The 104901-nt window shown below is 44.1% G+C and overlaps 1 protein-coding gene across 1 annotated transcript; it reads right to left on the bottom strand.

The window, feature by feature from the left end:
• Positions 1-18190: 18190 nt before the first annotated feature.
• Positions 18191-103212, bottom strand: ccdc170 (coiled-coil domain containing 170). The gene is made up of 14 exons (XM_067989368.1): positions 103003-103212; positions 95842-95918; positions 92125-92152; positions 82901-83029; positions 80334-80590; positions 79146-79290; positions 73318-73503; positions 68849-69166; positions 43104-43304; positions 41949-42122; positions 37885-38127; positions 34895-35131; positions 24820-25136; positions 18191-20002 (listed from the first exon to the last, which is right to left on the bottom strand). The coding sequence occupies exons 1-13, from the start codon at positions 103132-103134 to the stop codon at positions 24855-24857; spliced, it is 2409 nt and encodes an 802-aa protein (XP_067845469.1). The 5' UTR covers positions 103135-103212; the 3' UTR covers positions 18191-20002; positions 24820-24854.
• Between the last annotated feature and the right edge of the window lie 1689 nt (positions 103213-104901).

Below are 104901 nucleotides of genomic sequence, written 5' to 3'. Positions count from 1 at the left end.
AACCCCTTCATAATTTTCAAGACCTCTTTCAGGTCACCCCTCAGCCTTCTCTTATCTTGAGAAAAGAGCCCCAGCCTGTTCAGTCTTTCCTGAAAGTTATAACAAGATTGCTAAGGGTTAAATATACTTGCCATAAAAATATTTACTCATACTAGTCATAAATGTATTTCAATTCAAAATAGTCACTGTAAAGCAATGTTAAAAACCATCTATAATGTACAGATAATTATTTTCATCCTCTAACACTTTAGATTAGGAATTCTTCAACATTTGATGCAAACAGAAAATAGAAATGATTGTTTTGAGGGCTTCGAGATAAAATCTCAAAAATTCTTCTCTTGGAAGCATCTCAGTTTACAAAAGTGTTGCCGCAGATACCTTCTCAAACCATTGTCTGCAACAGCATCATCATCCCTAGCCCCTGACCTTAGAGTCGGTTGCTAGCATCTGTTCAGTCGCTACAGATGCCGGAAACAAATAGACATAAAATACTTGAAGGAATATTGTGAGATTATTCAGGAGAATCATTCCTACATAGCTGTATATTAATCATCCCCTACAGAAACCGAGTGAGGTTACAAGGACACTTGTACGTCTTTTGTCAGAACTTAGCATGAAAATCAAAGGAGCCCTACGTGCTCTAGTTTCCTTATCTTGCCTTTATCATTAAGCTCTGAACATTTGAAATCTGTTTAGTCATAGAAGGTGCTCTCTCTTGAGTAAGAGAAAGTCAGTATCTTCTGTATGTTTTTTTAAATGTCCTCTCTTTATAAAAGAAAAGACATTTAGTGCCTTTCTTGACCTCAAGACATCCCAAAGCGCTTTACAGCCAATGAAATACGTTTGAACTATAGTCACTGTTGTAATGTAGGGAAACATGGCAGTCAATTTGCACATAGCAAGGTCCTACAAACAGCAATGAGAAAAAGGTTCAGTTACTCTGTTTTTGATGATATTAGTTGAGGGCTATTGACCAGGACACTGAACCAATTCCTCTGTTCTTTGAATAATGCCACGGGATCTTTTACATCGACCTAAGATGGGCTTTAGTTTTATATTTCATCCGAAAGATGGCTCCTCTGACAGTGCTGCACTGGAGTGTCAGCTTAGATTATAAGTTCAAGTCTCTGGAGTGGGACTTGAAACCTTCTGGTACTAGAGGTGAGAGTGCTACCCACTGAGCCAAGGCTGACAATAGCTAACATCTCTATTTGTGTATAATTACTTTGTACTTCGGTGATCACGTGAAGTATATCCTATAAGTTTGCCATCTTGGAGGCTCATTAGTGAACCAGTTGAGCTTTCACAACAATCGTGCAGCTTTCATTGGTCATTTGGTTTTGGTCCCAACCCACAAACTACCAGGTTTATTGAATCCAGCTTTAAACTTGCACAAGGTGAGATTTGGCCCAGATGAATAACCACTAGTACTCTGTACCCATTTCATTAGGTCATCTAGCAGTTCTGTCATTTGTGCAAGTCAACATGGCTATGCTTGTCCCAGGCTCTGCTTTTTTCTTTGTGGGTTTCATGTGTTGAAAAACTTTGACTTTACCAGGATCTGGTTCAAGGTCAGTAGCAGTAATTGTGGTCCTGTAATTCCAGTGCGAGCCCAGCAGAACAGCTTGGAAATAGGCCAGGGCTCAGGTCTCCACCTGCACCAGGAGTGCCAGGTTGGCCTTGTAAAGAGTGCAGCCTCCACCCGCCCCCTACAAGGCCAGTGACACAAAGGGGTCGAGTCAATGCTCACTCCGTGGGTAGACTAGGGGTTACAGAAGGCCAGTGAAGCTACTATTCACTAAAATGGCATATTCAGTGCTTATTGTACTGGTCCTTGCAGAAGAAGACTACTTATAACAGAAGGTACCAAGCCCTAACAGCCATTGGGATACAGCAAGTGAAACCACTCATCCCCTTCGAGGAGGCTATAATGGAGGTCGTAGGGTAAGAGACCATTCACGGTGTGTGAGTGATATGTAAAATGGAGGAGGAGCATGCTCCTGGTTTGTACAATGGTAAACTTATACCTTCCCTGTGTAAGTGTGTTTCAGTGGATGTAAGGCAGTGACTGTGATGCACCGTGCAATTTGCTGTGTACTGTATGTACAGCAACAATGCACAACATACTTCATTGTGTGCCTTTTCCTTCTTTTCATATAAATACCAAAACTCTAGGAGCAGCGATTGGTCCCTCTTAGCCATGAGACTCACAAATTTGGGTGAGTCACTTTTGAGATCACTGCCTCTTGCATGGAATTCATTATAGGTTCTTTGTTATAGACTATGATGTGTATGTAGACTACGAGGGAGCCTCCTTAGCCACGTTTTGAGAAGGTCACCCATATCTCTGAGGAGACAACCATTGAACCTGTTATCACCCTGGAATAGGTAGGGAAACCACAATTCCCTCAAAATATGGGCACTTCATCTAAACCATGTATTGACAAAGGGTTCTTTGGTCAACTACTATTTTAGTCATAGAATGGTATTTTTTTTGTCAATGAACATGATGGGATGTTGCATAGTTACCTGAATGGAGGTCGTAGGGTAAGAGACCATTCACGGTACAGTCAATGTTGCCATCTCACTCACAAAAGCTGACTGGCACCCCTGCTCCTTACCTATCTCAGTGCTGGATTTAATGTACTCAAAACTGGGCATCTGAGGACCTTAGTGATGAAGCAGTGAATTACAAACTGACTGATCCTTGTCAAGTTGCCTGGAAGTTGAGTGTCACTGCCAATTTCACTTCTAATCATGCATTACGCCCTCTCAGGTAGATGTAAAATGTCCCATGGCACTACTTCGAAGAAGAGCAAAGGAGTTCTCCCCAGTGCCCTGGCCAATATTTATCCTCAAACCAACACTTAAAAACAGATTATCTGGTCATTATCAAATTGCTGTTTGATGGAACTTGCTGTGTGCAAATTGGCTGCCATGTTTCCCTACGTTACAATAGTGACTACATTTCAAAAGTGCCTCATTGGTTGTAAAGCGTTTTGGGATGTCCTGAGGTCGTGAAAGGCATTTTTTAATTGCGAGTCTTTCTTTATAAACGATCCACAAATGCACTATTGTCCTGTCTGTTCATTAACTGGATAATTCCTCAGAGGAATTATAGGAACACATCCAAAATATGAATGAACACCATGAATGCCCATTAATGCAAGCTTAAGGCCCAAAACTGCAAGACTCCACTCCCAATGCAGATTCTCACTTGACAGGATGGCAGATTGGAGAATCGGGAGCAGAGATCAGCATGCCCACATCACGATACTCCTGATTTTCTAGGCATTGATTGTAATTGCCAAGAAATCAGGAGCGTTCGAATTCAGACGCAAACACAGGCCCAGATTTTAACCCTGCTTGCCCGGCGGGTTCGGTGTGGGCGGAAACAGGGTTATAATGATGGCCGAACAGAACCCACTGCGTTCCCACCACTCACCATTTTAACTCCTGGCTTTTGAGAGTGTGGAGGAAGTATCATAAATATTGAAATGTCAGGGTTCGTTGACGTAACTCGGACTCCATTGTAATTTTAACTATGAGGCATGCGAATTGTGGACAGTCTCCAAACATCGGGTCAGAAGGAGCCCAGGTAAGTAGTAAAATTTTTAGTAAATATTTGAAAGGTTCCTTTGGCCTTCTCTGCCCCAGGATTTCCCCCACCCCCCGTCTCCTGGACACAATCGGGCCAGACCCCCCTCCTGCCTGACATACCTTGCCAGGGAATGTTTCCTTCACGATTTCCTGCTACCTCTCCTGGCTTCGGGTGCAAGTCAGTGTCAGGAAATTTAAATGAGGCCCAGGAGTCTAAATCTCCCGGGCCTCTCACCCCAGGTTTGGGGAGGGGTCGGACAGATCTCCTCCCACTTCGGCCCCTGCACACCCCAATTCCCACCCTGAATTAAAATTGGGGCTACAATGTTAGCTCTAATGCATGTGGGATTTCAATCTGGATACATTTTCATTTTATAGCTTAGTCTGAATATATTTACTTATCTGTGCAACTCCTCGATTTAAAGTCGAAGTGAAATGTCCTGCACTGAACATTTGCTGAACCACTTCGCTTCTGAACAATTTGTACCTCTTTAAATTGGTTATCTTTGGCCAGTCTTTGATTGACAGCATGTTTTTCACACATATAACATAAATCTGCTGCTCCCAAGAGGTATAACTGGGTATGTGAAGGTGGATGCAAACATATAACTAGAATGTGGAATTGAACAATCGCCGAGATCCAGTTCCGACATATTATGGTAGCTGACGTGAGTGGGGGCTTGATGATGGAATGGACTAGCACGGAATCCTGGGAATTTGGACGTAAATCTAGCTTGGGCCGATGAGATGACCATCTTCCTTCCTGCGTCCAATCCAGTCTCTAGTGGATACAGATCCAAATTCTAAGCCCTTAAAATAAACAGATTAAGGTCTGTTTTAAAATAACACTGACCTAGAGCTTGGTGCAGGAGTCTTAAAGGCTCACAACAGAAGAGTGCCCATCAAGACAATTCCCCTTAAAAGGGGCAGTCTCACACATTCCTTAAGGGTGTCTAGTATAAGGAATAACATGGTGCAGTATGGAGTGAAAACCTTGTCTGTATGTTAATCTAGAACAGAATAGTTTCAATAGTAACTTTCAAAAGGGAATTGGATATATATTTGAAAAGGAAAAAATTGCAGGGCTATGGGGAAAGAGCATGGGAGTGGGACTAATTGGATAGCTCTTTCAAAGAACTGGCACAAACACAATGGGCTGAATGATTCTATGAACACTGTACTTTGACTAAAAACAACTATCAGTTGTGAGTCCATCATCAGTTTCAAACCTTGCCCTCCAATTAGGTGCTGTTTTTGCCTGTAACATTCAGTGCACAACAACAACAACTAGCATTTAAACAGTGCCTTTAACATAGACGCTTCACAGGAGCGGAATCAGACAAAAATTAACACTGAGCCAAAGAAGGAGACATTAGGAGGTGTGACTAGAAGCTTGGTCAAAGAGGTACGTTTTAAGTAGGGTCTTAAAGATGAAGAGGTTTAGGGAGGGAATTCCAGAGCTTAGGACCTACACAGCTGAAGGCACAGTTGCCAATGGTGAGGCAAAGGGAGGGGGATGCATAAGAGGCCAGAGTTGGAGGAACGCAGAGTTCTTGGAGGGTTTTAGGGTTGAATGTTACAGAGCTAGAGAGGAGTGCAGTCATGAAGGGATTTGAACACATTATTAAAACGGAGACATTGATGGAAGGGAGCCAATGTCGGCCAGCAAGGACAGGAGTGATAGATGAGCGGGACTTGGTGCAGGTTAGGATATGGACAGCAATTTTGGATGAGCTCAAGTTTATGCAGGGTGAGGATGGAAGGCCACCCAGGAGAGCATTGGAATAGTCAAGTCTGGAGGTGACAAAAGCATGGACATGGACTTCACTTTCAGCAATGAATGAGCTGAGGCATGGACAGAGATTGGCGATGTTACGGGAGTTGAAGTAGGCGGTCGTTGTGATGGAGATCTGGAATGTCCTGACTGAAAGGGTGATGGAAGCAGATTCAATAGTAATTTTCAAAAGGGAATTGGATATATACTTGAAAAAGAAAAATATGCAGGGCTATGAAGAGAGCGCGGGGGGATTAATTTGATTGCTATTTCAAAGAGCCAGATCAGGCACGATGGGCCGCATGGCCTCCTTCTGTGCTGTATCATTCTATGTGAGGATATGGGGTCAGAAGCTCAGCTCAGGGTCAAATAGGATGCCTGAACCATATTATCAGAGGGTGATTTCAGCAATATTTATTTTATCCTACATTATCTTATCATGGCATGTGTAATAAAAATCCGTTTCTTTTCAGTGTCACATCCATAAGTAATGAATGACTTAATCTTTCCTATCCATCCATATATATTCTTGCTACCCATATTAAGGCAAACAGCATTTTCAGCAACACTTTTTTTTAATTCATTCATGGGATGTGGGTGTCACTGGCAAGGCCAGCATTTATTGCCCATCCCTAATTGCCCTTTAGAAGGTGGTGATGAGCCGCCTTCTTGAACCGCTGTAGTCCGTCTGGTGAAGGTTCTCCCACAGTGCTGTTAGGAAGGGAGTTCCAGGATTTTGACCCAGCAACGATGAGGGAACGGAGATATATTTCCAAGTCGGGATGGTGTGTGACTTGAAGGGGAACGTGCAGCTGGTGTTGTACCCATGTGTCTGCTGCCCTTGTGCTTATAGGTGGTAGAGGGCACGGGTTTGGGAGGTGTTGTCGAAGAAGCCTTGGTGAGTTACTGCAGTGCATCCTGTTGATTGTACAAACTGCAGCCATGGTGCGCCGGTGGTGAAGGGAGTGAATGTTTAGGGTGGTGGATGGGGTGCCAATCAAGCAGGCTGCTTTGTCCTGGGTGGTGTTGAGCTTCTTGAGTGTTGTTGGAGCTGCACTCATCCAGGCAAGTGGAAAGTATTCCATCACACTCCTGACTTTTGCCTTGTAGATGGTGGAAAGGCTTTGGGGAATCAGGAGGTGAGTAACTCGCCGCAGAATACCCAGCCTCTGACCTGCTCTTGTAGCCACAGTATTTATGTGGCTGGTCCAGTTAAGTTTCTGGTCAATGGTGACCCCCAGGATGTTGATGGTGGGGGTGTCGGAGATGGCAATGCCGTTGAATGTCAAGCGGAGGTGATTAGACTCTCCCTTGTTGGAGATGGTCATTGCCTGGCACTTGTCTGGCGCGAATATTACTTGCCACTTATCAGCCCAAGCCTGGATGTTGTCCAGGTCTTGCTGCTTGCAGGTATGGACTGCTTCATTATCTGAGGGGTTGGGAATGGAATTGAACACTGTGCAATCATCAGCGAACATCCCCATTTCTGACCTTATGATGGAGAGGTCATTGATGAAGCAGCTGAAGATGGTTGGGCCTAGGACACTGCCCTGAGGAACTCCTACAGCAATGTCCCGGGGCTGAGGTGATTGGCCTCCAAAAACCACTACCATCTTCCTTTGGGCTAGGTATGACTCCAGCCACTGGAGAGTTTTCCCCCCGATTCCCATTGACTTCAATTTTACTAGGCTGCTTGGTGCCACACTCGGTCAAATGCTGCCTTGATGTCATGGGCAGTCATTCTCACCTCACCTCTGGAATTCAGCTCTTTTGTCCATGTTTCAACCAAGACTGTAATGAGGTCTGGGGCCGAGTAGTCCTGACAGAACCCAAACTGAGCATGGGTGAGCAGGTTATTGGTAAGTGCCGCTTGATAACACTGTCGACGACACCTTCCATCACTTTGCCGATGATTGAGAGTGGACTGATGGGGCGCTAATTGGCCGGATTGGATTTGTCCTGCTTTTTGTGGACAGGACATAGCTGGACAATTTTCCACATTGTCAGGTAGATGCCAGTGTTGTAGCTGTACTGGAAAAGCTTGGCTAGAGGTGAGGCTAGTTCTGGAGCACAAGTCTTCAGCACCACAGTCGGGATGTTGTCGGGGCCCTTGCCTTCAAGACATGAATGTCCTTCCATGTCTTTGGTGTGACTGGCCCACAGTTGATGGTCCAGCTGCCCGACTCTGTACTTTAGTGGGTAGCATGGGTATAGTAGCATAGTGCTTATGGTACTGGATTAGCTTCCCAGTGGTTGAGAGTTCAAATTCCATCATAGCAAGTTATGAATTTGAATTCAATAAATCTGTTAATTTGTGGGCTGGTACCAGAAAATTGACAATGAAAGCTGACATTTTGTCATAAAAACCCAACTGATTCACTAATGTTCTTCAGGGAAGGGAACCGTACCCGATCTGACCTACAAGTGACTCCAGTCCCTAGTTTATCCCTCAAGATGATTTATGCCAGTTTTCCTAATTATTTGAGTCTTACCAACACAAGAATATTCAAGGGTAGGAATATGGAATTCCCTCACCCCCTCACTTAGCTCAGTGCTAGAGGCCCAGCATAAAGCCTATTCCCCTCTACTCCCTGTTGAATTGGGAAACAATCCTTTTCCTTGTTGAATGATTCAATCAAGTTTGCATTCTCTACATTAAGAAGCAGTCTATTCTATAAGTTAACAAGTATAAACAAAGTTAAGTTACTTCATAATCTGGCCCCTTGGTTCTCACATCCTGGTTGGCTTCTCTGCATCACTTTCTCTATATTGAGAGTCAGCTTGGCTCACTCTCACCCCTGAGTCATAAGGTTGTGGTACTTGAGCAACCTAGGACTTGAGCACAAAGTCGAGGTGACACTTTTAAAAAAATTCATTCTCAGAAAATGGGCATCGCTGGCAAGGGCAGCATTTATTGCCCATCCCCAGTTGCCCTTGTACAACTGAGCGGCTTACTAGGCCACTTCAGAGGGCAGTTAAGAGTCAACCACGTTGGTATGGGACTGGAGCCACATATAGTCCAGACTGGGTAAGGACGGCAGGTTTCCTTCCCTGAAGGATATTAGGGAACCAGTTGGGTTTTTACGTCAATCTGACATCTTCATGATCATTTGATACCAGCTTTTTATTTCCAGATTTTTTGAATTGAATTGTTAAAACTTCAGTGCACTATTTAGGGAATTTAGCATTATCAGAGGTGCTGTCGTTTGAATAAGACATTAAACTGAGACCCCCCGCTCTGCCTATTTAGTTGGACATAAAAGATACCATAGCACTATTTCAAGAAAAGCTGGGGTGGTGTCCTGGCCAATATTCGTCGCTCAATCAACACCACCAGAAACTGATTCACTGTTTATTTATCTGATTTGCTGTTTGTGGGATCTTGCTGTGTGCAAATTGGCTGCTTTGTTTGACTACAAAAGAGACTAAATTTCAAAAGTAATGTGTTGGCTGTCAAGCACTTTGGGATGTCCTGAGGAAGTGAAAAGCTTTATAAAGTTCTCTCTTTACATCTGTGCTATCACTTGCTTTGGCGCTTTTTATTTTTAAAACTTGGATTATGTTCCTTTCCAGCCTGATTTTATTTCTCTCTGCTGAGAACAGAGCATTAGTTTCTACAGGAGCTCAGTGATCTACAACCTGGAAGTATCTTTGCTGCTTTATCTTGGACCCTTTCCAATGTCGAAATGTCTTTTGGTGAGTTCACTGACCAGATCTGGACACAATACTCCATGGGTGGTCTCTCTAATGTTTTGTAGACAATCATCACCACTTGGCCATTGGAATGGTACTTTGAATCTTTGGTCATCGTTTGTCCAAACTCTTTATCCTGTTGCTATTTAATTAAAACTGGTAATCCTCTGTTTACTTTTTGGACCAGTTTGCATTATCATACATTACTCAATGTAATCTCCCATTGATTGGCCAAGCTGTTAAGTCTTAGTAGGTCTTTTTGAGTTTGAGGCAACACCTCAATTTTAAAAGTGTTTAGTGATGATGCTTCGGATTATGGACCAGCTTGTCTTTTCCTGCCCGTCAATTTCATATGTTGGGTAAGATGCTGTCTCAAACATTACGGCTTTGAATTTCCTGATAGTTTTGCGAGAATCCACCGGAACAGAGCAGGGACCTGGGTGCACCGGGTCCCCACCGATTCCAGGATTTCCTGGCCAGCCTTGTAAGAGGCTGATCCTCAGCCCGCCTCTTACAAGGCCAATGACACCTTGGGATGACCCCGGGGGGAGGGGAGGAAAGGAATGGACTCTTCTTCTGCTGGGAGTTCCCGCTTCCATGACCCAGTCAGGACCAGGGGCCGGAACACTGAGTGAGGTGAGGGGTGCCAGTTCCCAGATGCGAACAAGTGGGCCCCACCCTGTGGGGAACAGCTTGGAGCCTCGAAGAGGCAATTAATTTTTTTTAAATTGAGATCAGCCTCTTTACACAAGGACCAAGGGGAAAAATAGAGTAGATAAAGAGAAACTATTTCCTCTGGTGTGGGAGTCCAGAATAAGGAGGCATAAGTTTAAATTAGAGCTCGGCTGTTCAGGGATGATGTCAGAAAGCACTATCTGGAACTCTCTCCCCCAAAAAGCTGTTGAGGCTGGGTTCAATTTAAAATGTTAAAACTGAGATAGATTTTTGTTGGGCAAGGATATTAAAGGATATGGAACCAAGGCGAGTAAATGGAGTTAAGATACAGATCAGCCATGATTTAAATGAATGGTGGAACAGGCTCGAGGGACTGAATGGCGTACTCCTATTCCTATGTTCCTAAGAGATGCTACAGGATGCACTGTTTAACCCTCTTGCAGGTACCAATTTTCTTCTGTAGCCTCCCTGCTTCCCAAAGCACACACTGCAGCCAGTGCCTCCCGCCAGCTACCAGTGCCGTCATTGTAATAACATCGACCACTTCTTATAGTGGGCAAATCGCGTTAACACTCTGTAAGTGTAGGGACTAGACCCGGTCAGGGGAAACTGCCCGCGCATCCAATCTTGCATAGATTCCAGACTCTCGGACTTGCACCTAAATTTAAAGCAACCACAGTCTTGGGATTTTTGGAATCTGTGAATTTGGGTGGTGTAGTGCAAGAAATGGACACCAGGTTTGAACATGAATCTGACATCTTTTAACGAGTTTAAGGGGTGTGTAAAGGATAACTCCAGCATCATTCAGGTGCAGGGGAAATGCTGAAATCTGAAATGCTCCAAATAAGAGAAGTTTAATAAGTGAACTGATGAGAACTTACAATTTGCTGCACAAAAGGTATCTTCTGATTCCCAGGATGTATTCTGTGAATTAAATCTGTTTATACTACATTAGCTGAGCAATTAAAATATTAAGAACCAGACACAAATATATTAAGTTTAAACAAACTACTGTATATAGATCTGTAGACTTAGGACAAATTGGATGAAGATCTGAGACAGAATGTATGGGAGCTGCTCTCAAGGGTTCGAAGTCTGGTACTGGATTGGAAAAAGAAAAAAGAACTTGCATTTATATAGCACCTTTCACGACCTCAGGACATCCCAAAGCGCTTTACAGCCAATTAAGTACTTTTGAAGTGTAGTCGCTGTTGTAATGTAGGAAATGTGCCAGCCAATTTGTGCGCAGCAAGATCCTACAAACAGCAATGAGACAATGGCCTGATCATCTGTTTTTGTGATGTTGGTTGAGGGATAAATATTGGCCAGGACACTGGGAGAACTCCCCTGCTCTTCTTCCAATATTCACATGGGGTCTTTTACATCCACCTGAGAGGGCAGACAGGGCTTCAATATAACGTCTCATCCAAAAGACTGCACCTCCGACAGTGCAGCACTCTCCCAGTACTGCACTAGGAGTGTCAGCCTAGATTATGTGCTCAAATTTCTGGAGTAGGGCTTAAACCCATGACCTTTCTGACTCAGAGGCAAGAGCGCTACCACTGAGCCATGGCTGACACCCAATTGGTAGGCCACATATGGAGGGGAGGACCATGCCTAACTTGCAGAATGAAAAGCAGAGCCGATGGATACCGCCTGGCAGGGAAAGGAACATCTGGTAGGACTCTTTATGCCATTTGTTGCTTGGCACAAGGAAATTGAAATCCAATTCAGATCCAAGTCGACAGGTGAGGTGCCTGAAGATTGGAGGGTAGCAAATGTTGTGCGTTTGTTTAAGAAGGGCGGCAGGGAAAAGCCTGGGAACTACAGACTGGTGAGCCTGACATCTGTAGTGGGTAAGTTGTTAGAGGGTATTCTGAGGGACAGGATCTACAGACATTTGGAGAGGCAGGGACTGATTAGGAATAGTCAGCATGGTTTTGTGAGAGGAAAATCATGTCTCACGAATTTGATTGAGTTTTTTGAAGGGGTAACCAAGAAGATAGATGAGGGCTGTGCAGTAGACGTGGTCTACATGGACTTCAGCAAAGCCTTTGACAAGGTACCGCATGGTAGGTTGTTACATAAGGTTAAATCTCATGGGATCCAAGGTGAGGTAGCCAATTGGATACAAAAATTGGCTTGACGACAGAAGACAGAGGGTGGTTGTAGAGGGTTGTTTTTCAAACTGGAGGCCTGTGTCCACCGGTGTGCCTCAGGGATCGGTGCTGGGTCCGCTGTTATTTGTTATTTATATTAATGATTTGGATGAGAATTTAGGAGGCATGGTTAGTAAGTTTGCAGACGACACCAAGATTGGTGGCATTGTGGACAGTGAAGAAGGTTATCTAGGATTGCAACGGGACCTTGATAAATTGGGCCAGTGGGCCGATGAATGGCAGATGAAGTTTAATTTAGATAAATGTGAGGTGATGCATTTTGGTAGATCGAATCGGGCCAGGACCTACTCCGTTAATGGTAGGGCGTTGGGGAGAGTTATAGAACAAAGAGATCTGGGAGTACAGGTTCACAGCTCCTTGAAAGTGGAGTCACAGGTGGATAGGGTGGTGAAGAAGGCATTCGGCATGCTTGGTTTCATTGGTCAGAACATTGAATACAGGAGTTGGGATGTCTTGTTGAGGTTGTACAGGACATTGGTAAGGCCACACTTGGAATACTGTGTACAGTTCTGGTCACCCTATTATAGAAAGGATATTATTAAACTAGAAAGAGTGCTGAAAAGATTTACTAGGATGCTACCGGGACTTGATGGTTTGACTTATAGGGAGAGGTTAGATAGACTGGGACTTTTTTCCCTGGAGAGTAGGAGGTTAAGGGATGATCTTATAGAAGTCTATAAAATAATGAGGGGCATAGATAAGGTAGATAGTCAAAATCTTTTCCCAAAGGTAGGGGAGTCTATAACGAGGGGGCATAGATTTAAGGTGAGAGGGGAGAGATACAAAAGGGTCCAGAGGGGCAATTTTTTCACTCATAGGGTGGTGAGTGTCTGGAACGAGCTGCCAGAGGCAGTAGTAGAGGCGGGTACAATTTTGTCTTTTAAAAAGCATTTGGACAGTTACATGGGTAAGATGGGTATAGAGGGATATGGGCCAAGTGCAGGCAATTGGGACTAGCTTAGTGGTATAAACTGGGCGACATGGACATGTTGGGCCGAAGGGCCTGTTTCCATGTTGTAACTTCTATGATTCTATATGTCTAAATCCAATTTCAAATCTAAGTCTAAGGCTGCAAATTTCCTCCCACACCCCCACCAGAACTTCTCCGGAAGTGCGATGGGAACCCCATTTAGGCATGGGAATGGGAGTTTCTGCCGCAGTCTTGTTGAAGTTATGGTGGTGGAGCAGGATTATCTTGAGTATGTACTCGAATTGGAAGGAAGTGACTAATGATGTCCCACAAGGAGCTGTGCTAGGGCCTCAACTATTCACTATATTTATTAATGACTTAGATAACACAATAGAGAGCCATATATCCAAGTTTGCCGAAGGCACAAAGATTGGTGGCATAGTAAGTAGTGTAGATGGTAGCATAAAATTACAAAGAGACATTAATAGATTAAGTGAGTGGGCAAAACTGTGGCAGATGGATTTCAACACAGGTAAATGTGAGGACATCCATTTTGGACCAAAAAAGGATAGATCCAAGTATTTTTTAAATGGTGAAAAGCTGAGAACAGTGGAGAACACAAGAGATTTAGAGGGTCCATGTACCCAGATCACTAGAAAGGTAAAAATCACAAAAAAAAAAAATCAAAAAGGCTACAACAACTTGCATTTATATAGTGCCTTTAACGTAGTAAAATATCCCAAGGCTTCACAGGAATGTTATCAAACAAAATTTCACATCGAGCCACATAAGGAGGTATTAGGTCAGATGACCAAATGCTTGGTCAAAGAGGTACGTTTTAAGGAGCATCTTAAAGGAAAAGAGGGAGGTATAGAGGCAGAGTGGTTTAGGGAGGGAATTCCAGAACTTAGGGCCTAGGCAGCTGAAGACACGGCCGCCAATGGAGCAATTACAATCGGGGATGTGCAAGAGGCAAGAATTGGAGGAGCGCAAAGATCTCAGAGGGTTGTAGGACAGACTGAGGTTACAGAGATAGGGAGGGGCAAGGCCACAGAGGAATTTGAAAACAAGAATGAGAATTTTAAAATCAAGGCCTTCCCGGACCGGGAGCCAAATGTAGGTCAGCAAGCACAGGGGTGATGGGTGAACGGGACTTGGTGCGAGTTAGGGTATGGACAGCAGAGTTTTGGCTAATGGAATGTTAGCCTTTATATCTAGAGGGCTACAATATAAAGGGGAGGAAGTTTTGCTACAGCTATATAAAGCTTTGGTTAGACCACATCTGGAGTACTGTGTACATTTCTGGGCATCACACATTAGAAAGGATATATTGGCTTTGGAAGGAGTGCAGTGCAGATTCATCAGAATGTTACCAGGACTCCAAGGGTTAGATTATGAGGAGCGATTACATAAACTAGGCTTGTATTCCCTGGAAGATAGAACGTTAAGGCGTGATTTGATTTTTAGGTTTTTAGGATTTTGAAAAGAATACGGTAGATAGGGAGAAACTTTTTCCGCTGGTGGGGGAGTCTAGGACAAGGGGACATAACCTTAAAATCAAAGCCAGACCATTTAAGAGAGAAGGTAGGAAACACTTAGTCACACAAAGGGTGGTAAAAGTGTGGAACTCTCTCCCACAAAAAGCAGTAGATGCTGGCTCAATTAAGAATTTCAAATCTAAGATCGATAGATTTTTGCTAGCCAAGGGTATTAAGGGATATGGAACCAAGGTAGGTGGTTGGAATTAGGATACAGATCAGCCATGATCTCATTGAATGGCGGAACAGGCTCGAGGGGCTGAATGGCCTACTCCTGTTCCTATGTTCCTAAGTTATGGTAAACCTTTATAAATCATTGGCTAGACCTCAGCTAGAGTATTGGGTCCAATTCTAGGCACCACATTTTAGAAAACATGTCAAGGCCTTGGAGATGGTGCAGAGATTTACCAGCATGATACCAGGAATGAGGGAATTCAGTTATGTGGCAAGAGAAGCTGCGATTGTTCTGCTTAGAACAAAGAAGGTTATGGGGAGACTTAATAGGTGTTCAAAATTATGAGGAGTTTTGATAGAGTAGATAGGAAGAAACCGTTTCCACTGGCAGGAAGGTCGGTAACCAGAGGACACAGATTTAAGGTAACTGGCAAAATTCCCGGCCGAAGTCTAGACCAGTGTTGTCCAATTGAAATCACTGACACTATTTTAGCCACATGCACTAATTTTAGTATAAAATGCCTTACATACATTCACACAATACAAGTAAAAGTAGTTCACATGTGCATATTTACTTAACAAACATCTACCACCATTCAGTACCCAAGGAAGCACTCATAACGATCAAAAATCACTCGCACACTCTGCTTTTTGTCTTATCATTTTACCAACAAACGCACAAAAGGATGAAGTTCACATGCACGCACCATACGAATATGCACGCTGTGTCTATTACTCATTTTTAATTTATTAATCAGAAATGGTTAGCCACATTTGGATTCCCAGTTAGCCACATGTGGCTAGCGGTTAATGTATTGGACAACACTGGAACACTGGTCTAGACTAAGTCTAAGTCCAGTCTAAGTACTATTCTAAATCTAAGGAGTAAAGGTTATGAAACTCAATGGATGGAAAATCATGCAGCCCGTGGATCAAGTACAATGCCCCCTCCATGGTTAAATTCCTGGTATGCACTCCATCACTCCAAGCTCTGCACATGAAACACTAAATCTAAGATTGCAAACTCATTGATGAAATTATCTCTACGATATACAAAATCTATTTAATGTACATCGGGTGCAGGAAATAACTAGTCCAAAAAAGGAATGAGTTAAGCACAAATGTAAAAAACAATTGTTTCAGACTTTTAATCAGAAACCCTATTTTCAAATGATTAGTGATCTCACAACAGGTGCACGCCCGGAAAATAGCCTTTGAGTTTATTTCCCTTTGAGGTACAGCATGACTGGAATGTGTGCGAACTACAGAGAAACAAAAACGTTTGAACGTTTGATTTTTACACCACGGAGAAATCAGTCTTCAGAGACCGCATGTAAAAGCACCTCTTGTCCACGTGACCATCAAAAAGCAGACCCAACAATAACGTAACACAGTCCAAGAAGAACAAACCTGCTTGTAATAGCCATGTGTGGCCAAGATCACAAAAGTCTCTGTCCACATATCATTCTTCACAGTAACGTTCACCTGTTAGCAGTGATCCCAGCCCATCAGGTTAGCACTTCAAAGGAACCCGAGTGCCACTTGGCTCAGTACACCAGACGCTTTTGCATTCCAGCTGAACAAACAAAATGTACTGGACCCTAACTTTATATGGTGTTCAGTATAGAACAAAGTGTACTGTACCACAATGTGCCATTTCCTACACATAATGTAACAGGCCAAGACTGAGAAGATGGAGATCATAGTGCAAATTCTGTGTTCCCATCCTATAGTACACTCCAATCCACACGCATCAAACTTGATCAATATTGAGGTCCCCTCTAATTTATCTTATAAAACTTATATATTAAGTAGGCATGAGTAGTAGAAATAAACCATTATTTTGTGCAAAACAGCCCACCTGTCAAAGTCTTGGTCTTGTTTATCACATAAATTAAGGCACTCAGCTTGGCACGTATTACCGAGATTCGTCAGAAGGGAAACTATTTTGTGCTCTCAATGGTTGGAAGCAATTACCCAACATACAATGGGCAACAAGCTAAACTAGGGCATGAAAGGAGACTCTAGCCGCTTGTATAAGTGAAGTTTGAGTGGAGCTCTTACGCAGAATCTTCAGCCGGTAACAGTTTGCTTTTGATTCCGGTTCTTAAGGACCTTGCTGCAAAATGAGATTGCAAGGGTCGGGGAGGGTAATGCGCTCTTCAGGGAGGTACTGCTGTCCTTCTCCCTCCCTCTCTGCCTTTCTTTAAACTGGGTTTCGCTTAAAATGCAAATTATTTTGGCAATTTTATTTCTAGACGGCTGAAGGCAAGGCTGCCAATGATGGGACGAGGGAGGAGGGTTGCACATGAGACCAGAAGCAGACATTACTTGAATGTCAATTGTTTTTTTAAGTGACTAAAATCTTGGTGCATTCAGATTTATGTATTGTTGATCTATAGGTCTTTCTTTGTTTGAAGATTTTCATATTTAGAGAGCCGGTCTGTTATTTTGCAGGCTCTCTAACCAGAGTAATTATATATCGACCATATAATTATTTATAGCCAACAAGAATAAACATACAAAGCACGCGAGCGTCTTAAATCGCAGCTGGTAAGTTGTCAAAAAGCACAACATAAACTTACTTTGTTTTGAAATTCTTGGATGCAGCCCATCGTTGTATTTGAATATTCCGACAGTTTTGATATCCATACTCCAAAAAAGGCCCAATCCCTTTTACGCAGCAAATTCCAATATAGAAACACATTGTATCCCACTAAACAACTGGAACGCTAAGAGAAGAGAATTCTTTGAAGAATTCCACTGCTTTCCCTTTCGGTTTCATGCACCGATGGTGTTAGCCTGTATGATTTTTTTAAATTCTTGAAATCTAATGAGCTGTTGCCGCATATATACCTAATAAAGACAATAGTTTCTGCATCTTGCAAAAAGGTTTCTAGTGTTGTTTTAAAAGGTAAACCTAGTGGCTGAGTGTCAGCCGTGGCTCAGTGGTAACACTTTCACCCCTAAGTCAGAAGGTTGTGGGTTCAAGTCCCATTCCTTGAGCACAATCTAGGTTGACACTCCAGTGCAGTACTGATATAGTGCATTTATAAAGGCAGTGTAAAAATAAGGACAGAATGTATGCCTAAAATGAAGACTGAATTATATCTATGTGCCCTATTCTAATTCTCTCCACCTGCTAACCTCACTTTTCCCGATGATTACACTTAATATTGACTCCCCATGTGCAATGCCAAAGGAGATCAACTAGTTTTATTTAAAAAAGGTAAAATCTCACTCACCTATATAAATGGAACATGATTGGTACTGAGAATTAGATTTTAAATACTGCCTTTTCCACTCTCTGATTATATGGGGAAAGAAATGAAGATGCAGCACCTGCAAGAAAAATTATTATTGAATATGAAAAGATTACAGGTACTGGGAGAGTGCACATAATGCAGGAATGACACTGATATCATAAAATTTACATACCTTGATGCTCTCTCAGAGTATAAACCACTTTTTCCCAAATAGTCATTGTGGTTAAAAATAGTTGCGACCATAATCCACATTTTTTCAAAGTAAAGGTTTTAAATTGGAATATTCTTAATATAATCATATTCATGTTGTGCTAACTCCTCCCTGAAACTTTAAAATAATCTTTTAAAGAAAACTGATGAAAATAAACCGTATGTTTAAGTTATGAGGAAGAAAAATATTAATTTTTATTCAATTTGAATTAGTATTTTAACATATATTGCAGTAAATATAATTTAATAAACTGAAACCAAAACTGTGATATTCTTCTTACGACCTGCATTAGGGAACTGTAGTGCTAGTAACATGCTTTGTTAGTTTATCACCTATTTATCACTATCTATCTATTAGTGTATTAAATATGGTCTTCACATTGCAGATGCCACACTGCAAACGTCACTTTGTTACAGATGCAAAATGATTTTAAGAAAGAGAAAATAAATTTGCAAAGTTCCTTGACCAAACAATTAAACTCTGAGTGACCTGAGCTTGTGTTTACTTAACAATTAGACTTTGTTCGTCTTAAAGAGACACAACTCCATTGTTGCAGATTGTACATTACATGGCATGAAACTCCTGCGATTAGAATGGTGTGTCAGCATGCATTTATATCCCACTTGCTGCTTCACATTTTGGCATCACACTTCTGTATATCCAAATATCTTCCACCTAATGGGCTTAAATTGCATACTGATAAAACAGCAACAATCAAAATAACATAAGCATGAGCAATGAGGAAAATCTACCAATTTTTAAAAATGCAGTGAGTGCACCAATTTTTTCAGTAATTGAACTACTGAGGCCAATTTTCCTCTCCCTCTTCCACCTATATTTCCAGGCTCAGGCTGTTGGCAAGGTCTCAATGCACTTCAGGTTCAGAAATGCCACTGATAATAGCCAGCATCTTCGGAAGCCCAAAGGCCTCCAGCCCCACTGATCCACTGCGCAGATCCTGGAAAGGAAAGACAACATGTGTGGAGGTGTAAGGGGATTGCTGCCAGCCTCTTCTCCGATCCTTCAATCTGAGGGGACTGAACGCAACCTCCATGGCCCACCTTCAGAGGGCGCTGTAGCATTTAAACCTCCACCAGATGTACCCATGTCAATTACATATGGCCGCCTTTGTGAGGGCAGTCCCACTCCACCCAGAAAATAGTGGGAAACGTACAAGAAAAGTAATAAGACCATCTAGTCTATTAAATATGCCCCATCCAGACATGGTGCAGCCCACGTTCACCATCAACCAACTCTCCTATCCCTCAATCATGCATTCTCCTAGGAGAGGCAAAGATAAACTTTTCCTCTATTGTAGGAACCTGCTCTACGGTTTGCAACTGAAGCAGACCATCCCGTTCCATCACAAGCACTTCTTTCTCTGTGTTCAATTTAATCAATGGAAACAGTCTCAGGAAGGGCAAGAGCAGCCAGCACTGGACAGCTTACTCGGCCTGGACATCTCAAGAGATATTATAGCAATTGCATTGCCTCGGAAAGATGGCCTAGAGCTCCTGTGGAGAGTCTGTGAAGTTCTGTTAAGGAATGGACTGACGTGCAAGCAATCCCATGCATGCCTCCTTGGTGGAGCTGGGCTGGGGCCTGCCTCAACTACATTTGCAGTCAGGGGTATAGAACATCTCTGGTACTGAAAAGATGAATGCTGATGAGAATCTTTCCAGCAGGCCATGAAAGCCCCAGGAAGAAGAATTTCTTCATGTCCAAGTGGGCCTTGAAGGTCTAATAGCGCTTTAAAAAAAAATGGAGTCCTTCAGAGCCAACTTATTACACACGTTTCAAGGTCCTTCAAACTTCTACAGAGATGCTCCTGCACAAAATGGAAGGTATTTCAGCCAATTCTTTTTGGAGGAGGAGAGGTGCATAGTATTGTCTGAACTTTTATATAAGGATGAAAATCTACAAATTAGAGGGGAACAGTCTTGTCTCTGACACAAAGCAAAATGCTGCGGATGCTGGAAATCTGAAATAAAAACAGAAAATGGGCATAATACAATATAATTACACCAATTACGCCTTGTGTGATTTATTTCATTATATTCATTTTTGAACTTTCATTTGTTGCACTGTTTATGTTCAAAAATATTATAAATGTGCTTCAAACTAAATCAAAATGTTATTCACAAAATTTATTTCACCATAGGACAAAGTTCAAATGCCTTGTTCACAAAGTTATATAAATGGCACGTTTGCATATAAATTTAAAAAGGCTAAAATATTCTGAATGTCCAGTTACTGAAGGCCAGACAGTGGCTGTGTACATTCTGCAGGGGTTTAATTCAGAAGACATGCACCTCCAGTGGAGGGGTCGCACTTGGAGTTGGGAGAATCAGGGCTATGCGGTCCCATCTCCGACCTACATTCTTTGTGAGTGTGGCCCCCAACCCCCGCTGGGAATGTGGACCCGTCCCTCAGATCTGTTTTATGAGTGAAAATCATTCTTTTAATTACACCAATTAAATAGTGTGTAGATATCAGGATTACAAAGAGAAACTTTGAAACTCGAATTATATATAATGAACCAAATGAAAATCATTAAATAAACAGAAAAATCAAAAATCTGTGGAATGCCTAAAATGCAGAATTTCTCCTCCAAAGAAACCATGTTTAATTACCAATATTCACTGCTATTGGCGACTACAATAATGGGTAACAGAGTGTTATTGCAAGTCAGTAAATTAATAAAGAAACCCAGAGAGCAATACTCCAGAGGGTAGAATTTCCACTGTTTCCTTGGGGTATTCGCCAATCTTCCACCGAAGTCACGACAGTGAGGGAAAATTACTGGCACAAGAGTTTGTGCTGGCCTTTCCACTACAGGAATTTATCCTTACCTTTCCACCACAAGGGTAAGAAAGTAACACTGATTTTCTGTCCAAAGCTAGAGGATAAACTCTATATATATGCAGCAACATTGCCATCAGTGCTACACAGGAGTATTCAGTCTTACTTTCTTATTACCTCTAAGCCCTCCATTCTCTCCAACTACTGCCCTATCTCCAACATTCCCAAAACTCGTTGCCTTGCAATGAGACTCCCACATCTCTCACCCTTCCTTCTTTGAGACACTCCAATCCTTCTTCTCCACCCCCCTGAGACGGCACTCACAAAAGTCGTCCTGTGCGACTGTGATCGTGGCTCTTCAGCTCCCCTCATCCTCTTGCTTGACCTCTCCACCACCTTCAACACCATCCTCCTCCAATATCTCTCCTCTGCAGGCCATCTCTCCATCTAGCACTGCTCTCTCCTGGTACTACTTAGATTATTCACAATGAAGACACTACATCATCTCAAGTGGCTTCTCCTCCTCTGTACCCCAGAGATCCATCCTTGATCCCCTTCTCTTCATCCTTTACATGCTACCTTTGACAATGTCAACCAAAAGCACAGAGTCATCTCCATCTATCCACCAGTGTCAGCCAACTCTACCACGCGATCTCCTCTATTGATCCAAAACCCTGTTGTGTTACACTATTCAACTACTTATCTGACATGAAGACTGGCTGAACCAAAATTTCTTCCAGCTGATTAGGGACAAGGCACAAATCAGGAGTGTGATGGAATACTCTCCACTTGCCTGGATGGGTGCAGCTGCAACAACACTCAAGAAGCTCAACACCAAACAGGACAAAGCTGTTAGCTTGATCGGCACCTCATACATCACCTTAAACATCCACTCCCTCCAACAATGGCGCACCACGGCTTGCAGTGTATGCTGTCTACAGGATGCACTGCAGCAACTTGCCAAGGCTTCTTCGGCAGCACGTCCCAAACCCACAACCTCCACCACCTAGAAGGACAAGGGCAGCAGGCTCATGGGAACAACATCAACACCAAGTTCCCATCCAGATTACACACCATCCTGAATTGGACATATATCGTCGTTCCATCATCGTCGCTGGGTCAAAGTCCTAGAACTCCCTACCTAACAGCATTGTAGGAATACCTTCACCACACGGACTATAGTGGTTCAAGGCGGCGGCTCGCCACCACCTTCTCAAGGGCAACTAGGGATGGGCTAGCGATGCCCACATCCCAAGAATGAGAAAAAACATTTTTTTTAAATTGGCGGCTGAACCAAAGTCCCCCTTCTTGGGTCCCCACCAGTACCTATATGCCTCTGGCCTTGACTCCATCAATCTCCCTGGCTGCCATCTCAGGAGCTGCCAAAAGAAGTTCAACCACTTGATCAGGGCTGGCAAGGTAACACACCCACCATGCTCTCCCTTTCATCTTTGCCCACCAAGGGTGCTATCACACTCTTCACCCTCTTAAAGCAACACTTACACACCTAACCCTTCACACTGCACTGTTAAGAGCGCCTCTATCTTCCCTTCCTGCACTATGGCTACCCAGCTCCTCTAACAGCTAGCAAATGCCTGGCGGAACCCCAAAACACCTTCCTTCACTGTAACACCCTCACACACCCACCTATTACTTCGCCTCTCACATGCCAGTTGCCACACACTCCTTAACTGCCAACCTTGCCCTTACTGACATCTCTTTGCAGGAGAAGTTGGTGCAAAATGCCCACCAAAGACAGACCACCAGACCCTTCACCCCCTACGAGGGTAAGGCCAGGCAGCTTATGGTCACGCACAGGGCTATTGCTGTGGCTGTTGCCCAAGTTGAAGGCATCTTGCCGGCACCAGGTTAATAACTGAGCCCCTATAATGTATCCCAGGCAGTAGCATTGCACCAGTGGCACAGGCTTCCACCACCGTGCAGATCCATGGAAGGACTCTGCTGGAAGATGATGATACTGATGAGGAGGAGGAGGACCTGGAACCTTTCTTTCCCATTGTCACTTATAGAGATGATGATGATGATGAGGAGGAGGAAGACCAGCTCCAGCTGCTTGTCCACCTGACTCAACTCACCCTGTCTACCTCTGCCCTAAACCCCTCCAAGCTATCCCCTGCGGCACTTGCTTCCTCTCTCCGCTGGAAATGGCACGGAGGTTCACCCCTATCGAGATTATCACATCAAGATTCAACTTCTCCAAGTGCCCTCAGCACCTTTGTAAGTTGCAACTCATTCAGAATACCAAGGGCCTGTGTCTTTACCCACACAAAGTCGCACAATCCCAAGACCCCCACCTCTCCGAGCTCCAATGACTCTGTAATTCGATATGTAGGTCAGGAGGAACTGCCACACTCCTAACGGGAACAGGTTGCTTTTAATTTTACTGTAGAAAAATGTCTCACGGGAACTTCACAGCAGCGTAATCAGACAAAAATGGACGCCGAGACGAAGAACGAGATATTAGGAAGGGTGAACGAAAGCTTGGTCAAAAAGGTGGGTTTTAAGGATAGACTTAAAGGAGGAAAAGGTGGTGGAGAGACAGAGGGGTTTAGGGAGGGAATTTCAGGGTATGGTGCCAGATGGCAGAAGGTCGATGGTAGGGCGAATGGAAGGGGGATGCACAAGAGGCCAAAGGCAGAGGAATAGAGAGATTTTGTAGGATTGTAGGGCTGGTGGAGGTTATACAGATAGGGAGAGGCGAGGCCATAGAGGGATTTAAACACGAGGATAAGAATTTCAAATTTGAGGCATCGGAATACCAGCTCATTGTTGATGTTTGACCAGGCAACCTGATTCTTTAATGGAAGCTGGTACTGGGGGCTGGGATCCTTCTCACTCAGCTCCAGATAACCCTGTATGCCCTAACTGGACAAGCAGCTGGTGAGCTGTGCAGTTTTACCTAGTTAAACTCCTGCAGCAGCCCAGGACACATTTGTGGGATCCACAAGCCCGGTCTCTTGGCTGAGCTCTCTGGACTTTGGTAAGTGAAGGGTGCCCATAGGGGAGAGCATTTGAACTCCATATTGGGCAAACAGAACCTCTAACCATACAGATTTCTCAGCTGTTTGGAGACTCTCAAACATGTTGATGCGTATCTGCACTTGTCAGATGCCCTCCACAGCTTTGCCTCTACGCTACCTTAAAAATCTCCTCCAACCACAAGTACCTTGCACGCGCACTCCAACTCCTTCGACACCCAGTTACCCTTGTTCCATTGCTGGTGGCCACGCTTTCAGCTACTGCCGCTGCCCTATGGAACTCCCTGGATTCCTCTGCCCAGCTACCTCACCACTTGCTTTGAGAGCCCTTCTCTTTGGCTGTGCCTCAACTCCCGCCTCCCACCTTCTCCTTTTTCCTTCTTGCTCAGCCTCCACAATTTTGTCTCTGACATCTTCCTGTGGGTAAGCAGCACTTTAAAAATGTAATTTAGAAAGAAAAGAAAGAAAGAAAGAACTTTAACAACCTCAGCATGTCCCAGAGCTTCACAGCCAAGCTTTTGAAGTGTAGTCACTGTTGTAATGTAGGAAACGTGGCAACCAATTTGCACACAGCAAGGTCCTAAAAACAGCAATGTGATAATGGCCAGATAATCTGTTTTAGTGTTGTTGGTTGAGGGATAAACATTGGCCAGGACACCAGGGAGAACTCCCCTGCTCTTCTTCAAAATGGTGCCATGGGATCTTTGTCATCCAACTGATGTCTCCTCTGAAAGACGGCATCTCCAAGTACTGCACTCCCCCAGTACTGCACTAGGAGTGTCAGCCTAGATTATGTGTTCAAGTCTCTTGAGTGGGGCTTAAACCTATGACCTTCTGACTCAGAGGCAAGCGTGCTACCCACTGAGCCACAGTTGACCATTTAGGTTTACGGTTGGCAGGTCAGCACGGGAAAAGGGGGCTGCAGAAAGGTGGTGATATTTTGCAATAATCAATATGAACACTACTTGGAGTTTGCACACTAACATCATTCCATTACCGGTATAACTCAGATCTATAAAGCTTCTAGGCTTCTCACGATGAGCCACTCTTCAGTCTTCGTGCTGGCAACGCAGTCATTGGCTTGGGGCTTGGATGGTTCAGACTGGTGGCCAACCTTTGCCTAGCCTCATATCCTGCCGCATAGCCCTGGTGTAGCTTACCCACCGAATTCTCGAAGCACAGAGTAGTCACTGCGGAAGAGTGGTGAGTCTGGGCCAGCCTCTCAAGTCGTTTGATTATTTCATAGTCAGGAAGTGCGAGAGCGTTAACATTCAGGCCCAGTATCCGTGAGACAACATCTCTGAAATTCACCAGCTGAAACAAGTGTGCAACATTACATTAATCACCTGGTTAATTCGTACTCACGCTTAAAGGTCTAACTTTAGACCAAGGCACTGCAAAACTTATCAAGGTACAGTTAACGTGTGTCCTACTGAGAGCTCCCTTTCACAGCCTATTCAAAGTAGAATCATAACCCGTTTCGATTGAAAAAGACAGGTTAAAAAGTGAGTGGAAATAGCAAAAGAACAACAACTTGCATTTATATAGTGCATTTAACATAGTAAAACATCCCAAGGCACTTCACAGGAGCAATTATCAGACAAAATTTGATACCAAGCCACATATGGAAAATATTACAACAGGTGACCAAAAGCATGGTCAAAGGGGTAGGTTTTAAGCAGCGTCTTAAAGGAGGAGAGGTAGCAAGGCAGAGAGGTTTAGGGAGGGAATTCCAAGCTTAGGCCCTAGACAGCTGAAGGCACAGCCTCCAATTGGTGGGGTTAGGCCAGAGTTGGAGGAAAGCTGAGTTCCCTGAGGATTGCAGGGCTGGAGATTACAGAGATAGGGAGGGGCGAGGCCATGGAGGGATTTGAACACAAGGATGAGAATTTTAAATTTGCGGCGTTGTCAGAGCGGGAACCAATGTAGGTCAGCAAGCACAGGAGTGAAAGGGACTTGGTGGGAGTTAGGATACGGGTGGCAGAGTTTGGATGAGCTGAAGTTTACGGAGGGTAGAAGATGGGAGGCCGGCCAGAAGAGCAAAAGTTCTCCTGCAAGAAGGTCCTGATGAAGAAATTTGTGAATATTCATTCAAAGAGTAGTCAGAATGAAGTAAGGAGGCAGTATGCAGAGATGTACAAATGCCATTATAAGATATAAGGCATGGTTGGATTCAGGAAGAAAGGCTTTTCTGATTGTATCAGGGAAGGGTAAGGGGGAAGACTGTAACATCATTTACAAGGGATTTGGGTAAGAATTGAAAAAGGAAAAAAATTAACGGGCAATAGGAAAGGACGGGGTGACAGGATTAGACTGGACAGCTCCAGTTGAAGAGCTGGCACTGGCATGGGAACGAAGGGCCGAATGTAAGTTTGATGATTTGGCAGGGGGATGGACACCAGAATGAAACACTAGAAAGGAGAAACAAGGTGCAGAAAGGAATGAGAGAGACAAACAGCACTAGAGTAAAGAATAGTTCAGAAAGAGGAGGGATTAAATCGGGGGCAAATGTGAAGCAGCCTAAGATGAGTTTGGAATGCATGTGTGTAAATGCACATAGCATGGTAAATAAGGTTGGTGAGCTGCAGGCACAAGTTGCCACATGGGACTATGATACAGTAGCAATAACAGAGACTCAAAGAAGTAGAGGACTGGGTACTTAATATTCCTGGCTACAAGGTATTCAGGAAAGGTAGGGAAAGAAAGAATGGAGGGGGAGGAGCAGTATTGTTCAAAGAAACTTATAGCACTGGAAAGGGATGATGTAGTTGAGGGGTCAAAGGCAGAATCAATTTTGTTAGAATTAAGGAACAATAAAGGAGCTACTAGGCTACTGGGTATATACCATAGGCCACCAAATAGTGGGAAGTTGATAGAGGAGCAAATTTTCAGGCAAGTTACAAAAAGATGCAAGAACTATATAGTAGTGATAATGGGGGTCTTCAATTATCCTAATATAGACTGGGATAGTAACAGTGTAAAGGCCAAAGGTGGGGAGAATTCATGAAATATATACAAGAGAACTTTCTTGATCAATGTGTTTCCAGCCCAACGAGGAAGGAAGCAGTGCTGGATCTAGTTCTGGCGAATTTGTGGGGGAGCATTTGGGGAACAGTGATCATGATATCATTAGGTTTAGAATAGTTATGGAAAAGGGCAAGGAACAATCAAATGTAAAAATACTTAACTGGAGGAGGGTTAATTTCAGTGAGTTAAAAAGGGATCTTGCCCAGGTGGATTGGTATCAAAAATTGGTAGGCAAAACAGTAATTGAACAATGGGTGGCCTTCAAGGGAGAGATGGTTCAGGTAGAGAGTAGACACATTCCCAACAAGGGGGAAAGGAAGGACATCCAAAGCTAGAGCTCCCTGGATGACTAAAGATATAGAGATTAAAATAAAACAGAAAAAGGAGGCTTATGACAAATGTAAGATTCATAATACAGTAGAGAATCAAGCTAAATACGGAAAGTACAGAGGAGATCCAAAAAAGGGAATAAGATGGGCAAAGAGAGAGTACGAGAACAGATTAGCGGCTAACATAAAACAGAACCCAAAAGTCTTTTATAAACATATAAATAGTAAAAGGGTAGTCAAAGCAAGGGTGGGGCCAATTAGGGACTAAAAAGGAGATCTTCTTGTAGAGGCAGAGGGTATGGCTGAGGTACTAAATGAATACTTCGCATTGGTCTTCACTAGAGAAGAGGATGCTGCCAATGTAACAGTAAAAGAGGAGGTTGTAGTGATATTGGATAAGATAAAAATAGATGAAGAGGAGGTACTTAAAAGGTTGGCAGTACTCAAAGCAGAAAAGTCATCCGGTCCAGATGGGATGCATCCTAGGTTACTGAGGGAAGTAAGGGTAAAAATTGCGGAGGCTCTGGCCACAATCTTCCAATCCTCCTTAGATATGGGGGCTGTGTCAGAGGACTGGAGGATTGCAAATGTTACACCCCTGTTCAAAAAAGGGGAGAGGGTTAAACCCAGCAATTACAGGCCAGTCAGCCTAACGTCGGTGGTGGAGAATCTTTTGGAGACAACAATCCAGAACAAAATTAACTGGCACTTGAAAAAGTATGGGCTAATAAATGGAAATCAGCACTGATTTGTTAAAGAAAAATTGTGTTTGACTAACTTGATTGAGTTCTTTGATGAAGTAACGGAGAGGGGTGATGAGGGTAGTGTGGTTGATGTGTATATGGACTTTCAAAAGGCATTTGATAAAGTACAACATAATAGACTTGTAAACAAAATTAAAGCCCATGGTATTAAAGGGAGCGTGGCAGCGTGGATACAAAATTGGCTAAGGGACAGAAAGCAGAGAGTAGTGGTGAACGGTTGTTTTTCAGACCGAAGGGAAATATACAGTGGTGTCCCTTAGGGGTCTTTTTGATATATATTAATGACCTGGATTTGGGTATAATTTCAAAGTTTACAGATGACACAAAACTCAAAAATGTAGTAAACAATGTGGGGGATAGTAACAGACTTCAGGAGGACATAGACAGATTGGTGAAATGGGCAGACACATGGCAGATGAAATTTAATGCAGAGAAGTGATACATTTTGGTAGGAAGAATGAGGAGAGGCAATATAAACTAAATGGTACAATTTTAAAGGGGGTACAGGAACAGAGAGACCTGGGGGTGTAAATACATAAATCTTTGAAGGTTGCGAAGGCTGTTAAAAAAGCATATGGGATCCTGGGCTTTATTAATAGAGACATAGAGTACAAAAGCAAGGAAGTTATGCTAAAGCCTTATAAAACACCGGTTTGGCCTCAGCTGGAGTATTGTGTTCAATTCTGGGAACCACACTTTAGGAAGGATGTCAAGGCCTTAGGTGCAGAAGAGATTTACTAGACTGGTGCCAGGGATCAGGGACTTCAGTTATGTAGAGAGACTTGAGAAGCTGGGGTTGTTCTCCTTAGAGCAGAGAAGATTAAGAGGAATTTGATAGAGGTGTTGAAAATCATGAACGGTTTTGATAGAGTAAATAAGGAGAAACTGTTTCCAGTGGCAAATGGATCAGTAACCAGAGGACACAGATTTAAGGTGATTGGCAAAAGAACCAGGAGTGACATGAGGAAACATTTTTTCCGCAGAGTTGTTATGATCTGGAGTGCACTGCCTGAAAGGGTAGTGGTAGCAGATTCATTAGTAACTTTCAAAAGGGAATTGGATAAATACTTGAAGGGAAAAGAATTACAGGGCTATGGGGGAAGATTAGGGGAATGGGACTAATTGGATAGCTTTTTCAAAGAGCTGGCACAGGTATGATGGGTTGAATGGCCTCCTTCTGTGCTGTAACATATTTGATACTATGATAACTCTAAATATATCAGGAATCTACAAAGAAGCAGCAAGAAATATTCAAGAAACAGTTGGACACAGGACAGCTGAGGTTCATCCCACTTATGTCAAAACAGTGGAAATGGCAACAGAGGCCAATGTGGTTTAGGTAGGAATGCAAAACCTTGCAAAAGGGACAAACATTCAAAGTATCTGGCAAGGAAGGGAACATGGAAATTATAAAAACAAGTTGAAAGAAGATGAAGAAACAGAAGCAGAAAGAACAGACCTCAAACTGCAGAAAACATCTCAACTCAAGAGTTTCAAACAGATTTCCAGTAAACAAAGGGCAAATATTTTAGCATATTCACATGGCATTCTTCTTTTCTAATTTCTGGCCTATAGGCCCTGAATTTCCACAGAGAATGTCCCGATCTTCCACTGTCACTTCAGCACACTTAAAATGACTGCAAGTTGGTTAAGGGGAGATTTAATAGAGGTGTTCAAAATAATGACAGGTTTTGATAGGGTAAATAAGGAGAAACTGTTTCCTCTGGCAGGAGGGTCAGTAACCAGAGGGCAAAGATTTAAGGTAACTGGCAAAAGAACCAGGGGGAAGATGGGGAGAATTTCTTTTACGCAGTGAATGCATTGCCTGAAAGGGTGGTGGAAGCAGATTCAATAGTAATTTTCAAAATGGAATTGGTTATATACTTGAAAAGTAAAAACTTGCAGGGCTATGGGGAAAAAGCAGGGGAATGGGACTAATCGGATAGCTCCTTCAAAGAGCCAGCACAAGCACGATGGGCCGAATGCCTTCTTCTGTGCTGTACAATTCTATGATGCTATGAAGTAAACTGAAAATGGAGAATATGAAAATAACAACGCTGCTTTGCAGTAGAGATAAAAAGGGGGAAGAGAACACAAATGAGAGGCTTTATCAGGAACACATTAGAATTGTTAACAAACTACTTCTCATCTGATCTCATATAGATGAGAGTCAAGGTGCCCGAGGGTGGAGTTTGTGAGGTGAGGCTCCTGGCAGGTTGCCTCGATTGATGGGAGCACGGATTGGAGAATCAGGCACGGAGGTCAGCCTGCTCGATTCGGGATGTTCCCGATGTCCTGGTCATTAAAATGAAACACCTAAAAATGGGGAACAGTATGAATGAGGGGCGCTCGGCCTCCTGGGCCCGATTCTCTGATCTGCGCTGCTGTTGAGCGATACACCGCATCCCCGGTACAGCCTGGCAAATTTATCCTCAGACTTCCATGCATGGCAGAAAAGGGGGAGGGGAGAAAGTGGAGGTGAGGCTAGGCAGTGGGCAGATAAGAATGGAAGGTCTTGAAGTAGACAGAGCTTCAATTCCAAAGAAAGAAAGACTTGCGTTTATATAGCGCCTTTCACGACCTCATCATCTCAAAGCGCTTTCCAGCCAATGAAGTACTTTTGAAGTATGGTAATTGTTGTAATGTAGGGAAACGCAGCAGCCAATTTGCGCACACCAAGCTCCCACACACAGCAATGAGATAAATGACAAGATAATCTGTTTTAGTGATATTGGTTCAGGGATAAATATTGGCCAAAACACCAGGGAGAACTCCCCTGCTCTTCTTAGAATAGTGTCGGGGGATCTATTACGTCCACCTGAGAGGGCAGACAGGGCCTCGATTTACCATCTCATCCAAAAGATAATGCAGCACTCCCTCAGTACTGCACTAGGTGTATCAGCCTGGATTATGTGCTCAAGTCTCTGTAGTGGGGCTTGAACCCACGACCCTCTGACTCAGAGGCGAGAGTGCGACCATTGGGCCATGGCTAACACTTAAGGTTGAGCAGTACACGAGGTGGTAAATGGGCTAAAGTCGCTCATCAAAGGAAGGGAATCTAGAGTGAGGCCAGGCCGGTCCGTGCAACTCATACCAATTGATTGTCTAGGATGATGGCTTACCTGCTTGCCTCCTAGATTGCAGCATAGCTTGGTGGAAATTAGAAAGGGAGGAAGTAATAAGCAGCAAATCCTTAAAGATATTTTAAGGGGGGAGAGGGGGTGACCATCACAGCAGAAATCCAACCTGCTCTTACCCAGTTAATCTCCGACTCTTCAAGCAGGCAACATCCAAAATTGACAGGGGAGCCATGCAACGTAGCATACCTTGACTTCCAAAAGGCTTTTGATAAAGTATCTCGTGAGATACTTCTTTACAAATGAGTATCAAGGATCAGACATGGATTGAGGTATTTAAAGTTATGAAGCTGTTCAATAGGGTAGATGTAGAGAAGATGTTTCCACTTGTGGGAAAGACCAAAATTGGGGGCCATAATTATAAGATAGTCACTAATAAATCCAATTGGGAATTCAGGAGAAACTTCTTTACCCCGAGAGTGGTTAGAATGTAGAACTCGCTACCAAATGGAGTAGTTGAGGTGAATAGCATAGACGCATTTATGGGGAATCTAGATAAGTACATGAGGGAGAAAGGAATAGAAGGGTGAGATGACGTAGGGTGGGAGGGGACTCGTGTGGAGCAAAAATACCAGCGTAGACCAGTTGGGCCGAATGGCCTGTTTCTGTGCTGTAAAATTCTATGTAATTCTGTGAATTTCTATATAGAAAGTAGAGAAGCCAAACTGCAGTACAAAAATATTGACCAGACTTATTTAAAAATAGTTCTTTCTCTCTGATGCCTGCTAACTTGCTTGCAGCAGGAGTCAGCGTTGTGTGGGCGATGTCAGATAGGGTGTGAAAGACATGGTGTATTTTGCCACTCACTGAACACGATTGATTCCTCATCTTGTTGCAGTGTTAGTGATTCAAGAACAGAAAGAGCCTAGAAGGAGCACTTGAGACTGCTCAAGCTTTCTGCCTCTGTGCAACTTAGATTATTCTTTTTTTACATTTTTCCCATGTATACCTGAACCTTTCCAGTTACCACAGAAAAGAATAAGATACACGCGGGACTCAGGATAGTTTATGCCTCCAACTGTACAGTCTTCAGGAGAGCTAAGCTCCCCCCTCCAGACACACACACAAGTACACATGCACCGCACGCACACACACACACACACACATATACAAATTCATACATACAGAGCTTATATAGAGAATAACCTATATCCAGGAGTGATCACACTGTATTAAGGGATCAGAGGATGCCATAGGTTAAGTAAGGATTATTTTATAAAATTGCACCCTGGTGTGGAGCCTCGCCCTCTGGGAGTACAACTCAGGAGTTCCAGCAGGTGATTCCCACGTGCACCTGATACGCACTCCTAGCAGAGAAGGCTCTTTCCAGTAGCAGGACTTTGTGAAATTGACCCTAATGTTCCTTTCGAATCTTGACGGTCACTTCCTGCCCCACTCAACCAATAACCGGTTAATTGTAACTTGTAGTAAACGGACTCTGAAGTGATTTTAGGGACAGACATTTGAAAGTGGCGCAAATGCCTAACAGGATAACCTGCTAGGGATGCACTGAAGTTGGTTATTCCATCAGCGGTAATTGAAGTACTAACATTTAGCTCAAGGAATTCTTAAAATCAGGGGGGCAAAATTGGACCTCTTTGCGCTCATATTCCAGGTACAAAGAGGTCCAATTTAGGGATCCAACCTCCCGTGCCCAAATAGAGTTGGAACCACGTCCGATGTCATATTGGTTAGGATGCTTTAGAGGTGTCCCTAGTGACTGCCTAAAACAGGCATTAGGCCCCGTGAATATGCTAATCAGGGGTCGAACACCTGTTTTAGGACCTGAACCAGAAAATGGTTTGCCCTGAACGCAGCAGGGGTCTACCCCCTCCCGAATGCCTCCACCCCTCTCCCAAATGGCTACACCTCCTCCCAATTAGCCCCATCCCCTCCCAATTAGCTTCACCCCCTCCCGATTGCCTCCGCCTGCCTCAGTTGCCTCCACTGCCTCCCAATGTCTAGACCACAAGTCTCCCCGGTTCTGCCTTGGCACAGAAACTCTGCCACACTTCTCACTGATTCTCTAAAATGACTATAGAACGTTGATCATTCTATGGTCATTACCCCTCTCATTCTCCTTAACAATGGGCAGAGGAAGTTGTACCTCTGTGAGGCAGAAGGTATAAATCCTTCATCAAAGCATGTCTGCAGTTTAGCCTGCTCCACAGTAACACTGGCCTAACATATTGGAGTAAAACACTCCCTCTTCTGGGCAAGTGAGACAGGAAAACTACTACAGGTACCAACTCCAGCTCAGAAGAGGTCGTCGATACAAGCCACACATATTGTTTTAGAATCGGGGTGTAACCACCTCTCAGTGTTCGAATGTTGTTCACAAACTATTAACGGGGCATTCTGTTTTGTGTCTGCGATCCCGGATTACGTACAGGGATATCGGACGCATGGGGTGGGCAGAACGCCAATTACACAGCTACCCGATTCATCGTCCGTTAATAATACGCTCTTTGGGCAAATCCTGCTCTGTGCCTTTCTACTAGATGGAGATAGGAACATAAGAACAGGTGTAGGCCATTCAGCCCCTCAGGCCTGCTCCGCCATTCAATTAGATCATGGCTGATCTGTTCCTCAACTCCATTTACCCTGCTTTGCTCCATATCCCTTGATACCCTTAACCAACAAAAATCTATCTATCTTAGTCTTGAAAATTTCAATTGACCCCCAACATCCACAGCCTTTTGGGGAGAGTTCCAGATTTTCACCACCCTCTGTGTGAAGAAGTGCTTCCTGATTTCGCTACTGAATGGCCCAGCCCCCTTGTTCTGGACTCTCCCACCAGAGGAAATAGTTTCTCCGTATCTACCCTATCAAATTCTTTCAGCATTTTAAACACCTCGATCAGCACCCTCAACTTTCTAAACTCAAGGGAATGCAAGCCAAGTTTATGCAAGCTGGCCTCATAATTTAACCCTTTAAGGATGGGGGAAGGTAGATTCTACTGTTAACACTCCCGGAGTGGAGCCTTGCTCAACGGGAGGGTGGATCAAGGCGAGGGTGCCAAAGTCAGTGCACCTGATTCATGGCCTTCCTGATCTTCTGAGGAATTTTAACAACCGAGAGCATTGGGATGGCGGAGCCACGTTGACCTTCGCGTTCAATTGTTGACCTGCTCTCCACTGGCAGCACCACCTGGTAACATTTACCCCAAGGTGCCCTTTGAGCCACTTGAATGTGTTTCTGCATGTCACACACGGCTTTCAAATATCTGTTTTTTCCACATATACTTAACTGTGACTCCCTGGAACTGGCAGCTGTGCTTTGAGTCTAGTCTGTGTTAAAGAAAGAAAGAACTTGCATTTAAGGACGTCCCAAAGCACTTTACAGCCAATGAAGTACTTTTGAAGTATAGTCACTGTTGTAATGTAGGAAATGTGGCAGTCAATTTGCGCACAGCAAGGTCCCACTAACAGCAATGAGATAATGACCGGATAATCTGTTGGTTGAGGAATAAATATTGGTCAGGACTCCAGGAGAATTCCCCTGAATATGCTTTGAATAGTGCCATGGGATCATGCCTCGGTTTAACGTCTCATCCGAAAGACAGCACCACCGACAGTGCAGAACTCCCTCAATACTGCACTGGAGAGTCAGCCTAGATTATGTGCTCAAGTCTCTGGAATGGGACTTGAACCCACAAACTTCTGACGCAGAGGCAAGAGGGCTACCCACTGAGCTATGGCTGACACCTCTTGCACTTCGTACAGAATGACTCCGTGCTGCCGGAAATGGGAAACATTCCACTCTCCGATCATGTCACTCTTCACCTTGTTGAGCAGAAGGATGAATATTCCTACCTGTCTCTCTCTTTTGGCCACTTCCTCCAGGGTTTGTTTGAGTGTCTTAAGCTCACTGCTCACAGCCTCCAGTATGTTCTGGGCTCGATCTTTCTCCTCCTTTGCCTCAAATTCAGTGAAGTCCAGCTCTGACTTTGTGGAGTTTAGCTTTTCTTTAGCTTCCTCCTTCAACTTCCACAGCTTCTTCACAGATTTATTCAGCTCCTCTATAGTTTTGTTTTGCTCCAGTGTTTTAATCTACAGACGTGTTGGAGGGGAAGACAGTTGTATCGAATGGAACTGAGCACACTTTACAGAGAATCAATTAACAATAAGATTTTCTATTAAATGAAGAGAAGTGTGTAAACGCTTATCTGACACCTCACTGTAGAGGGCAATTTACATCTCAGCATCAACTGGCCAATTAAGGGTACTGGTGTAGTGGTTATGATACTATGCTAGTAATCCAGAGAACGTGAGTTCAAATCCCACCATGGCAGTTTAAGAATTTGAATTCAGTTTTAAAAAGCAGGCATCAATAAAAGTGACCATGAAGCTGTCAGACTGTCATAAAAACCCAACTGGTTCACTAATGTCCTTTAGGGAAGGAAACCTGCCATCTTACCTGGTCTGGCCATATGTGACACCAGTCTCACACCAACGTGGTTGACTCCTAACTGCCCTTTGAAGTGGCCTAGCCAGCCACTCAGTTGTATTACCATCTACTCAGGGCAACTAGGGATGGGCAATGAATGCTGGCCTTGCCAGCAGTGTCCACATCCCTAGAATGAAAAATTTAAAAAAATAGTAGTTCTTTAAACATCAAAATCAGGAATATTTTCTGAGTTTCTAGTTAACTATGGCCACTTGATTTATACAACATGTGTCAGCCAGAGGATCAATTCACGAGGCCGATGCTCCCAGTGTGGAGCTGAACTCAAAGGGAGCATGGGTTGGAGTGAGGAGTGCACAGTACAGCAATGATTCTTCAATCCGCAATCTTGCTGGAAGGATAGGTCAATGCAGTTACCATTCGCAGTTATAATTTATGACATCATCTGGCTCTCTCTTCAATGTGAAGAGGAACATGGCGGTTGGTACGGAACTAGGAAACAGCCACCATTTACAGCAGAGAGTCAAGTGGCACATTTTCAAAAGCAGGCAGTCAAATTCACATTATTGAATTGCTGGAGCCCCTATTCCACTTACCCTGTCCAGCTGCAGTAACCCTCAAGGCTAATTGGTTGTGAGATCGTGGTGCCGAAATTTACCGGAAGGCGGGGAGGAAGCAGGGGCATGTGTTTGCAGCCGGGAAACCTAGAAATGCCGGGAATGTGGAGGTCCTGCCGATTTAACGGGAGGACCTCACTATCATTTTTTTTACTCCGTTTCCCGTCCAGCAGTCGGCCAGATTGAAAGGAAGGCTGGCTACCAAGAAGGAAAGCCAGCGGTAGAAGGCCACAGCCGGGGGCCATAGAGGATGGTCCCCAGCAATCGGAAAAGATCGGGGCATGGTTGGGGGGGGCTTGGAGCACAGCAGTGAGGAGGGAGGGAAAGATCAGGGCATGGTGCGGCGGGGGGAGGCAGATCGCGCGGGGGGGGGGGGGGGGAGGCAGACCGTGCGGGGGGGGGGGGGGGGGGGGGAGGCAGACCGTGCGGGGGGGGGGGGGGGGGGGGAGGCAGATCGCGCGGGGGGGGGGGGGGGAGGCAGATCGCGCGGGGGGGGGGGGGGGGGGAGGCAGATCGCGCGCGGGGGGGGGGGGAGGCAGATCGCGCGGGGGGGGGGGGGGGGGGGGGGGGGGGGAGGCAGATCGCGCGGGGGTGGAGGAGGCATATTGCCCCGGGGGTGGGGGAGGCATATTGCCCCGGGGGTGGGGGAGGCATATTGCCCCGGGGGTGGGGGAGGCATATTGCCCCGGGGGTGGGGGAGGCATATTGCCCCGGGGGTGGGGGAGGCATATTGCCCCGGGGGTGGGGGAGGCATATTGCCCCAGGGCGGGTGGATCATAGGGAGGGAAGCAGAACACCGGGGGGGGGGGGGGGGGGTGCGGGTGGGCGGGCTGATCGCGGCAGTCGACTTACTTCAGGGGCCAGGGGAAGCATTCCTCCTCCTTCTGGCCCACAAGCAGTGCTCTAAAAAAACACTTACTTGCTGGATCCGTCAGCTCCCCCCTCATAAGAACGTATGAAATAGGAGCAGGAATAAGCCATACAGCCCCTTGGATCTGCTCCACCACTCAATAAGATCGTGGCTGATCTTCGACCTCAACTCCACTTTCCCGCCCAATCCGCATATCCCGTGATTCCCTTGGATTCCAAAAATCTATTGATTTCAACCTTGATTATACTCAACGACTGAGCATCCACAGCCCTCTGGAGTAGAGAATTGCAAAGATTCACCTCTGAGTGAAGAAATTCCTCCTCATTTCAGTCCTAAATGACCGACCGCTTATCCTGAAACTATGACCCCCAGTTCGAAACTCTCCAGCCAGGGAAAACATCCTATCACCATCTACCCTTTCAAGCCCTCTCAGAATCTTATACTTTTCAATGAGGTCACCTCTCATTCTTCTAAAGTCCAGAGAATATAGGTCCATTTTACTCAATCTCTCCTCATAGAACAATCCTCTCATATCAGGAATTTAGCTGCCTCCCTTTAGCTACCGGGTTTCCTGAGCCCTGGGAAACCCAACCTGCAGCCGTTAAATTCGAATGGCTCCCAAAATCAGAGGACAGAAGCCTTATTAAAATATTATAATGACCGATCTGCCTCTCCAAAGTGAGTTACTCAGACGCCCCCAAACCCGCCATGGTTAAAATGGAAACAGGTGCATTAGTGGCGTGTTTGAGGTTGGGTTTCACATTTCTACCAATTTAACCGCCCCCCCCCCCCCCCACCCCACGACCCTCTCCTGGTTAAAAGCCCCTCCATAACTCCACCGGCAGAATACCGGAACGGAAGCCAATCGTACATGGATCGACGGTAAGAGGGCTGGGAATTTTGGAATTACCTTGAGCTCATTAGTGTCGGACAGCTTTGCTTTCAGATCCGTGCTGGAGGTGTGTGCTGAACGGAGTTCCTTCTCAAGACGTTCTACCTTTTTCTGCAGCTTCCGCACGGTTAAGTTGGCCTCGTCTCTCTCTACTGCCAGCGCAGTTTGGGTCTGTTTCTCCACATCCAGTTGGGTAATTTTTCTCCTCAGCAGGTCCATGTGCAACTCTTTGCTATCTAACTTCTCTTTCTGGGCTTTAAGCTGGAAGAGTAAAACGAATTAGTACCTTCCCTTCTCATATTCTCTCAAACTGAAAGTGGTTCAATCTTTAAGGTGTCAGCCTTGGCCCAATAGGTAGCATTCTCACCTCTGATTTAGAAGGTTGTGGGTTCAAGTCCCACTTCAGAGACTTGAGCACATAATCTAGGCTGACACTTTAGTGCAGTACTGAGGGAGTGTTGCAATATCGAAAGTGCCATCTTTCAGATGAGATATGAAACCAAGGCCCCGACTGCCCTCTCAGGTGGACATTAAAGATCCAATGGCACTAAGAAGACCAGGGGAGTTCTCCTCGGCGTCTTGGCCAATATTTATCCCTCAATCAACATCACTAAAACAGATTATCTGGTCATTATGTCACTGCTGTTTCTGCATTATCTGGTGATTATCTCATTGCTGGGAGCTTCCTGCGCACAAATTGGCTGCCACGTTTCCTACAATGCAATGTAACTACACTTCAAAAGTACTTCATTGGCTGTAAACCGTTTTGGGAAGTCCTGAGATTATGAAAGGCGCTATATAAAAGCAAGTCTTTCTTTCTTTGGGACTGAGTAGAGGGATATTTACTGCCTATCTGGCTGTGCTGCTCCTAACCTGGGAGTGTTTGATGCTGAAATGGGATGAGTTCCATTCGCCGGCTCAAACATCCCTTACCTTGAAGAGCACAAACATTTTTGGAAAGGGAGGCGAAAAGTGCCTGAATTAAGTAGCTCTGAAAAAGCCTGGAGTGAAAATTAATTCGCAAGCCTTACTGCAAGCCAGTGTAAATAAATTCTCATCCTGGGAAGCTCTTGATTACAAATTCCCCATGTGCAGTTGTTGGGCGAATTTATTGCAGGTTTAGGTGTTAAATCCACATCGGCTGGACGTAACAGTAACTTGCAACTTCCAGTCCCTGTTAATGCCGAGTAAAACACATAAGAGGTGGCTTGGTGGGGGAGGGACCCAATTAGTATTTTCAATTCAAAATGTACGCAACAACGAGCATGAAAACACGCACAGCAGGAACTGTAGGTCGAGTTGCTGGAAGTATAACTAGCCTTGGTTGTAGGAAGTATTGGGACTGATTTTAGGTGCCCTCCCACCCCCCGCCTGCCATGAACAGGGTGGTGTCGGCCTGAAAATGTACTCTCCCCTATCATGGACTCTACTCACCCGTTCAATCTCCATCCACATTCCATTTACATTCTATCCTATCATGGGCTCTACCTGTGAGAAAGAAAGACTCTAGGGGAAGGACGTACCATCCGTGGCTAACTAAGGAAATTAAAGATAGTATCAAATTGAAAGAAACAGCATACAATTCCGCGAAGGTTAGTGGCAGGTCAGAAGATTGGTCAGAATATTAAAAAACAGCAAAGAATGACTAAAAGAATAATGAGGGAGAAATTGGAGTACGAGAGAAAGCTAGCTATAAATATAAAAACAGATAGTAATAGTTTCTACAGGTATTTAAAAAGGAAAAGAGTAAGTAAAGTGAGCGTTGGTCCTCTAGAGAGTGAGTCTGGGGAATTAATAATGGAGAATAAAGAAATGACGGATGAATTGAACAGATATTTTGTGTCCGTCTTCATTGTAGAGGATACAAATAACATGCCAGAAATAATTGTGAATCTAGAGGTGAAAGGAAGGGAGGAACTTAAAACATTTACAATCACCAGGGAAAGTGTTCTGAAAAAATTATTAGAACTAAAAGCTGACAAGTCCCCAGGTCCTGACGGACTTCATCCCAGGGTCTTAAAAGAAGTGGCTGCAGAGATAGTAGGTGCATTGGTATTAATTTTTCAAAATTCCCTAGATTCTGGAAGGGTCCCATCAGATTGGAAAATAGCGAATGTAACTCCTCTATTCAAGAAAGGAGGGAGACAGAAAGCAGGAAACTACACGCCAGTTAGCTTAACATCTGTCATAGGGAAAATGCTAGAATCTATTATTAAGGAGGTTATAGCAGGGCACTTAGAAAATCTCAATGCAATCAGGCAGAGTCAACACGGCTTTGTGAAAGGGAAATCGTGTTTGACTAATTTATTAGAGTTCTTTGAAGAAGTAACAAGCAACGTGGATAAAGGGAAATCCTGTGGATGTGGTGTACTTGGATTTCCAGGAGGCTTTTGACAAGGTGCCACATCAAAGGCTACCACACAAAATAAGAGCTCATGGTGTAGGGAGATAAAGGATTGGTTAGCTAACAGGAAACAGAGAGTAGGCATAAATGGATCATTTTCCGGTTGGCAAGATGTAACGAGTGGAGTGCCACAGGGATCAGTGCTGGGGCCTCAACTATTTACAATCTATATCAATGACTTGGATGAAGGGACCAAATGTATGGTTGCTAAATTTGCGGATGACACAAAGGTAGGTAGGAAAGTAAACTGTGAAGAGGACATAAGGAGTCTGTGCAAAGGGATATGGATAGGTTAAGTGAGTGGGCAAAAATTTGGCAGATGGAGTATAATGTGGGAAAATGTGAACTTGTCCACTTTGGCAGGAGGAATAGAAAAGCAGTATGTTATTTAAATGGAGAGAGATTACAGAACTCTGAGGTACAGAGTGATCTGGGTGTCCTAGTACATGAATCACAAAAAGTTAGTATGCAGGTACAGCAAGTGATTAAGAAGGCAAATGGAATGTTGTAATTTATTGCAAGTAAAGTAGAGATGTTTTGCTACAGTTGTACAGAGCATCTAGAATACTGTGTGCAGTTTTGGTCTCCTTATTCATGAAAGGACATAATTACTTTGGAGGCAGTTCAGAGAAGGTTCTCTTGACTGATTCCTGGGATGAGGGAGTTATCTTATGAGGAAAGGTTGGACAAGTTGGCCTGTATACACTGGAGTTTAGAAGAATGAGAGGTGATCTTATTGAAACAGATAAGATCCTGAGGGGACTAGAGGGGTGGATGCTGAAGGGATGTTTCCCCTTGTGGGAGAGACTAGAACTAGGGGCCACAGTTTAAAAATAAGAGATCTCCCATTTAAGACGGAGAAAAGGAGAAATTTTTTCTCTCAGAGGGTTGTGAGTCTGTGGAACTCCCTTCCCCAGAGAATGGTGGAGGTAGGGTCATTAAATATTCTTAAGGCTGAGTTAGATAGATTCCTGATTAACAAGGGAGTCAAAGGTTATAGTAGGTAGACGGGAAAGTAGAGTTGAGGTCACAATCAGATCAGTCATGATCTTATCAAATGGTAGAGCAGGCTCGAGGGGCCGAATGGCCTACTCCTGCTCTTAATTCATATGTACGTACGTATATACCCACCCATTGAATATTTAAACTGGAGATTTAAAGTTATCATTACTGATGTGCACTGTAAAGATATAGGAGTAGATTTTTGTCTTCACTGCGTGGGCAGTAATCTGCTGGGATGGATCGCCCAAACCCTCTGATTTTCAGTCCATAGAAATCATTAATAAAGGGGTTCCATAAAGGGGCGTGCAATCTGCCCGGCAGATTACTGCCCAGGCGGTGAAGATGAAAATATATGCCATAGACAGATAGACAGATAGGAACAAGACAGATAGGTAGGAAAGAGCAAGAATGCCCATGAAAAAGTAGATTGTACTTGGACTGTGGAAGGAGATTAAATGAGTGGATAGAGTCCATGATAGAGTAGAATGTACTTGCACTGTGGAAGGAGATTGAACGGGTTTGTGTAGAGTGTGGAAGGATCGTGACTGATGAGTTGATTGGCCTTTTCTTGTTCTTAACATAACTAATAACATACCACCTCTCAGATTTCACCAATATACTAAAAAAACAAGATTAATTTGGCAAAGCCAGAATTGGATATCTCAGATTATTCTACCTTTCTCTTCAGGCTGCATGTAAGAGTCTTGTTTTCAATAATGGCCTCGCTCTCCATTTTAACCAGTTGATCAGCTCGGGCAAGAATTGCATCCAGCTGCATATCAAAGCCAATCTCTGCTGTCATCCTCTCCAGCTTCAATTTCTCTGCTATGTGCTCCAAGAATTTGAGATACTACACAGAAAATGAACATTTTAAGAATTATTTTGTATACATTTTTACAACATGGTTGCAAACTCATTTTAACTTTCCAATAAAGGTGTAGAAATATTAGGGTAAATTGTCTCAGATTTAATTCTCACATTGACACCAATTCACATCACATATATAAAACCTGGGCACCTGACTGGCACCAGTGCCATCTTTGCCACCGTCACTCCTAAGCCCAAACACTGAATCATGACACATCCTCAAATCCAGCTTCAGGTCCCAACATATTTGCCGCTTCGCCAAAAGTCAGGAGTAGATGACAGTGGAGTCCAGATGAGGACGTGAACTGTTTCATTCTCTTGAAGATGGTGCCCTCCTACGAGGACCAGCCACCTTATGAGAAATTCTTCCTTTGACTAGCAATCTAGGGGCTGAATTCTTCTTACAAATATACTTGTGAATAATTTACCCAACGCGCATGGATTTTCCTTAATGAAGTACACAACTAGCTCAACAGAGAGGGAGCCAAGGACAGTCTAAGGGCTGCAGTAGTTCAATATTAGCATTGTATTTAAGCCTCAGTTTTAATCTTGGCACTGGGATTCAAATTTGGCTATCCTCAGTGGGTAAGTTTTAAGAGGCCTTAGCTGAAGCAATGGAGGAACTGTTTCATAGTGCTAGTGGGCTCATGAGGAGGAGGAAGCACTGAGCGTGCTCACCTATCCCATCTTGCAAAGCGCAAGCACTGTCTGCTGATAAGCAGTGGCAATAATGGCCACTGTGAAGAACTCTGCAGCCTAAATTGTCCTGCCCCCTGGGGTTAAGGAAGAACCATCCTAATACTAAGGATGAAAGTGGTTGCAGGAAAACCATAAGAAATATATAGCCCCATTCCTTTCCCTCATAGCAGATGGGACAAGTGCCAAGACTGTTCATTAGATCTTATTGAAGTATTTTAGGTGTTGAAACAATAAAAAACAAACTTGATCCAGCTGTGCCCCATACTTTCTGTTTGTCCTGGCTCAGAGCATCACGAAGCACGTCTCCAGTTAGCAGATGTCCCTCCAAGTACCGAACTTGCTCCTGGAGCTCTGATAGCCTCTGCTCCACCTTTGTACAGCGGTGCAGTGCAGCTTGGTGCAGGTCTGCCTGCCTCTCCAGTTGTTCCGTTAGTTTGCTCACGTTCTCTTCCAGCTGTGATACGGTCTGGCAAAGACGTTAAAAGCACACAATTAAAGCTCTCCCTTGCTTTTCAGTACTGATGCTAGCAATTGGAAGTGACCATCATTGTCTTGATATACACGGTCAGAATGTGTCAGCGTCATATTTTTACTGTATTCCAACATATTACACTGGCAGTAAGCTTTCACGTGACATGTGAACTAACAAATACAATGGGGCTCTCAGGCATGACACAGTCAACTTTTCTCACATAAAATCTCAAGGCAAAAATCTCAAGACTGCACCACAATACAATTGTACTGAAAACCAAATGTACAGAAAGAAAGCAAGATGGAGCTGCTGGTCTACTTCGATCCTGCAGCTTTTCCATTGAAATAGCTGTATATCAAATCTATGTATTTTTTTTGGGCCTCCCACTCTATCTTCTTTCTGCTACGTAGCAAAAGGAAGCAAACAGCTCAGCGTCGGACAAGTGCCAGGCAATGACCATCTCCAACAAGAGCGAGAGTCCAACCACCTCCCCTTGACAGTCAATGGCATTACCATTGCCGAATCCCCCACCATCAACATCCTAGGGATCACCATTGACCAGAAACTTAACTAGACCAGCCACATAAATACCGTGGCTACAAGAGCAGGTCAGAGGCTGGGTATTCTGCAGCAAGTCACTCACCTCCTGACTCCCCAAAGCCTTTCCAAGGCTTTACAAGGCACAAGGCAGGAGTGTAATGGAATACTCTCCACTTGCCTGGATGAGTGCAGCTCCAACAACACTCAAGAAGCTCGACAGCATCCAGGACAAAGCAGCCTGCTTGAGTGGCACCCCATCCACCACCCTAAACATTTACTCCCTTCACCACCAGCGCACCGTGGCTGCAGTGTGTACCATCTACAGAATACACTGCAACAACTTGCCAAATTTAGACAGCACCTCCCAAACCCGCGACCTCTACCACCTAGAAGGACAAGGGCAGCAGGCACATGGGAACAGCACCACCTGCACATTCCCCTCCAAGTCACACACCATCCCGACTTGGAAATATATCGCTGTTCTGTCATCATCGCTGGGTCAAAATAGTGGAACTCCCTACCTAACAGCACTGTGGGAGAACCTTCACCACACGGACTGCAGCCCTTCAAGAAAGCGGTTCATCACCACCTTCTCAAGGGCAATAGGGATGGGCAATAAATGCTGGCCTTGCAAGTGACACCCACATCCCATGAACGAATAAAAAAAACAGTTCAGCTTAGGAACAAGGGAACAGTAGCCCCTCTAGCCTGCTCCGTCATTCAATTAGATCATGGCTGATCTGTATCTCAACTCCATTTTCCCGCCTTGGTTCCATATCCCTTGATTCCCTTATTTAACAAAAATCTACCGATCTAAGTCTTGAATAATTTCAATCGACCCCCAGCATCCACAGCCTTTTAAAGAGAGAGTTCCAGATTTCCACTACCCTTTGGATGAAAAGTGCTATCTCATATCACTCCTAAATTGCCTTGTTCTAATTTTAAGATTATGCTCCCATGTTCTGGATTCCCTCACTAGAGGGAATATTGGGGTCGATTTTAGGATGGCCGAGCGGGTGCGTTGGGGGCAGGGGGCCTCCTAAAATCGGGGAATCCCAGAGCAGGTCCGGAGGAGCCTGGCTCCAACCCGCCCACTTCCGGGTTCCCCAGTGACGCGTTCGGGTGCGCACGCAGCACCCGCATGCGGGACTCCCACCGGCAATTAAAGCCGGCAGGATGACAATTTAAATACTTACTTACCTAGTTGAGGACTTGACAGACCTCATTGACAGGAGGTTTTGGCAGGTGTGCAATTTTGAAGGATCCTCAGCGTGTTTCCCATGCTATGGGAAACACTACCTGTTGGAGCAGACGTGTTTCAGTCAGCAGCCAGTGGGAGAAGCAAAGGATTTTTTGACAGTTGGGGGGAAAACCTCATTTATTGCAGCAGGGCACTCTCTCACTTCAGACAAAGTTTTGGCTGCAACACCTTTGTCCTTCCACTCAAAATTATTAATTTATATCCTAAACTCTGCTGTGCAAACACATTTATCTACTTTACGGATCCCCTCAAACTCACACCGTCAGGATGGGTGAGCGCCATGGCTGCATTCATCACTTCATCAGAGGACGAGCAACATCACCCAGCCTTGCCAGGCACGCCGTCCACCTCCGCCACGTGGAGCTCCACAACACAGTGCTGCGCCACAGGCACCTGCACAAAATAGTCGTGCAACTACACATACACCCACTGTGGGGTGACCCAATGGGTGACATCAAGTGTGGGTGTTCATGGAGAGCCTCATGAAAGGGACTTATTGCACAAACCAGTGAAGAATAGCCAAGATGTGGCAGTAGTGGTGACAATATAATATTTAATGTAAGTTGAACCAAAATCAAATATAAATAAAAAACATGACAAACTGTCAAACACCCTTGTGCATCCCCTTTGTGCTCACGAAACCTTTGCTTTACGCTTCCTACTTCTCATACATGATGCATCCCCTGTGGCTGCAGCAAAGCGAGTGGCAGGTTAGGTGAGGGTGACCGTGAAAGAGATGCATCAGAGGGTGAGTATGAGTCAGAGCCATGAGATTGTATTAGGATTGGGTTGAGTGGTAGTGGTGGGATGAGTACTGGGGAGGTGAGTAAGTGCAGGTAAGTTGAGGATGAGGTTTGAGTGGCTGTGAGGAGTGATGTGATAAAGTAGTGTTGGCAGTGCAGAAGGAGTTGTGGGGTGGGGGCGGTGATGTGGAAGACGGAGTGTAGGAGAATGAGTAAGTGTGCTCACTTTGGCTTCCTGCACTGTATCCAGGTGCAGGATATGTTGCTGGTGCTGCTGACCTCCTCTGCCATCTCGAGCCAGGCCTTCTTGGTGGCAGAGGCAGGCCACTTCCTCCCGTTCGCCGGGTAGAAGATCTCCCTCCTCCTCCTCACCCCATCCTGGAGTGAGGCATCATTAAACCTGGGAGCAGCCTTTCCCCTGGGCTGCTCCATGCTGTAATTTTGGCTGTTTACTGCAGGAGCAGCATTGGAGGACTGCCCCTTTAAATAGGGCTCCTCCAGCTGACAGCCTGTGATGCGGGTGCGCGGTCTGCCCACTGCGCAGGTTTCCAACGGGAAACCCAGAAGCCAAGGTAAGTGGCTTCAATTTATTCGCGATCGCGTGGGGAACCCACCGATTTTACTGGGCGGGTTACCCACGCGCCCAGTCGACCCCCCGTTGCCAACCTGCCTCCCTGGCAATATCGGGGCCATTGTCTCTTTACCCTATCTACCCTAGTGTCTCTCTATCTACCCTAAATTTAATAATTTGAAACACTCCTCAACCTTCTAAACTCAGGGGATCACAAGCCAAGTTTATGCAACCTGGCGTCATAATTTAACCCTTTAAGCCCCAGTATCATTCTGGTGAATCTGTACTGTACCTCTCCAATGCCAATATATCTTTCCTGAGGTGCAGTGCCCAGAACTGAACTCAGTACTCCAGATGGGGTCTGATGGGATCAGCGAGCAGCAGTAAAGAGAAAAGGCAGGTTAAAGTTTCAGGTGTGTATCTGCCATCAGAACTGAAGGCTGAGAGATAAACAGGCATTTTTTAAGGCTTGAAAAATAGAGAAAAAGGTCAAAACAGAAAACACTTAATACACTAACTCCCTCTGTGATTGGTGTATCTGTGGATTCTCTCCACTGTTTCATTGTTTTTCCAGCCTTATTAAAATGCCTGTTTATCTTTCAATCTTCAGTTCCGATGAAGGGTACACATCCGAAACATTAACGTGTCCTTTTCTCTTTACCCAGTGACCTGCCGTGCATTTCCAACATTTACTGTTTTAGTTTCGGGTTTGCAGATTCTGCAGTTTCTCCCTTTTTGTTTTGCTGTGGAATGTTTTAATGGTTTTTATGAGCACTTAAGCGCTGTCTGGCTAAAGTGGGGCCTCGACTAGATAACAACCTACATCTGGGGCACTCCTACTTCCAAAGTACTGAATAAATAAATTCAGCCCTCTCCAAACATTGCATCACAGAGTCACAAAATAATGCTAAGTGTCTTTTCATTTCAGCAATCCCCTCGAGGCTTCAATACCATCATTGTTACCAGACAATCAATAAAGATTTTTCAGATGATAATCTGAATAGTAATGTTCAGCACATGCAAAGAGAGCAAGAGGTACAGAAACCTCCCATTTGTTTGTTTGGTCATTTTTGTGGTTGCTGGTGCCATTGGGTGGATTTTAAGAGCCCCACCTGCTCAAAGGATTTATGGATGGACAGTCAGGAGGAACATGCACCTGGACTCCTGACATCCGATCCCAGTGAGCAAGGTTATGTGCCAGGAGTGTAAGTTTGTACGATTTATAGAGAGACCCATACTGTTCAAATGAGTGGGCGACATGGAACTGGTGGCCTCAGTTAAACTTAGTCTCTCAAAGGCTGATCATATGCCTGGCTTTCCCCTAGGCTCCCATTATGCATTTTTAACCCACAGTGTATCCTTAAACAAACTATAAAAAGACCAATCCTTTCACACAGATGAACAGAGCTCCACAGATTGGCACCAGGGATTAGTAACTCAACACCTACCCAGGAAAAAAGAAAATAAGCTGGTATTTACAAAGGCCTGGCATCAAGGCATTAGTCTCGCAATTTGGTGAGGCCCATTCAATTTACAAAGCTCTCTGCCCAGGTTGTATATGCAGACAGGAGCTCACCAAAAGGAAGGGGCCAGAACATTTTTTTGAAGTACGCAGCCTTTGAAGAGCCGCAGCAAAAAGGATGTGACTACTTAAAGGTTTCTGCCCCTCTGTATAAGGTTTAATGGGGCACTGTCCCTGGGTATGATGGGGTACTGTCCCTGGGTAAAACGTGCAATGGGGCACTATCTTTGGGCATAGTGTATGATGGGGCACTGTCCCTGGGTATAAGGTATGATGGGGCACTGTCCCTCGGTCTAAGGTATGATGGGGCACTATCCCTGGGTATGATTAGGCACTGTCACTCAGTCTAATGTATGATGGGGCACTGTCCCTGGATATAAGGTATGAATCATAGAATCATAGAAAGTTACGGCACAGAAGGAGGCCATTCGGCCCATCGTGTCTGTGCCAGCTGAAAAGGAGCTATCCAGCTTAATCCCACTTTCCAGAACTTGGTCCATAGCCCTGTAGGTTACGGGACTTCAAGTGCACATCCAAGTACTTTTTAAATGAGTTGCCTCTTTTAAATCTGCCTCTACCACCCTTTCAGGCAGTGAATTCCAGACCCCCCACCACCCTCTGGGTAAAAAAAATTCTCCTCAGCTCCCCTCTAATCCTTCTACCAATTACTTTAAATCTATGCCCCCTGGTCACTGACCCCTCTGTTAAGGGAAATAGGTCCTCCCTATCCACTCTATCTAGTCTCATCATAATTTTATATACCTCATTTTAATCTCCCCTCAGCCTCCTTTGTTCCAAAGAAAACAACCTCAGCTTATCCAATCTTTTCTCATAGCTAAAATTCTCCAGCCCTGGCAACATCCTCATAAATCTCCTCTGTACCCTCTCTAGTGCAATCACATCTTTCCTGTAATGTGGCGACCAGAACTGTACGCAGTACTCAAGCTGTGGCCTAACCAATGTTTTATACAGCTCTAGCATAACCTCCCTGCTCTTAAAACCTATGCCTCGGCTAATAAAGGGAAGTATCTCATATGCCTTTTTAACCACCTTATCTACCTGTCCTGCTACCTTCAGGGACCTGTGGACATGCACTCCAAGGTCCCTTTGTTCCTCTACACCTTTCAATATCCTCCCATTTATTGTGTGTTCCCTTGCCTTGTTTGCCCTCCCCAAATGCATCACCTCACCCTTCTCTGGATTGAATTCCATTTGCCACTTTTCTGCCCACCTGGATATAGATATCTTCCTGCAGTCTACAGCTTTCCTCCTCACTATCAACCACGGCCAATTTTTGTATCATCTGCAAACTTCTTGATCACATTCAAGTCCAAATCATTCATATATACCACAAAAAGCAAGGGACCTAGTACTGAGCCTTGCAGGACCCCATTGGAAACAGCCTTCCACTCGCAAAAACACCCGTCAACCATTACACTTTGCTACCTGCCACTGTGCCAATTTTGGATCCAACTAGCCACTTTCCTTTGGATTCCATGGGCTTTTACTTTTTTGACCAGTCTGCCATGTGGGACCTTGTCAAAAGCCTTGCTAAAATCCATGTACGCTACATCAAACGCACTACTCTCATCGATCCTCCTTGTCTCCTCAAAAAATTCAATCAAGTTAGTCAGACACGACTTTCCCTTAACAATTCCATGCTGACTGTCCTTGATTAACCCATGCCTTTCTAAATGACGATTTATGCTGTCCCTCAGAATCGATTCCAATAATTTGCCCACCACTGAGGTTAGACTGACTGGCCTATAATTACTCGGTCTATCTCTTTCTCCCTTTTTAAACAACGGTACAATGTTAGCAGTCCTTTAATCCTCTGGCACCACTCCTGTAGCCAGGGAGGATTAGAAAATGATGGTCAGAGCCTCCGCTATTTCCTCCCTCGCTTCTCTTAACAGCCTGGGATACATTTCATCCAGGCCTGGTGATTTATTTACTTTCAAAGAAGCTAATCCCCATAATACTTCCTCTCTCACTATGTTTATACCATCCAATATTTCACACTCCTCCTCCTTAACTACAATCTCTGCATCGCCCCCTTCTTTTGTGAAGACAGACGCAAAGAATTCATTAAGAACCATACCCACATCTTGCACCTCCACACATACGTTACCTTTTTGGTCTCGAATAGGCCCTACTCTTTCCTTAGTTATCCTCTTGCTCTTTATGTATTTATAAAACATTTTTAGGTTTTCCTTAATTTTACTTGCCAGTACTTTTTCATGCCCTCTCTTTGATTTCCTAATTTCCTTTTTAATTTCACCCCTGCACTTTCTATACTCCTCTAGGCTTTCTGCAGTTTGAGCTCTTGGTGTCTGACATAAGCTTCCCTTTTTTGCCTTACGCTCCTAGTCATCCAGGGGGCTCTAGATTTGGCAGTCCCACCCTTTTTCTTTGTGAGAACATGTTTACTCTGAACCCCATGAATGCCTCCCACTGCTCTGAAACTGATTTACCTTCAAGTAGATGTTTCCGGTCCACTTTTGCTAAATCACCTCTCAGCTTAGTAAAATTGGCCTTTCCCCAATTTAAAACTTTTACTCCTGTTCTATCTTTGTCCTTTTCCATAACTATGCTAAATCTAATGGAATAATGATCACTACCAGCAAAATGCTCTCCCTCTGGTACTCCTTCCACCTGCCCAACTTCACTCCCTAAAATTAAATCCAGAACTTCCCCCCCCTCTTGTTAGGCTTGCTATGTACAACCTAAAAAAGTTCTCCTGAATGCAATTTAAGAATTCTGTGCCCTCTACACCTTTTGCACTGATTGTATTCCAGTTAATATTAGGGTAGTTGAAATCCCCTACTATTACTGCTCTATTGTTTTTGCACTTCTCAGAAACTTGCCTACATGATCGGGCACTGTCCCTGGGAATAAGATATGATGGGGCACTGTCCCTGGGAATGATGGGGCACTGTCCCTCGGTAAGGTATGATGGGGCACTGACCCTCGGTATAAGGTATGATGGGGCACTGTCCCTGGGAATGATGGGGCACTGTCTCTCGGTATAAGATATGATGAGGCACTGTCCCTGGGTTTGATGGGGCACTGTCTCTTGGTTTGATGGGGCATTGTCCCTGGGAATGATGGGACACTGTCCCTGGTTTAAGATATGATGAGGCACCTTCCATTTTTCCACATTAAATGCCATGTTTCACACATCAGCCCACTTTCCCAACCTTCCCCTTTGTATTTAGTTTGCGTCTTCCCTGCTGGTTGAACCTTCCCCCAGTTTTGTGTTATCAAACTTATACATCTACAAACAGCACTGAATCTCCAAGGCACCCGACTAGTGACCCCTTGCCATGTTGCCATAGTTCCAATAGCAAGAACCCTCTGCTTTCTGCGGTTTAGCCAATTTTCAATTCCTTTCAGAAACTCGCCTCCTTTTTCACTACTTCCTATCTTGTGGACTAATTGCATGTGTTCCACTATCATGGAAAGTTCCATGGGATCTTTCACATCCACCTAAGATGGGGTGGGATAGGCAGATGGGGCCTTGGTCTAACATCTCATCCGAAATATGGCACCTCCAACAATGCAGCACTTCCTCAGTGCTGCACTCGTGCCAGCCAAGTTTATGTGCTCAATTCCTGGAGTGGGGTTCAAACCCACAACCTTCTGACTCAGAGCAAGGCGCTAACAACTGAAGCCAAGGTGACATTTATTATAATCCTTTTTTGCTTTATCAAATCCTTTATTTTTAACATTGCCTTAATTTTTTCTTTTCCTATTTCTATTCCTCCTTTTCTCCCAATTGCAGTGATTCCCAAATCTTTCTATTTTAGTCTCCCTGCTGATCCTTCGATTATCCAACTGCACTCTCCTTGCTGTGTGCACTTTACTTCCATTCTGTCCCTTTCTCCTTCATTTTCAGTTGCTTATGCCCCCTCTTTACTCCTGTTGTGAGCTGTCCACCTCCAGTGTCTGTGCATATTCCAACAGTTTCTAAGTACTTAAGTAACATCATGTTGCAACAAAAATGTCTGGAGCTAATAACCAAAGTATACGAGTTGTTGGCCTCTGACCGATCTGTAGCATCACCAAGTGGCAAAAAAAATGTTAGCAGCAAAGACATTGCTTACTTTGAGTGGTAACACACAGCTAGATATCATCTGCTTAACATTAAAACTAAAAATGAAAAGCCAACTTGGCTTGTATTTCCTTGAGTTTAGATGATTGAGGGGTGATCTAATTGAGGTGTCTATAATGATAAAGGGATTTGTTAGGGTAGATGGAGAGAAACTAATTCCTCTAAGGGGGCATAACCTTAAAATTAGAGCTATTTAGTAGTGAAATCAGGAAGCACTTATTCACACAAAGGATAGTGGAAATCTGGAACTCTCTCCCTCAAAAGACTGTGGATGTTGGGTCAATTTAAATTTCCAAGACTGAGATCGATAGATTTTTGTTAGGTAAGAGTATCAAGGGATATGGATCAAAGGCGGGTAAATGGGATTGAGGTACAGATCAGCTATGATCTAATTGAATGACAGAACAGGTTTAAGGGGCTGAATGGCCTGCTCCTGTTCCTATGTCGCTAAGTCTGCGCTACCACTATTTTGGTGTCACCATTTTCGATCAGAAAATTGAACATATGTATCGACACAATGTTACATCAACCTAGAAATTCCCCTTGCTGCTCTGCTCCCGTCCCAAATTCCAGGGATAGGATTATTTAAATACTAGAGGCTGCACCAGGTATGCCCCACCCTACGGTGTTAGGATAATCTAGGAGCGGCAACCTGCCACTGAAGAGGGGGAGCTGGAGGCTACTCGGACCAGAGATGGTGACTGTCAGTATTGTTAATTCAATGATGTCCAGTGATGTTAGGCGCTTGTTCCAATAAAGAAAGAAAGACCAGAAATAAAGACTTGCACCTATAGAGAGCCTTTCACAATCTTAGGATGCCCCAAAGTGCTTTACAGCCAATGAAGTACTTCTGAAGTATAGTAACTATTGTAATGTAGGAACGCAGCAGCCAATTTGCGCACAGCTAGGTCTCACAAACAGCAATGGGATAACGACCAGATAATCTGTTTTAGTGATGTTGGTTGAGGGATAAACACTGGCCAGGACACCGGAAGAACTCCTCTGCTCTTCTTCAAAATAGTGCCATGGGATCTTTTACATCCACCGGAGAGGGCAGATGGCACCTCCAACAATGCAGCACTCCCTCAGTACTGCACTGAAGTGTCAGCCCAGATTTTGTGCTCAAGACCCTGGAGTGGGGCTTGAACCCACAACATTCTGACTCAGAGGCGAGTGTGCTAACATGAATTGTTCCTTCTGGGATCTATTGCGATTTGCTTTTTAAAAAGATTTTGGGGCCCACCTCTGGCCCAGAATGTGCCTCCTCTCATCAGACATGGGATCAGCTGGACCCATGTTCAGAGATGTATCTGGCAGAACTGCTGATGGGACATAAAGGGGGAAAGACTGAAGAAGTACTCAACCCCACTGCGCCAACCCCCCCCACCCCCAATCTGGATTTCCTCCAATGGGGCAATGGGCAGTAACCCAGCAGAGCCAGGTTCCGCCTTGTATTCCTACCCCCTCGCCCCAGTTTTGTGTGAAAGCACAAAGGGATACTTGCTGGTCTTGTGTAATATGGGTGAACAGCAGCTTCCCAGGCTCACTGGGAGCGTTTGCTCATGCATGATGTACAAAGCTTTCCCCTTGGGTAGGATCAAGATTTTCCAACAGAACTAAATTCTCCTGATAATAACGCTATTGTTTGTAGTTTTAATGCAATCACTTCATCTTAACCCAAGTAGGAATCAATTCCTCCAGTCAAACCTGTCCCAGACATTGTAAGAAAGCGAGGTTTGGTGTTTCTTTTGTCGTTCTATATTTATTAACAAAGATCGAGTTGGTCACAATAACCTTTGCAACCGTCGGAGCTGGCAGTTTAATATGAAGAAAATGGTCTATATTTAAAGACATATGAAAATACTTTAGAGATACACAAACACTGGGGAGGGGGGAATTGTGTCTTGGGTGATAGCGAATCAGCAGGCTATTTTACATCCCGCCCGATTTTCTTTTCTACTGAAGTCAACAGTTGGAGTACTGTGCCCAGTTCTGGTCCCCATATTACAAAAAAGGATATAGAGGCACTGGAGAAGAAAAGATTTCAAAAAGATTTACAAGGATGATACCAGAACTGAGAGGTTGTACCTGTCAGGAAAGTCTGAACAGGCTGGGGCACTTTTCTCTAGAAAAGAGAAGGCTGTGCAGTGACCTGATAGAGTTCTTTAAAATTATAAAGGGGTTCGACAGGGTAGATGTAGAGAAGATGTTTCCACTTGTGGGGGAATCCAAAACTAGGGGACATAAATATAAGATAGACACTAATAAATCCAATAAAGAATGCAGGAGAAATTTCTTTATCCAAAGAGTGGTTAGAATGTGGAATTTGCTACCACATGGAGTAGCTGAGGTGAATAGCATGGATGTCTTTAAGGGAAAACTAGATAAACGCATGAGGGAGAAAGGAATAGAAAGATATGGTGATAGGGTGAGATGATGAAGGATGGGACGAGGCTCATATGGAGCATAAACACCAGCATGGACCAGTTGGGCCAAATGGCCTGTTTCTGTTCTGTACATTCTATGTAATTCTATGTAACGGAAAAGAAAATGGGGCATGTGTAAAGCGGGCTGCCGATTTGCGATTGCTCGTTCTGCTCCCACCCAAGACACATTTCACCCGCACTCACTCCTCAGTACTGAGCATGCGACTGAAAACTCCCCCTTCACAGAACATTCAGATATAAAGGTATCATTGAGTTAACTATTTATGAGTACAAAGTTAGCAACATGAAAGAAGCCCAGGTTGAAAGGAGTTAATTAAATGGCAAACAGCACTTTTCATATATTCATTGGGACTGGTGTGCAGTTGAAAGATTAACAGCAGCGTGCATTTATTAGGGGTCTTTAACAGCGAAAAACATCCCACGGTGTTTCACACAGATTGGGGAGGAAGAGAAAACAATAAGCAGAAATAGATAAAAGAATGGACGGCAGGCCTTGGAGAGAGGATGGGATTAGGAGTGTTGAACCAAACCCAGGTTGAATGAGGTGGGTTTTGAGAAGAGGTGTTTTTTAAAGATAGAGACTTGGAGAGGCAGTGAGGTTTAGGGAGAAAGTTCCAAAAAGTAGGGCAGAGGCAGTTGAGGGCTCTGCCAGCAATGGTGGGGAGGGGAAAGCAGGGGATGCAAAAAGGGTCAGAGCTAGAGTACTGAAGGGTGCGGAAGGGGATGTACAAGAGGTTCCAGAAAAAATTGCGATGTGGGAGCCAGTAGAAAAACACATAAAAAAATTATCTTGATGCTACGTTAACCTTTTTCATAATATATGGAGCCAATTATATAACAGAACAATTGCTGTCCATTTTGGAAACTTCAAACCAGACATGCCAAGTCCACTTTCCAAGTACGTTAAAATTAATGAGTACAATTCTAAACAGAACCTGTATATCTCTATGCCAGAATATCTGTAAAGCAGTTTACTGTTTGAAAGATGCTTGGTTTTGGTCAATAAATGTAATCCCAGATTATTTTTAATAATTTAATTATACATTAGTCAATGTCCCGTGTTGTTGCAAACAGGGTGTGAAAACCAGGGGGGGATGTCATTTTAACTTTGGACGATAGTGTAAACCAAGCGATATCGGATCAGCCGCCCGTTATACATCTCTCCTGATTTTCATTTCTATTGAAGTCAAAATTAACCTCCAGGTGTCGTCCTCAGGTGAAGTGGGGTTAGAGGGCAGGGATAATTAGACCAGGTCAAGCAGATGTAATTCAGTCTGTCCTTATTTTTATATAATAATTTGATTTTAATATTATTCAGTTAAATAGCAAAGCTTACTACTTAAGTTTGGGAAGCAGAGAAGTAGAGTTGGCTGGAGCAGAGGAGCTTCTCTGCTGAGGAGCTAGAAGATGTAAAACTAAGGCAGTACAGCAGCACTACTGGCAGAGGATGCAATTACACTGTGACAAGTTTACATCGGCAGTTTTCATTATAAATGCAGACATAGGAACTTATGATGGAAAAAGTTGACTTAAAAATGTGACAAAAACTGACAACAGGAATTAAGGTTTTGTAGACAGGAAGTGCATGCAGATGCAAGATTCAGCATAAAACTGTGGAGGAAACCAAGCTCTAAAAAAATAATGTGAAATAATTGTGAAGTTTGGAAGGGTAAATTAAAGGAAACTTTAAATAGTTTATTGTTTGATATTGTCCTGTTTCTAAACAAACATATTTTGGAGTGCTCACCCTTCTATTGAGTATGATTTTAAAATATAATCTGGTGCTATAATTAAAATATAATCTGATGCTAACTCGCCCACTCTAGAAAATATGCCATGTTTTGATGGGTACAGTTTCCTTCTACAGTTGAGTTCAATTGGTAGCACTCTCGCCTCTATGCCAACACCACCAAAAACAGAATAACTGGCTATTCATCTCACTAGTTGTTTGTGGGACCTTGCCGTGCACAAATTGGCTGCCATATTTGCCCTCACAACAGTGGCTGCACTTTAAAAGCAATTCATTGGTTGTGAAGGACTTTGGGATGTTCTGGTGAAGTGCAATATAAATGCAGGTTCTTTCTTTCATCCGTTTGCACGGCTCCTTACAAAAAAAATGACCGCAGGTACAGACTAAGCAAGTTTACAACTCTAGACAACAGTGGATGCCATTGTGACATATTCCCAGGAACCCCTGCAAATAATGACACATTCCCAGGAGCCACACCTTGCACCTACTGATTCACTCCTGCGGGTCCCCCTGCAAATACCGATGCACACCTAGGTGCCCTCTGTAAATATTGACACATTCTCGGTACAGTAATGAGGAAGTGCTGCACTATTGGAGGTCCCATCTTTTGGATGGGATATTAAACCGATGCCCCGTCTGCACTCTCAGGTGGATGTAAAGCATCCCATATGAACAGCAGAGTCCTAGTCAATATTTATCCCTCAACAACAACAATAAAAAGCAGATTATCTGGTCATTATCTCATTGCTACTTGTGGGACCTTGCTGTGCATAAATTGGCTGCCGTGTTTCCCGACATTACAACAGCAACTATACTTCAAAAGTGCTTTGGGGCATCCTGAGGTTGTGAAAAGTGCTATATAAATGCAAGTCCTTTCTTTCTTTCAGTCCCAGGGACCTCCTGCAAACACTGACTCACTTCTGGGGACCCCCTGCAAACACCAACTCACACCCTGGGACCCCCCCCCCCTAACATTGAACTACTCCCCGGGGACCTCCTGCAAACACCAATTCACTCCCTAGGACCAGCTCCAAACATTGACTCACTCCTGGGGACCCCTGCAAACAGTGAGTGACTCCTGGGGATCCCCTGCAAACATTAACTCATTCCTGGGGGCCTCTTGCAAACATTGACTCACTGCTGGGGGCCCCTGCAAATACTAACTCATTCCCTCTGATCCCTGTAAACATTGACTCACTCCTGGGGATCCCTTGCAAATATTGACACATTCCTGGGAACCCTCTGCAAAGACTGACTCACTTCGTGGGGATTCCTTTCAAACACTGACTCACTTCCTGGAAACCCCTGAAAACATTGACTCACTTCCTGAAGACCCCTGCAAACACTGACTCACTTCCTGGAGACCCCTGAAAATACTGACTCACTTCCTGGGGACTCCTTGCAAACATTGACTCACTTCCTGAAGACCCCTGCAAATATTGACTCACTTCCTGGAGACCCCTGCAAACACTGACTCACTTCCTGGGGACTCCTTGCAAACATTGACGCACTCATGGGGACCCCTGAAAACATTGAGTCATTCCCTCAGGCACCTGCAAACATTGACTCACTCCCGGGGTCCACCTGCAAACACTGGCTCCTGGGGTCCTCTTGTCCTAACTTCTTAAGAAAAGTACAATTTATCCAAATAAGAACAGTCTACCATGGCAGAAAATGTTTTTATTTACTTACAGCTGAAAAATACCCAAAAATACAGAAACCTGCCGATTGAGGACAGAAATCTGCGGGGACCCCCATTTGAAAACTTATACCTAGAAGTCAAGTAAAAAAAATTCTAGTGGTGAAAGGTTCATTTGGGTTATTACCAGGAAATGATAAATCCAGGATTATTTATGACTTCAACTCACTCAACATTCAAAAAGGACAAACATTACTTGGAGTTGAATTATCAGAGATGTACTTACAGGAGGGAGTGTTTGTTACATGTACTGTAGAACAGGTGAAACCCTGACTGATTAACAATGAAAGAACACTGCTACCCAGTGGCAGAATCCCTCTGTTACCTTAACATGGAATCAGCACTCCATGCACACATCTTTTCCCCCATTGAGTGAATTGAGGAAAATTCCAAGAAGAATGACATAGAATGTACAATACTGAAACAGGCCATTCGGCCCAACTGGTTTATGCCGGTGTTTATGCTCCACACGAACCTCCCCCTACCCCTCTTCATCTAACCCTACCAGCGTATCTTTCTATTCCTTTCTCCCTCATGTACTTATCTAGCTTCCCCTTAAATGCATCTATGCTATTCGCCTTAACTATTCCTTGTTGTTCCACATTCTATCCACTCTCTGGGTAAAGAGTTTCTTATGAATTTCCTATCGGATTGATTAGTGACAATCTTATATTTATGGCCCCTAGTGTTGTCTCCCAAAAATCCCAAGATGGAAACATCTACTCTATGTCTACCCAATCAAACCCTTCATAAGACAGAAACAGGAAAGAAAGACTTGCATTTATATAGCATCTTTCATGGCCTCAGGATGTCCAAAGCGCTTTACAGTCATTTAAGTACTTTCTGAAGTGCAGTCACTGTTGTAACGTAGGAAACGCAGCAGCTAATTTGTGCACAGCAAGCTCCCACAAACAACAATGATATAATGGTCAGATAATCTGTTTTAGTGCTGTTGATTGAGGGACAGTTCAAATAATGCTGTGGAATCTTTTACATCCACCTGAGAGGGCAGATGAGGCTTCGCTTTAACGTCTCATCCGAAAGACAGCACCTTCCCACGGTGCAGCATTCCCTCAGTACTGCACTGTCAGCCTGGACTATGGGCTCAAGTCTCTGGAGTGGGGCGTGAATCTATAACCTTCTGACTCAGAGACGAGAGTGCTACCAACTGAGCCACTGCTGACACTGGCTATTTTAGGAGAAGTAACTGACTGAACACCGATGTGAGACAGCCACTCAGCTGGTACCTTTTCCGCTACTGTCAGGTGTCAGTCGTGGCTCAGTGGTTACACTCTCGCCTCTGAGTGAGGAGATCATAGGTTCAAGTCCCACTTCAAAGCCTTGAGCACATAATCTAAGCTGCTACTACAGTGCAGTAATGAGGGAGTGCTGGACTATCGGAGGCGCCATCCTTCGGAAGAGATATTAAACCAAGGCGCAGTCTGCTCTCTTAGGTGGTTATAAAAGATCCCATAGCACTATTGGAAGAAGAACAAGGGAGTTCTCCCTGATTTCCTGGCCAATATTCATCCCTCAACCAACATCATGAATTGATAACAAGGTTGTTTGTGGGACCTTGTTGAGCGCAAATTGGTTGCCACGTTTCCTACATTACAACAGTGACAACACTGCAAACATATTTCTGTAATGCGCTATGGGACGTCCTGAGATTGTAAAAGGTGCTATATAAATGCAAGTCTTTCTTTACTGGTGCCCATGGAGTTTGGCGCTAAAGCATAAAAACGGTGAGTGTGGCCAATTTCAGCGCTGTTCCCAGTTTTCCACTCGATGTTGTTATTTACATTAATGTTAATAAAGCATGGACTATCTAATTAAGGAAGTGGTTAACGGCTAACAGGAGTCTTTTTCCCCCGGGTGCACTATTTACACACTGAGTTGGAGTTATGGGCCCCCGATATTACTTTGTCTGATACTCCATCTTCCCGGGATGTTAGGCAGAGGAGAAAGGTACGGAGGCCCTTTACAGTGAGTCTCCATTCCATTTGCACTCGACGTGCATTTCCTGGGGAGCCTGTTTATTATTTTAAACACCTCGATCAGATCACCCCTCAATCTCCTAAACTCAAGGGATCACAAGCTAAGTTTATGCAACCCGTCCTCATAATTTAACCCTTTAAGCCCCGGAATCACTCTGGTGGTTCGGCTACCGTAACTTTGGTGGAAATCCCGTTAATGCGGTGCATCCGGGGTTTCCCGCTGAGGTCATGGCGCCGATCAGAAGAAAGCCCGAGCAAAATTCCTGGAGTTAGTGCCAGGGTTAGTTGGTAGCATTGCTGAGCACATAACTTAGGCTGGCAGTATGGAGGGAGTATTGTATTGTTGGAGAAGCCACCTCTTGCCTGAGACTGAAATACCCAAGAATGTTCTGTCGCTCTCTATGATGGCTGTATAACAAGCATCAGAGGCAGCAGCTGTCTCAGGCACTGCGGAGGGCAATTTCACTCTTGAAGCAAAGACACAGTCCTCTTCGGCTGGCTTTGAAGAACTGTTGCCATGGAGACACAAATGGCCTGCTACAGAGATGGGCCTGGCATTGGCATTATCCTCTCTATTCATTCTTGCTTCTTATTAAGCGCACGCTCAGATTTAGCTGTCTCACATTGCAGAATGTCACTGAGTCTCTGGAGCCTCTGCCTCTCTGACCTTCCTTGGAAGCAACTGGAGACACAGGGCATTACTACCAGGGTCACAGATAGACCTCCTGTAGATGATGCAGAATTTCAAGCAAGGTCCCATGTCGAGCAACAAAGAACTTTCTTAATTGGTAATGACACCAGGAAAAAAATAAGGTTTTGTAAAACCCAAATCTTCCGATGTGGTGATTGTAGATCCTTTCACAAACTGATCAGGCCACATTGCAACTGATGCCAAAAGCACTGAAGATAGGCAACTGAGGGCTACCTGGAGAGGAAAGGTCTCCATTATGCTCAAAAGTCTCTTAAAGTGTAAGGTCGTTCTTTGATTTTCCAAGCTGCATAGCTTGACGTCAAGCTCATATAGGGCATAAAATGAACAAAGCATATTGGAGCCTGACAACTTTTAGTTGCAAGGCTGTAACTGGCCGGATTGAACTGCGGGAGTAGAACCAGGGGACATAGATTCAAACTAGTAAAAGGTAATTTTACCTTTAAAGGACTGATATCAGGAAATTCTGCTTCACACAATGGGAGTAATTTTGACCGTGCGATAGTGTAATACAGGCGATAGCGAATTGGCAGCCCGTTCTACATTGTAAAGATATAGAAAAGTTTTTATATTACTTTTATACAGAACAGCTAATATAGCAGAACTGGTTAAACTGTGTGCTCGCAAATCCCATCTTTTCCCTTCAATGACACTGGTAAATAGCATTGTACTGTAAGGATAGGCACATATAGATTATTAAATAAGTACGGTAGTAGGATAATATGGAGCTAAAAGGGCTGCTAGGTTAAAACACATATAGGCTTTTAAAATACAGGCTTTTGATCACAGCAGGGGGGAGTGTAACAAAAGGAAATTACTGCAGTATAAGTAAGGCATATAGGTTCCTTTTATAGAGCATAACATCAAAGGTTTGTATAACAAAGACTCAGATAGGATAGGAGATGACGGTACAGTGTGACAAGACATGAGGCCCCTCATCCCTGTCCAGCAATCTGTTCAATATTCTATGAGTCATCTAACACCCAATAGTGTTGAATCCAGCAGGAACTAGGCAATAAAAGAAAATGGTATAAAAAGATACAACGTTTCACTCAGTAGAAATTTTGCCTAACTTCAAGACCAGATAACGTGAATAGGCTTGGATAAGTCGCGCTCGCGATTTCCCACTAGAAGTTCCCTACACAGATACTTTTAGATGTAAGGTTGAATGTGTACTACTCTGTATGAAGTTTTAAGATGAATGTTTTGAAACAATAATAAATGAAGTTAATTGTCAAACATATTATTGTCTCTATCTTTATGACACCAGGTTATAGTCCAACAGTTTAACCTGGTGTTGTAAGATTCCTTACATTTGTCCACCCCAGTCCATCACCGGCATCTCCACATCATGTCTATCTTTATGAGAAAGGAATTATCCAACATACATCACATGACATCAATGGAAATGAAAATCGGGAGGGATGTAAAACGGGCTGCCGATTTGCTATCGCCCGTTTTACACTATCGCACAAAGTCAAAATTACCCCCAGGGGGTGAACCAATACGATAGAATAAAGTTCCAGATAGAGTAGTGGAGACAAAATTCCTGGAATCACTTAAGAAACAATTGGATACTGCAATGGGTGGAACACTTTGATCTCTCTGGATGGATGAATTAAGATGGGTCGAATGGCCTTCCTCACCCATTAATATCTTGTAATGACCATCCCAATATAATAATAGTTTGTGTTTGGTTTTTAGACCATGTCGTGATGCAGTTCTCCGGTGTCATATGATTTCTTACCAGTCTTTTCACGTCTTTCGTGCCTTTAAATCTGCCAGTGCAAGTAAGAGATACTTTGATACAGGTCAACTACAACAGCTTGCTTTTCAATAGCGCTCCTCACATCCAGGGAACACTGGACAATGAGGAAAGGTAGACACCGAGCACTGGGAAAGAGAAGGGAATATAGAGGCTAGGGTGGAGACTCAGAGATTGTCACTAAGGGATGCACAAGATAAAATTACAGGTAATTATAGCGTAACGGCAGAAATATTGAATAACTACTTTGCCTCCATATCAACAGGGAGACTAAGGTGGGCATGACATTAGAAGGAGAGATCAAAAAAGATATAAAGGCATTTAAGATAGAAAGGGGGGAGATAATTGATAAACTAATCAAACTTAGAGAGGATAAAACCCCTGGTCCAGATGGATTGCATCTGCGCATATTAAAAGAAGCTAGGGAAGAGATTACATATATATAAAAATTCATTAGAAAAGGGAATAGTACCAGAGCATTGGCGGACAGCCAATGTTATTCCTATATTTAAAAAGGGAGATTGAACAAGTCAAGGGGACTATAGATCAGTTAGCTTAATGTCAGTGGTAGGAAAGATAATGGAATCTTTACTCAAAGATGTAATAGGAAAACATCTAGAAAACAAAACTATAATAAAGAGTAGTCAGCAGGGATTTCAGAAGGGAAAGTCATGCTTGACCAACCTTATTGAATTATTTGAAGAAGTAACAGGGAGCTGAAGCACAGAGCGGGCATCGCAAAGAGAGTGGATTGTGAACCAAGTGGGGACTTGAGAATTTGGTGAGAGTGGGAATTAGGTGTAGAGGGGGAAGGAGGTACTAATTTTTTTTTTTTTTTTTTTAAATCAAAACAGACTAAAAAGTAATTATCTATCAATAAATACAGACTAAGATATGGCAGAGCAGGTTGTGTGTCTGAACTGCAGTATGTGGGAGTTTGTGCACATCGAGAATATCCCGAGAGAACATATCTGCAGTAGATTTCTCTGCTTTGAATCTCTCCAGCTCAGAGTCATTGAGCTGGAGTGTGAGTTGGAGGCACTCCGACACATAAAGTAGGGGGAGGAGCTTGCTCCAGACCTCAGTCACACCTCGTAGAGACGTACAGGATCAGAATGGGATTGGTGTGACCAACAGTGTACAGAATAAGAGGAACCCATGTGAGATGAAGAATGAGGATCCACAGAAACTGATCCTATCCAACAGGTACAATGTACTTGCTACCTGTGAGGATAAGGATAAAGACTGTTGGAAGGACAGCCAGAATGCTGACCATGGCACCCTGGAGCAGGAGGCTGTCCAAAGGGAGGAGGATGAGGCGAAGCATGATGTGGTAGTTGTAGGGGATTCAATAATTAGAGGGACAGATAGCATCCTTTGTAAGCAGGATTGAGAGTCCTACATGGTACGCTGCCTACCTGGTGCTAGGGTGAGGAACATCTCGAACCGGCTTGAAAGGATATTGGAGAGGGAGGGGAAAGATCCTGACGTTATGGTCCATATTGGGACCAACAACAGGGGAAAAAGTAGGCAAGAGGTTCTGTTCAGAGAGTACCAGGAGCTAGAAGCTAAATTAAAAAACAGGACCTCAAGGGTTATAATCTCTGGATTATTACCCAAGCCATGTGCAAATTGGCATAGGGATAAGCAGATTAGGGAGGTGAACACGTGACTAAAGGAGTGATGTGGGAAAGAGGGGTTCCATTTCATGGGACACTGGCACCAGTACTGGGACAGGAAGGAACTGTACCATTGGAATGGGCTCCACCTGAACCAGGCTGGGACCAGGGTCCTAGCGGAAAGGATAAGTAGGTCGGTCACAAGAACTTTAAACTAGTAAATGGGGTTGGGGGTGGGGGTGGGGGGGGGGAGAGGACTCAGGTGGAAAAGGTAGTATAAATAATAATTCTAAAGCAAACGAAAAGGAAGAAGGTAGAGTGATGGTCAGAAATTATGCTTTAGACACTACAGATAATGGAAAACTAAAAGATGTAAAGTAATTAAATTGGGAGAGAGAAATGAGAAATGTGTGAGAAAAATAACATTGGAGCAGAAGGACAGGTTAGGGTGTGTAGCCCAAATAAGCATTCTTTATACAAACGCATAGAGTATAAAGAACAAATTGAGTGAATTGCAGGTGCAAATTCAACTTAGAGGATACGATGGTAGCCTTTACTGAGACATGATGCAAGGTGGTCAGGACTGGGAACTGAATATACCAGGTTACAAAGTCTACAGGAAAGATAGGGAAATTGGTAGAGGGGGAGGAGTAGCCTTAGTAATTAAGGATGAAACTAGTTCAATTATGAGAGGATATAACGAGAGGTAAGCAGGTAGTGGAGACTTTATGGGTAGAATTACGAAATAGAAAAGGATTTGAGACTGTAGTGGGCATTTTGTATAGGCCCCCTGGAAGTAGCTGTGAGGTGGCAGAATGTATAAATGCAGAGATTAGACAAGCATGTAGCAAAGGCAGAGTGGTTTTAATGGGGGATTTTAACTTTCATATAGATTGGGATAAGCAGACAAACTCATGTCAGAAAAGTTGCCAATTTCTTGAGTGTATTCAGGACAGTTTTCTGCAACAATATGTCCTAGAACCAACAAAGGGGCAGGCTATATTAGATTTAATAATGAGTAATGAGCCAGATTTAGTTAACAGCCTAACGGTGCGTGAACATTTATCTAATAGCAATCATAATATGATCGAGTTCAATGTTGTGTTTGGAAGGGAGAAACCTGTATCAGCTACTAAGATTCTAAATTTAGGTAAAGCCAACTTCAACGGGGTGCGACAGAGACTATCCACAGTAAACTGGGCAAATCTGTTAATGGGTTAAACAACAGAAGATCAGTGGGAAGTGTTCAAAAAAGAATTTAACGTGACACAGAACCGGTTTATACCTCTAAGAGGCAAGAGCTCCACTTGCCAAAAAAAACAGCCATAAAACGACAAAAGAGGTAACGGACAACATAAAATTGAAAGAAAAAGCATACAAAAATGCAAAAAATTGCACAGATCCTGGTGACAGGGAGAGATATAAAGAACAGCAAAGGGTGACACAACAGATAGTAAGAGCTACAAAAAGGGAGTATGAAAAGAAACTTGCAAGGGATATCAAAATCAACACAAAAAATGTTTACAATTATATTAGTGGTCAAGAGCAATGTGGACCCCTTAAAAACTGATAATGGTGATATTGTAATTGAAAATAAGGAAATGGCAGACATATTAAATAATTACTTTGCGTCAGTATTTACAGTAGTGGAAGAGGATTGCATGCCGGACACCCCAAGGAAACTAATTTTGAATCAGGAATGGGGACTCACCATAATTAGCATAAGCAAATTAACAGTCATGAAGAAAATAATGGCACTAAAGAGGGACAAATCCCCAGGACCAGATGATTTCCATCCCAGTGATTTAAAGGAAGTAGGTGAGAACATTGCAGAAGCCCTAACTATAATCTTCCAAAGTTCTCTCGATTCAGGAACCGTTCCTTTAGATTGGAAAATTGCACGTCTCACTCCGCCATTTAATAAAGGTGAGAGAGAAACCAGGAAATTTTAGACCGGTTAGCCTAACATCTGCTGTAGGGAAATTACTAGAATCTATAATTAAGGACAGAATGACTGAACACCTTGAAAATGTTCAGCTGATCAGAGAGAGCCATCATGGATTTATAAAGGGTAGGTCATGCCTGACGAACCTGATTGAATTTTTTTGAAGAGGTGACTAAAGTAGTGGACAGGGGAATGCCTATGGATGCTGTTCATATGGATTTCCAGAAGGCATTCGATAAAGTCCCTCATAAGAGATTGTTAGCTAAAGTTGAACCTCATGGAATTGAGGGCAAATTACTGACCTGGTTAGGAAATTGACTGAGCGGCAGGAGACAGAGAGTAGAGATAATAGGCAGGTACTCAAATTGGCAGGATGTGACTAGTGGTGTCCCACAGAAATCTGTGTTGGGGCCTCAACTATTCACTGTATTTATTAATGACTTAGACGATGGGATAGAAAGCTATATATCCAAGTCTGCCAATGACACAAAGATAGGCAGCATTGTAAGCAGTGTAGTAGGAAACATAAAATTACAGGGAGATATTAATAGATTAAGTGAATAGGCAAAACTGTGGCAAATGGATTTCAATGTAGGCAAGTGTGAGGTCATCCAATTTGAACCTAAAAAGGATAGATCAGAGTACTTTCTAAATGGTAAAAACTCAAAACAGTGGAGATCCAAAGAGACTTAGGGGTCCATGTACATAGATCATTAAAATGTAATGGATAGGTACAGAAAATAATCAAAAAAGTTAATGGAATGTTGGCCTTTATATCAAAAGGACTAGAATACAAGGGGGTGGAAGTTATGCTACAGCTATACGAAGCCCTGGTTAGACCACACCCAGAGTACTGTGTTCAGTTATGGGCACCTCAGGAAGGATATATTGGCCTTGGAGGGAGTGCAGCATAGATTTACTAGAATGATAGAGGAGAGATTACACAAAGTAGGGTTCTATTCCCTAGAATTTAGTAGATTTAAGGGGTGATTTGATTGAAGTTTTCAAGATATTAAGGGGAACTGATTGGGTAGATAGAGAGAAACTATTTCCGCTGGTTGGGGAGTCTAGGACTAGGGGACTTAGCCAAAAAATTAGAGCCAGGACTTTCAGGAGTGAAGTTAAGAAACACTTCTACATGCAAAGGGTGGTAGAAGTTTGGAACTCTCTTCCGCAAACTGCAGTTGATCCTAGCTCAATTGTTGATTTTGCAGAAAGGGTGTACAATTGGCAAATGGATTTCAATATATAGGTAAGTGTCAGGTGGTGCATTTTGGTAGGAAGACTAAGGAGACCACATACTCCTTGGTAATAAGAGTTTAAATGAGGTAAAGGAGCAAAGGGACCTCGGGTACAGATATATAAATCACTAAAAGTAGCGATGCAGGTTAATAAGGCCACAAAAAAGGCAAACCAAGCCCTGGTGTTCATTTCTAGAGGGGTAGAATTGAAAAGCAGAGAAGTTGTTAAACTTGTATGGAACCTTGGTTAGACCACAGTTGGAGTACTGTGCACAGTTCTGGTCTCCATATTATAAAAAGGATATAGAGGTATTGGAGAAGGTGCAAATAAGATTCACAAGGATGATACCAGAACTGAGAGGAAATACTTATCAGGAGAGGCTGAACAAGCTGGGGTTCTTTTCTCAAGAAGAGAGGGCTGAGGGGTGACCTGATAGAGGTCTTTAAGATAATGAAAGGGTTTGATAGACATAGAGAAAATGTTTCCACTTGTGGGGGAGTCCAAAATTAGAGGTCATAGATATAAGATAGTCACTAATAAATCCAGTAGGGAATTCAGGAGAAATTTCTTTACCCAAAGAGTGGTAAGAATGTAGAACGTGCTACCACAAAGAGTAGTTGAGGCAAATAGCATAGATTCATTTAAGGGGAAGCTAGGTAAGCACACAAGAGAGAAAGAAATAGACCCGTGTGGAGAATAAACGCTGGCATAGACTAGTTGGGCCGAATGGCCTGTTTCTGTGCTGTAGACTTGATGTTTTTCAATAATACTTCAGAATAAAACATCATCAAAGAACAACAACTTACATTTGTACAGCGCCTTTAATGTAGTAAAACGAAGTGTAATCAGACAAAAAATTGACACCAAGCCAAAGAAGCAGACACTAAGACAAGTAGATTTTAAAAATAATTGACTTGCATTTATATAGCGCCTTTCACGACCTCAGGACGTACCAATGCGCTTTATAGCCAGTAAAGTACTTTTGAAGTGTTGTCACTGTTGTAATTTGGGTAACACGGCAGCCAATTAGAGAGAAATAGAGAGGTTTAGGGAGGGAATTCCAGAGCTTAGGGCCTAGACAGGTGAAGGTATGGCTGCCAATGGTGGGATGAAGGAAGTTGGGGATGCACAAGAGGCCAGAATTGGAGGAATGCAGAGATCTCAGAAGGTTGTAGGGCTAGAGGAGGTTACAGAGATAGGGAGGGGTGAGCCCATGGAGGGATTTGAAAACAAGGATGAGGATTGGTGGATCGGGAGCTAATGTACGTCAGTGAGCACAGAGGTGATGGGTGAACGGGACTTGGAGCAAATTAGGATACGGGCAGCAGAGTATTGGATGAGCTCAAGTTCATGTAGAGTGGAAGACGGGAGGCCAGCCAGGAGAACATTGGAATAGTCGAGTCTGGAGTATGGCCGAGGGTTTCAGCAGCAGATGGGTCGAGGCAGGGGCGGAGATGGGCGATGTTATGGAGGTGGATCACCACCCCCCCGGCCACACAATCTCCCGGGCACAAGGCAAACCAATTTCTACCACTTCATCTTTAAAATGTAGCTTTCTTTCACAACTTTTTTGGCCCATACCTTTATTCTCTATAATGTGTAGAAATCACTTACCCTCTTCTTATTTTCCTCACTATTACAAATTTCACAGATTCTTTCTCTGATAGCTTCTTCGGTGGGTTCAACTATCATATTGGTTTTGCCAAGCAGAGATGCCAGCTGGTGTTTGAATGCCTCCAATTGACTATGAACCGCTTTGGCTTCACACACACTGGTCAGCAAACTCCCATCCAGCTCTTTGGAACGCTGTTCCCAGTTTCCTATCTCCAACTTTGAAGTTTCCCAAGCTCTTTGGGTTGAGTCCAGCCTGTCCTGTAGGATTCTGTTTTCTCTTTCAAGGTGGTGCTTAGCATGCAGTGTGTTGTCTAATTCCTGAGAGGTTATAAATAAAAAGAAACAAATATATAAACAGCAACAAGAAGCAATGATTTACTATTACTCAGAATCTAAACAGGAAACAGTAACAATTATTGGACAACCTAAGATAATGTTTAAGCCAGTGGATGGGGTGCACTACTGTAGTTAACATGGCTGGATGATCTGAAATCACAATTCCTCAGATAATTAAGCAGTCCATGCCTGCATGCAGCAAGACCTGGACAACATCCAGGCTTGGGCTGATAAGTGACAAGTAACATTCGTGCCACACAAGTGACAGGTAATGACAATCTCCAACAAGAGGGAACATATCCATCTCTCCTTGACATTCAACGGCATTACTACTGCCGAATCCCCCACCATCAACATCCTGGTCACCATTGTCCAGAAACTCAACTGAACCAGCTACATAAATGCTGTGGCTACTAGAGCAGTCAGAGACTAGTTATTCTGCAGTAAGTGGCTCACCTCCTAACTCCCCAATGCCTCTCTACCATCTACAAGGCATACGTCAGGAGTGTGATGGAACACTCACCACGGTTTCTTTGGCAGCTCCTCCCAAACCTGCAACCTCCATCACCCAGAGCGACAAGGGCAGCATGTAAGAAAGGCATAGTGGTCTTAATGGGGGACTTTAACCTTCACATAGATTGGGGAAAGCAGACTAGCAACTGTCAGAAAGGTAGTGAATTTCTTGAGTGTGTCTGGGATAGTTTTCTGCAGCAGTATGTCCTAGAGGCAACAAGGGGGCAAGCCATACTAGATTTAGTAATGAGTAATGAACCAGATTTAGTTAACGACTTAACTGTGCGTGAACATCTATCCAATAGCGATCATAACATGATCGAGTTCAATGTAGTGTTTGATAGGGAAAAAAGTGAGTCAGCTGCTAAGATTCTAGACTTGGGTAAGGCCGACTTCAATGGGATGAGACAGAGACTGTCCACAGTAAACTGGGCAAATCTGTTAATGGGTAAAATGACTGATGATCAGTGGGAAATGTTTAAAGAAACATTTAACGAGATACAGAACCGGTTTATACCCCTGAGGAGCAAGAACTCTACTTGCCAAAAAAAACAGCCATGGACAACTAAAGAGATAAAGGACAGTATAAGACGTAAGGAAAGGGCATACAAAAAGGCAAAAGATGGCACAGATCCTGGCGAATGGGAAAGATACAAAGATCAACAAAGGGTCACAAAACAGATAGTAAGAGCTACAAAAAGAGAGTACGAAAAGAAACTTGCAAGGAATATCAAAACCAATACAAAGAACTTTTATAGTTATATTAGGAAAAAGAGGGTGGTCAGGAGCAGTGTTGGCCCCTTAAAAACTGAAAGTGGGGATATTGTCATTGACAATGGGGAAATGGCGGACATGTTGAATAATTACTTTGCATCAGTATTTACAGTAGAAAAAGAGGATAGCATGCCGGAAATCCCAAGGAAACTAATATTGAATCGGGGACAGGGACTCGATAAAATTAACATAAGTAAAGCAACAGTAAATAAGAAAATAATAGCACTAAAGAGTGACAAATCCCTAGGACCAGATGGTTTCCATCCCAGGGTTTTAAAGGAAGTAGGTGAGCACATTGCAGATGCCCTAACTATAATCTTTCAAAGTTCTCTAGATTCAGGAACTGTCCCTCTAGATTGGAAAATTGCACATATCACTCCGCTTTTTAAGAACGGAGAGAGGGAGAAACCGGGGAATTATAGACCAGTTAGCCTAACATCTGTTGTGGGGAAATTGCTGGAGTCTATAATTAAGGATAGGATGACTGAACACCTCGAGAATTTTCAGTTAATCAGGGAGAGCCAGCATGGATTTGTGAAAGGTAGGTCGTGCCTGACAAACCTGATTGAATTTTTTGAAGAGGTGACTAAAGTAGTGGACAGGGGAATGTCAATGGATGTTATTTATATGGACTTCCAGAAAGCATTTGATAAGGTCCCACATAAGAGACTGTTAGCTAAGTTAGAAGCCCATGGAATCGAGGGAAAAGTACAGACATGGTTAGGAAGTTGGCTGAGCGAAAGGCGACAGAGAGTAGGGATAATGGGTAAGTATTCACATTGGCAGGATGTAACTAGTGGAGCCTCAATTATTCACAATATTTATTAACGACTTAGATGAGGGCATAGAAAGTCTCATATCTAAGTTTGCCGATGACACAAAGATTGGTGGCAATGTAAGCAGTGTAGATGAAAACATAAAATTACAAAGGGATATTGATAGATTAGGTGAATGGGCAAAACTGTGGCAAATGGAATTCAATGTAGGCAAATGTGAGGTCATCCACTTTGGATCAAAAAAGGATAGAACAGGGTACTTTCTAAATGGTAAAAAGTTAAAAACAGTGGATGTCCAAAGGGATTTAGGGGTTCAGGTACATAGATCATTGAAGTGTCATGAACAGGTGCAGAAAATAATCAAGAAGGCTAATGGAATGCCGGCCTTTATATCTAGAGGACTGGAGTACAAGGGGGCAGAAGTTATGCTGCAGCTATACAAAACCCTGGTTAGACCACACCTGGAGTACTGTGAGCAGTTCTGGGCACCACACCTTCGGAAGGACATATTGGCCTTGGAGGGAGTGCAGCGTAGGTTTACTAGAATGATACCCGGACTTCAAGGATTAAGTTACGAAGAGAGATTACACAAATTGGGGTTGTATTCTCTGGAGTTTAGAAGGTTAAGGGGTGATCTGATTGAAGTTTATAAGATATTAAGGGGAACGGATAGGGTGGATAGAGAGAAACTATTTCCGCTGGTTGGGGATTCTAGGAGCAGGGGGCACAGTCTAAAAATTAGAGCCAGACCTTTCAGGAGCGAGATTAGAAAACATTTCTACACACAAAGGGTGGTAGAAGTTTGGAACTCTCTTCCGCAAACGGCAATTGATACTAGCTCAATTGCTAAATTTAAATGTGAGATAGATAGCTTTTTGGCAACCAAAGGTATTAAGGGATACGGGCCAAAGGCAGGTATATGGAGCTAGATCACAGATCAGCCATGATCTTATCAAATGGCGGAGCAGGCACGAGGGGCTGAATGGCCTACTCCTGTTCCTATGTTCCTATGTTCCTAGGTGCATGGGAATACCATCACCTCTAAGTTCCCCTTCTTCATTGTCAGTGGATCAAAATCCTGGAACTCCCTACCTAACAGCACTGATGGAGCACCTTCCCCACATGGACTGCAGCGGTTCAAGAAGACCACCTTCTCAAGGGCAATTAGGCATGGGCAATAAATGCCAGCTTTGTCAACGACGGCCACATTTTAAAAAAAATGATCAGGGCGTGAAGGATAAATTCAATGATCCTACACTCCCAACCATGCTTGAACACAGAGCTGGTCAGAACTACAATATTGTAGTGCTATCTAGAGATATAAGTTCTGTGAGGCTGAATTTACCATTATCCAATTTAGTCCCATTCTAATGGCTCAGTGCGCAACCATGCTGTATGGTATAGCTCTGAGCTAAACAGGCCAGGGAGGTCCCGAGTTCAATCCTTGACCTATGCTCAGATAGACAATCTCAACAGGGAAAGCACATCTGTTTATTTATTAGTGTGGTACTTCGGTTAAGAAAATGGGATGAATTCTTTGTGGAACCCCTCAGTCTGATACACCGCAATCAAACCCCAATGCTAAAATGCATTGGGAAAAAACTACTCTTGCCCTCAGTGGTCTCAAAGTCAATTATGGTACTCAAGGCTGATGAAGCATTGGGAGTGAATGAAATACGACTTAAGGTATTGAATACAACTCTTCTGGGTGGAATCAAACGACTCCATCAAATCAGTGAGGTAATAAGGAAAGAGGATTGGCACATAGTGTGGTGGGGTTTTTTTAAAATCAGAAAGGGCACTCCAGCACCATGGGGTTACTCTTCATGAGGTTCTGGTCAAAGTCTACGCCAAGATGGTAGAAAACATGAGTCAAAAAGCCACGGCCTGAACTCTGCATCTCCCCTTGATACACGACTAAGATCAGAAACTCACTCCACTATATGCCACAATCAGCCCCTCCACTTCTTATGTTTCATTTATCCATGTTCATTTTCATATTATGGTTTTACAAGTTTCTTATTATTCAGTTTGATTAACTGGGCAAAGCCACTATTAGCTTCTGCATACCTTACGGAGGGTCTCCAATTCCTGCACATAGGAGGCAATAGCTTTCTGCTCCCTTCCCAACTCAGACACGAGTCTCATGATAGTTTCCCGGCTAGCCTTTGACTCCACGTCATGGACATCGATAGTCTCCTCAAGACTTGTAATCTGGCAATCTTTCCTGGTACTCTCTTTGTACAACTCTCCGGCCTAAGAAGGCAAATGCATCAGAAAGTAGAATCTGGCTTTGTAACATACCCGAAATTTCACCAAAGTCAGCAATAGTTTTAAGGAATCAAAGAAACATGGTATTGTTTCGGAAAGTATATTGTATGCACATTATAGTTTCTGCTGGTCAGGATTTCGTGCTCATGAACTGATTTCAAATTGCAGCGCTATGGATTCTTAGGTCAGGTAAGATGTGGGTCTCCAGCTGTGTTTATTATTAGCACTGACCTTTATTTGTTCTCAAAATCCCATTGCCCAGAGCGTCATGCTCCAGAAAATCGTTAATCATTTCCAATTCTGCTCAGTTCACATCAACTGGATTCATTATATTTATAATCGTAACAAAAGATGCCAAAAAGATATTTAATCATGGAAAGTTACACTGTATATTTGGCTATAGCCTGGTTATACTTTATTGAGGGGCCTAATTCTGTAGGTCTGCGTACAAATTTTAACTATTTATGATATAATATGGGCATGAAGCACAGCCTTGGCTCAGTGGTAACACTCTCCCCTCTGAGTCAGAAGGTTGTGGGTTCAAGTCCCACTCCAGAGACTTGAGCACATAATCTAGGCTGACACTCCAGTGCAATACTGAGGGAGTGCTACGCTGTCAGAGGTGCCATCTTTCGGATGAGATGTTAAACCGTTAAACGTCTGCCCTCTCAGGTTAATGTAAAAGATCCCATATCAGGGGAGTTCTCCCTGGTGTCCTGACTAATGTTTATCCCTCAACCAACATCACTAAACCAGATTATCTGGTCATTTATTTCATTGCTGTTTGTGGGATCTTGCTGTTGTCAAATTGGCTGCTGCGTTTCCTACATTACAACAGTGACTAAACTTCAAAAGTACTTCATTGGCTGCAAAGCGCTTTGGAACATCCTGAGGTCATGAAAGGCACTGTATAAATGCAAGTCTTTCTTTATTGGAACAAGGGCCTAACATCACTGGACATTACAATAGTGATTTCATTTCAAAAGTACTTCATTGGCTGTGAAGCACTTTGGGACAGCCTGAGGGGGAGCAGTGTCCAGCTGGTCAGATTGTCAGCTTGTGTCCTTCATCAACTGCATTGGTCTGGGATTCAGACCTCAAGAGTTTCTGCATTTCAAAGACAGAAGAAAGAACTCGTATTTATATAGCACTCGTCAAATCCCCAGACTGTTCTAACGCTCGTGGTAGCCAATTTGTACACAGTAAATGAATGAATGACCAGATAATCTGCTTTTGGTGGTATTAGTTGAAAGAGGAAAGTTGGCCAGGACACCGGGAGAACTGCCTGTTTTAATTTGACTAGCGCCATGGAATCTTTTACATTCACCTGGGCAGGCAGGCAGAGCCTGGGTTTAACATCTCATCCAACACACAGTTACTATCTGAGCATAAGGTTATCTGCAGTCACTTGGGTTTGTTGAAAGACCTTGCAAGGTCTAGCAGTGGAGGAGTCCACGACCCACACCTGTGCAGTCCTGCCTGACAGCTTCTTACTGTGGAGCACATGACAATTCTATGGTTTCTGCGGTGAAGCTCCCCACCGTCCAACCCTCCCCACTCTCTGACTGATGAGAGAGTCTCTGTTTCTTTCACTCTTTCAGACTGATCCTCCAAAGGGAGAGAAACAAGGAATATACTCTGACCCATCCTCAACTCTGGGTGTCAAGGATTGGTTGACTGAGCTACCAATCATAATTACCACCGTCGATGAAAAGCTGCCCATCGGTGTGGAGGCTTGTGTCACCTCTATGTTTGTTCAGCTAAGCCCCCTGCAAGGTATACTGAATCAAAACCATTCTATCATAAAGGCGAGAGTTACTTAATCCAGCCCTTTAACAACTTGTGAAAGTAAACCAACTAATGTCTATGATGCTTGTTCCATCTAGGATCCCACCCAGGAACCATCCTAATCAACATCCTAAATGGCTTATGCATATCTGGATGTTAAACCTTTGTAAGCTGAATCTGAAATTACATCAATAACATAAATTAAAACAAAATTCCTTACCTATAAAAACCCCAAAATGTTACAGGCAATCATGGTGGTTGAGGTAGTGCAGAGGACAATGCTGGACCACAACACAGTGCACTTGTGCACACGACTCTTACTAGTGCACTGGGCAGATCAGCCACTTAGGAAGACTTGGGGTGTATCTCTTACTGCTTGCAAAGGTGTTTGAGTGGGGTTCTCTTCCAGATCACTGAGAGTCCTGCACTGTCCTTGGCCGTTACTGAATTACTTGCGAATGGGCCTCCTCCTCCAACTATTCTACAGTGAGGCCTCTCTGGATGGCAAGTCGTGTGCACTTGAGTTATTCCCCATTCATTATTATTGTCGTATCATTTTGTTCAACCCATATAAACCTAATATGATAGATATCATAAAGCCACTGGAATGTTGGCCTTTATCTCAAGGGAGCTGAACTACAAAGGGGAAGAAGTAATGCTTCATTTGCACAGAGCCTTGGTCAGACCCCATATGTAGTACTGCGTTCAGTTTACATAAACTAGGCTTGTATTCCATTGAGTTTAGAAGGTTGAGGGGTGATCTAATTGAGGTGTTTAAAATTATAAAATTATTTGATAGAGTAGATACATAGAGGCTATTTCTTCTTGTGGGGGAATCCAGAACAAGGGGACACAATCTTTAAATTTGAGCTATGCCATTCAGGAGTGAAATCGTTCACACAAAGGGTAGCAGAAATCCGGAACTCTCTCCCTAAAAGGCTATGGATGTTGGATCAATTGAAATTTTCAATTCTGATGTGTGTTGGATAAGGGTATCAAGTGATATGGAATAAAGGCAGGTAAATGGAGTTGAGGTGCAGATCAGCCATGATCTAACTGAATGGCGGAACAGGCTTGAGGGGCTGAATGGCCTATTCCGGTTCCTATGTTTCATGCGGGGCCTCACTAGATACAGAATCAGGGCTAAAATGTCCTTGTCTAGTGAGACTCCATGCTGCCAAAAGAGCTGATAATGCTTAAAATTTGATGGGTCAGTGAGCTTATCCAGTTATGTAATTAAGCAGGCTCAATCTCTGATACAAAAGAGAGTAACCAGAATGACTGAGGGCATGGAGTGATTGGATTATGAGCAATTATGTAAATTGGGCATGTTCTCACTGGAAAAGAGAAGGTTGACAGCTGATTTGCAGTTTTTAGAATTCTAAAGGGACTAGATAATGTAGACCACAACAAGCTGTTTCACCTTGTTCCGAATAGTAGAACTGGAGGACACGGCCTGCACTTGAAGGGGGTCAATTCAAAACTAATCTGGGGAAACAGTATTTCAGTGAGCGAGTGGTCAATCTATGAAACAGACTCCCATGGGAGATGGTGAAATCAGTCAGTATTGATTCATTCAAAAGGCAAATTAGATAGATTTCTTTCAGAAAATAAAATTTTGGAATACAGTATATGAGAATTTGAGTTATGACATGTGGTAAGTGTAGCATCTTTGGGAGGAACAGGTGACTTTGGACCTATGGTTCCTAAAGCTCTCCACCACTGGGGGTTTTCCTCGTCTCATGTCTGGGTCTGTTGTAGACTAATTGATAGAGATTGATTGCCATTATTATTCAACAACTCCATTATCATTGTATCATGCGACTACCAGGATGATAGAAGGCGGACTAGATGGATCTTGGTCTTTTTTCGTCTAATAATTCTTATATTCCTATGATCTGGGCTGAGTTAGCTCATTATAGCCAGGGTTGTACAGACTCAATGCAAGGCTTACAAATGCACAACAGCTGGTCTGGCAAGATATCAAAGGATGACTGGAGCACACTGACCCCAGAAAAGAATTAGCAACTTTAGGATAGGGGACAAAAGCTGGCAAGTAAAATAATTTTTTTTTGAAACAAAGGTAGAATTACTTATCCCAGATGGTGGTACATTCCCTGATATTCCTTCAGCTGTCTTATTTCCCATCTGATGTCTTGTCCCTAACCTCTAAATTGCAGCCCCGAGATGGTTCGTCAGGGTCAAGGCCACTTCAGAGGATTTTATTTTGGTGACGAACAGTCCACTCCTGATAGTTCAGTCGGTTTCTTTTTTGCATTAAAAATTATCCAATAATTTGAATAAAGCAATGTAAATCATACTGCAAGAATTTAGTGCTAAAAATATGAATTATCAGATAATTTTACAGCAAACTCACTACCTGTTTTCTTGAATCTTTTCATTTAGTCTTTTTTTTGTACGCTCCTCCAATTCCGGCCTCTTGCGTGTGCCCGATTTTAATCACTCCACCATTGGTGGCCGTGCCTTCAGCTGACTAGGCCCTGAGCTCTGGAATTCCCTCCCTAAGCCTCTCCTCCTCTCTACTTCTCTCTCCTCCTTTAAGACGCTCCTTAAAGCCTACCTCTTTGACCAAACTTTTGGTCACCTGTCCAAATATCTCCTTATGTGGCTCGGTGTCAAATTTTGTCTGATCATGCTCTTGTGAAGCACCTTGGGACATTTTACTACGTTAAAGGCGCTATATAAATGCAAGTTGTTGTTTCTATACCTTGATTTGTGTCTACATATTATGTATCCAACTAAACTTTGTAACTTTTTTTTATATCCTCATAGGTAATATGAATTACAAAAATTTGCACTACCTGAACTACCATGGGAGCCCATCCTTTAACCTACTGCTACCCTATCCCGCTTCATCAGAAGCCAACACCCTAGATAAAGTTGAAATGAACTGCAACCAGTTTATTTCCTTGTGAATAATCTGTGTGTGAGATTAATGTTTCTTAACCCGATGCCTCCCATTGGTGACAACACACAGTAAGTTAAATGAACTTGGAACTCAACTCAAGGTCGGACTTAGTCAAAATCTGCAAGAGCTTCATTTGCAGTAGAGGATTGTAAATGCAGCTTGAATTTCAGCAGACTTTGTCACTTGGGGCTACCTGAAAGGATTTAATGACAGGTAATCGCACTTTAACGAGATGCAAACAGCTGCTTGAACTGCCCGAAATAGCCGGCAGGGCTTTGTAATTGACGCCTATGGAAATGACAAATGATCAGCGCCATTGCCCCGGTGTAGGTGGCTGTCCGCGATAAGCGGGGACTGTGTAAGTGGTGGGGACTGTACTCTAATTCCAGAACCAGGAGGTCTGTCACACAGGGATAGCTTGTGGCTCATAAGCACAGTTTCCCCACTCAGAGCGTGTGATCGCAGTCATCCCTTACAAATTTGATAAGCCAGGGAGCTGTTAGTCCTTTCCCTGCCCTCAATGAAATAGACCCTCAAATGGATTAAAAAGAAATCTTATCGCTGATAAACGACAGACTTGAACTCATACTTCTTATTCTAAATGAACATGGAAATCTCTGAACCCTGAGTGAGTGAGAATACTCCAACTGTTTGATCTCATGCTTCAGTTGTTCATTATCTCCTGCTGGAAGTCCTTGTGATGTGAGGAATAGGATATTATCAATCTTCTAAATTAAACTTCAGCAGCTTGCCAAAGAATAAGAAGTTAAGACTCTTGTTTTTTTCTGTTCATTATTCTGTTCCTATTCATTTAGCTCCCTGGAGAGGATGTGAATTCTGGCTCGTGAGATAGTCTGGTTAACCATTATCTGGAATACTGACCCCTTACAATAAAGTATGATCTTGATACCTGTGATACAAGGAAATCCAGATGATGTTCTGCTTCTCTACAATCCACATTAATAGCACGGGTAAGCTTCACCAGAAATTCGTCATGCTCTTTCATTCTTCTGGTGTGTTCCTGCTTGACCTCATCCCACTCTGTTAAATACTTCCTGACAATTCAAATATTAAGAAATGATGGAACATTAAGTGTGTTAATGTTTTTAAATCAAGTCTTTGGCTATTTAAGTATAATCATGTCTACATATATAATTCTAATGCCAACAGATAATTTGACTGAATGTGACAAAATGATTATATATCATCTACATCTAGATTTTATATATATATTTAGATACATATATAGAGAAAAAAGATGTATCTGTAATACTAGTGGATCACAGGGCAAGTCGGAGAATATGGTCGCACTCTTACTGTCTCTGTTGCTCTTTCTCTCTCCTCTTCTGGCTCAGTCTCTATCTTTCTCTTCTGCTTCTTTCCCCTTAACTCTTCTCTTAGCCTTTTTCTCCACCTGTTCCCCTTTCAACTACTCAAACCCTGTATGCTTCCAATCCCTTGCTGCATTGTCTCTCATCTCATCCATATCCCTATCCATGCCCTCCACCCCTTATTCCCACTCGGTCCCCCAAGGACAGATGGCAAGAGGCCGCCTTCCCCCTATTTCCCCTCCTTCCTATCAGTTTCCCTGAAAATTCAACTTATCTGCTGTCTTAAAAAATAAATCAAATTAGGATGAAGAAAGAAGTTAGGTATGTCTGTCTCTCTTTCTCTGACTCACAGATGTGAGTTATTAGAATGTTTACATTGTCTACATGTTAGCAAAGCACAGCTGACAAAACTAGAGGTTTCCTGTTTATTTCAAAATTTATATTGTGCTTTATTTAAAAACTGAACTAAAATTAGGATGAGGTAATTTAATTTTAATAACCATAAGCTCAATTCTATGATCCACGCTCCCATCAGGCAAGACTCCACGCTGGGAACAAAGGCTCAGAAAATGTTCCTGATTGTGACAGGCAGTAGAAAAATTGATGCAATTTCACTGGATATAGTAATGATGGCTGATGTAGAGTCTGTTTGAAATCTAGTATGTGACTGGATACATAGTGATGCATTTATTATTTGCAGTTCTAAAAAAACACAGAAGACATAAGGTCAGTGAATGTTTTTTTTTAAAGCTCAGGAAGAGGCCTACCTGAGTTTGATCTCTAGCTCCGTATTCCTCTGTTGGAGTTCCCTGTTCTCATTTTGTAAGACCTGCACAGTTACTTCTGCTTGAGTCTTTGATGTGAGAAGTTCTCCAGAGTCCTCCTCAGATTCCAGAATCCTTTCTCTCAGGCAACTGATAAGAGATGCCTGCTTTGTGTTGTCTACCTTGTAGCTTTCAACTTCTGCCTTTAGCTCCTGGATATAGCCCTCTCGGGATGCAAGCCTCATACAAACATCTGTAAGCTATGAAGAGAATATGTCAGCACTGTTACATAGACGCACAGGATGCAAAATAGTTAATGATCTTTTCTAATGATAATGGTATCCAATGTAAAGTAATAATTGACATTTTATTTCAGCCAAGAACAAGTTTAAATCAGTTAGCTCTCTGCAATCCATTACATTTAGAAAATCATGTAAAATTAATTCTGACAGTCCCATCTTCCAGATTACTGCCTACCAGTGCAGTATAATAGCTCTGCACAGCATATTAAAAGAAAAGAAAGAACTTGCATTTATATAGCACCTTTCACAACCTTAGGACGTCCCAAAGTACTTTACAGCCAATGGAAGTACTTTTGAAGTGTAGTCACTGTTGTAATGTAGGAAATGCGGCAGCTAATTTGCACACAGCAAGATCCCACAAACAGCACTGTGAGAATGACCAGATCATCTATTTTAATGATGTTGGTTGAGGGATAAATATTGGCCAGGACACCAGGGAGAACTCCCCTAGGCTTCGTCAAAATAATGCCATGGGATCTTTTACGTCCACCTGAGAGGGCAGACAGGGGCTCGGATTAATGTTTCATCCGGAGGACATCTCAAGAAGGAATGTCAAAGCTATTGATGGTAAGGTACTGGGGTTTTTGCCCCAACTGTTGACCCATATCAATGCCAGGGGATTCTGGTGGATGTGTACTTTAGCTTGGGACACATTTTTCGAGACCCTTCCAAGTAAAGGGGCAGAGTTGCGCTGGTCTTACCTAACTCTCTCCAGTGACAGAAAAGTCCCAGAACAGATTGAGTTTGTCAGACGCATGTTCTCCATCCTGATTCTGGGCTCCTAAGCATGTAATGAAAGGGCTTCCTTCGGCCCATGTGAGAGGTCCAGGACCAAGTTGTGAGGTGGATTTTTGGCAAAAAGGGTATACAGTTTTGGGCAGGGTGGGCTTTGGCCTACACTGATCTGTCACTCAGCATCAGTGAGACCTTGTTTGGAGTACTGAACTCAGTATTGGACACGCTACCTTAGTAAGGAGATATTGGCCCCGGAGAAACTCCTGCAGCGATTTACCACAATGATACTTGGGTTAAAAGGAGTGAATTATAATGAAAGACCAGGGAAGCTTGGCTCATTGGTAGCACTCACTCCTTATAGCCATGATGGTGTGCATTAAGTCCCACTCCAGAGACTTAAGCACATAATTTAGGCTGACACTTCAGTGCAGTACTGAGGGAGTGCTGCATCGTCGGAGGTGCCATCTTTTAGATGAGGTGCTAAACCGAGGTCCCGTCTGCCCTCTCAGGTGGATATAAATGATTATTTGAAAAGAGAAGGGGAGTTGCCCTGGCCAACATTTATCCCTCAACTACCACCGTTCATCCCATTGTTCTTTGTGGGGCCTTGCTGTGTGCAAATTGGCTGCCGGGTTTTCCACATTACAACAGTGACTACACTTCGAAAACATTTAATTGGCTGTGAAGCGCTTTGGGACGTCTTGATGACATGAAAGGCACTATATAAATGCAAGTTCTTTCTTTCTTACAGTACTCTAGTCAGGCTGCACCTTGAACACTGCAATCAAGTCTGATCAGCAAGGCATGAGGGAAATAGCCAAGCCACATGGGTGATGAGGCTGATCCTTGGTGTCAGAGGGACTGAGGTTATAAGGAAAGGTTTGACAAATATGCACTCTTCAGCCTTGAAAAGAGATGCAGGAAAACAGACCTTAGGGAGATATCTAAGATATTAAATGGAGGTGAAATGGTTAATCCCGAGCACTGTTTCAAGTTAAACCATGACTGGAGGACAAGTGCAACACAGGTATAAACTGGGAAAAGATAGTTGAGCTGATATCAGGAAGCACTTCTTCACACAGAGAGAGTGTGATCAATTCCTGCAATGGGCTCCAGGTAGGAGAGTGGAGGCAAAAACTCGGGTGTCATTCAAAAGGCAGTGAGACGCTGTGAAGGGGGAATTGTAGGTTTCTATTGAAGGATGGGTCCAATGGCCTCCCTAACTTATCTTCGAAGTACTAAAAAATATCCGAATAAAATTAAATTCTGACGAAACTGTCGTCGGGCAATTAATCTTTATTTATTCTCCATTTCCTCTCCCATTTACATTCCATAAGTACTGACAGCAGGAAAAATAAGAGCCTGGCAGTGTTTGTGTGCAGCTTATGAAACAAAGCTTTAAAAAAGAACTAAACAAATTAAGATCTGTGATTTAATCATAAAACGTTATAACCGTCTGAACATTCAAAAAAAAAACGCTCACTTTCTGCGATCTGAAAGCAGGCCTCTCCCGGCCTCAGTATTTCAGATTACCTCAGCCTGACTGCTCCTATATTTGACCTGCAGTGCAGCCAGTTCACTGCGAGCTGTTTCAGATGCCACCCGATGGTGATTCAGTGGTTCACGTGAGACCGGAATTTCCACCAATGGTTCAAAGGTTCCCTAAAGAATGAATAAAAACACTATGTGTGCTTTCCTTACTACAGTACACACTGATAGACAAATGCCTGGTGCTACTAAACAATTGAGCGCCTACTTATTTTGAGGTCCGGTGGTTTTAATTCTAAAATTCTGTTCCCCGTTTCCTATCCCATTGTGCTCTCCTTCCCAGCTTCCTGCTAGGCTCTGTTCCTCGACCCAGAACAGGACCATGGCTCACCAGCTTCCTGCTGAGCCGTGCTCCTCTGCCCAGAATGGGACCATGCCTCACCAGCCCCCTGTTCGGCTCTGTTCCTAGGTCCAGAATGGGACCATGCCTCACCAGCCCGTGCTCCTCGGCCCAAAATGGGACCATGCCTCATCAGCCTCCTGATCGACTCTGTACCTCGGCCCAGAATGGGACCATGTCTCGCCAGCCCCTGCTGGACCGTGCTCCTCTGCCCAGATTGGGACCATGCCTCATCAGCCCCCTGTTTGGCTCTGTTCCTAAGTCCAGAATGGGACCGTGAGCAACAGCACAGGACAGAAGCCTAGAGATCACAAGAGCCCCGGAATGTTCTCACCTACGTCCTTGAACCTACCACATGGTCGCTTGGTCTACTGCTCAGTGCAAAACAACAGCCCTATATTTGAAGCAGGCTCACTGGAAGTGTAGCTCACCACTGGGAGAGCACGATTAGCCCAACACTTTAAGTGGTGAACGAGTGGTGTTTCCTGCTTAGTCAGTAAACACGGGATATTGTTCACAAAATAATTCCAGATAGTCAGAGCAGGAGAAGGATTGCCACTAGAACAACTTCTAACAACACATGTGTTCATCTCTAACATCTTCCAGTTCTGATGAAAGGTCATCAACCTGAAATGTTAACTCTGTTTCTCTCCCAACAGATGCTGCCTGACCTGCTGAATGTTTCTAGTATGTTCTGTTTTTATTTCAGATTTCCAGCGTCTGCAGCATTTTGTTCCAACAGCAGTGGTCAAAGTTACTGAACCATACTAACAACTTCAGTCTCTCACTGAGCAAGAATCTCTGGAACTGGAAAGAATGCTAAACAAACAAATGTGTCTCAACAATATGTCCAGGTTGTGTGCTGAGTTCAGATAACCATGGGAGGCTGCTGCACTCATTTGATTAGAACAACTTACATTTATATAGCACCTTTAACCTAGTGAAACATCCCACGGTGCTTCACAGGAGCATTATCAAACAAAATTTGACACCGAGCCACATAAGGAGATATTAGGACAGGTGACCAAAAGCTTGGTCAAAGAGGTAGGTTTTAAGGAGTGTCTTAAAGGAGGAGAGTAAGGTGGAGAGGTTTAGGGAGGGAATTCCAGATCTTAGGGCCTAGGCAGCTGAAGGCACGGCTGCCAATGCTGGAGCAAGTAAAATGGGGGATGTGCAAGAGGCAAGAATTGGAGGAGCACAGAGATCTCAGAGGGTTGTAGGGCTGTTACAGTTAAGGAGGGCGAGGCCATGGAGGGATTTGAAAACAAGGATGAAAAATTTAAAATCGAGGCATTGCCGGGCAGGGTGCCAATGTAGGTCAGCGAGCACAGGGTTGATGGGTGGATGGGACTTGTTGCGAGTTAGGATATGGGCAGCAAAGGTTTGGATGAGCTCAAGTTTACAGAGGGTACAAGGTGGGAGGTTGGCCAGGACAGCAATGGAATAGTCAAGCCAACATATATCAAAGGCATGGATGAGGGTTTCAGCAGCAGATGAGCTGCAGCAGGGGCGGAGACCAGCGATGTTACGGAGGTGGAAGAACAGTATATCTTTCAAATGTGTTATACGATGATCTACATTAGGGAAATAAGATCCAGGCTAGAGTTACAAAACAGCCAAACAGGCAAACCTGAACAACCGTTTGAAAGCTTTGTCTGGATACACTTAAATCAGAGAGTGGAAATGCAATATTTTAGGGCTGCCAATGAAATTGCGGTGATTGTTGGAGGGGAAGGAAAGTTTAGAGACATTTTTATTCAAAGCATTCGTCCAAATTATACTGGACAATTTTCAGCTTCAGCGCTGCCGCACAGATCTTCGCGTATCAAGACTGTCTAAAAATTTATTCCATAGTCACTGGCTGATCATCAGTGGAGTTGCTCATGGGCAAAAGGAAAAATGAAACATATTTTGCCTCTCTGCGTCTCTGGGGAAAGTAGAGGCATGCGGCTCGATGTTACCAGGGCTGCGGGTTTGCGGCGGGGGGCTATTGGGCGCGTGGGTAACGCGCTCGGTGAAATCAGTCTGCCCCGCCCGATCGCAGCCTGATTGGATCCACTTACCTGGTCTTCCGGGTTCCCCACTGCTGATCTGCGCGTCGGGCGGACTGCACATGCGCAGTAAGGTCTGTCAGCTGAAGGAGCTCTATTTAAAGGGGCAGTCCTCCACTGACAGATGCTGCAAGAAATAGAAAAAATTACGGCATGGAGCAGCCCAGGGGGAAGGCTGCTCCCACTTTAATGATGCCTCACTCCAGGTATCATTAGATGGGGTGAGGAGGAGAGGGAGGACAGAGATCTTCTCCCCGGCGGGCGGGAGGAAGCAGCCTGCCTCTGCCACCAGAAAGGCCTGGCTCGAGGTGGCAGAGGAGGTCACCTGCACCACCAACATATCGCCCACCTGCATACAGTGCAGGAGACGCTCCAATGACCTAAGTAGGTCAGCCAAAATGAGTACACTTACTCATTCCCCTACACTCCGTCTGCCACATCACCGCCCCCACCCCACATCTCCTTCTGCACTGCCAACACTACTCTGTCACATCACCCCTCATACCCACTCAAACCTCATCCTCATCTTACCTGCACTTACTCACCTCGCCAGTACTCATCCCGCCACTACCACTCAACCCAATCCTCATACAATCTCATGGCTCTATCTCATACTCACCCTCTCATGCATCTCTTTCACAGTCAGCCTCACTCAACCTGCCACTACCTGTGCTGCAGCCACAGGGCATGCATCACATATGTGCAGTAGGAAGCGTAAGGCAAACGTGTCGTGAGCATGAAGAGGGTGCACAAGGGTGTTTGAGGGTTTGTCATGGTTTTTACTTATATTGAATTTCTGACCAACTCACATTACATATTATATTGGCACCACTACTGCCACGTCTTTGCGAATCTTGTCTGGTTTGTGCAATAATGCCCTTTCCTGAGGATCACAATGAAGACCCACAACTGATGACACCCATTGTGTCACTGCAGAGTGGTGTAGGTATATTTGCAGGGCTCTTTTGTGGAGACGTCGGCGATGTCCCCGGTGGCACCCTGGAAGGATGCGGAGGAGAAGTTGTTGAGGGCAGTGGTGACTTTGACAGCGACAGGTAAGAAGATGGTGCTCGGGCCAACCGGGAGCAGCTCGGCATGAAGGAGGCTGCAGATGTCCACGACTACATGTCGAGTGACTCTGAGCCTCCGTATGCACTGCTGCTCAGAGAGGTCCAGGAAGCTGAGCCTCGGTCTGTGGACCCTGTGGTGAGGGTAGTGCCCTCTGCGACGCATCTCTCTCTGCGGTTGCCCTCCCTCCTGCTGTGCAGGTGGATGTGTCACAGCACTGTGTTGTGGAGCTCCACGTGTCAGAGGTGGACGGCGTGGCCGGTGAGGCTGGTGATGCTGTTCGCCCTCCGAGGAGGTCATGACTGCAGCTACGGCGGCCCCCATCCGGAAGATGTACGTCTGAGGGAGTCCGCAAGGTAGGTACATGTCTCTGGACCCCGGGGTAAGTGTGCAAGTTGGTGAATTTGATTGTTAGGAGGAGGGTGGTGGAGGCCAAACTTTGTCCCAAGTGACAGAGTGGCCTCCTGCAATGAGTGAGGGTCTCCCCCCCACATGTCAAATGGACCTTTGCAGCTGCCACCGGCTGACAGCTGCAACACGTCCATTTCAACTGGGAGTGTTTCCCCCAGTATGGGAAACAGTCCCAGTTGTTTGTAAAATCCCACCCCTCCTCACATAATCCCTTAATCAGGTCTGTTAATGACCTGAAATACCTAGATAAATATTGTCAAGTGGCATCCCGCTGGCTTTAATTGCCTGCGGGATTCCCACCTGCGGGGGCTGCGCGCGCACGCCGGCGCGTCTGTGGGGAACCCGGAAGTGGGCGGGTTGGAGCCGGGCTCCGGACCCGCTCTGGGATTTCCCGATTTTCGGAGCCCCCCCCGCCAGGAACGCACCCGATAGCGGGTGCTAAAATGAAGCCCATAGGGTCTGTTGCCCCGCAGGGGGAAGCACTCAGATCTACTCCAGGTAATATGAGCCAGGCCATGATCAGTTTAATCAGTGAAATAATTGGAGTATTAAAAGACATCAGACCTCCTATACAACATGAAGAACAGTATCAACAAAAACAGCATCAACAGCACTACTGTGCAGTGGCAATGAAAGATCGATAATAGGATGGGGATTCCACACCAATAGGTCCTGCAACATGCTGGGTAGTTCCCAATCACCCTATTCCTTGACAGTTTTGGGTATTTTAATAACTGTACAAGGGGGATATGCTTTGTATTTAATTATTTCCCCTTGGAATACACCTCCCCTTTAAAAGTGCTATTTCCCGATGGGTTGCCAGAACGCGCCGGCCCCGAAAATCCTCGATCGTGCCCTCTGGCGCTGACCCCACTGGTGTTTCCAGGGTCAGTGGGAGAGCCCCTAATTTGCATGTGGCCATCAGGCACATCTCCAGCACTCACTGCCCTATGCAGTCAGATAAACCAGCCTCTGTGAACGTTAGGGAAGGTTTGCTTATCGCCTCCACAGACCCCAGCTATGTCTCCTCGGGCCCTCCTTCCCACTCTTCCCTGGCCCGGAAGGCCCGTACACCTGATCTCACTCCACGTACCAGCCTCCAGTACTGCGCTGGGTCCTGACTGATCCAGGCAGTGCGGGATCTTATAGCGCGAGCAGCCCCCACCCATGGCTCTGCCCTCCTGACATTTGCTTTGTACAGGACAGACAGAGGTCGCACCCATTAGTGGGCGTCAGAAAATGCTGGAAATGGCAAAGTCCTGGTACATTCAGACCCTTGCCATTTCCCGATGGGTTCCGTCGGAAGATTGGCAGAACCCCCACAGATTTTTCAGGCTGTTGCCTTTGCTCAAGTTTGATGTTACATACTTCCCAAATCCACCTTTCTCCAAAGAGCTCTGAAGCATCCTCTGCTGTATCAATATAAATCATTGTAAATTACTCTAAGGCAGCAACAGGGGATGAGAGTTTACTCAGATTACTAAAGTTGCTTCATTGTTAGATTAAACCTTACAGAAAATCTTAAGAGTACTGTGCACAGTTCTGGTCTCCATATTTCAAAAAGGATATAGAGGCACTGGAGAGGGTGCAACAAAGTTTTACAAGGATGATACCAGAACTGAGAGGTTATAACTATCAGAAAAGATTGAACAGGCTGCAGCTCTTTTCTCTACAAAAGAAAAGGCTGAGCAGTGACCCAATAGAGGTGTTTAAAATTATGAAGGGGCTCGATAGGGTAGACGTAGAAGATGTTTCTGCTTGTGGGGGAATTCAAAACTAGGGGTCATAAATATAAGATAGTCACTAATAAGTCCAAGAAGGAATTCAGGAGAAGTTTCTTTACACAAAGATTGGTGAGAATGTGGAACTTGCTACCACATGGAGTAGTTGAGGCGAATAGCCTAGATGCCTTTAAGGGGAATAAAAAGAGGAAATGCTGGAAAAGCTCAGCAAGCAAAGCAGCATCTGTGGAGAAAGAAACAGAGTTAACATTTCAGGTCGAAGACCTTTCATCAGAACTGCAAGATGTTAAAGAGTTAAAGTTTTTAAGCAAGTACAGAGCCAGGGAAAGGATGGGGGCAGGAAAGAATAAAAGGGAAGGTCTGTGATAGGGTATAGGACAAGAGTGATCAAATGACAAAAGGGATGTTGTTGCAAGGCAAGGTGGCTGATAATGGGACAGGTTAAGAAACAAAAGATGGGCCTGGAGTAGCTGTGAATGGCAAGAGCAAAACCAGCACTTACTGTCTGAAAAAATGGGAACAGTGGTTATGGTCTGAAGTTATTGAAATCAATGTTGAGTCCGGAGGGTTGTAAAGTGCCTAAATGAAAGATGAGGTGTTGTTCCTCGAGCATATATTGAGCTCCATTGGCACATTGTAAGAGGCCGAGGACAGAGAGGTCAGAGTGGGGAGGACAGGGAATTAAAATGGCAAGCTACCGGCAGGTCAGGGTCATGCTTGCATTCTGAGCGGAGGTGTTCAGCAGAGCGATCACTCAATCTGCGTTTGGTCTCCCCAATGTAGAGGAAACAGTATGGTGATCAGCAAATACAGTAAACTAAATTGAAAGATGTACAAGTAAATCGCTGGTTCACCTGGAAGCAGTGTTTGGGGCCCTGGAGGGTGGGGAGGAAGTGAAAGGGCAAGTGTTGCATCTCCTGCACTCACACAGGAAGGTGCCGTGGGGAGGAGAGGTTCTCCACTGATGAAAGGTCTTCGATCTGAAACATTGGGCTCGATATTAGCACCCACTATCGGGTGTGTTCCTGGCGGGGGGGCTCCGAAAATCGGGGAATCCCGGAGCGGGTCGGGAGCCCGGCTCCAACCCGCCCACTTCCGGGTTCCCCACAGACACGCCGGCGTGCACACGCAGCCCCCGCATGTGGGACTCCCGCAGGCAATTAAAGCCGGCGGGGTGCCACTTAACAGTATTTATTCTGGTATTTCAGGTCGTTAACAGACCTGATTAAAGAGATATTTCAGGAGGGGTGGGATTTTACAAACAACTAGGACTGTTTCCCGTACTGGGGGAAACACTCCCAGTTGAAATGGATGTGTTGCAGCTATCAGCCTGTGGCAGCTGCAACGGTCCATTTGACAGGTGGAGGGGGAGACCCTCACTCATTGCAGGAGGCCACTCTGTCACTTGGGACAAAATTTGGCCTCCACCACCCTCCTCCTAACAATCAAATTCACAAACTTGCACACTTACCCCATGGTCCAGACACATGTACCTACCTTGCGGACCCCCTCAGATGTACACCTTCCGGATGGGGGCCGCCGTAGCTGCAGTCATGACCTCCTCGGAGGGCGAACAGCAACACCAGCCTCGCCGGCCACCTCTGACACGTGGAGCTCCACAACACAGTGCTGTGACACATCCACCTGTACAGCAGGAGGGAGGGCAACCGCAGAGAGAGATGCGTCCCAGAGGGCACTACCCTCACCACAGGGTCCACAGACCGAGGCTCAGCTTCCTGGAGCTCTCTGAGCAGCAGTGCACACAGAGGCTCAGAGTCACTCGACATGTAGTCGTGGACATCTGCAGCCTCCTTCATGCCGAGCTGCTCCCAGCTGGCCCGAGCACCATCTTCTTACCTGTCGCTGTCAAAGTCACCACTGCCCTCAACAACTTCTCCGCATCCTTCCAAGGTGCCACCGGGGACATCGCCGGCGTCTCTCAGTCGTCTGCACAAAAGAGCCCTGCAAATACACCTACACCCACTCTGCAGTGACACAATGGGTGGTATCAGGTGTGGGTCTTCATTGTGATCCTCAGGAAAGGGCATTATTGCACAAACCAGACAAGATTCGCAAAGACGTGGCAGTAGTGGTGCCAATATAATATGTGATGTGAGTTGGTCAGAAATTAAATATAAGTAAAAACCATGACAAACCCTCAAACACCCTTGTGCATCCCCTTCATGCTCACAACATGTTTGCCTTACGCTGCCTACTGCACATATGTGATGCATGCCCTGTGGCTGCAGCACAGGTAGTGGCAGGTTGAGTGAGGCTGACTGTGAAAGAGATGCATGAGAGGGTGAGTATGAGATAGAGCCATGAGATTATATGAGGATTGGGTTGAGTGGTAGTGGCAGGATGAGTACTGGCGAGGTGAGTAAGTGCAGGTAAGATGAGGATGAGGTTTGAGTGGGTGTGAGGGGTGATGTGACAGAGTAGTGTTGGCAGTGCAGAAGGAGATGTGGGATGGGGGCGGTGATGTGGCAGATGGAGTGTAGGGGAATGAGTAAGTGTACTTACTTTGGCTGACCTATTTAGGTCATTGCAGCGTCTCCTGCACTGTATGCAGGTGGGCAATATGTTGGTGGTGCAGGTGACCTCCTCTGCCACCTCGAGCCAGGCCTTCGTGGTGGCAGTGGCAGGCCACTTCCTCCCGCTTGCTGGGGGGAAGATCTCTGTCCTCCCCCTCCTCCTCACCCCATCCAATGATACCTGGAGTGAGGCATCATTAAACCTGGGAGCAGCCTTCCCCCTGGGCTGCTCCATGCTGTACTTTTTCCTATTTCTTGCAGCATCAGTCAGTGGAGGACTGCCCCTTTAAATAGAGCTCCTCCAGCTGACAGACCTTACTGCGCATGCGCAGTCCGCCCGACGCGCAGATTAGCAGTGGGGAACCCGGAAGACCAGGTAAGTGGATACAATTAGGCTGCGATCGCGCGCGGGGCAGACTGATTTCACCGGGCGCGTTACCCACGCGCCCAATCACCCCCCTGCCGCCCTCCTAATATCGAGCCCATTAACTCTGATTCTTTCTCCACAGATGCTGCCTCAGTTGCTGAGCTTTTCCAGCATTTTCTGTTTTTATTTCAGATTTCCAGCATCCGCAGTATTCTGCTTTTGCCTTTAAGGGGAAGCTAGATAAGTACATGAGGGAGAAAGGAATAGAAGGTTATGTTGATAGGGTGAGACGAAGTAGGGTGGGAGGAGGCTCGTGTGGAGCATAAACACTGGCATCGACAAGTTGGGCCAAATGGCCTGTTTCTGTGCTGTAAATTCTATGTAATTCGATGTAACTCAACTGCAAAAAACACAAGCATGTAGGAAAAGTATAAGTGGGGCTCAAGATCAGCTTTTCAAAAGCACCTTACAGTCGTAACCCTAAGAATTACTGTTAATGGTATTTGCGGACAAGTGTTTGAAGTGTCCATATGACATTCCCCTATGCGTTACTTTATAGGGGTGGTAACCTGTTTCTTTTGAAGGGGTTAATGTCTCTGCTACAATAGTGGAAGAGTATTGACACACGAATATGTTAACATGTTAAAAGATCATCTGCTAATATGAACAACCGTGATTTTCAACCAAAACACATACCTTGTGCGCTTCCAATCTGCTCCGACTCCTGCAGTGAGATAAGGAAAGAAACATGCATGAATACAATTTAAATTACTGTTACAGAGACTGAATATTGGACTGATGTCAAAATCATGGATTAAAAGAAGCACGGTACTTGCTACAAAGTCATTTTTTTAAAAAAACTTTAAAAATGAATGAGTAGAAGTATATCAATTAGAAAAGTTACAAAATCTTGAAGATATTGTCTAATAAAAAATGGAGCATACCACGTAGACCCTGGGGTGGCATCACAACTATCCAATGATGGGAGCCAGCTGCATGACACATGGGGTCATGATGTCAAAGTTAATGGCCCGTTTTGAGAGTTTTATTTGGCCTGGGAGGCTGTTACAAATTTTGGTTCTATCTTAGTTATTCTCTCGGTTTACAATTGGGCTCTCCGGTAAGCAGAGCTGCAACCCTCATGATCAAGAGTTTCATTTAGCGACCCAATATCTGGATGTACAATATCTGGATGTACACTAGTCTGACTCGATGGTGTAACAATGAGACCCTCTTGCTACAAGGATTGGATACCAGAATTTCCCATACATGTCTTCATGCATGCTTCTCCAACCTTCTGAAAGGCAGAGCCGATGAATGCTCTGGTGACACGAGATCAATGTAAAATCAAAAAGCTGGTTATTTCTTGAACAACCACGACATTCTCAAGGGCAACCAAGGATGGGCAATAAATGCTGGCCCTGCCAGCGATACCCACATCCCAAGAATATTTAAAAATTCCAGGCTCTGTAATCCTTCCCGTGACATAGGGATAGCGTAATGTGATTTGTTTTCTATCAGTTGGCTAAATCCTCATTTTTCTTTCTCTTTCTGACCAGCCCTAACTTACTTTCCAGCGTTGGCGTGGCTTCTCGCAGCAGGCTTCACAACTGACTAAGAATATGTGTTTCTGTCTTCTTTGTGTAACTTGTGTGTAAAGGAAGTTGACGGTTTGACCTCCCTGTCCATGGGTTGGCCAATAAAGCTACCCTCCCCCTTCAGGGTGCAGGCCCTGTCAATTAACTCTAGCTGTTATCCAAACTTCTCAAGTGTGAATATATTGCGTGTAAAATAAATCAGGTTGTCGTTTTATTTTATTCATTCTGGGGATATGGGCATCCCTAGCACGGTCATCACTTATTGCGCTTCCCAAGTTGCCCTCGAGAAGGTGGTGGTGAGCCTTCTTCTTGAACTGCTGCAGTTCATATGGTGAAGGTGCTCCCACAATGCTGTTAGGTAGGGAGTTCCACGATTTCGACCGAGCGATGAAGAAGGAATGGCGGTATATGTCCAAGTCGGGAAATGATGCTGTTCCCATGCACCTGCTGCCCTTGTCCTTCTTGTTGGTGGAGGTCGTGGGTTTGGGAAACCCACCACCAATTGACTTTCTCTCACTAGACTGCCAATTAGACCACCTTCCACAGAAAGACACATGCAGCATGTGTTCTAGCCCTCAGGTCACACTATCGTAAGAATAGGTATTCAGCAGTAAAGGTAAACACCTGATCATAAGGGATTTGGGATCTGCTTATGGGAATGATTGGTCATGTTGAATTCAATAGTGCAGACCTGAAATTTGTAACAGTTACATTGCAATTTTTTTTGTTACAGGCCTTAGTTTTTGTTTCTTTAAACCAAGTATTAATATGGATAATTATGCCCATGGATGAGAAAGGTTACACAACGGATCCCGGTTACTGGGCCCAACACATCATTCCTAAGATTTACTGCACCGAACAAAGCAAGTATCACACTGGGTCCACTGTATTAAGGTATATACAACAAATATATTTCATATATACTATAGAGAAAAAACTGAATACTTAACCAAACCCTCAAACGCCAACCTTAATGAGTAGGTAAAAACTTCACATCACACAAATCTCAACAAAGTATTTTGCTTGGAATTATCAATTACATTGTATTAAGTGTCAGACTGGCTCAGTGTTAGCGTTCCTGCCTGAGTCAGACAATTGTAGGTTTCAGCACCACTCCAGAGACTTAAGCACACTTCAGTGCAGTACTGAGAGAGTGCTGTCTTTCAGAAATTATGTTAAACCAAGGTCCAATTTGCCTGTTCAAGTGAACACAAAAGATCCAATGACATGATCTGAATAAGAGCAGGGAGTTCTCCCTCAGTTTATGCCACGAAAAACAGATTAATTGGTCATTCATTTCATGTGCTGTTTGTGGGACTTTCCTTTGTGCAATTGGTTGCTGTTTACTTACATAGCAACAGGGAGTGCATTTCAAAAGTAACTACAACAACAACTTGCATTTATATAGCGCCTTTACTAGTTGTGAAGCACTTTGAGATATGGTACTATTTATACGCAAGCTCTTTGTATGTATTTCATGTAGATTGGAAAGAGTAAACTTTGTGGCAAGTTCACTGTTCTATTGCGACATTATAAATGTAGAAATATGATCTCCTCACTCCAATTCTGGGATCATACAAATGTTAAAATTGTACCTGCAAAACATATTTGAATTTTTTTTCATCTATAGAAGTCTTGAAATCATGAAACAAACCATGACTGGCAATCCTATGTTAAATCAGTTCAAATATTTCTGCATTATACCGAAGTACAACAACAACTTACGGTTATATAGCACCTTTAACGTAGAAAAATATCCCACAACGCTTCACACAGGTGTAATCAGACAAAAATGGATGCCAAGCCAAAGAAGGAGATATTAGGAGGGGCGACCAAAAGTCTGGTCAAAGAGGTGGGTTTTAAAGTCTTAAATAATATAGTATAATTTATATATATGTAAATTTATTTATAATAAATAAGTAAATAAATAAATTTATTATATAAATAATATAATATAATTTTACGATATAGGGGGTTTTTTTGGTCAGCAAAATATCTAACGAATGCAAACGGTTCCCTAACCAAGCTACCGAGAATTCCAATATGGAGTGCACGCTGTCTCCTTTAGGGGCACAACCCACTTACCCAACTCTAGAGAGCTTAGGCTTAGATTGGCAACAGCCAAGGCTCAGTTGTGAACAGAGGTACTGCTGGAATTTAACCAGGTAAAACCACAAAGCCTATCAATACAAAGCACTTTGATGTTTACGATATGAAGGATGGAGGCAGAAAAGTTTTAATTTAATAGTCAAATGAGGAACAGATTGTGTCAGATAGATACAGGTGTCAGCCGTGGCTCAGGGGATAGCACTCTCACCTCTGAGTGAGAAGGTTGTGGATGCAAGTCCTATGCCAGAGACTTCAGCCCATAATCTAGGCTGACACTGCAGTGCTGATGGCGTGCTGCACAGTCGGAGGTTCCATCTTTCTGATGAGATGTTAAACTGAGGCCCCATCTGCCCTCTCAGGTGGATGTAAAAAATCCCAGGGCACTGTTTGAAGAGGAGCAAGGGAGTTCTCCCCAGTGTCCCAGCCAATATTTATCCTTCAACCAACATCACTAAAACAGATTATCTGGTCATTTATTTCATTGCTGTTTGTGAGGCCTTGCTGTGCGCAAATTGGCTGCCATGTTTCCTACATTACAATAGTGACTACATTTTATTGGCTGTAAAGTGCTTTGGGCCCACCTGAGCTCATGAAAGACGCTATATGAATGCAAGTCTTTCTTTCTTTTTCTTTAACTATGTGATGTCTTAGTACACACACACACTCGTGTAAAGTAGTGATGTGCCTCTCAGTACTACACTCTTACCTCCCAGCAGTCAGAGTGGCAATTAATTCTTCTTTCTCGGTCAGCTGCCGCTTCATTGCATTAAGTTGCTCTTGAAGCTGGAACATTAATCTGGTAGTTATAAAGACAGACAAGTACCTCTTTCATAGTTTAATAATCAACTCCTGTATCATGACCACAAAATGTACCTGTAATCCTAGGTTAAATCAGTTGAGATGCTACAATTACAATAATTATGATTGTAAAAGCAAATGGAGTTCGATTTGTGGGCAAGAGCAACTGTTCTACTAACCGACGTGTGAGGAATGGTCACACTCAGCACTAGTATGGGACTGGGGCATTTTTGATTACCCTCTACAGCACCAGAATCTCTCTTACTCGCATTGAAATTAAAATAAAAACTTGTAATGATATTCTAGCCCCAGGGGCAGAGACAAGTGTTTAGTAAGTAGTTCGCACTTTGTTAAGGTGCAATTATCTCGTATGCTTAATCCCCTCTAAGTAGTGTCATGATACATGTTGCACTACTTAAGTTCATTCCGCAAGAAAAATTGTTTCTTTCACCACTTCACTGATGAGAATCCTCCTCACAAGCTGAGCAGACTATTCAAATTGCTCCATACAAAACTGAATACACTTAAGAAAAAAAGTGTTGAAGATTGAAGATTCTTTAATATTAAAGCCACGTAAAGTAGTTCAAGTTCCAGAGGTGATGGGTCATATTGAAAATTCACTGAACTAGATTAAGCACAAACAATGCTAACCACCAAGCCCACGTACGTCCAGCTCTTCCCCTTAAAACCATCCACTGCGTATAGTGGGCAAATCGCGTTACCCTTTCTTTAACTACCCTTTTATTTTTTTATGTGTTTATAAAATCCTTTATTGTTTCACTGTATGTTACAAGTCTTTCTACCCACGTTCTCCTGGCCTTGCTACACTTTTTTGCTTCCGCTCTATATTTTCTATACTCTGCTTAATTTTCTTTGTATCATTAGCTCTAGATTTGTAACATGCCTCTTTTTAAGTTGCATTTTAATTTTAATATCTCTAATTATCCAAGGAACTCCAACTATTGCTGCACCACCTTCACTTTTTGTGAAAATATGGCCGGTCTGTACGCCAATCAGCTTCTATTTGAGTGCTTCCCATTCTTTGGGGGTCATTTTGACTTTTGGTGATAGTGTAAAACAGGCGATATCAGATCAGCCGTCCATTATACATCTCTCCCGATTTGACTTCAATGGAAATAAAAGTCGGGAGGAACATAGGAACAGGAGTAGGCCATTCAGCCCCTCGAGCCTGTTCCGCCATTCAATTAGATCATGGCTGATCTGTAACTTAACTCCATCTTTCCTCCTTGATTCAGTAATCCTTAATACCCTTGTCTAACAAAAATCTATCAATCTCAGTTTTGAAATTTTCAATTGACCGCCAGCCTCAACAGCTTTTTGGGGGAAAGTTCCAGATTTCCTCTACCCTTTGTGTGAAGAAGTGCTTTCTAACATCACCCCTAAAATGCCTAGCTCTAATTTTAAGGTTATGCCCCCTTGTTCTGGACTCTCCCAACAGAGGAAATAGTTTTTCTTTATCTACCCTATCAAATCCTTTAATTATCTTAAACACCTCAATTAGATCACCCCTTAATTTTCTATATTCAAGGGAATACAAGCCTAGTCTATGCAACCTGTCCTCATAATTTAACCCTTTTAGTTCTGGTATCATTCTGATGAATGTGCACTGCACCCCCTCCAAGCATCTTTCCTGAGGTGCAGTGCCCAGAACTGAATGCAGTAGTCTAGATGGGGTCTAACTAGAGCTCTGTACAGCTGTAACATAACTTACACCCCTTTATATTCCAGCCCTCTTAAGATAAAGGCCAACATTCCATTAGCCTTTTAAATTATTTTTTGCACATGTCCACTAGTTTTTAGTGATTTCTGTACGTGGACCCTAAATCTCTCTGCTCATCCAGTTCCTAGCTTCTCGCCATTTAGAAAATACTATGATCTATCTTTCTTGGGTCCAAACTGGATGACCTCACTCTTTCCCCATCTTAAACTCCATCTGCCACAGTTTTGCCTACTCACCTAATCTATCAATGTCCCTTTGCAACTTTCTGCTCCCAACTACACTATTTACTGTGCTATCTAACTTAGTGTCATCAGCAAATTTAGATATACGGCTCTCCATTCCTTCATCCATGTCATTTATATAATGAAAAGCTGAGGCCCTAGTACAAATCCCTGGGGGACACAACAACAATTTGCATTTATATAGCGTCTTTAACGGAGTAAAACATCCCAAGATGCTTTTAGAAGCATCATCAAACAAAATTTGACACTAAGCCACGTGAGATATTAGGACCAGTGAGGTAGGTTTTAAGGAGCATCTTTAAGGAGGCGAGAGGTAGAGAGGCGGAGAGGTTTAGGGAGGGAATTCCAGAGCATAGGGCCTAGGCAGCTGAAGACACAGCAGCCAAGGGGGATGCGCAAGAGGCCAGAATTGGAGGAATGCAGAGATCTCAGAGGGTTGTAGGGCTGGAGGAGGTTACAGTGATAGGGAGGGGCGAGGACATGGAGGGATTTGAAAATAAAGATGACAATTTTAAAATCGAGGTGTTGCCGGACTGGGAGCCAATGTAGGTCAGCGAGTACAGGGGTGATGGGTGAATGCAACTTGATGTGAGTTAGGGTACGGGCAGCAGAGTTTTGGATGAGCTCAAGTTTATGGAGGGTGGAAGCTGGAAGGCCGGCCAGGAGAACAATTGAATAGTCAAGTCTAGAGGCATGGATGAGAGTTTCAGCAGTAAAAGAGCCGAGGCGGAGATAGGAGATATTATGGAAATGGAAGTAGGCGGTCTTGGTGATGGAGTGGACATGAAGTCGGAAGTTCATCTCAGGATCAAATAGGACGCCCAAGGTTGCGAACGGTCTGATTCAGCCTCACACAGTGGTCAGGGAAAGAGATGGAGTCAGAAAATGCTGGAAATACTCAACAAGTCAGGCAGCATCTGCGGGGAAAGAAATATGAGTTAATGTTTCAGGTCGATGCCCCTTCATCAGAACTGGAAGGAGTTGAAGATTAAACAGTTTTTAAGCAAATACAGAGCCGGGGAAGGAAGGGGAGGGGAGGAAAGAACAAAAGGGAAGGTCTCTGATAGGGTAGAGGGCAGGAGTGAATAAATTACAAAAGGGATGATGGTGCAAGGCAAGGAGGGTGGTAATGGGATAAGTAAAGAAACAAAGGATGGGTCTAGAGGAGTTGTAAATGGCAACATCAGAACCACTACCAGCAGCTGCTGTCAAAAAAATGGAAGCAGTGGTTATGATCTGAAGTTATTGAAATCAACGTGGAGTCCAGAAGGTTGTTAAGTGCCTAATCGAAATTTGAGGTGCTGAGCCGCGAGATTCCTTTGAGCTTCATTGGAACAGTGTAAGAGGCCGAGGACAGAGAGGTCAGAGTGGGAGTGGGATGGGTAATTAAAATGGCAAGCGACCGGCAGGTCAGGATCAAGCTTGCGGACTGAGCGGAGGTGTTCAGCAAAGCGATCATCCAATATGCATTTGGTCTCCAATGTAGAGGAGACCGCATTGTGAGCGGCGAATACAGTATACTAAATTGAAAGAAGTACAAGTAAATCGCTGTTTCACAAGGAAGGAGTGTTTGGGGCCCTGGATGGTGGAGAGGAAGTGAAAGGGCAGGTGTTGCATTTCATGTGCTCGCACAGGAAGGTGCTGTGGGGATGACAGCAGGTGTTGGGGGTGATGGAAGAGTGGACCAGGGTGTTGTGGAGGGAGCGGTCCCTTCGGAATGCTGAAAGGGGAGGGGAGGGTGAGATGTGTTTGAGGGGGGCATTGCGCTGGAGGTGGCGGAAATGGTGGAGGATGATACATTGAATGTGAAGGCTGGTGGGGTGGAAGGTGAGGACAAGGGGGACCCCATCATGGATCTGGGAGGGGAAGGGGTGAGGGCAGAAGTGCCGGAAATGGGACGAATGTGGTCAAGGGCCCCGTCAACTAGAGTGGAGGGGAATCCTCGGTTGAGGAAAAAGGAAGACATATCTGAAGCACTGGTGTGGAAAGTGGCATCGTCAGAACAGATGCGACAGAAATGAAGAAACTGGAAGAAGGGAATAGAGTCCTTACCAGAAGCAGAATGGGAGGAAGTGTAATCAAAGTTGCTGTGGGAGTCGGTGGGCTTATGGTAGATATTGGTTGACAGCCTATCCCGAGAAATGGAGATACAGGAGTCAAGGAAGGGAAGGGAAGAGTCAGAGATGGGCCACGTGAAGGCGAGGGAAGGTGGAAATTGGAAGCAAAGTTGATGAAATTTTCCAGTTTGGTGCGACAGCAGGAAACGGCACTGACAAAGTCATCAATGTACCAGAAAAAGAGGTGAGGGAGGGGATCTGTGTAGGACTGGAACAAAGAATGTTCCACGTATCCCACAAAAAGGCAGGCAAAGTTAAGGCCCATGCGAGTTCCCAAAGCAACACCTTTTATTTGGAGGAAGTGAGTGGAGTCAAAGGAGAAGTTGTTCAATATAAGAACAAGTTCAGCCAGACAGAGGAGGGTGGTAGTGGATGGGAACTGGTTGGGCCTCTGTTCAAGGAAGAAGGGGAGGGCCCCTTTTGTTCTTTCCGCCTCTCCCCTCCCCACCCCCCCCCCCCGCCTCCCCCACAACCACCTTCCCTGGCTCTGTATTTGCTTAAAAACTTTTTAACCTTCAACTTCTTCCAGTTCTGACAAAAGGTCATCGACCTGAAACGTTAACTCTATTTCTTTCTCCACAGATGCTGCCTGACTCGCTGAATACTTCCAGCATTTTCTGTTTTTATTTCAGATTTCCAGCTTCCATAGTATTTTGGTTTTGAAAGGGATGGAGTTGGTGGCTAGGGACCATAGACAATGGCTTTGGTCGTCTCAATACATGACACGACTAGTCACATCCTGCCAATTTGAGTACATAATCATTATCCCTACTCTCTGGGGGCGGGGGGAGGGGATCCTAACTAAATTCCCATCCAAGATAGTAGGTTGCCTCCAATTGCATGGGCTTTCATTTTGGTTAACAATCTCTTATGTAGAACCTTGTTGAATGTCTTCTGGAAATCCATGTAACATCCACAGACACTTTTGTTGCCTCCTCAAATAATTAAACTAGTTTCGTTAGACATGATTTACCCTTTACAAATTCATGCTGGCTCTCTCTGATCAGCTCATATTTGTCCAAATGCTCAGTTATACTGTCCCTAATAACAGATTCTAGTAACTTCCCCAAAACTGACGTTAGACTAATAAGTCTATAATTTCCTAGTTTATCTCTACTAGCCTTCTTAAATAATGGAGTGACATTGGCAGTTTTCCAATCCAAGGGGACAATTTCTGAATTAAGAGAGTTTTGGAAGATCATGACTAACACATCAATAATTTCCTCACCTACTTCTTTTAATACCCTGGGGTGGGAGGGATGTAAAACAGGCTGCCGGCTCGCTAGCACCCATTTTACACTATCACACAAAGTCAAGATCTACTCCACTGCCTCTTAGCTATCTCCTTTGCTTTCTAGTTAATCTGGCCTAGTTCCCTTTTTATCTCATTGAAATTAGCTGCTTTCCAATCATGTACCTTTATCTTTGACTTCCTCTCCTTATCAATTTTGATATCAAACCTAATTATGTTGTGGTCACTGTCTCCTACATGTTCCCCTACTTCACATTCCCTACTTACGCCACTCCATTTCCCAGTACTAGATCCAGCACAGCCTCTTTCCCTGTTGGACTAAAAACTTACTGATCTAACAAGCAGTCCCGGACAAACACCTGCCCTTCTTTGTCACATACATTATCTGTCGTTTCTGCATTTTTCTCTAATTTATCTATATATTTCTTCCTCTATCTCATGTTCACTATTTGTCAGTATGTAATATACTGTACTCCCAATAGTTTCCTTCTTGTTCCTTAACCCTAACCAAACAGATTCAGCATTTTGCACCATCCCCCTATATCGTTCCTGTGTTCTGGTGCTGCAGTGGAGGCTTTGATTAACAATGTCAGCCCTTCTCACTTTTATCCAAGGAATCTGAACCCTTCCCTCTCCTACATCATCTCTCCAGCCCCCATCCATCCCATACAGGTCACCCCGGCCCTAAAATTGCTCCCAATGTCCCAGGAGTTAGGACCCTTTCCTCCTATACCAAATCTCCAGTCAAGCATTTAAGTCCCTTATCTTCCTATTCCTACGCTGACTTGCCCATGGGACTAACCATGTGGTTACTACCCTTGGGGTCCTGCTCTTTAGTCTATTTCCTCATTGCCAAAACATCCTCAGTTCTATGTCAGTGGTTCCAACATGAACCGTGAGTGAGTGAATGAGAGAGAGAGCTAACATAGTAGGCCATTCAACTCCTCAAGCCTGTTCTGCCATTCAGTTAGATTATGGCTGATCTGTACCTCAAGCTCATTTATCCATTATTTAAATATTGACCATTCGTATTTAATTGTAGGGTTTTTTTGCATTGCAGAAATCCAAGATAACATTCTCAGATGTGGGTATCACTGGCAAGGCCGTCATTTATTACCCCTCCCTAGATGCCCAGAGAAGGTGGTGGTGGACCTTCTTGAGCGGTTTGATACAACTGAGTGGTTTGGCTAGGCTACCCTACCTCAGAGAGGGCAGTTAACAGTCAACCAAGTTGTTGTGGGACTGGAGTCAAATATAGGCCAGACTGGGTAAGGATGGCAGGTTTCCTTGACTACATTTCAAGGAAGTACTTAATTGGCTGTAAAGTGCTTTGGGGCATCCTGAGGTTGTGAAAGGAGCCATATAAATGTAAGTTCTCTCTCTAAAGGACATTAGTCAATCAGTTGGATTTCTAGGACAATCGGATAGCTTTGTGTTGGGATTTGAACTCAGAGGTTCCCTGAATTACTAGTCCAGTAACATAAGCACAACACCACCGTACCCAGTCCCCCAGGGTCAAATTGCCACTCCAGTTTTTTTTAGTATTTTAAGGGGTCTGCAATGTCACCCTTAAAAAGTGGGGTGGTGACCCAGAAACAAAGTCACTACCCTCATTTTCCAAGCAGCCTTCCCCTTCCCGGGCCTCCCGCACTCTGTAGCCCTAGACTCCGGCTCCGAGAGGGGTTCGTGTTGAATGAAGGTCACTTGGCTCACTCACCTCGGGCACTCGGCGGCCCACTGCTGGCGAGCCCGTCCGTCCCAGCAAGCGCAGCGCACGGTTACTGTTGACATCGATCAGCTCCGGAACCGGGGAGCTCGAGTCCGAATCCGTCTCTCTGTAGCTGGACATCGGAGATGGCGTCAACAACAGCCACCCTAGGAGATCTGGAACTGCCGGGCTGAAAGTGCAGAATTGCCCCCGGCTAGCTCCATTGTTATCAAGGTTTCCCGGGGCAACCGTTTGCTACAGGAGCTGGAGGAGGGGCAAGGGTCTGAATGACAGGCACAGTGATCATTCACACAGGTTGGGATTGAAGGGAGCGACAAAATTGCTGGAAATCTGAAATTAATAAAGAAAATGCTGCAAATACACAGCAGGTCATAGAATCATGCAGCACAGACGGAGGCCATTCAGCCTATCGTGCTTGTGCTGGCTCTATGAAAAAGCTATCCATATACAATCAGGTTGGGCAGCATCTGTAAAGAGACTGACTGGCTCAAGTTGGGCGGGGGTACCCTTAGGACCTTGCTGTGCGCAAATTGGCTGCTGTGTTTCCAGCATTACAGCAGTGGCTACATATCAAAAGTATTTCTTTGGCTGAAAAGCGCTTTGAGACGTCCTGAGGTCATGGAAGGCGCTATAGAAATGCCAGTCTTTCTCTTCTTTAAATTCTCCAATTGGGCACTCCCGACAACTGGGCAGAGTGGGGTTTTTGGGGTCGGGGAGCAGAGCAGTGCTGACTATCCTGTTCGTTCGCCCTGCTGTCCTCTACATTTCAATCCTCTAGCTGCTCTACCCGCACGCAAACAGGGATTAGTCTCACAGCTATCATTTCCTTTCCCCTAACCCTGGGCTTTTTGTCAGCCGTGGCTCAGTGGGTAACATTCTTGCCTCCGAATCAGAAGGTGGGGGTTCAAGTCACACTCCAGAGACTTGAGCACATAATCCAGGCAGACACTCCCAGTGCAGCACTGTACTGCACTGTTGGAGGTGTCGTCTTTCAGTCATTAAACTGAGACCCCTTCTGCCCTCTCAGCTGGACATAAAAAAATCACATGGCATTATTCGAAGACGAGCAGGGGAGTCCTCCCTGGTGACTGAACAATATTTATCCCTCAACCAACCTCACTAAAACACATGATCTGTGTGTGGGGTCTTGTGTGCAAATTGGCTGCCACGTTTCCTACATTACAACAGTGACTACACTTCAAGAGTACTTTATTAGCTGTAAAGCACTTTGGGACGTCATGAAAGGCGCTATATAAATGCAAGCTCTTTCTTTCTTGTAAACTGATGGCCCAGACTCTATGCGGCAGATTCCTGTATGATTAATTTCACTCTCTGCCAACATTGAATACAACTAGTATGTATGTTGAATGAAGAGGATTAGGAAGGATTAAGAATCTATTAGTAGTTTCCCTAACTCTGCCAGAAACTTATCAGGCCTGTTTGCCGACGGACCCAACAGAATAGAGTAAGTAATCTATCCCAAAGGTTTTTATTCTCATCGAGGCAGTGTCTATACTTTACCAACCTGCTAAACCAGGAGGTTGGTCTACATAATTACAGACCTTTTGCATAAATTTATTACTATGAACATAGTTTAGCTGTGTACACTGTATTCAATATGAAATTTTATACATGTTCTACTGTTGTGTATAGCCCTTAAGAGGTAAACCTGTAATTGCTCAATGGGGGAAAAAGGGGTGCCAACAGGTGAACTGCCTCGTACAAAATTTACAGTTGTGGCCACACACCATTCCCCATCAAACAACAGTCCCACCAGTTGTAGGTGATGAGTTTCTGCAGCAACTTTCAGAAACCCAATCAAGGTAGGCACCAAACACTGGACATGAGCAGGTGTTCACATAACCAGCATCCGGGTAATATGTGCCC

Source organism: Heptranchias perlo, chromosome 8 (assembly GCF_035084215.1).
Source record: "Heptranchias perlo isolate sHepPer1 chromosome 8, sHepPer1.hap1, whole genome shotgun sequence".
Taxonomy (NCBI): Eukaryota; Metazoa; Chordata; class Chondrichthyes; order Hexanchiformes; family Hexanchidae; genus Heptranchias; species Heptranchias perlo.
The sequence above is the reverse complement of the archived record's forward strand: the minus strand, read 5'-3'. Positions and strand labels throughout refer to the sequence as shown.

Coding starts and splice junctions, on each gene's coding strand:
- ccdc170 (XM_067989368.1), bottom strand. CDS start 103,134: ATGTCCAGCTACAGAGAGACGGATTCGGACTCGAGCTCCCCGGTTCCG. Junction 95,919..103,002: donor TGGGCCGCCGAGTGCCCGAG/GTGAGTGAGCCA, acceptor TTAATGTTCCAG/CTTCAAGAGCAACTTAATGC. Junction 83,030..92,124: donor GCAGATTGGAAGCGCACAAG/GTATGTGTTTTG, acceptor TTCATTCTTTAG/GGAACCTTTGAACCATTGGT.